At 36.0% G+C, this 144179-nt stretch overlaps 3 protein-coding genes across 10 annotated transcripts in view; 2 read left to right on the top strand and 1 right to left on the bottom strand.

Annotated features, from left to right (window-relative positions):
• The window catches only part of ASB5 (ankyrin repeat and SOCS box containing 5), a 120066-nt gene extending 89707 nt beyond the window's left edge, over nucleotides 1–30359 (top strand). For 2 of the 6 annotated variants that reach the window (XM_060184569.1, XM_060184566.1), the window contains exons 2-8: nucleotides 13066–13226; nucleotides 18816–18895; nucleotides 22887–22994; nucleotides 23869–24019; nucleotides 24206–24340; nucleotides 28830–29021; nucleotides 30201–30359. In XM_060184569.1, the coding sequence (XP_060040552.1) occupies nucleotides 13199–13226; nucleotides 18816–18895; nucleotides 22887–22994; nucleotides 23869–24019; nucleotides 24206–24340; nucleotides 28830–29021; nucleotides 30201–30328 (822 nt within the window). In that variant the 5' untranslated portion in view covers nucleotides 13066–13198 and the 3' untranslated portion in view covers nucleotides 30329–30359. Of the gene's footprint in view, nucleotides 1–3569; nucleotides 3719–10641; nucleotides 10739–13065; nucleotides 13227–18815; nucleotides 18896–22886; nucleotides 22995–23868; nucleotides 24020–24205; nucleotides 24341–28829; nucleotides 29022–30200 lie in introns of those variants that run through there. The other 4 variants (XM_060184551.1, XM_060184545.1, XM_060184557.1 and 1 more) reach the window with 3 other exon arrangements.
• Nucleotides 30360–41689: 11330 nt separating this feature from the next.
• Nucleotides 41690–46660, top strand: SPATA4 (spermatogenesis associated 4). Its single transcript, XM_007528276.2, has 6 exons — nucleotides 41690–41906; nucleotides 42731–42860; nucleotides 43759–43877; nucleotides 43989–44209; nucleotides 44698–44814; nucleotides 46432–46660. The coding sequence occupies exons 1-6, from the start codon at nucleotides 41692–41694 to the stop codon at nucleotides 46533–46535; spliced, it is 906 nt and encodes a 301-aa protein (XP_007528338.1). The 5' UTR covers nucleotides 41690–41691; the 3' UTR covers nucleotides 46536–46660.
• An 11106-nt stretch (nucleotides 46661–57766) lies between these two features.
• WDR17 (WD repeat domain 17) lies at nucleotides 57767–143503 on the bottom strand. Of its 3 annotated transcripts, XM_060184525.1 has the most exons (30): nucleotides 143438–143503; nucleotides 136122–136250; nucleotides 132909–133092; nucleotides 131164–131394; nucleotides 122656–122907; nucleotides 120475–120597; nucleotides 116575–116759; nucleotides 112490–112658; nucleotides 109156–109247; nucleotides 106535–106617; nucleotides 102822–102908; nucleotides 99939–100103; nucleotides 96218–96420; nucleotides 92635–92784; nucleotides 92419–92549; nucleotides 91523–91648; nucleotides 90786–90941; nucleotides 84406–84470; nucleotides 80491–80623; nucleotides 79832–79923; nucleotides 78453–78552; nucleotides 76859–76998; nucleotides 76112–76132; nucleotides 73184–73295; nucleotides 67643–67784; nucleotides 66955–67057; nucleotides 65520–65621; nucleotides 61872–61970; nucleotides 61155–61338; nucleotides 57767–58025 (listed from the first exon to the last, which is right to left on the bottom strand). In XM_060184525.1, the coding sequence occupies exons 1-30, from the start codon at nucleotides 143501–143503 to the stop codon at nucleotides 57906–57908; spliced, it is 3945 nt and encodes a 1314-aa protein (XP_060040508.1). In that variant the 3' UTR covers nucleotides 57767–57905. The 3 variants fall into 3 exon arrangements, with proteins under 3 accessions (XP_060040508.1, XP_060040517.1, XP_007528325.2); XM_060184534.1 differs by lacking the exon at nucleotides 61872–61970; XM_007528263.3 differs by lacking the exon at nucleotides 76112–76132.
• Between the last annotated feature and the right edge of the window lie 676 nt (nucleotides 143504–144179).

The raw sequence follows: 144179 nt of genomic DNA, 5'->3' as shown, positions 1-144179 counted from the left end.
GTTTTAAAATTATATATTCACTTCTCTGTGCATCTTTAAGGTAAATTTACCATAACATTTCCCTTCACTTCTATGTCATTGTTGCATTTGATCCATGTGACAAATTTTGAAGAATTATTACTTCCTTAGTCCATATCATTATTCATGTGGGCTATTATATGTACTCTGCAGGATAGCTCACTTCTTAGCTAAGCATGTAGCTTAGTAAGTCCAATGACTTTTCTAAAAATGTGTTTATTGTTCCTCAAGGACCATAGTAAGCCTTTTGAAGGAGTTGGAATACATGTTACAATGAGCAAGGACCCAGGTTAGATACCCTGCTCCCCACCTGCAGAGGGAATGTTTTGTGAGTGGTGAGGCAGTACTGCAGGTCCCTCTCTCTCTCTCTCTCTCTCTTTCTCTCATCCCCTTCCCTCTTGATTTCTGGTTGTCTCTATACAATAAATAAAGATAATTTTTAAAAATTTTAAAAAGAAAGTCTTTTGAATGTATTTATTCTGTAATTTAAATTTTTATTTAATTATGTATTTAAATTTTTGTAGCATGTGGTATGGGGGATTGAACCTGGGACCCCAGAGTTTCAGGCATCAGAATCTGTTTGCATAACCATTATACAATCTGCCCCAACCTAAACTGCTGTTGAATTAACATTTTTAAAATTATTACTCTTTAAGAAGTAGAGAGGTGGACCTGTGACATATATCCTCATCCCTGTAATCAGAGTGAACACCATAGTGGAAGAATCAGTCATATAAAAATACAAATTATGAAGCTGGGAAGCTAGCATAATGGCTATGTAAATAACTTTCATGCCTGTGGCACCAAGGTCCCAAATTCAATCTCCAGCACCACCATAAACCAGAACTGAACAGTGCTATGGTAAATAAATAAATAAATAAATAAATAAAATGACAAACAACTTAAATGCAGAAATATAAATATATATATTTATAAATATATTTATATATCATATATTCATTATATTTAGAAATATAAATTATAAGATGTCAAAAAGTGTAAGAATAAGACAGTTCCAATTCTTATAATAAAGCACCTATACTTATATTTACAGTAATAAAAAAATACTCAAAATCCAAAAGTCAAAATATTTACACACACACATAAGCATATATATTGCCACCAGGGTTATTGTTGGGGCTTGGTGCCAGCATGACAAATCCATCGCTCCTGGTAGCTATTTTTTCTTTCTCTTTTTTTTTTTTTTGCCTTCAGGGTTATTACTTAGTGCTGACACTATGAATCCACTGCTCCTGGCAGCCATTTTTTCCATTTTATTGGACAGGACAGAGAGAAAGTGAGAGGGGAGGGAGAGATAGAGAGGGAGAGAGAAGACGTAGAGACATCTGAAGACGTGCTACAGTGCTTGTGAAGTAACCCCCCTGTAGGTGGGGAATGAGGGGCTCAAACTGGGATCCTTGTGCAGGACCTTGCATTTTGTATACTATGTGAGCTTAACCCAGTGTGTCATCACTGCTCGACCTCCTTTTTCTTATTTTCTTTCTTCCTTCTTTCCATCCTTCCTTCCTCCCTCTTTTCTTTCCTTCCTTCCTTCCTTCTTTCTTTCTTTCTTTCTTTCTTTCTTTCTTTCTTTCTTTCTTTCTTTCTTTCTTTCTTTGTTTTTGACAGAATAGAAATAAATTAAAAGGTGTGGGAAAGATAGGGGAAGCAAAAGAGAGAGGTTTCTACAGCACTGCTTCACTATTCCCTCTTCCCCAGGCGGGAATACTATTTCATTTTTAATAATATGATATTTCCCTGTTTGCCTTTGTACTATATAAGTGCAAACTGGGACAATGACTAGTAACAGTAGAATGTTATTTGTTAATGCAATTGGAACATGTCTATATAGTGGGTTTAAGAAGCCCTTTCACTCAACTACCCTTTAATTTTTTTTAATTACACTTATGAATGTGCATCATACACACACATAAAGAGACTTCAGTTTTATTGTGAATGTCTGTCTTCCTTTGAGGTGACAGAATCTCCCTTGGGCACATGTGCCACACTGTCTATGTAGGGTAGTAATAGAACCAACATTAAAGACAGTTAGAAACAGGAAAAGAGTGATCCTACCCGGGCTCCTCATTTTGTAGAAAAGAAAGCATGTATCATTAATTTATGTGCCCCAAGTCAAAGAATTTTTAGGATTAGAATAAATTCAAATTTAAGGAAATGACATCACTCAGTGAGATGGTTCAGTAAGTACAGCACAAGATAGCAAGCATGAAGTTGCAAGTTCAATACCAGGTAGTACATATGTTTGAGTGGTGCTCTGGTATCTTCCCTCATTAAATAAATGAAGAAATCTTTTTAAAATGTCTGAAAACGAGTTTGGAGTATCCACTGACAGTAACTTAAAGGTAGACATTGGCAGTGGAGTATGGCAGCAAATCTGTTACTAGGGTAGTGTTAGGAAAAGAGCTGTACTCATGAATTTTTTTTTCTCTTGCCCAACCTGTTTCAAATTCTTCTAGCACTACTAATGAGTATACAACTAGGTTCATTTTGCTGGATGGCGTATGTCACAATTATCTTTAAGGAGATAATTTAATTATAATTATATTTAATTAGATGTCTATATAATATTAAACACATCCATAAAGATAAATACTCGAATGATTTTTTTTTCTTTCTATACCAGTAGAAGATAGAGCCTCCGAAAGAGTGATTAAAAAATGTAAAGATGGGTAAAAAGTTCTGTTACCATTTTCATCAAGACAGATTTCAATATGTTAATACCATGTAAGATGATCACCAGCTCAGTTAATCCTCAGAGTCTTATCATGGTTCTGTCACTGCTTTTAACTCACTCATGGTGTTATGTCTTGTTCAACTCTACCCACCAGCAAAACAACACCAGGAATAGGTTTGTTTTTCTTCTCCTCTTTCTTTATGCCTTTTATTTTTTTGGAGGGTGGAAATCTTCAGTTGTACTTAAGCGACTGCTGATATCTTTAGGTGTAAAAATAACCTCCCCTAAATCACAATAGCTAGCTATGCTTATGTAAACAAGAAGCCTGTGGTTTTTGTCCTGAAGCCAGATCTAAACTTAGATCCTTGCAAGATGAAAACATGAGCAAGAGACCAGTTGGTCCTAATGCACATATACTATTTACTCCTGAGATAGGAGGAAGTATAAGAAGTCACTACTAAGCTTTCTGACTATAACATCCTGTTTTTCACATCAGACTATTTTGCAATAACCCAATTTAAAGATCATTCCAAATAGTCATCCTTCCTTTAAAGATGGAGTTGGTGTTAATTCTGTTTCTGACTAGGGAAAATCAGTTTTATACATTTTTACTTTTTCCTGTAAATAGTTAAACACATCGAACTACAGCCGAGTCTCCACTTTAAAAATAGAAAATGTTACTGCATTTAAACTCCATCCCCCCACTGCACCTTCCATCCCTACTCCAAGTGTTTCTGAATAGAGTTCGTTATCAAGACTTCTCCAGGCAGCACACAGGAACCTTTGTGGTAAGAAAGGAAAAGGAGTTAGAAACCCAGTTGCTGACACTTCTGATTAGAGCACTTACTTGCCCTTAAGACACGAGAAACATCAACCACATTATGCCCGCAGATATTGCTGTTGAAAGAAACTACATTAAGCAGATTCTCACCAAAAGGAGGCTAGCGAGTATAGAAGAATGCTCTTCTAAACGAAAAGCTAGCTGGGCTATTCTGACCAGTCAAGGTTAGTATAGCAGCCATTGCAAACTTGTTGGCATCCTGAAGTAAACTATATTGACTTTTTTTTTTTTTCAAAACTAACTTTGAACTGTGGGTGTTTTCCAGAACGTATTAGATTCTGAAATGTAAATGTATGGCATGGTAAAGGACAGCGCTGTATTTTCACTCTGTAGTGTATGGAAAAATGGGTCTGTAAATTTTTTGTTGTTGTTGTGACTGTATATTAAATAGCTTGGTAAATAAACTCGTAGTCCCTGGGTTGTTTACCTTTCCGTTTCAGCAGGTGTTTCTAAGTTGGTGTGGAAACTGGAATGATGATACTCTGAAGTAGGAAAAGATTTTATGACTATTTAAATATGGCTTTTTAAATTGGATCATGAAGTCAGTTGGTGATTTAGGCAAGAAAATGTATAAAACAACTTCCTAAGAGTGCTTTGGCACAATGTTCTTAGTTTCAGGAATTGAAAAATAAGAAAAGTTAAAAAGGGAATGAACACTGTATCAAAGAAGAGGTGTGTGAAAGCATTTTTTAATATATTTAAAAAGAAAATGTATTGCTACTAGGGTTGTTACCAGGGCGCAATGCCTGTGTGACTAATCCACTGCTTCTGGTGACCACTTTCCCCTTTCTTTTTAATATTTGATTGACATAGATAGAAATTGAGAGGGAAGGGGCGATAGGGAGAAAGAAAGATGTCTGCAGCCCTTCCCCCTTGTAAGTCTTCCCCCTTGGTGGTGGCATCAGGGACTTGAACTTGGGTCTGTGTACATAGCCGTGTGTATGCCACTACTTAGCTGAGAAAATTATTTCTGAAAGAGTAATCTAAGTATAAATTTTAATAGACTATAATTATGGAAAATAGTAAAATCAAGTGTGGAAAATATAGATTCAGAGGTCAGAATTCTGACCTTTCACAAGCCATTTCAGGTTTAGTTGCAGTCAGATAAACACTATAAACTACAGTAAAAAAAATAGATAAGAAAAATTGTTTTATTTTCTGTAAAAATAAAGTGACCATTTCTCTCTGCCCACTCCAACATACATTTCCTTTATTATTAACTATACAATTTTCAATATAAGAAAAAATTAAAAACAAACTAACATGAATGAAAATATGTCTGACTACAAAGCAGACAGTTCAATATTTGTTGAGTCATTACTATGTGTGAAGAATTGTCTCATCACTTTCATGAAGACCAGGAAGAATGTAGGCAATTATTATAGCAATAAAGATCTTTCTGTCACTTCTTAAATGAAGAATAAGTTGTCTAAATATATACTTTACTGAAGTTGTGAGCAGACTAATAGTGTTAGTGATGATGACAACAAATAATAAGTTAATTCACCTGAATGATTTTTTGCAGTTTTACTGCAAATCAACTTCGTAGAATCGCATTACAAATCGCATAATGTATAAAGAAAATACAATTTTAAACCTAATAGTTTTTTTATAAATAGCTTAAATATATTGACAATATAGTAAGGGAGAAGTGACTCATCCTTTGATAAAAATAAAGAGAGCAAATTATAATATATAGTCGTTAAATTTTGTTTCAGATTCTTCTAGCACTACTAATAAGACTATAATTAGGTTCATTTTTCTGGATGGCATACGTCACAATTACCTTTAAGAAGATAATTTAATTGTAATTAAATTCAATCAGATGCCTATATAATATTAAACACGTTCATAATGATAAATATGGTTGAGTCCTTAAACTAAAAACTTAAATTCATTTTGCTTGCCAAATAAAAAAATGTTGTACCCATACAATGGCAAATATCTTATAAAGCTGACATACACCATACTGTAGAATTATATGTCATAACATGGAGCAATGGCTATGTGATCTCCATAACTGAAAACAAAAGGTTAAAAGTAGCATGAATAGCATGGTTGCATTTTGACTTTAAAATGTGTATTTCAGAAACAAATTGGGGAGGATATATAAGAAACCATTTGCAATCATCATGTCATAAAAGCAGCATAACTTCTTGCGTGTTTTATGGTTCATTGTATTACTGTACTATATTTATTTATTTATTGTTATCTTTATCCAAGTTCAGCTCTGCCTTATGGTAATGTGGGAGACTGAACCTGCGACATTGAAGTCTCCAGCATGACAATCGGTTTATATAACCATTATGCTAACTCCTCTAGTTAATGTGCTATTTTTGCTTTCTTCCTTTTTTAAACTATTTTTTATTTATTTTGGATAGAGACAGAAATTGAGAGGGAAAGGCAGAGGTAGAGAGAGACAACTACAGCATTTCTTCACAGTTTCACAGCTTGTGAAACTCCCCCAACCCCACAGGTAGGAGCCACGGGCTTGAACCCGGGTCCTTTAGCACTGTAATGTTTGCACTCAACCAGTGCTTGCCCCAATGTGCTACTTTTAATAGTCAGATAAGATAATACAGCTAGTGCTGATGTATTGTTATGATTTCAGATATACTTATAATCATATGAAAATGTAGAAACCAAAATTTCAGTCCTTTTAATTTTAGAAGGTAGCTTTAGTTAATTTAGTCAATTATGTAATATTTCTTATGGAGCCATTATAAATCCATAGCCAACTTTGTATACTTTAAGTTCTGGTGTTGAAGAAAAAATGCTGTATCATGAAATTTTATAGGTGAGAAACTCATGTAAAACTGAGTATGCTTCTTGACTTTTTCATTCAATGATTGTGACGAGACAAATCACTTTATCTCTTAGTTGGTTTGGGGTGCCATTATGAAATACCATGAGTGGTGGTGGCAAATGGGGGCCAGGAGACTTAAACAACAGAAATTTATCCCATATAGTTCTGGAAATCGGAAATCCCAAATCATTATGCCAGCATAATGGAGTTTTGGCAAGATCTTTCTCATCTTAAAGTTGGTCACATTTTTGTTATGTTGCTCATAAGATGTTTCCTTGCTATGTGCTTGTGGCAAGAGATATTAATCTCTGTCTAAATGCATCAATCTTCCCAGATGAGAGCCCATAGTCATGACGTCATTTAACTTTAGTCATCTTATAAAAGCTGTTTCCAGATAGAATCACATTGGATATTAGAATGCCAACATGAGATTTGGGGAGAGAGGGGCACAGTTCATTAGTGTCTTAATTCAGTCAGACTGTTAAAACAAAACATCAGGGACCAAGTAGCTTATGTGAAACAAATTTATCTCACATGGGAAGGTGAAAAATCAGGTATCAAATGACCTCTGTGGCCATGTTCTCATGAAGGTTCACTTCTTGTTTACTGCTGTATCCTCACATGTAGATAGGGATGAGATCTCTCTGGAGTCACTTTTATGAGGCACTAATTCCATTCATGAAGGCTCCATCTTTACAGTTTTGTCACTTTCCAAAGATTCCACCTCCTAATACCACCATACAGAGTTTTAGGATTTTAACATGACAATTTGGAAGAGACACAATGTAGTCAATAGCACTCTGAGTCACAATGAAATAGATATGATCATGTCTTGACTAAGGACATATTTGGTGTCAAGCATTTCTCATATGGAGCCAACAACTAGAAAATGTAGCCATGATTTTATAGATTTTATAGATGAATAAATTGAGGTTGACAATTTAAAGGAGCTAACAGAATTTTAATGGCAAATAAGTGATAATGTCAGAGGTCCAACTCAGCTATGCTTTCATGTAACCCCGCTGCATAGTTCCATAGGCTATCTACAATGGGCTTCTCATGATTCTCATTCACCTTCGAGAAAGCACAAAAATACCACTGTGCAGCAGTGGTAAGTTAAAAAAAAAAAAAAAAAAAGACTCTTGTCTAGGGGTTTGGCAGTGACAAACCTTTTTGAGAGCACATATGTAATGCTCAGGGACCCAGGTTTGAGCCCCTGGTGTCCACCTGCAGGGAGAAAGTTTTGCCAGTAATGAAGCAGTGTTGTAGGTGTCTCTTTTTCTTTCTCCCTCCCCTATCCTCTCAATTTCTGGCTGTATCTAATAAAGATTTTTTTCAAAAGTGTAAAATTAAAAAACAAAATCAACTGTAGGGAAACCAAAACTTGAGTGTTCTAAAACACCAACACAGGAAGGCTCACACATGAAAGATCTGAAAGTCTTGGGGCAAGAAGGAGCACTTTTTTTAGAGCTAGCATTTTAGAGCTAGCATGGTATTTTGGAGAAGCTCATGAACTAACTGTAGCCGCATGCATGGAGATTAGAATAAATCCATTCTAACCTTGTGGGAAAGCTTCTTCCTCCACAAATGGGCATGGTTTAAAAGAGAGAGTGGGAGAAGGAGAAGGGAGAGGGAGAGAGGAGAAAAACAAAACAGAAACAAAAAAACCAAAACCCAAAACACATGAACTGATAACCTTATCAGGAAGGTTATTGCTGCTGCCCCATGCTACATTATAACTCTACCACTCCCAGCAACCATTATTTTCCCCTCCCTCCCTTGTTCCCTTCCCTCCCTCCTTCCTTCCTTCTTTCTTTCTTTCCTTTTTTTTTTTTTTTTAAATTATAGAGACAGAAGTCAACAGGGGAGAGAGAGGGAGAGAAGAGACACCTGCAGCACTGCTTCACTGCTTGTGACATTTCCCACCTCTATCCCCGCTGGTGGAGATAAGGACCTTGAACCTTGGTCCTCAAACAGTAATTTTTATGCTCTACTGGGCATGCCACCACCCAGCCCTTCTGAAATGATTTTAACTTCTAAGTAGAATATGCAATTAAAAGATTATGGGGTAGGTTGGTGAAAGTAATTACTAAAAATTGAGTTCATTGTATTGTAATTTTGCTATGTCTAGTTAGTGTTCTACTTAGCCTTTCTATTCACTATAGCCACTGGATGTAGATAAAATTGTTTTCCCATTTCCAGTGGATAAAACTGAGGAGCTAAAGGGTAAATATCTACCAAATGTCATGTAACTAGAAGATATTGGTGCTAGAATTTGTTGTTACTGTTGTGGTTATTACCAGAGCATTGTTCAGCTCCAATTTATGGTGGCACTGGAATTTAACCTGGCACCTCAGAGCCTTAGTCACGGAAGTCTTTTTTTTTTACTTTTTATTTTACCAGAGCACTGATCAGCTTTGGCTTATGGTGGTGCGGGGGATTGAACCTGTGACTTAAGAGCCTCAGGCATGACAGTCTGTTTGCATAACCATTATGCCCTACCCCCTCAGAAGTCTTTTTGTATCACCATTATGCTATCTCTCCAACACCTATGCCAGAATTTTAATTCCAATTATTCTGATGATGTCCAGCATGCTCTGCCCACAGCACCATCCTCTAATATTAGTTTAACAAGTTGATTAAGTAATATATCCCAAGAGTGGCACTATTTCTGAAATGGGTTTTGTAACTCTGTGCTGATTTTGATTCTTCACAGTAGAAGCCGCTATCTTCAGTTTGTTCAGAATCTACTCCTTCTTGAGGTGAATCACAGCAGGTTTTCACTTAACATATTTTTAAATTTTTCTTTCTATTCAGCCCCCATTTGCTATCTTCTGAGACAATAAAGGGCTTCTAGACTGCGAACGAGAAATGAGTTATATAAATTGCATGTTCCTGCAATTCAATATACATTATCTGAAGCTCCTCAAATACAACTAAGTCTATTGACTTCACATCATTCTAGCATTGTTCTTAGGAAAAGTTCAAAGAGGTAATGAGTTAGAAAGCCAAGGACAGTTTCAATTATTGAGGAGACTGTCTTTGGCAAAACATTACTCTCCTTATCAAGTGTGTTTTCAAGGATGTGTGTGGCTCTACTAATCTAGAAAATAACAAAATACACAAGAAACAAAAAAATGCATAACTGATGCCTGGTGACTTTAAATTATTTTGTAACTTTCTGCATAGGATAGGCCTGATGGTGTTGATGCTGAAGCTTACACACATTTTTTTGGATCTTCTATAAGGAAAATAGATGACATAAAATACAAAGTCTTAGATATTGCTTGTACAAGCTAGAGGTGCTGCACTTAAGTTTCATTGGCTTCCATGGTAAATGTGCTCCCACTGTGAAGAAAATTGTTGATTTGAACATTGGAGCTACAGGAAATACAGAATGAGTTAGCATTTTGCACTCTGGTTCATATGTGAAGATGCCCTTGCTTTTCACCTCTCCTTACAATTCCTCTTTTGAGATAAGTACTTTGTCTTTTCTATTTTGAGACCACCAAGAAAAAAATAAGTGTGACTTCAACTCAGCGGTCCAACTGTACTAGGTTAATTCAAAATAATCAAGTGAGCCCCTGCCACAACTGTTGAAAACTCGGTGATAAAGAAAATGACAAAAGGGATAGATAACTATGTGACAATCTGGGGAGAAAAGTAGAGGTGGGGTGGGATATGGAGTGGTGATTTTAAAGACTTTCCACATATACATATATTTTGCTTTTTATGTGACCTGATTTATAAGTAGCTCTTTTCCTTCTTTTCCCATTTTCTCCTTGAATGCCAGCAATGCTGAAATTGTTCCAAAGACTAATGCATTCATTCTGGACAAACACATTAGTATGCAAGAGAATATCAAGTACTTCCCAGCAGCAGATATAGTTAGTTTTGCTGCTCCTTCAAGGTCTTAATAATATACCAGAAAGAATTTGAGTCCAAATGAACTCAGTCTGCAGGTTGTCTCACTTCTGTGGCTGGGACTAAGATAAGGAGAAGGCAAAGAATTTTTTTTTAAATTTAAATGGTTTATCACAGCCACGGACCAAAAGATCTAATTATAAGACTTCTTTTTCACTGTGGGGCACAATCTGTAAGGAGAGAAAGAAGTATTAAGATAAACAGTTTGTCAAATAGACAGGGGTAGTCAATAAGGAAAGGCAATTTTGAAAATATATCAGATTTACAAAAACTATTTATATTTTTGGAAGCTGAAGATCATATTACAAAGAGTTTGGAACTCTTTAAAATGGCCGAATAGGAGTAGCAAGTGACAAGTGACTTTTTTTTTTAATGCTGATTTAAGAGAAAGATATGAGTCGGATTTATCTGAGCAGTGGCTGGCTAGAAGTACCATGGGGAGATGGTGATTTAGGTATGCTATACAACCTTACAAAACTGTGCATATCTATGAATGTGAATGTTTTTGCCCTAAAGGTGTAATGTAATGTTTTCAGTACAGAGTAGTTCAACCTTCTCTCTCTCTCTCTCTCTCTCTCTCTCTCTCTTCCTCCCTCTCTCCCTCCCTCCCTCCCTTTCTCTCTCTTTGTAAATTATATACCAGATGTCTGGCAACTTGGGATATTTCTAAATATACCATTTACCTCCTGTGTAGCTACTGAGAGACCAGAACAGTTGGCATTTGATTAGCTGGTGAATTACAGATATTTTGTAACAGTTTTCACAAATGCATAATTTTTACTAAGATTTTTAAAATCTCAGATGCCCACTTAAAATCTAAATAACTGTAAAGGGATTAGATTGTTGTTTGTGAAGATATTTATATTTTGTTTTTTCTTGAAGAAGCTTATAAATCATACTAATATAAATACAGCCTCATCAGAAGGTAAGTTACTTAATAATGAACACAGTTGAAGAGAAATTTGCAGAGAGGGTTTGAAGACTCAGCTCAAAACAGAAGCTGGAACATGATATGGTATCTTTTGATTATCACATGTTACAGATTAATTACAGAAATTATTCTAAGAAATTACAAAGATGCAAAAGAGGTAGGTTGCTTAGGAGTTAAGTAAGCAGGACTCAAAACAGTTTTTTCTTCATTGAATAGCATGTATGTTCTGTAAATCACTTTAATAAGTTGAAATATTGATTGTTGGCTTAAATACATTCTGAGTTATGCAGTTGAGTTAAGTTGACAGTACTGGCAAATATTTCAGTCAACAGGAGCTTGTTATTTGTGACTTCACTTTTCCTAGTTTTGAGGAAAAAGCATCAATCCATAAAATCCATATTAAAATCTCCCTTATTTGTCATTTTCTATTTAACAAAAAATACTAGCTATCCACTGTGCATTTATATTGCTTGCACTTGGTATGCTAATTTCTTCCTCTTCTACTTCTTCTTCCTCCTCCTCCTCCTCCTCCTCTTCCTCCTCCTCCTTCTCCTTCTTCTCCTCCTTCTCCTTCTTCTTCTTCTTCTTCTTCCTCCTCCTCCTCCTCCTCCTCTTCCTTCTCCTCCTCCTCCTCCTCCTCCTCCTGCTTCTGCTTCTGCTTCTTCTTCTTTTGAGGATTTATTTATGAGAGAAAGAGAGAAGCTCATTTCTAATCTCCCTCAGATGAGGCTCACCTTGCCTGTTTTACAAAGATACCAGTCTCAGAGCTTAGATAATTTGTGAAGCTGGCATGCAAACTCAGGTCTGCATGTCCACTAGACCTTTTTCTGAAAGATTCTAGGCTCAGATCCTCACTGTAGTTATTTCTTGCTGGTTTCCATTCCTTTCTCCTCCATTTTGCCCTTTCTGCCTCCTTCTTTATGGAATAATGGCAGGCAGCAGGGATCCTATGCAGGTCAGCAGAGCAGTGCATTTTGTCCTTCCATGGGCCAGGCTGGTATATCTTCATCCCACATTATATATTCTCTGTGGCTTTGTCACTACCACCCACCCATACTTCGCTGCAGGTTGCAAGTGATATTAAGGTCCTTTTTCATGACAATGGAAGCCATGCTAATAAAAATGATAGAAAATGCACACATATAAAGATGCCTTCAGCTCTTTCTTCTCACCAAGGTAGAATAGACGCTAGACAGAAGGAAGTCATGATCTTATGGAGCAAAAGCTACACAAAAATCTGAGGCAAAGTCTGCGGTATATGGAAAGGTATTTTTGAATACATTTTATTTTTAATTTGGCCTTTGCATGCTTTCTAAATTGTTCTTTTCCTTTTTTTAAACCCAGCAGTGCTGAAATTGTTCCAAGGACTAATGCAATCATATTGATGAACAAACACATTAGTATGCAAAAGAGGAATATCGGGCACTCAGCTACAGTTATTGTTAGTTTTGCTAGTTTTACAGGTCTCCATAATATACTAGGAAGACTACGAGTTCAGAATTAGTACAAAAGGCCATTTCTCTAGAATGTTCATGGTGTTTAATTGACATATCAGAGACCATGGAAGAATAATAATAATGAGTGAACTTCATGTATTTTACACATATCTTTTAGATATAAACTAAGGATAGTGAAATTTATTAGGACACTATATAGTAGGATAAATATTGTAAATATAAATGACTAAATAAATAAATACATATTTAAACACTGAGTATTACAATTTATTGATTTTCAAATGCTCTGATTAGACTAGACACAGTGGCTTTGCATATGCAATCTTTTAAAAAAATTAATATTATACATTTCTTATTTGATACTCACAATGAAAATTGACATATGTTCTGAAGTCCTCCCAAGTTTCACTCTGCAATCAAGTTGTTTAATGATAAAACAAATGGACGTGTGTGATTGTTAAAGCATCAAGTTTCATCTTAGAAGCTGGAATTCAAAACATAGTCATTTCCCAAAGAAATATTATTGATGATGGTGACATTTGCATTTTATTTAGGTGAGAACATAATGTTCTAATTTCTTATTATCTTGCTGCCAAATTGTGTCATATCAACAAATATTTATTGGTATGCATAATTTTAATTTGAATAGTAAAATATAGGAGCATTACATACTAGAAAGAGATAAATAAACAAAAACTAATAATATCGCTCCAGTTGAAATCTTAAAGAATGGATGTTTAGTTTATTGGTCTTTGATAAAAAGTAATGTTAGATATATATATAGTATAGAAATTAGATATTATGATGTATTTTAAATATATCTGTAGATGATTTATTTTGTATTTATTAAGTTTTTTAGATGGAGATAGAGAGGTAGAGAGAGAGGAGCAAAAGAAATCACAGCACAGAAGCTTGCCTCTGCCTCGGACCTGGGTTGCACATCTGGCAAAGCTGTGCTCTCCACATGAGCTATTTCATCAGCCCAATATACACTTACTTACATAGCGATATGGAAAGACTTAGAGACGTGAGGGATTGGAAATAATAGCTTAGCTTTTCTTTGGAATATACAGTGTTCATAATTTTAGATTTCAGTTATCATTCTTCTAAAATAGAAGTAAAATTTAGTCCAAGCAACTAGGTACCAGTTGTATGATTTCCCAGGCATGCTCTGGCAGTTCTTTCTTTCTTTTTTTTTTTTTTTTTTCGATTTCCTCCTTTTTAGAAACAGTCAAGAAAACTTACCTTTTATTTTCCTTTTCCCCTGCAGTAAGAACATTGAAAACAAAATGAGAAAGGCTATATTTGAAAAGTGTAATAGATTTTCTTAATGTAAAGGGTAAGAGATGGAGAAGGAAAAAGAGACAGGAAGAGAGAGGAAGACAAACTGCTTGTTATGCTTCCATCTGGAAGTGCACTCCCATGTGGTGGTTGGGGGCTTAAACCCAGATCCTTGAACATGGCAAAATACGCAAGTCTATCAGGTGAACCATTTCCCCATCCTGTTATAGATGTTAAATAAGGAGTGAACACAGTGGGAATCCTCTGAATATGAAAGAAACAACCAAATATGAGAAAAGTGATTCTATTTTTTTTTAATTTTAAAAAAATATTTTAAGTTTTATTTATTTGATAGGACAGAGATAAATTGAGAGGAAAAGGGGATGGATATGGAGAATAAGACAGAGACAGAGACACACTTGCAGTACTGGTTCACCATGCCTGAAGTGTTCCCCTGCAGGCTGGGACCAGAGGCTTAAGCTTAGGTCTTTGTACTTGGTAATACATGCACTTAACCACTAGGCCCTGTGATTTTCATATCTCTTCTATTAAGCTAATATTTTTTCCCACCAGAATTGATGATATCTGTAGCTCAGGGTTCCCTGAGTTGAATTATTTACTTAGCTGTTTGTATGAGAAAAGAAAAAAATTCCTATACATTACTATAGTATCATATCTTAGGACTCCTTATCCTGCCACAGCAACTATTCACTTGTGTTGCTAAGAATAAAGTAAAATAAAACTGTTTTACAGATTAGAGGGTTTTTATTGGGGTATTAAAAGAAAATGTATGCCAAAGATATAGATGACAAAAACAAAAAGTTCTCTACAAAAATCTATTGTATTCCCATTTATTAAACTGCTTCATGTAACATGTGTATGTGTCTGTGTATGTTGAGAGGCAGAATCATATAGAACTAAAAAATATTACCTCTAGAGCTAAATCACCCAGGGTTTGAACTACATGCCCACATCTTCTGCTTTGTGATCTTGGGCAAGTTACTTCACCTCTTTGTGTTTGTCTCCTCATCTGGAAAATAATAGGTCAGATATCAATGGATTAGTATGAGGATTAGAGCATGTAAAATTAGGCCTAGCCATCAAGACAAGACCCATCTTATAGTAAAGACTACAGATGTGTTCTCATTTTATTGAGATAATTAGGTTATCAGTAAAGAAATGAACTTTTGGTAACTAGGGAAATAGCTCAGCTGGTAGAATACAAGACTTGCATGCCCACAGTTTCCAGCAATCCCTGTACTACAAGTGCTAGACTAGTGCTTCAGCTTCTCTCTTTCTCTCTAACTTTCTCTCTTATATAAGACTCCTTTGTATCTCATATTAAACAAGTAAATATTTTTAAAAAGTTGTTTTTCTCTAGCCCAAGACTTACTCCAAAGATTTCCAAAAGCTCTTAGTTCAGTGGGCAGTAGTTCTCAACTCATTCATGCAGTGAACTTAAGGAGCCAATTCTAAATAATTAATGTCATTTATTAATTATTTAGTAATTAATAATTTAATAACCATCTTTGACTGATAAAAGCTGTAGATTTAATATCTTTTCAAGTAGAAAATGCATCACAAACAAAAGGAAATAGGTGTCATAGAAATATGTTTCATTGATCACATGCAGTGAGAAATAGTGAGTGACTCAAATATATTCAAGGCAGCTTTCAGTCTGTTAGTGAACACTAAGTACATTATGTTTGTAAATGGTTCATAGTTGAATCCTCTCTGACCCAGAAAAAAAAATGTGAGAAGGATGTGGAAGTAAGCTTTGATGACTCACACTACTTTCTTTTGTAGAGACCTCAAAGTTTTCAGAATGATAAAAATTTGATATTATATATATATAGTTATTTATTTATATCATCAGGACTCCAGGTACACACAGTTCCATTATCTCTTGGTAAATTCTTTTAACTTTAGATTAAGTGAGACAAACAGGAGCAGAGACACTACAGCACTACTCTACCATCCACGTAGTTTTGGGGGTGTCTTGGTGCATCCTCCTTTTTTTTCTTTTCTATTTTATTCTACAGGACAGAGAGAAATTGAGAGGGGAGGAGGAGATAGAGAGGGAAAGAGAAAGATAGACACCAGACTTGCTTTGCTATGCATAGTCCTATGTGCACATAACCTGGTTTACAACCCAGCCTCTGGCTTTTACTAGGTGAGTTACCTTTTTATCTGATGTTATTTTATAAAATTAACTTTAGTGTATCTGAGAGTAAAGAGCTACCTAAAGATCCCTTGTAAAAAGAGTGCAGGTTTCAGATATTGTGAATAAAAATTCTGGAGAGCTGGAGAGATTTTGAGCACATTTGACTAACAACTCAGATATGTAATTGCATATGCTAAAATTTAAAATGATTCAGCTGAGTCTTGGCATACTTAGTAAAACAATCAGTGCCTTTTGCTTTAAAGAAAAAGAAAAGGTCTTTATTTTTTACTTGATAGGACAGAGAGAAATTGAGAAGGGTGCAATAGAGAAGAGACAAAGAGATACCTGAAACACTTCTGCACCACTCATGTGTGCCACCACCACCCTGAATTACTCAGTGTTTGAACATAACTTGTATTCCAAAGAGAAACATTCTGATTTTTAAAAATTTCACCACCAGGGTTATCACTAGGACTCAGTGTCTACACGATTCGGCCATTACTGGTGGTCATTTTTTATAGAGGTGAGAGGGAGATTGAGGTGGAGAGGGACAGAAAGAAAAAGAAGGAGAAAGAGAGACAGAGAGAGAGAAGGAGAAGGAGGAGGGAGAGGAGGTAAATGTGGAGGAGAAGGAGGAGATACCTGCAACACTGCTACCATTTGCAAAGCTTGTTCCCTTGCACCCAGGGATTAAACCTGGATCCTCAGACATGGTAATATGTATCTTCTGCCAGATGAGTCATCACCCAGCCCAGAGACTTTCTGAATGTTAACACAAATATTGTTCATACAGGTTTTTGATATTTTAAAATCTGTTGACTTAAGATTTGCTCTACTTCTGGTCCTAAACTAGCATGAATTAAATGTTGCAGGGTTTTAATGGTTAAGCAACCTTTGCTTGTTGCTACTAAGCAGGTATCACCCCTGTTCCAGGAGAGAGCTCTAAGGCTGCTCCTTATTCTCCCTGCAGTAAAATCAGCCTTCATAAGCCAAAAGGCAAAGCAAGGATGAAAGTGGTGGTGGAAACCAGGAGTATCAACTCTAGAGTTAGATAGCATAATACTCTAAGCAATCTCACTTCTTCCAATTCTAGTTTCCTCACACACACACACACACACACACACACACACACACACACACACACACACACAATAAGACCTAACTTATAGACTTTATGAAAAAAAAAAAAGGAAATAGAGGATGAAACTTAGTCTACCTGAAGTCTATTACAACAGAACAAAATATCTTTAGATCATGGAGGAAACAGAGAGGGCACTGGGGGCCCAGTGCATGATAGTGAACGAAGACATCAGTTAGTAGTCAGAGTGGTGCACAGACAAATGCACAAGGAAATAAACTATACTCATGTGACAGTAATTGTCCTATAAAACGTTACTTTCCTCCAATAAAGTAATAGAAAATAAATAGAATTGTCGGTTGTATACGCCTGAAAGGCTGTGAGAACTTAATGAAATATCATATACAGTATTGAGACTTGTACTATACACTGTATACAATATTCCACATTAGCTATTATTATTATTTCTTGTTCATCAACAGTGAGCATAAGAGGTTCTGCTCCCTTACCATGGAATTTTCAGTAAACTCCTACAGTACCATTGAAGCTAAGATGATTGGTGGTTGGTAGCTGACTTCTGAAGAACTTCACTTTGCCATTTCATTAACCTTGTGACATGTGACTTGCATTTGATTCAGTAAAATAGTTGGCACATATTTATGCTGTCATGGCAATTTCTCAGCACCTTTGAGCCAGAGTGATCTGGGGTGCAAAGGATGAGGCAAAGAGCAAGGTGAACTTGGGAGAGTGGGAAAGTGGGTGTTTAGCTTTTCCCCCTAATAACAGTGCAAAAAGTGTACTTTTACTGGGTCTTGTCTGAAAAACTATGATCAGAATTTGTTTTTCTGTAGAAGATTTGGTGACTTAATTCTTTTTTTAAATATGTATTTATTTATTGTTGCCCTTGTTGTTTTTATTGTTGTAGCTATTATTGTTGTAGATGTCGTCGTTGTTGGATAGGACAGAGAGAAATGGAGAGAGGAGGGGAAGACAGAGAGTGGGAAAGAAAGACACCTACAGACCTGCTTCACTGCCTGTGAAGGGACTTCCCTACAGGTGGGGAGCCAGGGGCTGGAACCCAGATCCTTACGCAGGCCCTTGTGCTTTGCGCCACGTGTGCTTAACCCACTACGCTATAGCCGGACTCCCGACTTAATTCTTATAAAGTTGTATTATTTGTGTGATATTGTGTGTGTTTGAGAGAGAGAGGCAGGTCTGAAGGGAGGGAGGGAGGAGAGAGAGAGACAGAGAGACAGACAGAGAGACAGAGCGACAGAGAGAATGAAGCAGAACACCACTCTGGCACATGCCACACCAAGGCCAAAACAGAACTTGGGGTCTCATGCACGAAGTCTAGCACCATACTCACTTCACTTCACATGATGACTTAGAAGAATTTTTGAAAGGTTCTAGAGCAACTTTAAAACATACATTATAGTTACAGGATTTAGAAACTGCCCCGGTGAATTCTTTAGATAAGAAAAACATTCCTGGCCTATGATGTAAATATCTTGGTCACCATACTGGACACTGAATCTGAATAGCATAGATTACATAAGAGCTGATTGTATCTCTTAAAGCTTTCCTTTGACTCACAGATTTGTGTTTTCTTTCTAACAGGTTCCTGGGCAGATAGGTCTCCACTACATGAAGCAGCAAGTCAAGGTCGTCTTCTTGCACTGAGAACATTATTATCACAGGTGATATTACAGTTTCAGATATACTCTATCCCTTGAGCACAAAATATCAATGATAAAAACAAGTCAGTTTAAAACTAGTGATGGCTGGGGAGGTGGCTTGGCAGTAGTGTACAGATCTTGCAGGGTGGAGGTCCTGGCTACAGTTGTTATCTCATGTCCCGGACTGGTCTCTGATATCTCTCTCTCTCTCTCTCTCTCCCTCTGTGTGTGTGTGTGTGTGTGTGTATAAATGAATGAATCTTTCTAAAGTCCCAATTAATAAATTTATTAGTTTTATTTTAACTACTGTATCACTGTATCAGTCTAGTATTTACCAATTATCTGTGAACCTTTCTCCCCCACATTCTTTTCTCTCTATATATGTATATATGTGTATATATATCCTCATACCCCTCTAAGTCAAGCTACTTTTCATTATGATTGACAGGCAGAGGGAGAGATCCCATAGATGTCCAGATATACTGCTGGGCCTCTATCCTGAGCTGCACACATGGCAAGACATACACCCTACCTAGTGAGCTATCTCTCTGCCCCTAGAAGTATTTTGATATGATCTCTTGTCTTAGTATTTCAAGTTTCTTATATAATAGATATACTCATTGATAAATATTTTTATAAAAGAATTGATTTTCCTATCTATTATGCCTTATAAATGTGCTTAACCCTGTACAATGAGTTCAGTTCATTGCAGGCTTTATTGAGTTATAAAATATCAGACCTGTATGGGATAATCATACCAGATGCTGGAATCATCTTTTCTGCATTTTATGGTGATTTGTGATGTTCTGTGTTGAATTGCTTCAAGAAGATACTAAACAATCACTTCTATGTCTGTTTGCTCTCAGGTTTACCAGAGGAAAATGAAAAATACAAATTCCTCAATGAATTTGAATATACTGTGACTTGACCATTGTGTTTTATAAATTGTCCATTGAGATTAAAATATAGACCCAGATCTGGAAGCCATTGTCATGATACTTACCACTATCAAAGGAAATCAATTTTATTTTATTTATGTGACAGAGAGAAATTGAAAGGGGAGAAGGAGATAAAGAGACAGAAATACTTGCAATACTTGCTTCTCTGCTCATGAAGCTTCTCCCCTGCAGGGGTGGTGGACAGGGGCTTGAACGTTGGTCCTTGCACATGGTAAAGAGTGTGTTTAACCAGGTTTGCCAACATCCGGTCTCCTTGAGAGATGAGTTTTTTCAGATGACCATGAGGTACTCGGGCTCATCCTGGGACTCAGGCTAGCACTGGAATCATAGACTGTTTGAGCCTCTCTTTATTTAATTGTAAGATGAAGATGTAGTCCTAGATGCTCTCTTAGGGTATTCCAATTCCATGTGACTATTTTTTATTTTTGCTCCTCATTTGATGGGGGGGGAGAGGAAGAGGGAGAGGGAGAGAAGAGAGAGGGAGAAAAAATTGTAAAAAGATTAGTAACTTATAAAGGGCACACACACACCCTCTCCCCACAAAGGTTCACTCAGTTCTTTGAGAGGAGAGTCATGGTGAGGGTATTTCCCAACATGTATCTTATATCCACTGGTTGGCAAGCCAGCTGGAGTTAGTCAGCCCCACATGAAAGAGAATCACAGCTTCACAGAGGCTCTATCATTGGTCACTCCAGTGTGTGGCAAATAGGAATCAGCTTTCCAATTCTAATGACAAGCATATCAATTCAGAATTGTTGAAAGGAAAAATTTGAAGGAGCTTAAAAATTATCATTACTATTGGCAGAGATTAAGGGCAGGTATTGCTTTTATTTTCAATTTAAGATTTATCCTTACCCCTAGGCAGAGGACCTCACCAATGTACCCTGGAGCCCCATCTCTCCAGAGCCCCGCCCCTCTAGGGGAAGATAGAAACAGGCTGAGAGTATGTAGATCAACCTGCCAACGCCCATGTCCAGTGGAGAAGCAATTACAGAAGCCAGACCTCCCACCTTCTACATCCCATAATTATTCTTGGTCCATACTCCCAGAGAGATAAAGAATAGAAAAGCTTCCAGTGGAGGCCATGAGATATGGAACCCTGGCGGTAGGAAATGTGTGGAATTTTACCCCTCTTATCCTATGGTTTTATCAATATTTTCTATTTTTAATTTTATAAATTTAATAATAATAAAAAAGAGTCATCCTGACCCATATCTGATCACTGTAATCGATAATAAGTTACATGGATTACCATGGCAATCTTCCTGTTACTGCAATAATATTATTATAGTAAGATTATCAGTAGATAACTTATCAAAATTAGCAGACAAAAAATTCAAATTCTAGTAATATTTAGTTATTTAGCTTAATCAAAATAAAAATCCCAAGTATGCACTTAATTTTGATCAAAAAGTAAAATAAAATCAACCTTTTTCTATGTGTTGAGCCTTGCAATAACTGCTTTGCATCTCATTTAATCTTCATGACAATTATAAAAGTTAGAGGTTAAGGGACTTCTCCAAATTAAATTAGTTATCACATACATGAACTTCAAGTTCTAATCTAATCAGCTCCATAGTCAACATATAACTATTAGTAAAATGTAGCAATATCTATGTAATGACAACAAAGCAGTTCACTAGAGCTTTGAATGTTTATACCCAGTCTGGGGTGACCTCTACTTCTACAGTTCCAGTCAAAACAAGTGATCCAATCTTTTGTTCTACAAAACAAAATATAAAATAACAAGGACAACCAACACAATTCGCAAATAGCACCCCAAAAAAAAAAAGTTGAGAAAACAAAGTGTAAGGGACTGTAACCATGACTCAGCAGATAGATAAGCACCTGTCTTAGCATATTTGAGGCCCAATTTGAAACCCTGGCGCCACGTGGGAACACCTGAACAGAACCAAGGGAACCCCATGGATGGTGAAGCACTATTCTGGTGTCTCCCCATCTCTTTCTTTCTCCCTCCCCTCACTTACTCAAAAATATATCTATAGAATAAAAATTGAGCTGGGGAAGTGGTTCAGGATTTTTATACTTCTATGAGTCCCTGGGTTCATTCTGGCACTGCATTAAAAATAAAGAAATTGGAGCTGGGTGGTGTGCACCTGGCTGAATGTTCACATTTATCATGTGCAAAGACTCAAGTTCAAGTCCTCAATCTCCACCTCAGAGCAGAAGCTTCACAAGATGTGAAGCAGTGCTAAAGGTGGCTCTCTTCCTCTCTCCCTGTCTCTACTTCCACTCTCAATTTCTTTCTGTCTCTATCCATTAAAAATAAATAAATAAATAAGGAAAGAATTTTTAAAAATAAAGCAAATTTTAAGGAAAATGTTGACAATATATTGAACAGAGGGTTGAGAGAGAATTCTTCAGGGAAAGTGCAGCACTTCCCCTAGCAAAGTACAAGTATCCTACCAGGGATTTGATTTGATTTGATTTGATTTGATTTGATTTGATTTGATCTGATTTGATTACCAGGGACTTTATGAACAGTAGAGTAGTGCTGTGGCATAGCTCAGATCTCTATCTCTTCTTCCCTGTCTATCTGAAATTTTGAAAAACAGAAAATATTTGGAAGTCTTTCAGGAGCAGTGGAATCCATGTATGCATGAGGACTGTGCAACACACAAAAATATACCTGTGTGTCAGGTGAAATAGCTTATTTGGGCAGTGCATTGCTTTGCCATGCTTGTGACTCAGGTTAGAGACCAGTCACCACCATACTGAAGGAAACTTTGGTGTGGTTTCTTTCACTCACTCTGTCTCTCTCTATAAAAAAACAAAACAAAAAATATAGAAATGTATGTATGTGTGTATTGCTTTGTGTAAAATATGGGGTTTATATAGGAAGGTGCTACAGTAATAGAGGTAAGGAGTTATGACAGTTGATTGACTTCATGTCACTTAAACTGCCTATTCTTGCTAAGCTTGAACCTGATTTGCCTGAGAGTCTGCTAACTCATATAACTCCGGTGACATGTATGAGATGATTTTATGTAACTGTTGGCTCACCTTTCAAAAATTATCTATGTCATATTTAGGGTTATAATGTAAATGCAGTAACCATAGACCATGTCACCCCATTGCATGAAGCCTGCCTCGGAGATCATGAAGCATGTGCCAGAACTCTTCTAGAGGCTGGAGCTAATGTAAGTACCTTTAGAAAACATTAACATGCTCACCTACACCAAGAGAAGCTAGCAAAAATTCTCATTTTTCAGAATAAAAGTAAAACTTGAGACTGCCTCAGTTTTTCATTTCACTCAGCTGAACTTCCAGTCAACGCAAAAGTAGTCTGCATGCTACATAATACTACCAAATATTTGTTAGGTTACACTCCCTTACCTCTACCCTCTGCTAGCCACTAATTAGTCTTAAAGTCCAAATTCATCTTTGTTTTATTTAGTTCATTTGTTTACTCTGTATACCACACATTAGTAAAACATCTGGTGTTTGTTGTTCTCTGCTTTGTTTCACTGAACCAATACCCTTTATGTCTGTATATGTCATTGCAATTAGTAGGAACTTGTCATTTGTTTATAGATATGTGATATCAGAGTGTGTGTATATGCTACATTATGTTCATGTATCCATACATACACATTTAGATGGTTTCCAGTTCTTTGAGTATTGCAAGTAATGCTCCAGTGAGCATGACTGTATATCTATGCCTTTATATTTGTGTTTTAGGTGAATTTTTGAGGCGAATACCCAAAAGTGGGATAACTGAATCATATGAATTTACTGAGTCTAATTTTTTGAAAACTCTCTCATGCTGCTTGCCACAGTGGCTGCACCAAATTCCATTTGCACCAATGGCATCCAAAGGCTCCATTCTCTTCACATCCTCTTCAACACGTGTTTTTTTGCCTTTTGCAAAATAGCCATTCTTACAGATGTGAGGTTTTCTGCCACTCACTGTTGTTTTTGGAAACCTCATCATTTTTTTAAAAATGCCTAATTCTGTGATTTCACCATGTGTTGATATGTGAACTTAATTCTTAAATGTCTGGTTTGGAATAGGTAAATGCAATCACAATAGATGGTGTGACACCACTATTCAATGCGTGCTCACAAGGTAGTGCAAGCTGCACAGAACTTCTCTTGGAATATGGTGCCAAAGCCCAGCTGGAATCGTGTCTTCCTTCCCCTGCACATGAATCTGCCAGTAAAGGTAACTGAGTAGGAGAGAACATTTCTTCAGTAACACACAATGTTCCATTGTCGTTCATTGACCCACATCACGGGGAGAGAAGCATGGGGTGAGGTGTGTGTGTGTGTGTGTGTGTGTGTGTGTGTGTGTTGCAGATGGGTTGAGAAATAAATAAAAAGCAAACTTCTTATTACTCTCTATTGGCAGGTCACCATGAATGTCTGGAAATACTGATATCCTGGGGCATAGATGTTGATCAAGACATTCCTCATTTGGGAACTCCTCTATATGTAGCTTGTATGTCACAGCAGTTTCGCTGCATCCAGTTGCTTCTTTATGCTGGTAATTTTTTTTTTAATTATGTTCATTCTGTACACAAGCACAAGGTTCATATTTATTTCTCTAAGTATCTTTTAAAAGATCTCAAAATGTTCATATATATATATTGGATAGGACAGAGAAAAAAGAGGAAGGTGTGGGGAGAGAAGAGAGAAAGACACCTGTAGATTTGCTTCACTGCTTGTGCAGTCATCCCCCTGAAGATGGAGAGTGGGGGCTAGAACCTGGGTCCTTGCACATTGTACGTATGTTTAACCTCGTCTGCCTAACCTGATGCACCACTGCTCAGCCCCCCATAAATGTTCTTATTCTAAGCATTGGCACATATATTAGGTTGCCAGAAAAGTCATGACATATTTTTCCATAGAAAAATAGATGGTCATTTTTCTGACAATCCAACAAATATATAGAGATATATGAATGGGGACGGATGGGAGGTGGGAGGGGGAGATAGACAGCAGAAAAGAACCTCATTCTTGGGCCAGAATATAGCTCACCTGGTAAGGCATGTTCTTTGCCATGTATGAAGACCCTAGGTTTGAGTTCCAGCATCACATGGGAGTGCCACAACCCTGGGTAAAGTATTGGTGCTACAGTGTCTCTTCCTCTTTCTCTGAAATAAAGATAAAAATAAATATTAAGCCAGGAGTGGTGAAACTGAATTGTGCATGATATTGATCACACACACACGCACACACACACACACACACACACACACACACACACACACACAAGACAAACAAAACTTTATTCTTGTTAAATGTATTCCATCTTGGAGATCACAGATGAATACGAAAGATTAACGTTATATATATATAACATTAGTAGGTATTTGTTATATAGTAGAATCAAAACTCTTCTCTATAAAAGGTTGAATATAATATTTCCAGATTTATATATACATTTTTTTCCTTTGCCTGCAGGGTTATCACTAAGGCTTGGTGATGGCATTATGAACCCACTGCTCATGGAGGACATTTTTTTTCCCCATTTTATTGGATAGGACAGAGAGACATTGAGCGAGGAGGTGAGAGAAAGAGAGAAAGAGAAAGATAGACATCTGGAGACTTGTTTCACCATTTGTGAAGCAGGTAAAGATAGGGGACTCAAACCCGATCATGATCCTTGCACGGGTCCTTGAGCTTAGTACTATGTGCACTTAACCAGGTGCATCAACCACTACCTGGCCCCCAAAATTTGTATTTATCTGTGAACAAGTAATAAAAAAAATTAGAGGAAGTAACTAGATAACCTGTCTGAGAAACTTGTCCTAATCTTTTGAGAAAATAGGTGTCTCTCCTACCACAAGAGTATGAGCTCTTTTAAGATGTGGATTGTGTTTTTTTCCTGTTATCTCTGTTCTCTTAACACAATGCCTGCTTACATATGTAAATAGGTTCCTTAGCTTTTCATTGTTTGTAGCCATCATCTGGTCTCTGCTATATATTGGCATATTTTTCATAATTCTTTATGTGTTACTCATATCATCTTAGCTAACTTAATTTTTTTATATTTTATTTTAATGAAAGAGACACAGATAGAAAGAAACAGAAAAAGACTAGAACACTGCTCACCTCTGGCATATGGTGGTGTTGGGGGTTAAATCTAGCACCTAGAAGCCTCAAGCATGAAAATCTTTTGCATAGCCATTATGCTGTCTCCCCAGCCCTTTAGCTAAAATTAATCTTGCAAGCAATGTCTGTCTACTATTTAGTCTCTGTTACAATTAGTAAGAGTCTTAAACATGAACTCTGCTAATAATCATTGACAGGTTGTGTTTTTCTGGCAATATTTTCCCATGAATTTGAGTGGCTGGTGAAGTTTGCGATGTATTACCTTCCTTTATTACTTTGTTCAACAAGCATGTTACAATGGAGGGAAAGAAAAGTAACTAAAGAAGTGATTTTAGTAGTTATAGATGGATTGTTATTTTCAGACCCAGATTGCTCATAAATTTGTATAACCAGCAGAGTTTATTTTTTATCTATGGAAATTTTATTTTGTAAAATAATTTTCCCACTAAGCATTTTATATTTGGTTTAAAATATTGAAAGTGATTATATTTACTGAAACATGAGAGTAGCTGAAGTGTCATAAAAGGACATTTCAAACATACTGCTTCTTATAAACATCATTGTCTTACTGATAACATCAGAAACTAGAATTGAAAAAAGCGCCTTTGACAAAATACCACATCCCTTTATGATCAAAAAAATGGGAATAGATGGAAAATTCCTCAAGATAGTAAGTCTATATATACCAAAACTACAGCCAACATCATACCCAATGGTGAAAAACTGGAAGCATTTCCCCTCAGATCAGGTACTAGACAGGGATGCCCACTATCACCATTACTATTCAACATAGGGTTGGAAGTTCTTGCCATAGCAATCAGGCAGGAACAAGAAATTAAAGGCATACAGATTGGAAGAGAAGAAGTCAAGCACTCCCTATTTGCAGATGGCATGATAATATACATAGAAAAGCCTAGGGAATCCAGCAAGAAGCTTTTGGATATCATCAGGCAATACAGTAAGCTGTCATGCTACAAAATTAACATTCAAAAGTCAGTGGTATTCCTCTATGCAAACACTAAGTTAGAAAAAGTTGAAATCCAGAAATCAATTCCTTTTACTATAGCAACAATAACAATAAAATATCCAGGAATAAACCTAACAAAGAAGTGAAAGACTTGTATACTGAAAATTATGAGTCACTACTCAAAGAAATTGAAAAAGACACAAAGAAGTGGAAAGATATTCCATGTTCATGGGTTTGAAGAATTAACATCATCAAAATGAATATACTGCCCAGACCCATATACAAATTTAATGCTATCCCCATCAAGATCACAACCACATTTTTTAGGAGAATAGAACAAATGTTACAAATGGTTATTTGGAACCAGAAAAGACCTAGAATTGCCAATACAATCTTGAAGAAAGAACAGAACCGGAGGCATCACACTTCCAGATCTCAAATTGTATTATAGGGCCATTGTCATCAAAACTGCTTGGTACTGGAACATGAATAGTCATACTGACCAGTGGAATAGAATTGGGAGCCCAAAAGTAAGCCCCCACACCTATGGACATCTGATCTTTGACAAAGGAGCCCAGACTGTTATATTAAATGGGGAAAGCATAGTCTCTTCACTCTTCAACAAATGGTGTTGGAAAAAAATGGGTTGAAACATGCAGAAGAATGAAACTGAACCACTATACTTCACCAAATACAAAAGTAAATTCCAAGTGGATCAAGGACTTGGATGTTAGACCACAAACTATCAGATACTTAGAGGAAAATATTGACAGAACTCTTTTCCGCATAAATTTTAAAGACATCTTCAATGAAACGAATCCAATTACAAAGAAGACTAAGGCAAGCATAAATCTACATAAGACTACATCAAATTAAAAAGCTTTTTAAAAAAAATTTCTTTTATTGGGGAATTAATGTTTTACATTCGACAGTAAATACAATAGTTTGTACATGCATAACATTTCCCATTTTTCCATATAATAATATAGCCCCCACTACGTCCTCTATCATCCTTCTTGGATCTGCATTCTCCCCACCCACCCAGAATCTTTTACTTTGGTGCAATATGCCAATTCCACTTCAGGTTCTACTTGTGTTTTCTTTTCTGAGCTTGTTTTTCAACTTCTTTTGTTTCTTTGTTTGTTTTTGTTTTTTGTTTTTCAACTTCTGCCTGAGAGTGACATCATCCCATATTCATCCTTCTGTTTTTGACTTATTTCACTTAACGTGGATTTTTCAAGGTCCATCCAAGATCGGCTGAAAATGGTAAAGTCACCATTTTTTATAGCTAAGTAATATTCCATTGTGTATATATATACCACAACTTGCTCAGACACTCATCTGTTGTTGGACATCTGAGTTGCTTCCAGGTTTTGGCTATTTAAAATTGTGCTGGTAAGAACATATGTGTACACAGATCTTTTTGGATGTGTATGTTGCTGCTGCACAACAAAAGAAACTACTACCCAAACCAAGAGACCCCTCACAGAATGGGAGAAGATCTTTACATGCCATACATCAGACAAGATAAGGAGGTACATTATATATATGTAATATATATATATATATGTGTGTATATATATATATATATATATATATATTACAACTTGCTCAGCCACTTCACAGGCAGTGAAGCAAGTCTGCAGGTGTCTGTGTCTGTCTTTCCCTTCACAGGTGGTGAAGCAAGTCTGCAGGTGTCTTTCTCTCCCCCTCTCTGTCTTCTCCTCTCTCCATTTCTCTGTCCTATCAAACAATGAGGACATCAATAACAACAACAATAATAACTGCAACAACAATAAAAAAGGACAACAAAAGGGAAAATAAATATTTAAAAAATTAAAAAAAAACACACCAGATTTATTTGGACATGGCTGGAACCCACCTACAATAGCTTCCAGGCTCACCTAACCAGTTTCGTTTGTATTTCTAATCACTCCCTATTCACATGCAGGTGCTGATGTACAAAAAGGCAAATATTGGGATACTCCCCTACATGCTGCTGCTCAACAATCCAGTACAGAGATTGTAAACTTACTGATAGAATTTGGAGCAGATATCAATGCCAAAAATACAGATCTTCTGCGACCTATAGATGTAGCAACTTCTAGCAGTTTGGTGGAAAGATTACTGCTTCAACATGAAGGTAAGAAAGCACATGGGTGTTTAAAAACACCAAAATATTTTTTTCTGAAATAGATGAAAGCTAAGGTCTTAGTTGGCATAAAATATGGATTGTTTTCAAAATAGATCTTTTTATACCTTAGGTCTTAACTATAAAAAGGATATGATGGTTTTATTTGTTATCTAAAGTTCATATTCCTTTGGTTAAGTCAAATGTATTCAGTTCATTTTGAAAATACATAATACATCATTCCATTTAATATCTGTTACTAAATATTCAGAAACACTTCTGATTTTATAAAGGCATGCATATTCTATACTGTGCTAAGAAACATATTCAGGAACTATTTTCACACTTAAAAGACTGTTTTAAAAAGGAATTATTAAACGTAGTCCATGAACTATGATAAAATTTACTTTGGATTAATATGTAATTAAAGACTTTTCTCTTTTAGTACACAACACTTCTTGGTTCTTTTGATGTGTATCTTTTTCAAAAAGTAGAATTTGTGTTTTTTTTTTATTATTAACACTATTATAATAGAGATGAGAAAATAGGATGAACAAGGGAGAATGAGAGAGACAGGAAAGGGGAGAGGGGAGTGAGGGAGGGGGAGAAAAAGGAGAGAAAGAGGGGAGAAAAAGAAACCTGGACCCTGCTTCACCAATCATAAAATTCCTGCCACCCCCACTCCCTGGAGGTGGGCACTAATGAGTTTGAATCCAGATTCTCAAGCCTGATGACTTATGTACTTTACCACCACCAGGCCCCTGCTAAATTTTGTTTCTGAGGCTTGAAAGGCAAGGACAGTTTCATAATCCTGGGGACAATTATACTTTTTAAAAATTATTTATTCCTTTTTGTTGCCCTTGTTTTATTGTTGTAGTTATTATCATTGTCATCATTGTTGGATAGGACATAGAGAAATGGAGAGAGGTGTGGAAGACAGAGAAGGGGAGAGAAGGATAGACACCTGCAGACCTGCTTCATGGCCTGTGAAGTGACCCATTGCACTACCGCCTAACTCCCGGGACAATAATGTTTTAAGGAAATACATAAAATACATCTCATTTACAATAAGCTTAACAGAACCAATACAAATGCATATGTAAATTTCTCTATAGATTTACTAAAAACATCATAAAGCATATAAAAATTCATTTGGATTTTCATTCAGAAATATTTTCTTGTCTCTTGTAGCCACTCCAAGCTCACTTTGCCAACTTTGCCGACTCTGTATCAGAAACTACATGGGACGATCAAGACTCCACCTTATCCCACAGCTCCAGCTGCCAACATTATTGCAGAATTTCTTACAGTACCAATAATGCAGTAAAATAATTCTGAATACCTAGAAAATCAATTTCTTTTTTGTCTGCATTGCCCATAGCTCACATTAACATATAGTAGTAATGATAGGGTAAAAGAGGATGAACATGAAGGAAAAAGTGTTCCTAGTTAGTCTTACTGTTTTATGCATTTTTATTGTATTTGGAATACATGTTAAATACTTACTGTATTAGGAAGAGAACTCATAACTCATCCTACTAGAACACAGAACTTTCTATCCCTGAGGTATCAGAAATCAATAATTCATCCTATTAGAACACAGAACTTTCTATCCCTGAGGTATCAGAAATCACGCACTCATTCCCCAGCACCACCATAAGTCAGAGCTGAGCAGTGCTCTGCTCTCTTTTTTACTCTCATAATAAATATATGCATCTGTAGGAATACTATAAATATTTATATATTACTAGCTATGAGGACATAGCTTATTATTGACTAATTTAGAAACCAAATTAAAACTTTTATTATCCAGAGCCACACACACATAAAACAGAAAGACAGTGTAAACCTTACTAAAATCACTCATTCTGTTTTAAACAGTTTATGTTCTTAAAATAACGGAATAATTTCTATTTAGGTCACTGTAATTGAGTATCCCTGTATTTTATATCAACAGACTGTAAATAATTTAGAAAAAGAAATATTCCTTTTGAAATAAAGGTGACTCATTCAGGAACTCTACTAACTGAATATGTGCTTCCCATTATAACAATCAATTTGTAAGGAGAAGATAAATTACTTCCTCCCTATAAAAATCTTAGCAGTCTCTTTACCACCCTAAATGGGTCTGTTCCAGAAACTGCTAAGACTTAAAGTTATTACTTCCCTCACAACGGGTGATAAATGGACTAAAGAAAATTAATTTCTTATCTAATTGTTAAAGAGACCCTGAGATATCTCTCCAGGGATCAGTACTTTTAAAGTTGTAGAAAATAAAAGTTTTTTTAAAATTCTTAAATAGTAAGGTTTCAAAGCAAATAGAAAGTGTTTCTAAATCTTTTCACATAAAGCAAGGATATTGGCTATATATATATATATATATATATATATATATATATATATTGCTGAATATATCTATGTATGCAACATATGCTTTATTTGCCAGTAATATAAGGGAGTATTGTATAAAAAAATATTTTACTAAGGCAGTGTCCTTTGCAAGAGTTAATACTATATTCTCTCTGTACAGTTTGATATAATAAAAATATTGTGAATCCTTTATAATTTTAACTTTAATATACTATGAATGTAGAAGTAAGTTTAGTAAACCTAAAATTATGTAAACTAGAACTATATTGATAAATTTACCACATTTTGTTAAAATACACTTGTCAAGATTTTAACAATCCAACAACCTATTTTTCTTAGTTCTTGGCTGACTTTCAGGGGGTCTGTGTTAAGAAACAAGCAAAAAAACCCACATTATTTTATGCTACCCTAATGTCATGAAGATTGTGTTTTAAATAAATCATTTGTTGGAGAGTTAGCATAATGTTTATATGGTTAGGCAAAAGGCTTTCATGCCTGAGGCTCCAAGGTTCCAGGCTCAATCTCCAGCACCACCATAAGCCAGAGCTGAGTAGTGTTATGGTCTTTCTTGGTGTCTTTCTCTGTATCTTTCTCCCTCTCATTAAAATAAAATAAATATATTAAAAATAATTTGTTTAGATTTTTTTAAATAAAAACGAAGCTATAGTATGTTTGCTAAAATGTCTTCTGTGTTATCTGGTGACTTTTAAATGTCTTTGGATAAATGTCTCAGTTTAAAAAAATTGTAATGTCCTTATGAAAACTATGCATTTAAATGTTTTTATAATTACAGAATGATCTTAGTAAATATAATTATCTATTAAAATTTCTTTTTAGGAAAATAAGTTTTTACTAGTATTTTCTGTGAGATAAGAGTAAAGTCTTAGAGCACAGACTAACCCTCTTTATTAGTCTTGTGTTGATAAAAAAAAAAAAGTAAGTAAATGTCAGATATTAAAATTTGAAGTCACACTATTTTAGTATGGCAATACTTGTACCTCAGTGTGCTCTGATGTATTCTAATTTAAATATATCATGTTAATACATTAAAGTGTGCTTATCAGAATCAAGTTCCTTGTTTCTGTTCTAATTAGACTTGATTTTAGAATGGAAACTATCAATCAATTGGGCTAATTGTTTAGAGACCTGTCATGTCTGTCTTCTGAGTGCCAATCAGACATGTGAAGCAGTAACTAGGGAACAAGTTATCAAGGACATTTACAAGGAAGTTCATAATATGAAAGTCAAAATAGGGTGGGGGTATATAAAGTCAAAATACGGGGGTAGATAGCATAATGGTTATGCAAAGAAGCTTTCATGCCTGAGGTTCCAAAGTCCCAGGCTCAATCCCCCGAGGTTCAATCCCCCCGTATTACCATAAGCCAGAGCTGAGCTGTGCTCTGGTAAAAAAAAGTCAAAAATGAAGTCTTGATTCTCTTGAACTTGTCTTGCCTCCTTGTTTTTGCAAATGTTCCCTCTGCTTAAATAGGGCCCATTATATCTTTTTCCCTGTAATTGTTATTTTTCCACAAACGCCCAATTTAAAAAAATTACAGAAACTTCAGGGCTGAGTCGTCAAGTCACAATGTGCAAGGACTTGGGATTTAAGCCCTTAGTCCCCATCTGCAGAGGGTAAGCTTCAGGAGAAGTGAAGCTGTGCTGCGGATGTCTCTTTTTCTTGCTCTCTAGCTCCCTTTCCTTCTCAATTTCTCTCTGCTTCTAATAATTTAATAATTAATAAAATATTTTTAAATTATGAAATCTTTCTGGACCTCCCCTTACCTCCAGTTCATTCTGTGTACTCAATTGTCTGTTCCTTGCGTGTGTGTGTGTGTGTGTGTGTGTGTGTGTGTGTGTGTGTGTGTGTGTGTTATCTGTTTCTGTTTTTATAAAAGTTTGAAAAAATATTTATAATCGCAACAGAGGTAGCTAGCATATCTATAGTGCACAGAACTTGCAGGCAAGAGGTTCCTGGTTCAATTCCCAGAAGCACCAATAGTCAGAGATGAAAAGTGCACTAATATAAACAAACAAATAAATAATGTCCATATCCTTACCTGCTTTCCTAGAACCCCCATAGGACAAGACTATAGGATGGGTAAGAGCAGAAGTGACATGTGTCACTTGTAGGCTGGGAAATAATAGAAGCTAGGGTATTTCTTTCAGGTCTCTTTTTACCATGGCAACCTCAGAGATCACCTACTTCAGGTAAAGCAATCTACACCTACCTGGATCCCTGCACATAAAACCACTTCCCGCCCCCCACTAACCTGCAGTAGACACAGAATTCTGAGCGGTGAAGTCTCCAAGGTTGAGTGTGGATACTATAGTGATGCTTTCTGTAGTCATGATTACTTGACTATTACATTAATTTTCTCATGTAAGGAACGTCAAGCTCCACTGGATTCACACATTGGCCTTCTGTTATGTAGCTCTTCATTCTTATACTGATTCACAATGTGTGCCATTGGGAAAGTTTAATTTTAAATCTTTTGATAAGTAAATTTAAAAACATTTTAGAAGGGAAAAGATATATTATTCTTATCAGGGTTTTCATTTGTTAAGTGATGGCTACTTGTCCATGAGCTATAATTATAATTACATGAGTGAACATTATATATAAAGTTTCAGCTATATAAGTGGAGATATAACATGAGCAAGTAGATTTTTAGTACACTAGCAAAAAAAATGCTTCTAATATGCTTGAATATGAAAATGAATCACCCTAAGGGGAAATAAACAACTCTCTGCTAAAAGTAGATTCTCTGCTACTTCAAAATTAGCATCTGAGACATCAAAATATTTATGTAATTGCATCTTGTAGGCACTTTAAAGTAGCTGAAACAGACACTGAAACATAAAATATTTAAGTGGTATTTTAGGTAGCAGTTGCATTCTTAAATTTATAGTTCTGATTATAGAAAGCATTTTCAATTTACATGTTCAGTTTATTAAATTCTCATTATGTGTTTCAACTTAAAAAGATTATTAGGAGGATATATACTTATTAAATTATTTTTCCACTACAAGCAGATTAGAAAATAGGCCAGTCTCCGTATAACCACTTCTGAAAATTCGAAGTCCAGAGACAGTAACAAAATAATATATAGTTCTAGGACGAGGCTCCAAAAGTTAAACTTAAGTATAGATGAAGGTAAAATAGTTTAGTGTTGAAGCCAAAATGGATAGTGGAGAACAGTAAATTGACATTTATTTGGTAGACTCATCTGTCAGTTTCTGGCTTTTTCCATACATCCTGTAAACAACTTTTGTTGACAGCTTTCCTTCTAGATGATCTTTTCAAACATTTTAATGATGAAAGCACTGGAAAATACATATTATCTTGCTTCAGAGCAGAGGGACAGTTTGTTTACTGAATAGTAAAGATATTATCACTCTTCTCAGGTCAATGATGGAGGGTTTCTAAGTTCAGCATTCATTAAATGTGATGTAGCCACTGTGTGTGAAGTTTCCATGCAGGCCAACTGATGTCATCCTGAGGGACTGAGGGTGCCAGGGGAGAAGATACAAACATAGAATTCATGTGACTTCCTTCATAGGGAGGTCCAAGGTCATTTATCTCCAAAGCAACTCCAAAAGGCAAGAAAGGTGAAAGAAAACCATGTGTAACAGAGAATTCAAAAGCAAATTGCAGTTTAAACAAACCTCAGACCAAACCCTTATAACAACACAACTAAAATGTTTATTATAGGAAAAACAATTGTTTATTAAATTGTGATTATGTCTTGATCTATCAGTTTTTCTTCACAACCACCCCGTGACTTATTTCCTGTTTATGCCCAACTCTTACAAACAAAAATAATTGTTATCCAAATTCAAGTTAATAAAAAAGTCATTCCTTCAAAGTCAGTATAGTATATATATATATATATATATATATATATATATATACTATATATATATATATACTTATATATATATATTATTTATATTATATATATTATAATATATATATATTATTTATATTATATATATAATATATATATATGTATATATTATATATATAATATATATATACTATATATACTATATATATACTTATATATATATAAGTATATATATATACTTATATAGTATATATATAAGTATATATATAGTATATATATATAAGTATATATATATACTTATATAGTATATATATACTTATATATATAGTATATATAGTATATATAGTATATATATACTTATATAGTATATATATACTTATATATATAGTATATATAGTATATATAGTATATATATATACTTATATAGTATATATATACTATATACTTATATATATATAAGTATATATATATACATATATATATAAGTATATATAGTATATATAGTATATATATATATTATATATATTATATATATAATATAAATAATATATATTATAATATATATAATATAAATAATATATATATATTATATATATATTATATATATATAAGTATATATATATATACTATATATATATACTATATATATATACTATACTGACTTTGAAGGAATGACTTTTTTATTAACTTGAATTTAATTCAAATAATTAAAATATATTAAATATAATTAAAATAATTAAAATATATAGTATATATATATACTTATATATATACTTATATATACTATATATAGTATATATATACTTATATATATATATTTATATATATATATATATATACTATATATATATATATATACTAGACTGACTTTGAAGGAATGACTTTTTTATTAACTTGAATTTGGATAACAATTATTTTTGTTTGTAAGAGTTGGGCATAAACAGGAAATATATATATATATATAGTATATATATATATATATATATATATATATATATATATATTTTTTTTTTTTTTGCCTTCCGGGTTATCACTGGAGATTGGTTCCTGCACCATGAATCCACTGTTCCTGGCAGCCATCTTTTCCCAGTGTTATTGCTGTTGCTTTGCACTATGTGTGCTTAATCTGGTGTGCTACCACCTGGCCTCTGCCGGACTAGCATGGGGGTGCCTCTCCCCGGGCATGTACTGTCTGGGTTGGAGAGAACTCGACTGGAGCCATCTGGGGCTGCTACTCACTCAGATGGCTGCTACTCATTGGCAAATGCTAGAAGAAGCTGCTACTCACTCAGCGATGCGAGGGAGATGACTCAGAAACCAAACACATGCATGGCAGGAAGCAATGCAATGTCTTTATTGATCAGAAAGCCAAAGCTTTTAAAGGTCTGACCCGTAAGTGGCAAGTCAGAAATGGAAATGGCTAGGAAAATGGCAGAGAAAAGCAAGAGGGGGCTGGGAAGGTAGAAACTCACTTAGCAACTGTTGCCAAAGTTTTAACTGGTGGGATTAATGATGCCCTGGAGGCAGGGAGGGTCTTGAGGGTAGAAAGAAGATAGATCAAAGGAATGGAATGGGTGGGAATCTTTCAGGCAAAACAATGATTATGTAGATAGGCCATAGTATCAGGAATGCAGGGTGTTTTTTGAGGCTCCTCACAATTCCCGACAGGCCTCCATCTTTTTTAAAAATTTTATTAATGATTTAATATTGATTTACAAAATTAGATAATGGGTGTAATTTCACACTGTTCCCACCACCACATTACCTCTATTAGAAAATTGGTAGTTCTTCCAAGGTCACTGATATAGGTAAATGCTTATTTTAATATATATATTCCCATTTTTTTCCTATGGTCCTGCCTTTTTTTTCCTTTTTAAGTCACACCTATTGCTCCATCGGAATGTCCTTCCTATGAAGAGACACCCCTGAAGGTGGAGAGGCAGGGACTCAAACCAGGATCCTTACACCAGTCTTTACACTTCATGCCATGTGCGCTTAACCCATTGTGCTACCACCTGACCCCCAAGAATGTCCTTCCTTTTTTAACTCTCTCTGGGTCATGATGGAACTAGAATTCAAGGGGACTGGGCAATAGTGCAGCAAGTTAAGTGCACATGGCGCAAAGCTCAAGGACCAGCTCCTCACCTACAGGAAGGTTGCTTTGCAGTGGTGAAGCAGGTCTGCAGGAATCTGTCTTTCTCTCCCCCTTTCTGTCTCCCCTCCTCTCTCCATTTCTCTCTGTCCTATCAACAACAACTATGACAATAACAACCACAACGGCAGCAAAATGGAAAAAATAGCCTCCAGGAGCAGTAGATTCATAGTGCTGGCACCAAGCCCCAGTGATAACCCTGGAGGCAAAAAAAAAAAAAAAAAAAAAGACATTCATTGCAACACAGTTATTAAAAAAAAAAATGTAATTCAGAGCCTTCTGATTATCTTCCCCTATCATGTCTCCCTCTATTGGTATGGACTAAAACTTTTTGTTACAGAAGATGGGAGCTCTGACTTCTGTAATTGCTTCTCTGGTGGACATGGACATTGGCAGGTCAATCCATCCAACTAGACTGTTTCTATCTTTCCTCAGTCATGTAGGGCTCTGGAGAAGTGAAGAACCAGGACATATTGGTGATGTCTTCTACCCAAGGAAATTTGGATGTAATAATAGCATGTACAAGTTGGTGTCTGAAGGGCACCAAGATACAAGGCAGGACAAAATGTTAAGTAAGTAGGAACCAAAAAGTAGGAATAGAGCATATGAGAATAGGTATCTTAGGGTGGAAATCAGCTAGGAAATATATTTTAGGTATGTTCCCAGGTGTCCATGGCTTTAGTAATTTTTTCTTGAACTTGATATCTAACATACAGATGGAATAAAAATACTGTCTGGGGAGACAGTGTCAGAGTTGAGAATAGGACTAGAAAGCTGGATTACAGCAGAAAACAGCTCTCAAACTTGAAGAAAGTATATAAATAACTTTAATTGTTTTTCACATTGACCTGGCCTAATGCCCATAAATATAGTACAGAAGCCAGTATAACCTCCAAGTCCCTGTCAGACTGAGTTTGTAGTCCATGGTCACAACTGGGAACATTCTAGGCTGCACTCATTTCAGAGTGGAGCAGTTCTTACTATTGCTACTTTATGGTGAGGGCAAGGTCCTGCAGAGACCCGCAAGAGGGCTTATGATGATGTACCTGATGGAAGTGACCAGTAATGGAGGAGAGAGGGATATACTAGAGGTTTAGGCATATTATATCTATGCGGGTATCCAAGGATTCTCTGACTACAGCCCCAGATGATGAAGTGGCCTAATGTTAACCAAAAAGATCATCATTAAGTGAGTCAGCTTTTGTAGGCCTTTCTTTATATGGTGAACTTAGACTTTCTCCTAGTTGTTAAGGTGTTCAGTATCATTTGTTGTATCCAAACCGGAATTAGTTTTGTGGGATCTGGCCTCAAGTTAGGGAGGAAATACAACTAGAGTTTTAGTGGAGTCTAAGTTAACCTTAAGTTTTACTACATTTACTTGCTTGATGATTCTAATAAATGTCATAGAGACAATAATTGTCCTTTTGTTGATATATACTTTTTGCCAGTATATCCCCTGGCCAGTTGTATACAGTGTGGTTTTTTTGTTTGTTTGTTTTGTTTTGTTTTTAAGATTATTAATGGGTGACAATATTGCTGATGCTGTCAGAAGAGATTAGGAGATATGCCAAGAGCCATTCTCTGCTTTATAGAAGATAAGCCTTTGAAACAATGAAAGCCCTCGAGATAAGTTTCTATTTCCCCACAGGTAGGCCATTTACCAGAAAACAAGTGACACACCACATTGTTATAGTTAATAGACATAGTTTTACCAGAAAACAAGTGACACACCACATAGTTATAGTTAATAGACATAGTTTCGGCTATGTATGTTGCAAGGGACATTCCACCCTGATAATTGCTCCCCTTCCGCCTTCTCCTCTTGCAACCCCCCTTCCCCAAAGCCTTATAATGCCTGTGAACATAATAAAATTTTAAAGCTTGATCAGAATCCTGTCTTGCTGTCATACTTTGTGATCCTGTCCCTTTCATTCCAGGTCCCAGGGTTCCTAGGCCCTGTTCTCGCCCCGCTGGCCGGGGCAGAGATATATCTTACTAACTTTCTTTTGTGTAGTTGAGTATGTAGAGTCACTGAGAGAAGTGAAGTAGGGGTATGAGAGAATGTGTAAGCCTAAGTAGTAAATATTTGATTAGGCAATTTTGTCAGGCTAGCTTTGTGGGCGGGAGAGAGAGACGACCAGGGACTCATGGCTGAGTGGTACGCAGTTCAGTCTTTATTCATGTGGAACACAGTGCAATCTAAACTATCTCTAATCACAATCCTGTCCTTATATATCCTGAGGCAGAAGTGTCAGGTCCGAAGAGGATGTACATAGCATAGTGGGTGGGGAGAAGGAAAAAATGTGCAAAACAGTGAGGATTAAACCAATGCCCTCGAGGCAGGGCAGTGCTTAGTTAACAGTGGTTATATAAATAGAATACAGTGTTAAGCAGGGGGGATTAAACCAATGAAACAGAAGGGGTCTTATAAGCAGAATTTAGAAGCATACCAACACAATTTATGATGCCTTCTTTATGCCTTTCTACTTGCTTGCTGAGCTTATTAGCTCTAAGTCTAATCACAGAGAGCTATTAAGCACTTATACTTTGAGGTACATAGTTGTCCCTAACTTATGGATACATGTATACATGTACCCAGTCCCCTAGGCCCTAGCCTATATCTACAGTGTGTAACTTTGTTAGAGAGTGTACCATTTGAAATAGAACTAGGTAGTTCCATATATTAGGAGAAGTCTCGCCAGATAGTTGGAGTTGGAAGGTTGACTTCTCAGGCTTGAGATTATAAGATGCTCCTTTATAAAATCTAAGACAAAGACTACCTCTCTGAGAAGATCTCCCCAAATCCTTTTCAATGCATGAGTTTTTTTAAACTGACATTTATGTCCATATTCTGTAAATCTAGTGTGCAGTTGTCCAGTAGAACTGTCTGCAGTGATGGAAAAGTGCTATATCTGTGTTATGTAAGGTAGCCACAGGTGGCTACTGAATAGCTGATTACCACTCACTTTACTTTATTTAAATGTAAATAATAGTGTAACTAGTAACTATGTTGGATAGTGAAGATCTACAGAATAGCATAAGTTTCTCAAAAGTTGTTCATTGAATAATGAGTTACCATGTAAGAGTCACTGGGCAAAGGGAAAATAGCACTTTTTTGCAGGTACACATTGTCTTACTTTACTAACAAATTCGCAATAACATATAGTACCAATATCAAGTTCTAACCAAATTATAGCTTGCATTGTATACTTAGATGCCATATTTTTTGTAAAAATTTATTTTTAGTAACAAATTCTGTACACATTTGATATGTAATTGTGTATGCCCTGTAGTTTTTCACCATGTTACTCAAAGATTAGTCACAAATGAGTAAATTAGCATATAACACATAGTAGGGATACATCTGTTTGTTGAGAGAACAAATGAATTATGTATATACCAAGGCATCTTTGTGAAGTGTTAAACTATTGTGTAAGTTTTTTTTCAGTATTATGTACTTTCTTCCAATCTTATGCAATTAAAAAAAAATTTATTCCCTTTTGTTGCCTTTGTTTTATTGTTGTAGTTATTGTTGTTGTTGATGTCCTCGTTGTTGGGTAGGACAGAGAGAAATGGAGAGAGGAGAAGAAGAGAAAGATAGACAACTGCAGACCTGCTTCACCTCTTGCAAAGTGACTCCCCTGCAGGTGGGGAGCCAGGGCTCGAACTGAAATCCTTACACTGGTCCTTGCACTTTGTGTCATTTGTGCTTAACCCGTTGCGCTACTGCCCGATTCCCTGTATTATGCAATTTTTATGTACATCAGTGTGATAAAGGAAGCGGATATTAAATTTGTAGGCATTAAACATTTATTTCAAATTTGAAGACTTTTTTCATGGACTTTTTGGAGCAAAATCCTATAAATTCCAATTCACAAATAAAAAGCAAAGGAACGAAAAACGAACCAATAAACCAAAAAAATCCTGTCCTCTAGAACCTCCTCACACACTCAAAAAAAAAAAGTATGATTGAAAATAGGCTTTCTTTTGGGCAGACATGAAGATACTTCAAAGTAAGTGAGGGGCAGGAAGTGGTTTTAAATTGGAAAAAGGCCAAATAAAATTAATACTGAAACTCTCACCTGCTCAAGACTTAAGCTCCCAAGCGCCTTACCCAACCACCCTAAGATACCACGGACTCATCACCCTAAAACCGCTAACTTCTGCCTCCCTGCAGAAGGAATCCAGAGGTGCAGCTCAGAGGCAGTAACTCCCAACTGGCTCTGAGGGGAGGCCCCGCCCACACAGAGAATCCCCGCCCCTTGTCTGGGGCCCCGCCCACGTTCGTTTCCATAGGAAACCAGGAAGCAACATGTCCTCCAGCCTGGATGAAAAGTTCGGTACACTGCTGACTTCATCCAGCTCCAGATTTCCGTCTCTTTCACTACAGTCAGCAGCTTCTATCTGTAGGGAGCCCAAGACGTGTGTGATTTACAGGCATCCCCCGAAGAGCTCCCATGTATCTCGGACTGTTCTGCGTTGGCTCCAGCGCTTGGATCTCAGCTTCTTCCCCAGAAACATCAACAGGTGCTAAACCAGGAGGGTCCAGGCTACCAAGATGGCTCTACCGTGTCTTGGTGGAGCCTGGGGTTGGCCAGCACCTTTGACCCACCTGCTGTCCAGCCTCACCACAGAGGTTGTTCACCTGGGATCCCTTACTGACCCCTGTCTTGGGATTTATCCACTGCCACCTTCCCACTTGTCACACACTCCTAACAGACAAAGCAACTTCCCCTGTAAGGAAGTAGACCTGGAGGAAAAAAAATAGTGAAATATCTCACTTATTGAATTCTTCAATCTATTATTACACTTCAGACTGAAGCTATTATAAAATGCTTTGGAGACTACAAGGAATTTTTTAAAAGCTTAGGCTATTCCTTCAGCGATGAAGACTGGACATTAATACTAGAGAAGCAAACCTCTCCCTTAGATATGACAATTTGAGGGATTGCAAACCACTCTTAATATAACTGGTAGTTTATATTTGATCTAGGAATGCAAATTAAATTACATAAAAATTAAAACAAATTCTTTGCAGGCAAGAGCTCTGGCAGTTTATTTCCATACTCCTTCAATAAGACTGCTGCTGAAAAACTCACTGTGTTGATGAATCACCTGGGAAGTTTGTCAGTATGCATATTCATTACAGATTGTTTATGTTCATAAAAAGAATACCAAAACCTTGGAGGTGTATCAAATTTTAACCAAAAATGCTGTTATTTAGCAGGTTCTCCTAAGGACTATGATGGAACTTCTCGTGTTTCTTACTGTCAGAATGATGTAAATTGTCTATTACACAAACTTGAGTAACTAAATACATTTTGTTTCATTTTCTTATTGTTATGGATCAGGGATTTTTCAAATGGCTTCCTGGTTGCAGAAATATTCACTATATATTACCCCTGGGACCTGAAACTGTCATCCTTTCAAAACGGAACTTCTTTAAAAGTGAAGTTGGATAACTGGGGACAGTTGGAGAAGGTAAATTAGCAATCAGTGACAGTTTGAAGTGTTAAATTTATGTTTTCAAAAGTGTATTCCTGGGAGCCAGTATACATATTGCCATGTGCAAGGTCTCAAATTCGAGCCCCTAGTCCCCACTTGCAGAGGGTAAGATTCACATGGTGAAGCTATGCTATGGGTGTGTCTCTCCTCCTCCTCCTTTATCCACTTTCCTCTTAATTTCTCTCTGTATTGAAAATCAAAGACAAATGACTGAATAGAGCAGTGAACGTGTGGTATAGGCACCAAGGCTCAGCAATAACCCTGATGACAGTAAGATAAAATAAAATAAAAGTAGTGCGCCTTGGGTCAGAAGGTATTTCATCTTGTAGGGTATGTGCTTTATGATGTATACTGCACTGATTTAGATCCTAGAAGCATCTGGGAGTGTCATAGCACCTGAGCAAGCTCTGGTGCTATGGTGTGTCTCACTGTCTCTTGCTGTTCTATCCGAATATAAAGGCATGGGGGAGGGGTCATTCTGGAAGAAGTAAAATAGGGCATGCGTGAGGACCTGAGGATAAACATAGACACACACACACACACACACACACACACACACACACACACACACACACACACAATCCTTATGTTTTGAACTTTTACACAAATATGGTGACTGTGTGCTAAAGCAATGTTACTTAACTGACAGTTTGCTCCATGTATAGATAAGCATATTGAACTGCTTACTACAAGTCACCTATAGTACTGATCATGCTTATTTCAAAGTCAGCTTGACTGCTGCCTCGTTATCATATTAAAAGTCAGAAAATAAATGTTGAGGTACAGAGAGGAATTAGAGTGAATTCTTAGCAATTGGGAGATTTTTTTAAATAGAGTTTATTAGAATGAAAATATCTTTTTCCTATGTTTATAGTTCATGGCAAAGAAAAGATTTAAATTACCTAAAGAACTAATCCATGGAACAATTCATTGTAAAGCAGGAGTAGCTGAAATATTGATACAGGAGGTGTACACCTTATTGACTCATCAAGAGTGAGTTCTTGGAGTTTTCTATTTAACAGGAAACATTTTTGACAAGAAAGCTTTCATTACTGAAATGTATTTTGTTAATAATATTTTGGTGTTTTTTATTATTATTTCTAGAGTTAAAAGTATTCAAGGAGAACCTGTGACTTTCACAGACTTTAATTACCAGATGAATTTGCCTCTAGTTTCCAGATCTACAGCATCAAAATCTATTAAAAATAACATTAGGTTATCAGAGTTGATAAGCAATCCCAACTTGCTCAACAATGAACGTAAAATAGAGTTCCTCTTCCTTTTACAAATGTTGCAAAGAAGATTAAGCAGACAGTTGAATCCAAGTAAGTTTTCCTTGGACACAGCAAATGCCATTCTTGTAAGTTAAATGGGGTTGTTCTTGAATCAGATGAAAGAAAAGTTGGGCACTGTTTCATTTTTTATTCTTCCTCTCATGGGTTTAAAGGTAAGAGAATGTTCTTTCTGCTAGCAGTGGAATGATCCTTATTATTGAAGTGGTTTATACTTTGATTTCTTTTTGATGAAGTTGTAGATTAGCATATTTTATATATGATATAAACCATGTTATAACAATAAGCCAGTATAAACACACTGCCTTTAAAGTAACCCATTAAAGCAACTATTTTGCACATCAAAGATATTTTGAACAATGTAAGAAGATTATGGACCTATGTGTATTTATACCACTCTTAGGTAGATGGTAAAATATAGATATCTAAATAATTTACTTCATTTTTAAATTTTATTGTCTTATTTTGACAGTAACCATGGTGGATCTTTAAGAAGCAATCTTTGTGTTTCTATTTTATAGATTGGTTTGAGGTCAAACCAACAGTGGGTGAACATACTCTCAATCATTTTCCTAGTCAAGTCTATAAGTGCAGTTATAATCCACTGGTTTCAAAGGAAAGAACTGTTCCTGTGTTATGTAAGTTTGAGTTCTTTATTTTTTTTTCCTTTTTAAATAACTTTTTTTATTTTTATTTTTTGGTTCTACTTTGTCCCTCTGCATACAGTTGCACTGGAATATAGCCATGGATGTTTATTTCTGTGCCTTGTTTATGATAGTTTATACCTAAACAGAAGGGTCAAATAGTTGCCTAAGAAACTGTAGGCCCCACCTTATTGTAGATTTTTCAGAACAAAACACAGGGTAATATATCCAGTAGCAATTTGAACATGTTGAGACTATATCTGAAATTTAAATTGAATTGAGTGACCAGGATTGGTAGCTTGCCTTTGTAGTCCCATTTTATTCTCTGATGACTTCCAACAGTCTTTTCCATTACTTTTGAAAATGGGTGTTGAATTGTTGGTAATTTTTACTATACTATACAGGGCAAAGCAAGATAAGGAGGTACATGCTTTTATCTTTTTTACTTCTCTCAATCCTGTTCCAAATATTTGGATCTTTTTAGTCTCAGCATATAGGAAAATAATGAGTGGTGGCTCTCATCTTGAAAATGGGAGTTATTAAAATAGTTTTAAAATGTTAAGGGCATTCCATTTCAGTTGCTAATCGTGAAATAGTACAATAGTTGGTTTCCACTAGCCAACCTGATCTGCTAACTTAATGGAAGAAAGAAAATCAAGAACAGGTGATGTCTAGGAATTTAATTTTATTCTACCATACAAGAAAACACCTTATGGACTATAGTACAGAAATTACAGACTATTCATCTAAAAAGTGTCTGATGATCAAACAGGCCAGATAGGCTGTTGACTTTTTCCCCAACACTTAAATTTCTTGGTTTATCAAAATCGAGGTTCACAAAATAACAGGACTATAGATTTCTTCAGTGTCACTGGACTTTCACATTAGAACTAAGTCACCTAAAAAGTCTATGTGACCAGCTTGGATAATTCAACATAATCAAAGTTCCAGAAACTGAAATATGAATTAAGTATATTTGCCAAATCTGAGCATTGTTGAAATCATGGTATTGTTGCTTCCGTTAATTCCTGAAGTAATGCCTAAAAATAATTGAGTCATATTCAGTAGCAGATACAGCAAAATAAGTCCTGGGTATTTAGGCACTGTTGATAACTTTTGGAGGTGGGTGACATTCAGTTTTGGTTTTTTTAAAAAAAAATTAATTATTTTCCCTTTTGTTGCCCTTATTTTTATTGTTGTTGTAGTTATTACTATTGTTGTTGATGATGTTGTCGTCGTTGATGGATAGGACAGAGAGAAATGGAAGAGGGGAAGACAGAGAGTGGGAGAGAAAGATAGACACCTGCAGATCTGCTTCACCACCTGTGAAGCAACTGGAGAGGGGGGGTGTGGGACCAGGATCCTTATGCCAGTCCTTGTGCTTTGCACCATGTTCACTTAACCCCTGCGCTACCACCCCACTACCCCACATTCAGATTTTTTTTCTGACTACCATAATACTACCTTGAAATACTCTGTTCACCAGACATTTAGATCAACCTGTTCTTAGCTTATTGGCAATAATTCTGCATATACTTCAGCTACATTGAGGATTTATACAACATTCTACAACTACAAATTGATTTTAACTTTGTTATTTAAACATTCTAGCAAATGATGGTAATCTGCTTAGAGAAATTCCTATGAAACAAGAAAGAGAAGATTTTTTTGAAAACCTTCTGAAACCTATTAAAAGCAAGGAAAAGTTATCCTGAAAAGCACCTGTCTAATAGCTTTGAAGAACTGATGTCATGCACCATCTCTTGCCATACTAATGGGGTATAATTACCTAGTCTTGGCTATAATTCAGTCAGTAAATTAAAGTGGTGTTCTATCCATAGCTGGTCTGAAGAATTTTTTTCCATTTTACTGCAACAAACACTTATTGAACACCTGTGTCAGGTACTATTGGATAAAAAGTATGCAGAATTGGCAAATATTACCTTAAAAATACAGTTGGACACACTTGCTATAACCTATAAGAGTTCTTTCTCATATAATTTGTAGTAACAGTAAATCTACTTTGTAATGTGTTTTTCTGCTAGAAATTAAGAGATACAACCACTAATATTAAGTATTTACACAGCGTACTTATTGATAAAAAGTTAATTCTGAATGATGATTGCATGTTGACCCACAGAAAATATTTTCCATCTCTGCTAATAGCCTTACAAACCATTTAAATAAATAAGTTACTCTCCTTTTGATAAATCACAGGTAAGGAGCATTAGATTTTACTTAGAATCTTATTTTGACATTTAGCAGTGCCTTACCTCAATTTAAAAATTTATACCACTTAACCACCATGCTTCATATTTTTATTGAAGGCAAACAAAAGGAGACTGTTATCCTAAAAGACTAATTACCTTTCATATATTGTTGGCAATTGTGTATTCATATGTGGACATTTTTACTTCAGCTGAAATTATTCATGTTTTTATGCTAGTGTCTCATTTGACTTACAAGATGAATAGTATTAATGCTGAATATCATGGCGTGCATGTCAATTTCCAGATAAACTCTTAGTTTTGCGCCCCCCCCGCCCTTTTTAAGGATTAGACAGATTTACTGGCATTTTTGCCTCCAGAAACTTGTTTGTTTTTGGATATCACTAATTTAGTGCTCTAGAAAGACAGAGACAGAGACAAAGACGCTACAGCATTAAAGCTTCCCGTAATGGGGTGGGGGCAAGATTTGAATCTGGGTTGTGCCCTTCATAAAGTAAGCACACTATGCCCTTGTTGGTCCTCAGAAACCTTGTTTAATTTTACATTCTTGGATAGATAACTTCTATCAAAATAAAGGGAAGGAGCTCCAATAAACAGGTGATTTGTTAGGAAAGGGTTTAAAATTCACTTATTTTCTTTTTTGTTACTGCTAGGGTTTCACCACTCCAGGCTGACTTTTTTGGAGAGGGAGAGGGAGAGAGAGAGGGAGAGGGAGAGAAAGAGGCAGAAGTAGAGAGAAAGAGAAGAAAAGAAATCATAGCACCAAAGTCTCCTTCTATGTGCTAGGGGCTGGCCTTGCACGTGCTTGACATGGCAAAGCAGTGTACTATCCAAGTGAGCTAATTGGTTAGTCCTTAAAGTCTGTTTCAGAGGTGAAAGATGTAACTTAACTGAATATCTTAACAAAAAAATGTTATTTACTTGTCTTGAATTCTAACAGAATATATCTAAAATAGAAAATTATAAGTGATTTTTAACCCATAAACATATAATCCCTTAATTTTATAGAAATGAGTAATCCCTTAATTTTATAGAAATGAGTCTTATAAAATTCACCTGGCGGAAAAGATCCAGAGGAAAATATTAGACTTAAGCAAATACTCAAGTAATGCTTTTTTCCCCCCTTGACTATGTTCATTCTTCTGAGGAAAATCAAATCATCAGGGCCAGATTATATTGATAATAAATCCCTAAGAGCTTTGTGAGATCTACAAAGAGCGTGTATAAGTTTTATGTCAAAATGATTAAATAAATGGAGATAGCTATTAAGGTCAAAATAGGAAACAGTAAGAGCTATTGAAAATGAATTGTTGTTATTATTGATATAGAAGCCAATCTTACAGGCAAATTTTAGGAAGATAATTTACCTCATAAAGGTTCTCTGCAGAAGTAAGTGGTGAATTTTTCTAGGAGTATTTCATTATTTTCAAAAATTATTTTTAATTTGAAGCAGTTTCTAAAGTAGGGGTAGGGACCATCCTGCCTATATGTCATATAAAGCCCTGGAAATCATTTGGTCTGGCCCTGCCAAGGCAACTATAGGCAGGAATTAAAATGCAATAAACCTAGGGATTTTTTCATAGCAACATTAAGTACTGATTTTTAAGTTAGTGATTTTGTGTGAGCTTTGAATGGTGTTATAAATATCCAAATGGCCCTTGGCAGAAAGAAAGATTCCCTTTCCTTTAGTAATAGCCATGAAGAACCTTCCCAGAGTCCTTCCACACTAAAGAAAGAGAAACAGGCTGAGGATATTAATGGGCCTGTCAACGTCCATGTCCAACAGAGAAGCAATTACAGAAGCCAGACCTTCTATCTTCTGCTCCCCATAAAGATCTTTGATCTATACTCTCAAAGGGATAAAGACTAGAGAAACTTCCTATGGATGGGGAGGGAACATAGTACTCTGGTGGTGGGCACTGTATGGAATTGTACCCCTCTTATCCCACATTCTTGTCAATCATTATTAAAGCACTAATAAAAAAAAAAGGAAGAAGAAGAAGAAAAGAAAAAGAGAAAAAGAAACAGCCATGGAGAAACTGAAAGATCACATCTGGGGGAAGAAGGAGCAGATAAAGTGGTAAAAAAATATACCCAGAACTTCACATTACAACCTACATTTTTTTTTAAGAAACTCATTTATTGAGACAGGTGGACATAGAAGCAGACACATAGAAATGGGTAGGGTATTAATTTTTTTTTTTTTTAAAGCAGTTTGAATTGGGAGCTGCAGCTGATAGGAAGTGGAAAAGCCATACTGGAATGCAGTCTACAGTGAGACCAGCCTGGACATCAGCAGAGGCTGCCAGAAGCTAGAGTGTAGGCTGATACAAGCCAATGCTGTTGGTCCCCTAGTTGTTAGGGGCAGCACTCCCACCACACGCCAGGATTTTGTCTGAACCAGATTAAAGTAACAGGAAAAATTCTCCCCTACTGCTCCACACATATAAACAAATAGCTACAGTGCCACCTGCTGGTTGAACAGCAGAAACCATACTCAACCAAAACATGGACAACACAAATGTACAAAATAACAGACTTAAAAAAAAATGTCCAGTTTGAATTCAGAAAGCATATTATGAAGGCAATGCAAGACTCCAGCCATAACACACAAACACAAATTCAGGATCTCAAAGATCACATCACCAAAGAGCAAACAATTTCACAAAGAGAACTGTGAAGGGAACTACCTCAAGTAAAGGAAAGGATGCACTGGAGAGAACTAGAGCTTACATAAGAGGCATAGTAAGTAAAATAAATTAGCTTGAGGGAATATTTTCAGGGCTAGAAGATAAACTACCAATCTGAGAGTAGAGCTTCTGACGATGAAAGGTTTATAAAACATGAAGCAATTCTCTGTGAAATCACGGAGTCCATAAGAAGAAAATATAGCATAGTCCTATGGCATATAAATAAACTTAATTTAGTAGAATTTCTTAAATATATACAAAACATTTATTAAGAGTTAACTACAGCCTCGGGCGGTGATCTGGTGGTAAAGCACATGCCTTCAAAATATTGGGGAGAGAGCCATATACAAATTTAATGCAATACCCATCAAAGTTCCACCAGGCTACTTTAAGAGAATAGAACAAACACTACAATCATTTATCTGGAACCTGAAAACACCTAGAATTGCCAAAAACATCTTAAGGAAAAGAAACAGAAATGGAGGCATCACACTCCCAGACCTTAAACTATATTATAAAGCCATCATCATCAAAACAGCATGGTACTGGAACAAAAATAGGCACACAGACCAGTGGAACAGAATTGAAAGCCCAGAAGTAAATCCCAACACCTATGGGCATCTAATCTTTGATAAGGGGGCCCAAAGTATTAAATGGAAAAAGGAGGCTCTCTTCAATAAATGGTGCTGGGAAAACTGGATTGAAACATGCAGAAGAATGAAATTGAACCACTTTATCTCACCAGAAACAAAAATCAACTCCAAATGGATCAAAGACCTAGATGTCAGACCAGAAACAATCAAATACTTGGAGGAAAACATTGGTAAAACACTTTCCCACATACACCTCAAGGACATCTTTGATGAATCAAACCCAATTGCAAGGAAGACTAAAGCAGAAACAAACCAATGGGGCTACATCAAATTGAAAAGCTTCTGCACATCCAAAGAAACTATTAAACAAACAGAGAGACCCCTCACAGAATGGGAGAAGATCTTCACATGCCAGACATCAGACAAGAAACTAATCACCAAAATATATAAAGAGCTCAGCAAACTTAGCCGCAAAAAAGCAAATGACCCCATCCAAAAATGGGCAGAGGAAATGAACAAAACATTCACCACAGAGGAGATCCAAAAGGCTAACAAACATATGAAAAACTGCTCTAGGTCACTGATTGTCAGAGAAATGCAAATTAAGACAACACTAAGATACCACCTCACTCCTGTAAGAATGGCATACATCAAAAAGGACAGCAGCAACAAATGCTGGAGAGGATGTGGGGACAGAGGAACCCTTTTACATTGCTGGTGGGAATGTAAATTGGTACAGCCTCTGTGGAGAGCAGTCTGGAAAACTCTCAGAAGGCTAGACATGGACCTTCCATATGACCCAATAATTCCTCTCCTGGGGTTATACCCCAAGGACTCCATAACACCCAACCAAAAAGAGGTGTGTACTCCTATGTTCATAGCAGCACAATTCATAATAGCTAAAACCTGGAAGCAACCCAGGTGCCCAACAACAGATGAGTGGCTGAGAAAGCTGTGGTATATATACACAATGGAATACTACGCAGCTATCAAGAACAATGAACCCACCTTCTCTGACCCATCTTGGACAGAGCTAGAAGGAATTATGTTAAGTGAACTAAGTCAGAAAGATAAAGATGAGTATGGGATGATCCCACTCATCAACAGAAGCTGACTTAGAAGATCTGAAAGGGAAACTAAAAGCAGGACCTGATCAAATTGTAAGTAGGGCACCAAAGTAAAAACCCAGTGGTGAGGGGTAGACATGTAGCTTCCTGGGCCAGTGGGGGGTGGGAGTGGGCGGGAGGGATGGGTCACAGTCCTTTGGTGGTGGGAATGGTGTTTATGTACACTCCTAGCAAAATGTATACATATAAATCAGTAGTTAATTAATATGAGAGGGGGAAATCAATTGTATGTCTCAAAGTTTCTCAAAACACAAACTGAATCTTTTTAATATATAGGCTATGTATTTGATATACGGACTCTCTCAAAAGCCTAGACCAAGTAGATTAGAAGCATCCAATAGCACAGCTATATACAAGATACTGGGTACTGTACAGCAAACCATAACAAAGGAACTTTTCAAAGTTAACCCAATTAACAAATAATGTGATGATAATATTAACTATTGATTGTCTTTTTGAACCCTAAGACAGCAGGAACCTCACATCTTCACTATAGAGCCCCTACTTCCCCCAGTCCTGGAACCCTTGGATAGGGCCCACTTTCCCGTATACATCTCCCAATCCAAACCAAATAATATTGCATCCGCCGATCACAACCTAACCAAAGCAACGATTGCCATCTCAACATGCTTCACCTCAGACTGTATCCAGAGACTTCACGTGTGGAATGACAACCCTTCAGCTTCATTACTCGGGTGAGACCTTTCCTTTAATAGTACACTCTAATTTCATCTCAGGTAGTTCACTTTCTAACAAAGTCCCATAACCTAGATATACACCAGTTTCTGTGAGAGAGAGCTTATGTGCACACGTATCCATAAACTACTGCAAAATATATACCTGAAAGCAGGATTACACTAGAGTTTGCAGTGAGTACCTCCCTAACACTTCCTCTCCACTATTCCAAGCTTGGGATCCATGATTGCTCAACAAATTGTTTGGCTTCATATGTTAACTCTCTTTTCAATCACCAGGTTCCAGATGCCACCAGGATGCTGGCTAGGCTTCCCTGGATTGAAGACCCCACCAATGTGTCCTGGAGCTCAGCTTCCCCAGAGACACACCCTACTAGGGAAAGAGAGAGGCAGACTGGGGGTATGGACCGACCAGTCAACGCCCATGTTCAGCGGGGAAGCAACTACGGAAGCCAGACCTTCTACCTTCTGCAACCCTCAACGACCCTGGGTCCATGCTCCCAGAGGGATAGAGAATGGGAAAGCTACCATGGGAGGGAGTGGTTATGGGGATTGAGTGGTGGGAATTGTGTGGAGTTGTACCCCTCCTACTTTATGCTTTAAATATAATAAAACAAAAAAAAATATTGGGGAGTCGGACTGTAGCGCAGCGGGTTAAGCGCAGGTGGCGCAAAGCACAAGGACCGGCATAAGGACCCGGTTCGAACCCCGGCTCCCCACCTGCAGGGGCGTCATTTCACAGGCGGTGAAGCAGGTCTGCAGGTGTCTATCTTTCTCTCCCCCTCTCTGTCTTCCCCTCCTCTCTCCGTTTCTCTCTGTCCTATCCAACAACGACAACAACAATAATAACTACAACAATAAAACAACAAGGGCAACAAAAGGGAATAAATAAATAAAAATAAAAACCAACAAAATATGAGAACTTGGATTACATGTCTGGTAGCATATGGGCGTACCATGCACAGCACCATGAATGAAAAGAAGTAGAATTTCATGAGTGATAGAACAGTACTTTGGTATCTATCTTTCCTTATCCCTCTCTCTCAAAAAGCAGAATAAAAATTGGTCAAGAAGAGGAAGTTCAATAATATTGTTTATATGATAGATTCTAGGTGTTCATTTCCTGGCAATACATTAAAATAAAAAAGAATTGAATGTAAAGACATCGTCTGCATGACAAATAGATTAAATATGTGCTAATTTTAAACATAGTTTGAGACATTTATGAACATCAGGTTTTTTTGTTTTTTTTTTGCCTTAAGGCCAACAAAGTGCTAAATTTTCCTGTTATTAGAATACAACCATGCTCCTGAACATATTTTCAGAACTTCAGGAAATACATGCATTTATTTCAGTAACTCTAATTGACTTAAAATCATATTTTCACATAATAACATTTGTATATACTTCATACTTATATTTTTGTTAATACTTAATAATTTTCATAGGCAAAATATTTTTGATGCTTTAAAAAATCACTCTGATAGGATTTCTTTTATATTACTGAAAATGAAGATGTTTTCAAATACTAAAATATACTCATTTATTTACAGTTCCATGAATAGAAAATCTAATCATAAAAAAGTACTTTTAGAAATCAATAAAATATCTTCTTCTTGCAATTTTTTGATAGAAATTGAAAGAGGGAGATAGAGTGAAGATGATAAAGAAAAACACCTGAAGCACTGCTTTGCTTCTCCTGAAGCTTCACTCCCCTGCAGGTGGGGACCAAGGGCTTGGACTCATAACCTTGTGCATGGTAGTGTGTGCACTCTACCATGTGTACCACCAAAAGCTGCTATATTGCTTTGTTGTTGTTGTTGTTGTTTTAATATTAGAAATTAATATGTATAGAATAACACAGCCAAATAATATCAATAATTCTGTGATGAAGTAATACTAATAGTTAATATTATGGTCTTAGATATTGTAGAAGTAAAAGAATAGTAGGATGGTATTGAGTAAGTTTAATTTAGATTTTAGACAAATTGGGATACTCAAGGGCAGTAGCGCAGCGAGTTAAGCGCACGTGGCGCCAAGTGCAAGGACCAGAGTAAGGATCCCTTAGATCCCTTGAAGCCCCTGGCTCCCCACCTGCAGGGGAGTCGCTTCACAGGAGATGAAGCAGGTCAGCAGGTGTCTATCTTTCTCTCCCCCTCCCTGTCTTCCCCTCCTCTCTTCATTTCTCTCTGTGCTATCCAACAACGGACGACATCAACAATAACAATAATAACCATAACAAGGCAACAAGGGCAACAAAAAGGGGAGGGTAATGCTCCTCCAGGAGCAGTGGATTCATAGTGCAGGCACTGATCCCCAACAATAACCCTGGAGGCAAAAAAATGGGATACTCAGTTTCCCTCGTGTGCTAAAGAGTTCTAGGAATTTTTCATTTTATATACACAAAATTATAATCATTGTGCATTCATTAGACATACACTAGTGTAACAATTATTTGCATGTGTATAGCTTAATGAAAATCTTTTGAAGATTTGAAGAACTCAAATGCAGAGGGTAGATTTCTTGGTCTGTTTAAAAATTAAGAGAGTGATGGTGGGATTTAGAGTGCTATATTGAAAAGAGATTTTAGGGGGGCTACAGAGTAGCAGCAGCTGCTTTCCCTCTCCAGGTCAACTAGGAATAACAAAGAGGATCACCTGAACAAGACTAGATCACCAAGATAGAACTAGAATTACTTTGGGAACCCACCACGTCATGGGTGAGTGCAATCATGTGTGGCTCCTAGACAGAGAGGGGCCTAAAGAGAAATTCCTGGGGCTAAAAGCAGCTGCTAACAGCCCAGATGTTTGCCAGTTGAGGCTCCACCTCTGGTCTGAGTTTTATCAACAAACAGACAGCTGAAGGGTGATGTCCTCTAAGACTCACCAAATGCAACTGTGAGTCTCCATTGCTACTGCCTGGTGGAGGCTGGAACAGCAGTGGGAAGGCCATGTACTAACATCAGGGGCAGAGAGCTGACCTAGCAACTCAGATCTTTACTCCTGGTGGTCTGGAGGTGGGGCTATACACTGGAAGCCTTTCCAAATTGTTCTGCTGAGAATCTGGAGACAAGGTTTGAATAATTGCCTCAAGGACTGCTGCCTAGCTGGGCTCTCCTGCTGGTTGAGCATGGAATTGGGCCTGGGCTTTGGACCCTCCGGGTATGTGAGTCTCTTTGCATAACCATTGTGCTATCTCTCCCCCACACTGTTTTATCTCCTGGTCAGAAATGAGTGATTTAAGCTAAAAAAAAGTCTACTTACCGTTAAAAAGCCCTCAGACTCCCAAAGCCTGCTGGGAAGAACATAAAAGGGGTTAACAGCCACAGTGCTTCACTTTAGGGATTGAGATAACATTGAAAAGAGATTTTAGAGAGTGGGGCAGGGGGTGGGGGGTAGCTCAGCGGGTTAAGCACCCAGGGCGCAAAGTGCCAGGACCAGTGTAAAGATCCCCACCTTAGGGGGGTCGCTTCACAAGCAGTGAAGCAGGTCCTTCTCTCGATGTCTTCCCCTCCTCTCTCCATTTCTCTCTGTCCTATCTAGCAAGGATGACATCAATAACAACAACAAACATAACTACAACAATAAAACAACAAGGGCAACAAAAAAGAATAAATATTTTAAAAAGAAAAAGATTTTAGTACAGCTATATAAATTAATAACCCTTCCCACTTAAATGCCTTCAAGTTGCACATACCACGTCTTAGATAAACCTTAGATACCAAGTTGACTGATTGATTACTCATTGATTCTCTGAATACACACATTCTCTTTTATAATAGTAATAGTGTTATTTATTTATTTATTTTTGCTCATCTCAGGCTTTTTTAGATAAACAGAGAAGCAGTTAGAGAGAGGGGAAAAAATTACATCACCAAACACTCCCTTTGATGATGTGGGGGCCAGGCTTCAATCTGGATTGTATGCATGGCAAAGCAGTACATTATCCAAGTGAGCTAATTTGCTGGTCTTGATATATGTATATTTCTATATTTTTTTGATCAGAGGAAAATAATTCTTTTCTGACAAGTTAGAAGTCCTTGGGATAAAAAGGTACACAATATATATTGTTTTCTACTTTAAGCAGTTTAAGTAAATTAAATGTAATTAAAATAAACTTGAAAATTATAAAATCAAATTTGTTTTCATCGTATTAGTTCATTCTTTAGTCTGACAACATCTGCATTATAGATCTTGTAAAATAACTTAAATATCAAAGTACTATTCTTTCTAGGATATATTCACTTTAGAAATCACAAAAGCCAGAATTTAAATACTTTTGGATTTGCCTCAGACTCCCCACCCCCAACTTTTCTCTTTTAATAAATTAAAAAAAAAATTACCCACATAGTATGGGTCGACCTGTCAACACCCATGTTAATCGTGGAAGCAATTACAGAAGCCAGACCCTCCACCTTCTGCATCCCACAAGGATCTTGGGTCCATACTCCCAGAGGGTTAAAGAATAGGAAAGCTATCAAGGGAGGGGATGGGATATGGAGATCTGGTGGTGGGAATTGTGTGGAGTTGTACCCCTCTTATCCTATGGTTTTGTCAGTGTTTCCCCCTTTATAAATAAATAAATAAATATGCAGAAATAACACATCATTGCTAAAATTTCAACTAAAATTCCAACTAAATTTTAACTAACAGGAATTTACCCAACACTATAAAATACATTGTTGTGTTTTAGCATTAATATAATTTGAGATGACAAAATAATGGTTATATAAAAGACTTTCATGCCTGAGTCTCTGAGGTCCCAGGTTCATTCCCCAGCACCACCATATGCCAGAGAGAGATAAGCAGTGCTGTGGTCTTTTTTCTCTAAGTTTTTCTTTTTCTGTATCTCTCATTAAAATAAAATAAAATAAATAAAATAAAGAAATAAGAAATTATGTACATGTTAGAAGCAACAGTAGAAATTAACATCCAGATAAGGGTATTTTTAAAAGTCAATTATTAAATTAAATGTAAATTCTTACAGAGATTTGATGGCAGTTTGTCTTTTAATCCCCTATTTCTCAAAATGCTTACAGCAGGTGATCTTCCAGGAACACAGAGACCAAAGTGTGATCTGCCCCCAGACAATGAAGTGGGTATGTAGTTTCTGGGGAGAGGGGCAAGGGTTGAGACCTTCTGTCTCTAAGTGTGGTTGTTCAGTAACACAATGGGGTGTCTCTGTGGGTTACTTTCTTAAAAAATAAAACTAAGGAGTATTTGTGTATGTACTTACTGATGTTAAACTTAAAAACTTTTACTAACTATGGGCTCAGCCCACTGCTTTACTATACATTTTATAAAGAATAACATGGGTTTTTGTTAATTTAAAGATTAATTGCATGTACTTTACATTTTGACCCAGTCATTCAGATATTCATTAGGTACCTACTATATGTGAAGCATTATTCTAGATGTTGCATTTTCTTATATGTTCCAGTGTTTAAACAATATATTTTAGTATCTTTTACGCTTTGTGAAACTTTTACACGCTCTTTCATCGCTTTATAATGTAATATTATCTTTATTCCGAGTATAGCCAGTAGCCTTACAAAGGAGACACCTACTTTTTTTTCTTGAAATTATACAAATAATTTATTTTTGAAGTCAACGCATAAAGTCAACTACATTTCCCTCCTCCCACCCTCTGCCTCCCAGTCGTTTACTCTTGGACAACAAAGGTTAGGGTAACACTAACACTTAAAAGTACTCCTGAGGGGGAAAAAAAAAAGTTAAGCCTGGAGAAAAACCTATTAAAAAGGATTGAGTCGTATTCCAGTACCTAAAGGTGAGAATGGATTCACCTTTGCCCACATCAGAGCATCATTCAATGAGATAGCAGATTTTCCATCTTCAAGGAAAAATACAGGGCCCTGTACACAGTGAGAGTTGAGGAAAGAGAAGATGAGATTATAAATTTACAACATGCTTTTAAACTTTCAGAAACACTAATGAAAAAAAAAAAAGACTATATCTAGGCCATGCTGATAGGAAACATAAAAATATGAGAAAAATAAGTTTACCCAACTGCTCCCACACTACTATCTTAACATTTTTAACTTTGTATCCCGATGTCTTTCAGAATAGATGCTGTTTTTTTTTTCATTTTAGTTTTTAAAATACAGGTAACAACAGGTACTGTTTGTTTATTAATTTCTACAAAGTTAACTTATTTTACAAAGATGAATAGACTTGGTAATAGGCTTGAATGCACTTTGCTATTTTAATAATAAGGCTACATCAGTACAGCTAGGAATATTATTTAAGCTAGAAACTTTGAAGTTGTGTGTGTCTGTGTGTGCACGTGTGAACACGTGTATAATTTTTTAATCAGAAAAGCTACTTTATTTTTATTTTATTTTATTTGTTATTGAATAAAGACTGAGAGAAATTGAGAGAGAAGGGGGAGATAGAGACGAAGAGAAACAGAGAGACACCTGCAGACCTGCTTCACCGCCTGTGTAGCGACTCCTTTGCAGGTGGGGAGCCAGAAGCTTGAACCAGGATCCTAACCTGTCCTTGCACTTTGCACCACATGTGCTTAACCCACTGCGCTACCGCCTGACTCCCATTTTTATTTTTTATAATATATATTTCTTTATTGGGGGAACTAATATTTTACAGTAAAAAGAAAAATACAATAGTTTGTACATGTGTAACATTTCTCAATTTTCCACATAGCAATTTAACCCCCTCTAAGTCCTCTTCGCCCGCCCGTCAACTTCCAGGACCTGAACCCTCCCCCCACCACCTCAGAGTCTTTTACTTTGGTGCAATACGCCAGGTATATGGTTTTTCAAGTTCATGTGCTTTTTTTCTGTATATTCCACATGAGTGAAATCATCCTTTAGGTGTCTTTCACTTTCTTACTTTTCTAAGCATAATCACTGTCAGTTCCATCCATTTAGTCCCCAAAGGCACATTATAGTCTTTCTTTCTTTCTTTTATCTCACTCAAAGGCAGAAGTTGAAAAACAAGATCAGAAGAGAAAACACTAAGCTGAACCTGGACTGGAGTTGGTGTATTGCACCAAAGTAAAAGACTCTGGGGTGATTGGGGGTGGGGGGGTGTGAGGGGGAGAGTACAGGTCCTAGAAAGGACTACAGAGGACCTAGTGGGGGCTGTATTGTTATCTGGAAAACTGAGAAATGTTATGCATGTACAAACTATTGTATTTACTGTTGAATGTAAAACATTAATCTCCCAATAAAGAAAAAAAAGTGTATGATTTTAAATTAGGTCAACTGTACCATTTACTAGCATATTTACAACTTAGTTATATCAGTGAGTGTATGTCTAAGGAATGGAAAAAAAAAACTTCCAAATTTATATTCTCCAGTGAAAAAATGGAAGAACTTATTTTCTCAATTATGTTCTAATTTCTAATGTTATCAGGATTTTGACCATAATTTCAAATGATATGGCTTGTTGTGAGCAAATTTGTTTCTAGATATTAGAAACCCCATCAAATAAAGTGGACTGTTTCCTCTTAATAGGTAGTTGAAAATCTCATAGTTAAAAAATCCTGGAGGGTTGAGCTCCATCTAAATTGGCCATCTGCACTTTGGTATATATGAGCTAATTAGGAGAGCTTTCCTAAACCTAAGTTTATGTACTGAGAGGTTAAATGGAGAAAATAAAACTGAAGAAGAAAAAGGAAAACGCAGGTACAAAGTGCTAGAAATGCCTTACAAAGGGCACTGGAGTAGTGCTAAAGGTTTATTCTAAAAACAGAAAATTGGTTTTTGCTTTAAATTGCAGTTTCCTAAATTCACTATTTTAGTACTTTATTCCTGAATGTAGGTGGATAATCAACACATATTCTTCCTGTATCCTGTTTGCTTTTTTATTTGGAATAATTGGTAGGCTCTCAAAACTTAGTATCATGCCAAGCAATATTTGGGATTTACATTTTTAGCAAACTATATGTACCTTTTTTTTTGAATGGTTGATCAAAACATACCTTTTTGCTTTAGCTTGGTATGTTGGTATAAGGTATATTAGAGAAGTCGCACTACATTAGAAACATAATAATAAACCAGTAAACTGTGTACATAACTGGGAGCTAGACCTCTTTTTGTCTGATCTATTGCCTCAATTAGTGTTTCACAAAGATTCAGTTTTGTTTACTTCATAAGGACTCTTATGAGTGGTCCTGGATCTGAAATAATGAACGCTTCTCTATTTTCTTGAGCTAATGACACTCCTGTGGCATGTTGAGAGACTCTAGCATCATTTATTATCATTACTTTGATTGTACACTAGGGACCATTCCCTGGGAACTAGTTATCCCTCATGACTGATCTCAGTAATTTTTAATTGCTAAAAAAAGTTTGGTAAATCTATGAAAGCAGAGGCATAATATATCAGGAATATACATCGATCAGGTTTTAACTGCTTTGAGTTTATGAAATAAAAATAAGGATGATAAAGTCTGATCTTTTGAGGTATCATAATTTGCAACTGTGTTTGTTGACTGTTGCTATGTTTCCCTTATTTAATTTCCCTGTGGATATGATTTATATGTATTTCAAAGCATATGTGCTACTCAGTATACATATAATTTGTTACTAAATATACCTATTGCATAAATTGCTGCTTTTCTTTCTTCCTTTCTTTCTTTCTTTATTTCTTTCTTTCTTTCTTCCTTCCTTTCTTTCTTTCTAACTAGAGTACTGCTTAGCTTTGCCTTATGGTGGTGCTGAGGGTTGTATCTGGGAGCTTAGAGCCTCAGGCATGACAGTCTTTTTGCATAATCATTATGCTATCTCCCCCCCACCAATATATATGAATTGCTTTTTTTATGGTAACAGTACAAAGATTCTGACTTTATTTCAAGGGGAGGCATCTATTTACACTAGCTGTGGCAGTATTAAGTACAATACATTTTCCACTTCACCTCAGGCTTCCATAGGTACCTACTTTCATTCAGATTGTTATTTTTAAGATACAATAAATAAATTAAAATGATGAAAATTTACAATGTTTGCCTTTGGTTGTACCTGAATTTTTAATCCTGTAAGACAAGAGATGTGAATATCAGAGTGACTTGGAAGATTTGATCCAGTGACATAGTCTGGTCCAATAATCCCTCTGAGTGGTTCTTCTTTGAGTCTCTTTAGCAAAGTCTTATATACTGTTCTCTGTGAATCAGATGGGAGCGTATATGGAGATTCCTCTGATGAGCTATAATTTCAAAAGATGTTACATATTTTACTTTTATACTATCACAGAATTATTAAGGTTAATATGAGAAATACTGATGACTTAGTTCTTTATAGATGGCAGTGAATCAAGTTGGGGCATAATTTTCAGTGAGAAAAGGACTTTAAAAAGGGAAAAAGGTACAGAATTGTAAATTACTACTGAATACACACTAAGCAAATCAAGACATTATTCTCTAAATATGAATATGAGACAATGTACATTTCCATTAAGGTTGTAATGCACTCTAACTTAATTTTTTTTTAATTATCTTTTTTGTTTTACTGGATAGAGACAGCCAGAAATTGAGAGGGAAGGGGGTGATAGAGAGGGAGAGAGACAGAGAAACACTTGCAGCCCTGCTTCACCACTGTTAAGCTTCCCCCTGCAGGTGGGGACCAGGGGCTCAAACCCCGGTCCTTGCACATTATAACCTATGCACTCAACCAGGTACACCACCACCCGGCCCCAGTGATGCACTCTATAATCTACTTTTTAATCTCATCTTCACTCACCCACAAGTATACTGAGTACAAGCTCTCCATGCATCTAGTTCCACAGAAAGATGTTCAATTTTTAATGGCACTGTCACCTCACGACGTTTCAACAGCTGACTGAAAACACGTAAATAAAATAAATTAATAGCAAAGAATAAAATATATATTTAGAAATACTAGATAAACCTTATTTATTTCTTGCCACCTTGACTCTGCTGCTGGGTCAAATTTTTCATTCCCTTTACTTCAGATAAAGGAGATACAGCAAGACAGAGAAAGGAAGAGGGGCAAGAAACCACAACACCAGAGGTTCCTCCAATACTATAACACTCCCATATGGTCTGGGGCTTACACCCCAGGAGGATGATGGGAAATGTTGTTCAAAAGCATATGTGTGTGCACATATACCTATACATATCTGTGTGTATGCATTTGTAAATGTAAACATGCATTCTTGTGAATATATAGCTTCATTTGTATATTTAGCTGTTAAGTCCTGGCACATTAATGATGTTCAGCAAATATTAGTTGGACAAGTGCTAGAGTTAATGAGTGGATGAATGGACAGACTAAATAATGGATAGAGAATAGTCAGGCCAAGAATATGGTGATTAGTATAGTGGGTGTCTGTGATGAAACGAATGCTGAAAGTAAGAAAGCAAACGAAAGAACATTAAAACAAGAATGTTTAATCCCCTGACCCACACCTGCAGCAGGGAAGATGCACTAGAGGTAAAGCAGTACTTCAGGTGTTTCTCTTTCTCTCTTCTTCCTTAGCTTCTTCCCCTTACCCCTCAATTTCTCTCTGTCCTATCAAGGAGAGAGAGAGAGGGAGAGAGAGAGAGAGAGAGAGAAAGAAGAAGAAGAAGAAGAAAAAGAAGAAGAAGAAGAAGAAGAAGAAGAAGAAGAAGAAGAAGAAGAAGAAGAAGAAGAAGAAGAAGAAGAAGTGAAGAAAAGAAAAAAAAAGTTGCTGCCAGGAGCTCCAGTGATAGTCCTGGTGTCAATTAAAATAGATTAGAGAGACAGGTAGAGAGATAGATAGAATAAATAAAATTTTAAAAAGAATGTCAAATAGAAATGGAAATTCTAATTTCAGTTTTTTGAAGACAAAAATGTGTGAAAACTGAATAAATGTGTTAAGCAGTAATCCATCATGTCAGTGTATAGAATACTGGGAAACATGATTAATTTTGAGATTTTTAGATAAGGCATGACTAGTCCTAGTTTCTACTGTAAGTTTCAGATTGAGTGTGTGTTTTAAGGATCCAGCTATTTGAAATTTAAAAGTAAAACTTGCTTAATAAATAAACAGAATATAAGGCCTCAGAAATAAAATAAGTACTTCTATATTTTATATTTTATGATTACTCTTACTAATTGCCAGTTCTGCTGGGAAATGCTAATTTCCAAGGGAAAATAGGCTTTGATTACATCTCTTCTTCATCACACAGCTACATTTAACATTTCATTAATAGCTCCTAGCTAATCAATTTTATTTCACTTCTGTCTACCAGAAAATTATCATTTTAACCCCAAAATAATACGTTTATTTTTATCAACAATGTAATTAGTAAGAACATGAATTCCAAGTTATTTCTGAGGCTCTCTGTGTAAACTGTTGTGAAAGATGAGAACATCCAGGGGTCTGCAGGTAGCACAGCGGGTTAAACACAGGTGGCGCAAAGCGCAAAGACCAGTGTAAGGATCCTGCAGGTGGGGAGTCGCTTCATAAGTGGTGAAGTAGGTCAGCAGGTGTCTCTATCTTTCTCTCTTTCTCTCTGTCTTCCTCTCCTCTCTCCATTTCCCTCTGTCCTATCCAACAACAACGACATCAATAACTACAACAATAAAACAACAAAGGCAACAAAAGGGAATAAACAAGTAAATAAATATTTTTTAAAAAAAGATGAGAACATTCAAGGTAAAAAACCTGATAGAACACTAATTACCATTCACCAACACTACATCAATAAAAACATATACAAATGATTTGTTCTATAAAAGTAAAATCAAGGAGCTCTGAAGTTTCTTTCTCAACTCATATGTATCCTTTAATTTTTATACAACCGCTTGTTTCTCCTGCTTTCCAAATAAAAAGTCTCTTTTTAAATGACTACTTTCTTCACTACCAAAAATATAGTTAAATAAGAATCTTAAAGTAACAGTTTAATTCTATGTGATCTATTCTACATGTAGATTCTAATACATTTGGGTCTTGTTCAAGAAGTCACTTTCAAACTCTGCTCTTCCTGCCTGCATAGTACACTCATTCTTAAATTCTAGCAGTAGTAATACCTCTTTAGTCTGCCCTTGATGGCCTAGTATTTCACATACATAAGAGGGAGCAGTTAAAAGTCAGGAAGCTAGTTTCTCTCAGAATTCTCTCAGAATGAATAACTGCTGCCCACAAACTCAGCACTTTGAGGAGTTACCTTTTATGCCCACTAAGCAAAACTAGAAGACTCAAATTGTTTTTTATGTAAGGCACTGTGGATATTGTTAATTATCATTAGGTTGTCGCTGGTGTTTTGTCACTCCAGGCCAACTTTTTTCAGATAGAAAGACAGGGTCAGAACCAGAGAGACACAGAGAAAGGTCCCAAAGCATCAACACTTCTTTCAGTGAAGCTAGGGCTGGGCTTGAACTGTGTCACGGCCATGACAAAGCAAATACACCATCCAGGTGAGTTTTCTTACTGGCACAGGTTTTATTTTTAAGGGTAACTTGTCTTAAGCATAATAGTTGAAACTTAGCAAACTGTTAGAAAACATAGGAATTTGGCAGGCAGTTTATGCCTGAATATACAACAGTGACTTACTTACCTGTGACTCACAAATTCCCTTTCCCCTGCTTTTTCCTACCGTAGGAAGTGGATAACTAAATACTTATCTTCTTATAAAGCAGGACATAAAATAAAGCAGGCCACAGAGTTCTGGTCTCGAAGATGTAATCGTTTAGTTGTAAAGAGGATTTTACTTCCTGAATTAAGTGGTCTCTTTCACCCTTCCCTCTCTTTTTGCTCAGGATGAAGAAATTATAAATAAAGAGGGTCAAAAGCTAAGTAACTCAAACATGAGGATGGAGTCCAAGAATGTTAGAGTCAAAAATAAAAAAAAGAAAGAGGGACTAAGAGACAGCTCACCCATAGAGTACATACCTTACCATGCACAGGGCCCTGGGCTCACACACCAGTACCACATAAAAGCACCATGGACAGCACAGGGAGAGCTCCATGAATGCGGGACAGGTGCTGTGGTATTTCTCCTTTCTCTGTGCCTCTCACTCTCTCTAAAATAAAGAATAAAAATAATGGCCGAGGGAGGCGGCTCCTTTGTGTTATGGTAGTGTATGAAGTGCTAGCATTGTATTAAAACAAGAGACACAGGCCCTTGTAGGAATCAAAGACCATCTGTGACTGCCCTGACAGATTTATCTCAAGTGTCTCCAGTAAAGATGAATAAACCCTAAGTGTTTACACTAATAATAGGATTCTTGTTATGTACAGCCCAATTAACATAATCCATTTCTGTCAGTTTATTATAAAGTGCACTCAGTCTTTGGATGCATGCAGCAAGCATTCTGTGCCTTCTATAACACTCTTAGAGACTAGCCAGCTTAGTAAAAATACTTTCTCCAATTTCATAATGGAAGAAAAATTGTTTTTACCTTGTATATTCATAAAGCGCTGGAACAATACTTTGGTACTCTCTTCCGATAGCCAATAACGCACCAATATAGCCACACAATATGAGTAATTCATTTCGGGCTCTAAAAAATATGGAGTCAGTTTTAAAATAGTCTACAATCTCAGCTGTAAAACAAAAGCTTTAGCTTTTTCATTGTCTTATTTTTCCCTAAATAATCCACTTGCTCAGATTTAAAATTACTTGTATATCATGTAAACACTATGAAAGGGTAAAAGAATATCTGTATTTGCCAAAGTGCACGGGTGATTCATCACGTTTTTCATGTGAACATTAATACAGAAATAGCTCAAGACCCTTATTATAAAATATAGCCTCTGAGGACTTAAATTATATGAAAACGGCGTTTAATAGAGGGGTGTGTATTTATTGCTTTCTAGACTTTCAGTCCTGTAACCAATCTAGAAGACTTTGCACACAATAGACATTTATTGTCTTTGCACACAATAGACATTAACCATAACACAAATATGACCACTAATTTGTGAGTTCCAAAGGTGCTCAAAAGGCCTGTGTGTGTCTGTATGTGAGCGTGCACATATGTACATATACCAATATACACATATTATATATCACTAAATGTGAGCACTACAATTTACTAGTTCTATTTCAAATTGACACCTGCATCTCTCCTTAAAAGCATTACACAGGGACTGGGTGGTGGCACACCAAGTACAGTAAATATATTACCATGCACAAGACCTAGGGTCAAGCCCCTGGTTCCCACCTGCAGGGGAGAAGTTCCATGAGAAGTAAAATAGTGTTTCAGGTGTCTGTCTCCCTTTCTACCCACCTCTCTATCTCAATTTCTCTCTGTTTCTATCAAAACAAACAAAATAAAGACCATAATACATATGTAAATATGTATTTTCAAAAGTGTATTTACCCATCCTAGATGACTTTATGTCTAATTTAAACACCAAAATATTATTGTCATAAAAAAGGTTCATTTAGGTATGGAAAGTACTCACTCCGTAGGTAAATAAATTGTGGTATATATATATACACAATGAAATACTACTCAGCTATTAAAAATGGTGAATTCACCTTCTTTACCCCATCTTGGATGGAGCTTGAAGAAATCATGTTAAGTGAGGTAAGTCAGAAGCAAAGGATGAATATAGGATGATCTCATTCATAGACAGAAGTTGAAAAAAAAAGATCAGAAGGGAAAACACTAGGCAGAACTTGAACTGGAGTTGGTGTATTGCACCAAAGTAAGATTCTGGGGTGGCAGGGGGGAGGGTTCAGGTCCTGGAACATGATGGCAGAGGAGGACTTAGTGGGGCTTGTATTGTTATGTGAAAATGTTATGCATGTACAAACTATTATATTTTACTGTCGACTATAAAGCATTACTCCCCAAATAAAGAAATTAAAGGGAAAAAAGTACTCACTCAGTACATGTATGTAAGAGTAATTTTTCAGTTCGAATATAACTCAGTAGATCAAGAACAGGATAAATGGTATCCAAAGCCCAGTTTGAACTATTGATGCATTCTGGCAAAATAAATCAAATAGAAAATTCTCTAAACAATAATATTCAAATATGTTCATTTAAATTTTAACTCACACAATTAATTCCCCTCTGGTCAGTTCTCTCCATCTCTATTTTCTTTTTCATTTTATTTTATTTTATTTTATTTATTATTGGATAGAGACAGAGAGAATTTGAGCGGGGAGGGGGAGGGAGACAGGGAGAGAAACAGAGAGACACCGGCAACCCTGCTTCACCACTTGTGAAGCTTTCCTCCTGCAGGTGGGGACCAGGGGCTTGAACCTGGCTCCTTGCTCACTGTAATGTGTATACTTAACCAGGTGCACCACCACCTAGCCCCTCCATCTCTATTTTCAAGACCACAACTATCTACCTGTTACCTGCTCTCAGGTCCCTATTGTTTATAATCAGCAATCTTTATCCTGCTTGAATTGAGGATGACTACTGCTTGATTTTAGGGTTGATTATCAATATGAATGAAAAGACCAAATAAATTAGCAGAATTTAAATAATTTTTTCTGCATGCCAAATTACAGTTAGGCATTTATCTGAGCTATATTTAATCATGAGACCAATGAGAAACTTACCTTTGATAAAGCCAATACCAATAGGAAGAGCTTTTTCAGGTTCTTGACTTAATAAATAATACTTTATACTTTCAAATATATTGCCTTCTGCTTGGGCTGCCTCTGCTAACTTCATACATTCTTCAACTGTGGGAAGCTTGCACTAGAAATGGGTTTGATGACAGCATTACTAACACTTATAGGGATAAAAGCCACTGTATAAATACTAAATGTATTTAATATGTATTATTGTTATTGCTGTTGCTCAAGATAGATATGAATGAAATAATCTATAAATAATTTATATTAGGAGCACACATTTATGGAAATACCTGTAGGCTCAAATCATAATAAGCACAGTTATTAGATAGCAGATCTGTGAATTTTCAGGACATAAACAATAGAAGACAACATAAATTGACCTGATTGTGACATTGAAATTAGCACCAGCAAATGTAACTTAAAAATAAATGCTAGTCGGGCGGTAGCACAGCGGGTTAAGCGCAGGTGGCGCAAAGCACAAGGACCGGCATAAGGATCCCGGTTCGAACCCCGGCTCCCCACCTGCAGGGGAGTTGCTTCACAGGTGGTGAAGCAGGTCTGCAGGTGTCTATCTTTGGGAGTTGGGCTGTAGCGCAGCGGTTTAAGCGCAGGTGGCGCAAAGCACAAGGACCGGCATAAGGATCCCGGTTTGAACCCCGGCTCCCCACCTGCAGGGGAGTCGCTTCACAGGCGGTGAAGCAGGTCTGCAGGTGTCTATCTTTCTCTCCTCCTCTCTGTCTTCCCCTCCTCTCTCCATTTCTCTCTGTCCTATCCAACAACGACAACAACAATAATAACTACAACAATAAAACAACAAGGGCAACAAAAGGGAATAAATAAATAAAATAAAAAAAAATAAAATAAAAAAAAAAATAAATAAAATAAATGCTGAAGCCAGTTACTTTACAGAAAAATACTGACCAAATAGAGACATTAGAATTATTACAAAAGACAAAGAAATCACAGTGGGTACAGTCTTACATTTATCTACATTCGACTTTCATTAGGTCTTTGAGACAAAACTCTATTTCAAGCAGAAGCAGATGATGTACAAGCTCTACAAGTTTGAGCTCCAAATATTTTGAAATGTCAGAAACAAGGTATTCTGAATCTATGAAATTTCATGAAAACAAAATGAAAAAACAACACTATTTTTATTTGTTTGTTTGCTTTGCTGTTTTCTGTTACAACTGAGAGGCTATTCCTCCCCAATCTACACTCTTATGTTCCCATAAGTTAGCCAAAAATTTAGTTGTCTGGTCTATCAAATTCCAATATACTAATTATTTCTGAAGTTTAAATGTTAAAATGTATTGGTTTCTAAGCAACACATAAATAGCCTGATGCTTTGTCACACTCAGTAAGACTGAGTTACCACCGCAAAACAATAGTCTGTGCTGCCTCCAAGTAATGTGCTGTATCCGCAATAAAGTCATCAGTTCTCCTTCCTTTGAGATCTGTCACTTCACTTCTTTTTTTCTTGTTCTTTTTTCACTTCTTTGTTACAATCCCTTAAGTTACTAAAATGGTTTATTCAATGTACTTATTAATGTATTTATTCAATAGTTATATATTATTATTTATAAATTAGGTAGACTGCATTGGGGAGACTGTTCACTGGGCAGAGAGCAAACTGCCATATGTGACACACAGGTTCGAGCCCTGGCACCACACGGGAGGTGTCCCAGCAATGGAGAAAGCACTGGTGCTGTAGAATCTCTCTTTTTCTCTCCCTGAATAAAAAAGTTGACTCTAGAGTGGTAAAAACGGACATGTGTGAGGCCCTCATTTTTGAAAAAAAAAGAAAAATAGGTAGGTACACTGAACATTTATAGATCTCCTAGAAAAACGTTACAATGACTAAATTTAAAGAATCTCTTCCCATATAATTTTTAGTTATTCACCAAAAGCTTGTTATTTACTGAATAACTATTACATGCTAGTAATGTGCCTTCACTTTCATATATGCTCAAAGAGGAGGGAGAATTAAAAAAAAAAATGACACCACTGAACCTCTCATTCTCAAATAGACCACAACAAAATGAGTAAAAGGGTCATCCTTGCAATTTGTAGTTTCTTTCCTATTTTGAAATTCTAAACATAATTTAGGCTAAGGCAATGTTTGGATATATAGTTTTTTAGCATTACTAATAAAACTGTTCAGAACTATTAATCTTTTATACAATTTCTCTAAAGACAATAATAAAATATGACCAAAGAACCCATTTATTTTCTTTTAGAATGTGTGATGAAAAGGAAAAGACCATGTGAAACCACTCTCGCCCTTATATCTGTGTAAACAAGACAAGTCATTTAGCTTCCTTTATCTTAAGACTAGCACATCTGCAATTCTTGCCTCAATGAAATATTAGTGTAATTAAAATAATAAAAGTTAATCTAAAGTGTGATGGAGAAAATATTCCTACCCCATTCCAATATGCATTTTACTTTCAACATAAAATGGCTTTTATTTATCCTTCTTATTAAAGCTAAGTGCAGCTCACTTAAAAAAGAATGTGTAGACTTCAAAAATGTTAAAATCATTCAAGATGAGTACTAATTTTGACCATCCTTTCACATGTATTTTTTTTTTTTTTTTTTTGCCTCCAGGGTTATTGCTGGGGCTTGCACTACAAATCCACTGCTCCTGTGGCCTTTTTTTTTTTTTTTTTTCCTCAATTATTTTTGGATAGGACAGAGAGAAGTTGAGAAGGGGGAGGAAGACAGAGAGGGGACAAGAAAGACAGACACCTGCAGACTTGCTTTACTGCTTTGAGGCAACCCCACTGTAGGTGAGGAGATGGGCTGGAATCAGAATCCTTACATGGTTCCTTACACAGGTCCTTGAGCTTCCTACTATGTGCGCTTAACCTGATATGCCACCGCCTGACCCCCTTATGTATTTCCTTCTCTTTCTCCCTCTCACACACAAACACATATTCACATGCTTTGAGCTTATTATCTGTATTAAACTCAATAGTCTGTGTTGTTAAACGAATAGAACCACTTGCCCACTGGGGAAAAACAAAAGAAAACAAAGTTCAAATAAGTGAAACACTTTTTTAAAATTAAAGATGAGAAAATGTATCCCTTTTTTTTTGCCTCAGGGTTATTGCTGGGGCTCAGTATATCCTACTTCTTAAGAGAACTGTATACATCTTATACCATAAATAAAATTATAGATACATTAGGTACTTAAAAAATTATGCACGTGCAAGTTTACAATCTGCTTTTTTATATGATTATTTACTATCAACCCAGACAATAAACATATAATACAGAAATATAGAACTGTACTCTGATTTACATAAGCAAACTTCCAACTGTTTAGCAGTTTGGCTGTTTTTATATGTAATCTTGGTACAAATATTCCTATATTCTGCATAGGAACATTTTTAAAGTGCTTTGAAATAATGCAAATAATGTATTTCATTGTGCTTCATTAATTCTTTTAAAGTTCTTAAAATGTTTATTTTTTTCAGTTTTTATTTATAAAAAGGAAACATTGACAAAACCATAGGATAAGAGGGGTACAACTCCACACAATTCCCACCACCAGAACTCTGTATCCCATCCCCTCCCCTGATAGCTTCTCTATTTATCCTTCTGGGAGTACGGACCCAGGGTCATTATGGGTTGCAGAAGGTGGAAGGTCTGTTTATTTTTGTTTTAAACATATATTTAATTCTTAATTATCTTTATTTATTGGATAAAAATAGCCAGAAATTGAGAAGGAAAGGGGTGATAGGGAGAGAGACACTTGCAACACTGCTTCACCACTCGTGAAGCTTTTCCCCACTCGTGAAGGTGGGGACTGAGAGCTTGAATCTAGGTTCTTGTGCACTGTAATGTGTGCGCTCAACCAGGTGCGCCACCACCCAGCCCAGGTCTGTTTATTTTTAAAGAGTTACCATACCTGTACCTTAAGATACAAAGTGGTGGGAGTCGGGCTGTAATGCAGCGGGTTAAGCGCAGGTGGCGCAAAGCACAAGGACCGGCATAAGGATCCCGGTTCGAACCCCGGCTCCCCACCTGCAGGGGAGTCGCTTCACAGGCGGTGAAGCAGGTCTGCAGGTGTCTATCTTTCTCTCCTCCTCTCTGTCTTCCCCTCCTCTCTCCATTTCTCTCTGTCCTATCCAACAACGACAACAACAATAATAACTACAACAATAAAACAACAAGGGCAACAAAAGGGAATAAATAAATAAAATAAAATAAAATAAAAAGATACAAAGTGGTACAGTGGGAAGGACTTGGCATATGGATTTAAATTTTGTCACATATATTGACATTGTAATGATTCTGACTATGAGAAGGTGAGGGAAAATTAAGAGACATTTCAATTATCAGGTACAAAAAAAAAAAGACCATTTGTTATTGATAAACAGCTGTTCAAGGCAAAGACAGATACTTAGGTGAGCCAGGAGGGCAAGCCCAAACTAAAACTAACACTCATCTCAAAGCAGTATATGTGCTGGAGTTGAAATAAGCTGATAAAGTCCCTGCCCCTGGGCTCTCTAAAGCCATCTCTAGATCTGGGGCACTGGAGACTCTGCCTAGAGAAATGAGACACCCCTCCAAGAGTAACTGACATTACAGGGGAAGTTCTGGACCCTGAACTCCATGCCTTGTCACACTGCACTTAGTGGCTTTTAACTTTCCCCTTTTTATTGCTAATTATATATTTACATTGTAATGTGGGTTCACTCCCCTCCACCCCGGCCAATAAAATCACGTTGAGACAGGGTTAAGTGCAACTTCTTTACTCTAGTGGAAGACAGTGCTTTTGAGATCTGAACTTCATGAAAGAACTGTATTGAAAGTGAAAATCTCATTGCATGTTTAACTAATTTAGGCAACCTCCTACTTTAACTGAAAGATAGATAAATACACCCTGCTGCTCAGGATTGTATGATAAGCAAGTGCACATATATTTGAAAGTTTAGGGGAATTATTTTTATTATAATTTATTATTATTATTATTATTATTATTATGCCTCCAAGGTTATTGCTGGGGCTGGAGCCTACATAACTCTACTGTTCTTGGTAACCTTTTTAATGTTTCCTTTTACTACCACTAATACTACTTATTCTTCTACTTCTATTTTTATCTTTTTTTGTTTTTTTTTTAGAGGTGAGAGACAAAGATAGGGAAAGAGGGAAAGAGATGGAGAAGAGCAGCACTGCAGCACTGCTCTACTTTTGAAGCCTCCCCTTCACTGCATGTGGGGACTAGTGGCTTGAGCCTGGGTCCTGAGCATGGCAATGTATGAGTTCTGCTACAGGAGCTACCATCTAGACCTGGTTAAAGCAATTCTAAGCATATAGTAGAAGCTAAAAATGCACTGCTTTTTCTGTTACCATTTTTGTTGTATGTATGAAAGAGCCTGAAGGAATTTTATCTTCTGTGACATATATATATATATATATATATATATATATATATATATATATCCTTATCTAAAGTTATCTGAACTGTAGCACTCATTACAAACAATAATACTAATATTGTCAGCATACCTTCTCATGTAGTTCATTTATTTCTTCAGTACACCCTGGGTAGAAAGCACAGAGTTTTACTAACTGTATTTCATTCTCAGGAGTCATCAGGAGAAGATCAGCTGCAAGATTCCTATTCACATAATAAAAGGGCAAACTTCAATTTTAAAAGATCTGAAAATGACATTCAGAAGTATTTCAAAGGAAGAAGATGCTTGTTATATCTTTCATGCTTTTCCTATTTATATGAACAGAACTAATTTCATACCAGTACCACATGCCAAGCCCTCCCCACTATACCACTTTGTATCTTAAGGTGCAGATACAATAACTATGAAAGTTTTTTTAAATTAAATTACAGAAAAAAGGGTGTTAAAGAAAAAATGTACTATAGAATTCTTTTTTTAATATTTATTTATTCCCTTTTGTTGTACTTACTTTTTTCTTTATTGTTGTTGTTGTTGATGTCATCATTGTTGGATAGGACAGAGAGAAATGGAGAGAGTAGAGAAGACAGAGGGGGAGAGAAAGATAGACACCTGCAGACCCACTTCACTGCTTGTGAAGCAACTCCCCTGCAGGTGGGGAACCAGGGCCTCGAACCAGGATCCTTACACCGGTATAGAATTCTTAAATACTTAAAATGATCTACACTGTCTTTAAATATTCACACCTAACTTTCCTGTTATGCAATAATTTTCTCACCAAACTGTATAGTTTTAAATGTTCTACAGAATAATAAAGAAATTTTCTTAAAAGCTTATGTTTGTCACCAATGGGCATTTGGACTGACTAGTTCATTATAACCAGTATAATATGTAAGACAGTTTAGACAATTTGTATTTAGTAGTTTGCAAAGTTCTTAAAATTTAGGTGAAAATCAAAAACAGATATGCTTGACCACAGGCCTTGTGCATGGTAAGGCGTGTGTCCTATTAGGTGATCTATCTTCTGGCCCTTATGATTTATTTATTTATTAAGGATTAGATGAACAGAACAAATTATTTTAAGTATTTGAAAATAGGCCATTTACTATTATATGGACTGAATTGCTTTATATAATCATATTTTATAAATTCCTTTGTAAGATTTTTTTTCTCACTTTTTGGGCCAGTAAAAATGTCCACTTGAGGGAGTCGGGTGAAGTGTACATGGTGCAAAGCACAGACTGCTGTAAGGATCCTGGTTTGAGCCTTGGTTCCCCACCTGCAGGTGTCTCTCTTTCTCTCCCCCCTCTGTCTTCCCCTCCTCTCTCCATTTCTCTCTGTCCTATCCAGCAACGATGGCATCAATAACAACAATAACAACTACAACAACAATAAAATAACAAGGGCAACAAAAAAGGAATAAATAAAAAATTAAAAAAAAAAGTTCACTTGGATAATGTGCTGCTTTGCCAACTGTATGGCCCAGGTTCAAACCCCACTCCCACTGCACTGAAGGAAACTTTGGTGTTGTGGTCTTTATATTGGCTCTCTGCTTTTCTGCCTTCTCCACTTCTACCAAAAAAAAAAAGAAGTGAAAGAGATGACTTCATCACTTTTAATAGCTGAGTAGTATTTCATTATGTGTATATATATATATATATATATATATATATACATATATATACACATATATATATACGTATATATATGTATATATATATGTATATATATGTATATATATGTATGTATATGTATGTATGTGTGTGTATATATATATATATATATATATATATATATATATATATATCTCACAACTCTTAACTACTTATCTATGCATGATAGTGGAAGGATGCCTAGGCTAGGGATTAGAATAGTTTGTAGACACCTATCATGGGAGATACAAAATTGTACCCAGGTGTCAACAACTGTACTGCAAATCATTAACCCTCATATAAAACGAGACCAACTGTTTTCACGCAAAAAGAGAGTGGCAGAGACAGGGAAAAATACCACAGCAGTGAAGCTTCTGCCAGTGATGTGGGGACTGAACTTAAATGGGTCTCACTAAGCTCTTTAATTTAACTATCATACCAGGCATTTTAATTTCTTATGCTATGCTAGCTATTATTTTATATTGTGGAAAGCCACAATTCACTTTTCTTTCTTTTTTTTTATTTTTTATTTTTTTTAAATCTTTTTTTTAAATATTTTATTTATTTATTCCCTTTTGTTGCCCTTGTTGTTTTATTGTTGTAGTTATTATTGTTGTTGTCGTTGTTGGATAGGACAGAGAGAAATGGAGAGAGGAGGGGAAGACAGAGAGGAGGAGAGAAAGACAGACACCTGCAGACCTGTTTCACCGCCTGTGAAGCGACTCCCCTGCAGGTGGGGAGCCGGGGTTCGAACCGGGATCCTTATGCCGGTCCTTGTGCTTTGCGCCACCTGCGCTTAACCCGCTGCGCTACAGCCCGACTCCCCACAATTCACTTTTCATACAAGTTTTTTAGCTTAAAATTATGGCTGATTTAAAAAAAAAAATTTTATATTTACTTATTTATTCCCTTTTGTTGCCCTTGTTGTTTTATTGTTGTAGTTATTATCAATGTCACTGTTGGATAGGACAGAGAGAAATGGAGAGAGGAGGGGAAGACAGAGAAGATGAAAGAAAGATAGACACCTGCAGACCCGCTTCACCGCCTGTGAAGCAACTCCCCTGCAGGTGGGGAGCCGGGGCTCAAACCGGGATCCTTTCGCCGGTCCTTGCGATTGGCGCCACCTGCGCTACCGCCCGACTCCCAATTATGGCTGATTTTATGCCTTGGTTATAGGGACTGTTCTCAATACTGAGAAGTTATATTTTTATGCTATAAATTATACAAATGAATTAGTTTATGCAAAATAAAACAAAAATAAACACTTTTTTTCTTTTTGAATGTCTCAAAACTCCCCACTTCTTATTGGTATTCTTATATTGAATTTTTTTTAATGAAATAGTTTTTTTTAAAATAAAAGTAGATAGTACCTGTATCCAACAGATGGAAAGCTAAAGAAAAAATATTAAGAAGAAAACTTTTACCAGTAAACATGTGAAGTCCTCATGGTTTACTCAATTATGCTAGGAAATTGACTTTATCTCCAAATCTTAATCTAAGACACAAACTATAACAAGATGGACAGAGATACATATTTTTAGATATGAGAATGTGTGATTCTGATAATCTTTAAGTGTACATTTAATGTTTCATGATGTTCTAAATACTGGTATATTGTGGAAATACAACTGGGCTAAAAATGAATCATGGTAGATTTCATTAAATAATCATGGTAATTCTCACCACCGTTACTTCATTCTCCTTAACACTATTTCCCCAACCACAATCTTATCTTTTAATTTGAAAGATCCTAAATTCTTCCAACACAAATTTTGTTAAGTAACCAACCTGCAGGAAGGAAGTTTCATGAGTGGTGAACAGAGCTTCGGGTCTTTTTCTCTCTCTCTCTCTCTCTCTCCAATCCCCCTCTGCTTACTCTTTCTCTCTCAATCTCTCTCTCTCTCTCTCCAATCCCCCTCTCCTTACTCTTTCTCTCTCAATCTCTCTTTTTCTTTCTCTTTTTCACCCTCCCTATCTTCTCATTCTCTCTCAACTTCTCTTTGGCTCTATCTTAAATAAATAAACATTAAAGAACAAATTTTATCAAGTATAACCTACATTATTTACAAAACACATTCACTATAAGAAAGTTACTCCTTTAATTTAGAACGTCTTACCACATTGGGATCATCATACATTTTCTTGACAGTAATTCCAGGGCATAATGAGTCGCTGGTGAGGCGGAATCACCTAGCACTGTGCCCACACACACTGCCAACTCCAGTTCATTTCCACGAATCAGGTATGACATAGCGAGCTATCCCAAAAATATATATTGTCATCAGTTGCTAGTATGCTGGGTAAGCAGGATCTTCTAAAACATTACTTACAAGTTCCTACACATTTCTTATGTAATAACAACTGTGATTTTCAGATGGAAAAAGTAATAAAGAGGTAGACAAACAATTCTTTATTTAGTAATAGAAGGAGAAAGAGACTATTCAGATACCACTCCAGAAAATGTGGTGCAAAGGTTCAATTAAACTTGGGGCCTTAGGCATGAAAGGTATGTGATCTACCTGCTAGGCTACCTCCCCAGTCAGAAAATTCTATAAAGACAAAATTTAAGTGTTTAGAACTCTTGCTCACATTTTAAATTATTTAAATAAGTAATTAGTAAGTCTCTAAAAATGCGCCACATGCCCATTGTTCTCCTTATCAGAAAACAATCCAATTCTTTATAACTTCTTTAATACCATAGCATTATTTCCCAAAGCCAGTCTATCTAATGACAAATACAAAATAGAAATTGAATCTTTATTTAAGTTTTTCCTGGTTACATTAGTGGAAATATCTCAAAACATAACTTGCATACTTTCAAGTAAAACTAGAAATGTTTTCATTTGCATTAGTTCTCATAATCACATGTTAAACACAAAAGGTAGGTATGTATATTTTCACTTTTAGAGTAGAGGACTTTTAAATTCAGAAAGGGTAAGTGACTTGACCAAAGACAGTATGTGATAGAAATAGGATTCAGCATCAAGTCTTCTGAGTCCAGGTCCAACGAGTTTTCTAGGCATTTCTAGCTATTGCTTCTGGTTTAGAATTAAATGCTTAAAAATCAGTTGTTACAAATCTTGTGATTAAACAAAATAAGTGGAAAAGAGGAGTGAAAAAAAGAAGGAAGGAAGGAAGGGATGAGAGAAGGCAGGAAAGAAGGAAGGAGGAAGATAAGGAAAGAGAAAATCAGTGAGTCTGCAGTTCCTTTTGTGTGTTTATATGTGATTACAAAGGCATGGAAAGTGTGAAAAATAAATTTTTTTTTTTCCTTTTTCTTTTTCTTTTTCCACAGCACTATTCAACTCTGACTTATGGTGGTAGGGACAGAAAATGGACCTTCACAGCCTCAGGTATAAGTCTTTTTTTATTATATTATAAAGAATTTTCTTTTATAAATATATTTTATTTGTTTCATTTTAATGAGAAAGCAATACTTAGCTCTGGTTTATGGTTGTCGGGGTATAGAACCTGGGACTTTGGACAGTCATTAAGTCTTTTTGCATAATCATTAAGCAGTAAAAGTCTTTTTTGCATAACCATTATGCTATGTCCCCAGCCCTCAGGCACAAGTCTTTTGCATAGCCATTATACTACCTCTTTGGTCCACACAAACCAGATCTCACACAAGAAGTCACCAAATCTCTTCCTGCCAAACATCATTATACATTTTAAGAGTTCTTCATTCATACAGACCAATTTGAAATGTACCTCAATGTTATCGACAGCTAGGTGACAACATGCGGCTAGAACTGCTCGACCATCTTGAAAATACCATTCTGCTAGTTCTTTACTGACTTTGTGCAGGAGTCTGGGAGGGGAAAGTACATAGTCCATATAAGTAAAAGGGTTCCATTGTAAAAGGGGACTAATACCTGCTTTATAACATGTTGATTAAGGTATCAAATCTGTTTCAGTTTGGTAGCCTTGATTTGACACATAGTAAATTCTGATTTGGGAGGAAAAAAGAAATCAAGAAAGTTGTAACTCTTATTAGATGAGTTTATGAGTTCCTCAGTGCACTGCTCCCCTAGCCCCATACCAAAATTAAAAGAAAGGCTTATTTTCAAATTTTACCATCTTATATTGGATAGTATATTACTTAGGTCAAGATGCAATTACTCTTAGAAGAATTACAGGTTGAGTTTTAACTTTAAAACATTCTGTCTTGTAAGATTTTTAAAATGCCAACTCTAGAAATGACAGAGAATAATAGCAAAGAACCAAAAGAATAGATTAGTCCTAAAGTATTATTTCATTAAAAAAGTATAATATTTTTTAATTTGATAAGTACCCTTAAAGACTAAATACATTTATTTTACTAAGGTCATAATAGGTACTATTTGGATTTATTTATTTATTTTTATAAGAGCACTGCTTAGCTCTGGCTTATGGTGATAGGAGGATTGAACCTGGAATTTTGGAGCCTCAGGCATGAGAGTCTCTTTGCATAATCATTATGCTATCTACCTCCACCTGCTTTTGGGATTTCTTTAAACAGAACTAAAATTTATTCTAGACACTGTATAAAGCTATGGTCATGCAATTAAACTGTGCTTTTATATACACTGACTTCTAATAAAATATGGATAAACAATATATTTGATTTTCACCAATATTCCTCCTCAACAGTTTGTTAAATTTTTAAGTATTTAGGTATTTTATTTACAATTCCACTACTGAAATGTATTTATCTTTTCTGTAAGCTATATGAAAATGTATAGCTAAAAAAAAAATGTAAGTTATAAGGGGCTGGGTGGTGGTGCACCTGGTTGAGCACACATGTTAGATAGGGAGAAAGCTTCATAAGTGGTGGTCAAGCTGATTCTCACCCTCTCTATACCTCCTTTCCCTCTTGATTTCTGACTGTCTCTATTCAATAAATAAATATTAAGTTTTTTAAGTAAGTTATATGAAAATGCTTAATATTTCCATCTTTACCTAGGGATAGATCTTGTAAAGAGCTGGATTATGGTAATTGCTGGAAAATTTAGCTGAGTGAGATAGTCATATCTCTTCACACATGTAAACTCCTAAAGTAAAACCTATCATAAGAAATATTAACTTTAAATAAAACGTAAGTCACTCACTCATTAAAGTCTTCATTGTAGACATCATCAGAATGTGAAGAGCTTCCAGGTGTGGAAACATGTAAGATTTGCATATTTCCCTCACGAGCAGCCTGGAATTTAATTAAACCTTTAATTAGTCATTAGCTAATTATTGATAATGGACTTATTTTAGAATAATCTTTTGAGCAAAGCATACTTAAGTTCTGTTTCGAATTTATACTAAACTATGGAGGCTACCCTTAGAATTTTAAAGAAATGTAAAATGTTAAATTCATTCCATCAAAGAAGTTAACTCCATGAGAATCCGAATGAGACTTTTGTTAAAAATTATTAGCCAGCTTAGGGGGTGAAAGTGTTTTGCAGACACGCCTATCATGGGAAGATGAGAAACTGTACCCATGTATCAACAACTGTACCATAAACTTTTTGCCCCCACTAAAATGGAAAAAAAAAAAGAAATATTGTTCAAACAGACTTAGTGCTAGTCAACATAAAAGCTTAGAGTTCAGAGCACAAAGACAATAACTAAAATGTCAAGACTGAAGTCTGGGATGTAGGAAGATGACAAGTTATTGATCACTGTCAGTTACATGAAGGTGACTCAGTCAACACAATCTTCTCTCTTCCACATGCCAACCAACCAATGTCTACATAGCTTGTACATTAGTGGTTTTTACCTGTGCCACAAGTAGAGCTTCTTTAAGCTGACCTCTTGACATAAAAAAATTTAGTAGCTTTCTCACATCACCAATGGCTATGCAGTATGGAATGACATCATCCTTATCTTCTTGGATCAACTGATCAGCTCTCCTAATGAAACAGGAATAACTTTGATGATATACTTCTTCTTCTAGCGTTTGCCCGATGATATACTAATTTCAAAGTTCTTGGTTATACTGAGATTTTTGGAGAGCACTACTAAAATCTGTAGTAGATTTCCGAAAGCCCTTATGCATATCACTAGTTTAAAAAGGACTTAGATTTTTTAGAATAAAATGACCTGTGGGATATATTAAAGCTTTCTAAAATCATAAATGCAACAGATACTTGTTTTTTTTTTGCATAGAGGACATTTTCATATTTTAAAAGCATTACAATATCAAGTTTAGTTTTAAATAAATGTAGCTTACCTATTAAAATGGCAGTGTGAACATAGGGTGTAAACTCCATAGTGGGTTATTTGTTTCCATTTGGATTAATAACTACGTGGGTGTCTACTAATGATAGAAAAATTCAGATAGTTTATTAAGTATAAAATGAATAGAGTCTTTAAGCTCTGGGGGTCATTATAAAAGAATGAGACAAGTAAATAATGTTGATAATAATTTGCAGAAAATTCTAAGGGCCCCAAACAAGATAGTTTAAAGAAAAATTCATGGTCTAGATATCTTACGGACAAGAACCTGGTGTAGGAGACTATGTATGCATATGTCTTTCTCTGTACCTATTACTGTCCTTCTCTTTGAGTTTCTTTTCCTTCTTAATCCCAAGGCAGTTTTTCAATGATAAAATTAGTTAATTCCAATGTTAATATTTAAGCCCCAGTTTTATTGAAAAATAATTTACATATTTAATTTATGCTGGCATCTCATTACATTACAGTACAATGCAAACTTTTGGGTAGTTGCAGTAGACATATTTTATGGTTTGCACAACACACTTATAAATATCATAATCAAAACACTAAGCCACTGAGGGGATCTCCTTAATGCTGTATTTATATCATGTGATCATTATTTCCCTGTTGGTGCTACTTAGAAATGATTCCTTCTATACATTTGAAATTCAGATCAAAAGACTCCTAGTCAATCTCTCTAAATGGCTGGATCTATAAAACATGCCTTAGAAACTATGAAGAGACTATTTTCTGGCCATTATGTGAACTAAGAAACAAAGAAAATTAGGGGCTGGTTTAAAAAAAAAAATACTAATGATAGGACTAAAATCTCACATCTTTCCTCCCACTGAAAGCCCCAGTCTCCCAAAGGAGGTTGGGGATATCTTGCCTTGATACTCGAAAAAGACTGGTCCTGAAATAAGTGCAGCCTGCAACGTTCCCAGTTGTGATCATGAGCTATAAGCTTAGACTAATAGGGACTTAGAGGTTACACAGGCTCTGGTGCTAAATATAAATATATATACGTGTACACACACACACACACACACACACACACACACACACACACACACACACACACACATATGCCCTGGCGCAGGTGGATGGATGGAGGTAAATAGTTCATTTTAGCCACAGAATTTTTTTCTTCAAGAACAGGAGCTTTTCTCTGCCTTAGTCCAACTTTCTATCCCTTTTTCTCTACTCTGACAACATTCTCTCAGACAATATATATTTTTTAATTTCCTTACTGGGGAATTAATGTTTTACATTCGACAGTAAATACAATAGTTTGTACATGCGTAACATTTCCCAGTTTTCCATATAACAGTATAATCCCCATTAGGTCCTCTGTCATCCTTTTTGTCATCATTCTCCCACCCACCCTAGAGTCTTTTACTTTGGTGCAACATGTTAATTCCAGCTCAGGTTCTACTTGTGTTTTCTCTCCTGAAAAGGAGAGGAACATATAGAGAGGAAAAGGAGAGGAACAAATGGAAGTAATTACATTGTCCTTTATGGCTCGGAGGGGAAGAGAGGATTGAATCAGGAAAAAGGAGGGAATTATGTATGACATGTAGAGATGATGGCTGGCCCATGTCTATAATCTTAGGGGAATTGTGGTGGATTGCACAGGAAGAGTGAAGATTCAGAGCTCTGGTTGTGGGAAGGGTGTGGAATCAAACCCTGCTGACATATATGTCTGTAATATAAAATAATATAAATAATTATAAAATAATATAAATAATTATTTTATAAATTTTATAAAATAAAGTAGAGCTTGAAAGCAGAAATTATTCTGTGTAATGCTTACTGCCTATAATCTGACTTTACCAAGGCTTTGGTGAGAAGAATAACATTCATAGTTGTTCTGGAGTGCATAGGTTCTTAGATTTATTTGATATTCTTAAGAGTTAAGAATAGGAAGAGTACAGTCTGAGAACTGAAGTCAGCCTATTCATTTATTATTGAAAGAGTAGATCCTAGGGAGCAGTATATATTCCTTTTTTAAAAAAAGATTTTATTTATTTATTTATTTATGAGAAACATAGGAACAGAGAGAAAGAGCCAGACATCACTCTGGTACATGTGCTGCAAGGGGTTGAATTCAGAACCTCATGCTTGAGAGTTCGATGCTTTATCCACTGCGCCACTTCCCGGACCAAGCAGTATATATTCCTATTGCAACTTTGTTAATCCTTTTGGATTAATATGTTTAGACTAGAATTCACGCTTAGACTTGGGTTGATTTTTATTTATATATTCAAGCTGCAGTTGAAATTTTTCTCATCCATATCTCCAGAAAGAAAAAAGCAAACTTTTCATTTTTAACACCAGAAGGAAAGTAGCCTGCTCATAAAATAGTACTCTACAGGGATAGCACAGAGATTGACACATAGCAAGCACTAAAATAAACATTTGTTGGATGAATGAACAGAGGAGTATGGTCTCATGCTTTGGGTGAGAGGTGTTCTTTCAAAAATGATGTTAGAGTCCTAACCCATGGTAGTTGTGAATGTAAATCTATTTAGAAATAGGGAATTGCCACTCTCATTAGTTGGGATAGACCTGAAATCCAACATGGCAGACATTTTTATAAAAAGAGGGACATTTGAAGTTGAAGAGTTAGTGAAACAATAATCCTCAGGACTTGCATGTGAGATGACCCAGGTTCAATTCCTGGCACCACCAAAAGCCAGAGCTAAGTGGTGCTCTGGTAAAGAAAAAACATGACATCTAGATACAAAATATACAAGTTATAATGCCATATGAAGACAAGATAGAGGCAGCAATGATACTTATAGAAGTCAATGGACAATAAGGTAACCAGTAGAAAGAGAAACAAGATATTTTAAAAACCTTCAATGGAAACCAAGCCTACTGATATCCTGATATACATTCCAGCCTTATAAAGTGTCACAGAATTAACTGAAGCACCCCTAAAAGCACTATGGAACTTTGTTATAGTAGTCTTAGAAATCTGATATATCTGAGGAAAAAATCTTATTAATTTACTAAATTTTTAAAAGAACAAGTGTATTAGTGATGTTGACTCAGTGGTAAAACTTTTCTTTTTCCTCAGTATGACCCTTACACCAACAGAGAGGAATACAACAGCTATTTTTGGTTACAAAGGAAAATATGTGAGATTATTTATAGAATTTTTAATGAACTTTTAGAATATCTAACTAGTTATATTTCAATAGAAATATATTAACTAGTGACAATATTTAGTGATATCATTTCATCCATTGACATGAGGAAACTTGATTTCTACCATCTTTATCAGATATCAGGTTAAAAAAATAACTTACAAGTGACTCATTTAATTTATTATATCATTAGATATAAAATTCCAGTTATTCAAGAAAGATATGAATATAAAAAATCTCAAAAGCTACTGTCAAATTTATATATTAATTATATTTTAAACACTTTTGAGAACATTTATTTGGACATGAAGTTTCTGGCTTACCTTTGCATTAATTTCTTCCAGTATTTCACAGAGACACCTGGTGCAATCGACAAAGCTTTGTCCCACTAGAATAAAAGAAAAGAAGAAACATACTTGTTTAGATAGTCTAATTTTTAATCAACTTTTAATTCTATGAACTCCTATTTATAAGTTTCAGTGTTTTTAGATTTCTAGGTATATTTTTATATTCTCTTCATGTACTGTTGAGAATATAAATATAAATATTGTCATATTTTCAAAGAAAACGTGTGAATTCCATCAGTTACAAGAAAAAATAGAGGTAGAGAAAGTGACATATAAGACTAAAGTAGGGGCCCGATGGTGGAGCACCTGGTTGAGTGCACATATTACAATGCGCAAGGACTCAGGTTCCAGTCCCCAGTCCCCAGTCCCCACCTCCTGGGGGAAAACTTTGCAAGTGAAGCAGTGTTGCAGGTGTCTCTCTGCCTCTCTTCCTCTCTATCTCCCCTTTCCCTCTTGATTTCTGGCTGTTTCTATCCAATAAAATACATAAAAGGTAATAAATAAAGGAAAAAAAGATTAAAGGGCAGGAGTAGATAGCATAATGGTTACACAAACAGACTCTCATGCCTGAGGCTCCAAAGTCCCAGGTTTATTATTATTATTATTATTTATTTATAAAAAGGAAACATTGACAAAACCATAGAATAAGAGGGGTACAACTCCACACAATTCCCACTGCCAGATCTCTGTATCCTATCCCCTCCCTTGATAGCTTTCCTATTCTTTATCCCTCTGGAAGTATGGACCCAAGGTCACTGTGGGATGCAGAAGGTTGAAGGTCTGGCTTCTGTAATTGCTTCCCCCCACTGAACACTGGCGTTGACTGGTCGATCCATACTCCCATTCTGGCTCTTTCTTTCCCTAGTAGGGTGGGGTTCTGGGGAATCAGAGTTCCAGGACATATTGGTGGGGTTGTCTGTCCAGGAAAGTCTGGTTGGCATCATGTTAGTATCTGGAAACTGGAGGTTGAAAAGAGAGTTAACATACAAAGCCAAACAAATTGTTGACCAATCATGGACTTAAAGGCTAGAATAGTGCAGATGAAGAGTTGGGGGGGAGTCTACTTTGTAGATAGCTAGTAGGCATATTTTAGTTATATTCCAAAGGGTCTGTGGCTATACTAGTGGTTTTGTTTTTTTGGTTTTTTTTTTTTTTTTTTTTGCTTGAGCCTGAAATCTGATATGGAGGTGGATCCTAATTATTGTCTGGGGAGATGATGTCCTGGCTGGCAGAAGGACCAGAAAAGATCAGGGAAGAGGGTAGCTCCCAAATATGGGAAAGGTGTATAAATATTGTTGATTGTAAGCCCATTGATTTGATGTGACCTAAGGCCCATATTCAGCTTAGGAGCCCATGTGACCTCAGCATCCCTGTAGATCTGAGCTCACATTCTGTGTTCATAAGTAGAAACATTCCAAGCTGCCCCAATATCAGGACCCATCTCCCTCAGGTGTAGTATATAGTAAGTATATTGTCCAGCCTCTGGGTAGTATATTCATTTTGATGATGTTAATTCTTCCAACCCATGAACATGGAATATCTTTCTACTTCTTTGTGTCTTTTTCAATTTCCTTGAATAGTTACTCATAATTTTCAGTATACAAGTCTTTCACTTCTTTGGTTAGGTTTACTCCTAGATATTTTATTATTGTTGTTGCTATAGTAAAAGGAATTGATTTCTGAATTTCAACTTCTTCTAACTTAGTGTTTGCATAGAGAAATGCCACTGACTTTTGAATTTTGTAGCCTGCCTGACACCTTTACTGTATTGCTTGATGATTTCCAAAAGCTTCTTTCTGGATTCCTTAGGTTTTTCTAGGTATACTATCATGCCATCTGCAAATAGGGAGAGTTTGACTTCTTCTCTTCCAATCTGTATGCCTTTAATTCCTTGCTCCTGCCTGATTTCTATGGCAAGAACTTCCAACCCTATGTTGAATAGTAATGGTGATAGTGGGCAGCCTTGTCTAGTACCTGATCTGAGTGGAAATGCTTCCAGTTTTTCACCATTGAGTATGATGTTGGCTGTAGGTTTGCTATATATAGACTCCACCATCTTCAGGAATTTTCCATCTATTCCCATTTTTTGTAGTGTTTGGTCATAAAGGGATGCTGGATTTTGTCAAAGGCTTTCTCTGCATCAACTCATATGACCATGTGGTTTTTGGTCTTGCTTTTGTTGATATGGTGGATCACATTGATTGATTTACATATATTAAACCAACCTTGCATCCCTGGGATAAACCCCACTTAGTCATGATGAACAATCTTTTTAATATACTGCTGTATCTGGTTGGCTAGAATTTTGTTCACTATTTTAGCATCTATGTTCATCAGAGATATTGGTCTGTAGTTTTCTTTTTTGGTTGTGTCCCTGTCTGTTTTTGGTATCAAAGTGATGCTGGCTTCATAGAAGCTGGAAGGGAGTATTCCAGTGTCTCCAATCTTCTGGAAGACTATTAAAAGTAGAGGTATTAGTTCTTCTTTGAAGGTTTTGTAGAATTCATTGGTAAAAGCCTCTGGTCCAGGACTTTTATTCTTGGGTAGGATTTTGATAACTGTTTCAATTCATTATCTGTGATTTACCTGTTCATGTTATCTAATTCCTCTTTAATTAATTTTGGAAGTTCGTAGATATCTAGGAAATTGTCCATTTCTTCCAGGTTCTCTAGCTTGGTGGTATATAGTTTCATAGAAGTCTCACATGATATGCTGAATTTCTGTGGTGTCTGTTGTGATATCTCCTCTCTCATTTGTGATACAATTTATTTGGGTCTTCTCTCTTTTTTGTTTTGTGAGTCTGGCTCACAATGAGTTTGTTCATTTTACCCACTCTTTCAAAGAACCAACATTTACTTTCATTGATCTTTTATATGGTCTTCTTATTTTCAATGTTATTTATTTCTCCCCTAACTTTAGTGATTTCTGTTCTTCTGTTTGCTTTAGGGTTCCTCTGTTCCTCTTCTTCTAGGTCTTTAAGATGTGCAATCAGGCTGTTTATTTGTGTTTTTTCTTGTTTCCTTATGTGTGCTTGTATGGCTATGAATTTCCCTCTCAGTACTGCCTTAGTTGTGTCCCAAATATTTTGACAGCTTGTGTCTTCATTTTCACTGAACTCTCGAAGCATTCTGATTTCTTCCTTTACTTCCTCTTTGACCCAGTAGTTGATAAGTAGTATACTGTTGAGCTTCCACATTTTGGGACTATTACTAACATTTTGTTGATAAGTGTTAGTTTAATTCCACTGTGGTCTGAGAAGATGTTTGGGAAGATTTCAATGCTATTGAATTTACTGATGCTGTTTTTTGTGGCCTAACATGTGGTCTATCCTTGAGAATGACCCATGTGGATTTGAGTAGAATGTGTATTCCGTTTTCTTGGGATGAATGACTCTGAAAATGTCCAATAGTTCTGATTTATATATCTCCTAATTTAGGTCTCTCATATCTTTATTGATTTTCTGCCTGGATGATCTGTCAAGTTGAGAGAGTGTGTTGTTGAAGTCCCCGAATATTATTGTGTTGCTGTTAATATATTGCTGTAGCTCTTTCAGTAGATGTTTGATGTATTGAGATGGCTTCTCATTGGGTGCATAGATTGTTGATTCCTCTTGATTGACTGATCCACTGAGCACTACATAGTGTCCATCCCTATCTTTTTAAATTTCATTTATTTTAAAGTTTAGCATGTCAGATATGAGACTAGCTGTTCCTGCCCTTTTTTGTGGGCCATTGGCTTGTATGATAGTTTTCCAACCTTTCATTTTGAGTCTGTGTTTTTCTTATTGAATGAGGTGGGTTTCCTGTAGACAGCATATTGTTGGGTTGTGTTTTCTGATCCATCTTCCTACTCTGTGCCTTTTAATAGGTGAATTCAGGCCATTGACATTTGTTTATATCAAAGGTTGAAGATATTTTAACACCATTTTGTAGAGTTTTAGAGTGTTCTGATATATGACCTATTTATTGTGGTCTGACTGTTTATAGGAGACCTTTCAGAACTTCTTTCAGGGCAGACTTGGTGATAGTTGATTCTTTCAACTGTTGCTTGTCTGAGAAGGTTTGTATGCCTCCATCTAGTCTGAATGACAGTCTAGCAGGATATAATAGTCTTGGTTGAAAGCCTTTCTAATTGAGCACTCGATAGATATCTTGCCATTCTCTTCTGGCCTGTAGTGTTTTTGTGGAGAAATCTGCTGCTAATCCTATGGGCTTTCCTCTGTAGGTGACTCTGTGTTTTTTCTCTTGCAGCCTTCAGGATCCTTTCTTTATCCTTATTCCTTTCCATTCTAAATATGATGTATTTTGGTGTCTTTTTTTCTTTTTAATTTTCTTTATTGGGGAATTAATGTTTTACATTCAATGGTAGATACAAAAGTTTGTACATGCATAACATTTCTCAGTTTTCCATATAACAATACAGCCACCACTAGGTCCTCTGTCATCCTTCTTGGACCTGTATTCCCCCCACTCCCACCCCAGAGTCTTACTTTGGTGCAATATGCCAATTTCTTGGTGTCTTTAAGTCTGGGTTAATTCTGTTTGGGACCCTCTGGGCTTCTTGATTCCCCTGCAGGTGGGGAGCCAGGGGCTCAAACTGGGATCCTTACAGCAATCCTTGCACTTTGTGCCATGTGTGCTTAACCTGCTGCACTACTGTCTGACTCCCATCCTAGGTTTTTTTTTTTTTTTTTTTTGTCTCCAGGGTTATCACTGGGGCTTGGTGCCCGCACTGCTTATCCACTGTTCCTGGGGGCTATTTTTCCCATTTTATTTCCCTTGTTGTTGCTGTTTTTGTTGTCATTGTTGTTTTTGTTGTTGGCTAGGATAGAGAGTTATAGAGAGGAGGGGAAGACAGAGAGGGGGAGAGAAGGATAGACACCTGCAAACATTTTTCACCTATAGGTGGGGAGTGTGGGGCTCGAACTGGGAACTTTATGTCGGTCCTTACACTTCTCACTATTTACCCTTAGCTAGGTGCACTACTGTCCACCCTCCACCCCCAATCTCCTAGTATTAATCTTACAGAAATAGGTACTATTTACTAGGAAGTGATAATGAATGACTAACAATGTCCACATTTCTAAAAATCATAAGCACAGTTTTGTTTGGTCATTAACTCTGTTGATGAAACTGTACAGAAATTATTAAGTTCCATAAGATATACCAGATCAAAATGTCTTTATTTTAATTAAAATGAACTAACTGTAGCTTATAATTCTAAACACCCAAATACAGAACTCAGAAAGCTAAAGAATTATTTTGTTCTACCACAATGCATTTTTCTTTTCTTCTTGACTTATGATGTATTTTTAATGGCATCCCATTAAGAAAGTAACTTTTAAATTTAACATTTATTTCTTCATTGGTCCTGTTAAATGCACTTTAGTTTGTGATGTTTCAATAATATTTTTAGATGGCATATTTTATTATTTCAGCTCATGCAACAATTGTCTCTAGTGAATAAGTTAAAAGTAGTGATAAGTTAAAAAGTAAATCAAATTTAATTTTGATGTATTTGTATTGCCTAGTTTTACTTTACATTATCTATAAGTGTTTGAAAGCATGCTTTGTACTATAAAATGTCCTAGCTAACCTAGGAATTTTCAAAATTATAAGCTCTGAAAATAGTCCATGTTATCCTAATCTTTTCTTTTTTGGAATAATGCAAATTTTTGTTGAGAATACACATGCAGAGAAATGAAAAATTCACATTTCTATAAACTGAATAGATATATGTGAAATTGTTGGGCTGTCAGAAAAGAAATGATGCATTTTTGCAAAGAAAAAAAATAGAAAAAAATGTGTCATGACTTTTCCAACAACCCAATTTTATGAAAAATAGTAAGTAAAGTCCCAGTGCTCATATCAGCCAACATAACTTCTAGTAATCTTATGGGTGGGGACAATAGTATACAGTCCAGTTGTTGACACATGCACAGTCTCTCATCTCCTCATGTCAAATGTCTGCAAAAATACTCACCTCTATATTAGGTCCCTTTCAACCACATTACAATACTGTTTAGGAGTCAAAGATCCTAGCTTTAGGTGGCAGTGACTTTTATACTAAAACAAGACTAGGAATAACTTCTGAGGGCTTTAAAATGTACAGATTATTGGGTTCCACCCCTGGAGTTTCTGATTCTCTAGGTCTGGGATGGAGAATGTATGTCTAATTATTCCCAAGTAATGTTGATGCCTCTAGCATGGAGATCACTTTGATAGTTAAGAGTTCTAAGATAAGATCCACATATCCAAGTGGTAGAGCACCAGTGAGGTATGAAAAAAGATAAGCTTCACATTTAGCATTTAGCCAACACTTAGAATACTTTGCTAAACTCATGAAGAGCACATTACCTCTCCAAGTTCAACCATCAGTTCACAGTATCTCTGAATTTGTCCCAGTCGCAGATGTATTTCAGCAGCTTCCTTCAGTCTTTCTTCTTTAGTAGGCACACCAATACCACCACCAAATTTAGACATTTTGACTGTTGTCAGTTCTTGGGCTTCAGACTGGTGAAAAAGAAAATGAGATTTTTCTACATATTGTTGTATAATAGCTATTGATAAAAGATGAGCACAAAGCATTATATATATTCATTGCAAGTCTATGTAAATGTATATATAATCATTGCAAGTATATAAGCTATTTCTTCTTTCTGGCTCCAGGACAGGTTTGCTGTAGGTATTGTTTATGACTCCATGTGCAGTATAACTAATAGTTTTATAATAAAATCCATTCAGTGCTACATAATAGGATCAGTTTTAAGAAAATAATATTCCAGAATACAGACTGTTAGGCCTATCAGACTAAAATTGAGAGTAGTCCACTTGTAACAATTAACTGGTAATAGGGTAAACATAAATCATTTAAAGTAGTTTCAGGAGACCTTTGAAAATTATCATGAGAGTCAATCTATGAAAAGCATGACTGCCTTACTCTTCTGATTGTTTTTGCTGGAGAATCATTTCTCAACATTTACTTACTGTGACTTTATCAACTCTAACCATGTGAATTTTCTAAAATAATCTTAATAGTGAAAAAAGGTAAATCTAATTTTTGCATGAGGAATCATATTTGCATACTAACTTACCGTTCTAAATTTAATCAGATGTTTCAGGTGCATTATTCCTTTAGAGTAGTTCTGAGGAAGTAAGCTATCATCTTGCCCTTTTATCACAGCAACTAAGTTCCACAAATTGTCACTGCCACCTGGAGGCTAAAAAGTTGATACAGAGTAACTAAAGACAAAATTAATGAAAATCCTATAGTTTTGGGATGCTTCAAAAATATAATACAATGAACCTGTGGATAGAGAGTGGTATGGTGGGTGATATGTGATGCCACATATTTTGGGGAAATGAGAAATTGTTCCCCTCAGACAACACAGTATTTATTTATTTATTTATTTTCTAATTTATGAAAGAGAGAGTCAGAAACAGAACCAGAACACCACACAGCATATGTATTGCTGGGTATTGAACTCAAGACTACATGTTTCCCATTGCACCATGTCCCAGGTTGCAACAGTTTTGTAAATTTAAAGAAAGTTCAATTTTTCTTTTAAAAAAGTAAAATATGCAAATAAACTTTTAAGAAAGTTTAAAAACATAATGCAAGTATATCCAAATTGAAATTCTAACAGTAATAATAATTATATCATTATTAAAATAATCCATGTCATTGTTTCATTTCTTTTTATGATTTATTTATTCTTATGAGAGATATAGGAAGATGGAGACCAGACACCAATCAATTCTAGCTTATGATAGTGCCAGAGATTGAATGTGTGCTCTAATATGTTGTGATACATCCTCTAGTCCTGCTCCTAGGTTTTCTTTGTTTTCTAACACAGTATAGATTGTACCAATTATATTCAGAGACTCACTGAATGAGTTGGGATGATATACTTAAGTATGTGACAGTAACAGTGGTTGTAATTAATTATCTTCAAGAAGAGGATAATAATTCCATGTCTATAGTACTTACTGATAAACATTCTGAAAACCACCTTAGTTTTTTCACTCGAGGGTTACCAGTTAGCTTCTCTATTTCTTGCTTAATATCTCTTGACACTTTGCCACACAACAGAGGCGGGGTTCCTTGTTCTATAGCATAATCTGTAAAATTGATATGGTTCTGTGTGAAAAGACTGCATATGAAATATTATTTTAATATACAATTTAACACAGATATCTTCAATACCTGTATTGCCGATAATTTCTTCCCAAGATCTGTCAGCAAGAATATTTATTTGCAAAGGTGTGATTAAAGATGCTAATGACCACAGTCTCACGGTAGAGTCACGGGAGCAAGAGGCCATGGTGAAGGGGCGACTGGGATGGCACGTCAAGCCTGACGGGCAAAAAAGGAAAGTACTATTTCAACTGAAGTAACCATTGAAAAAAATTGTGATTAGGAGTCAGATTAGAGAATGAGATTATAGACAACTGAAGGACTGAAGGAACGATTAAAAGTATTCTAATACTCCATATATGAACTAAAGCAGCATTGTTTTGATTTGGCAAATTATTTAAAGTATTTAAAATTTTTCATACTTTTCCCTCCACATCACTCATATTTTTTAAAAAAATTTTCACTCAGAATTTTTATGAACATTATGGCTGAGAAAAAGGGAAGCTAATGTAATTTCCTAAAATCATGGTTCTCACTATTCAATGCTGACCACATTCAAAATCTGACAGCCAAGTGTCAATGTGACAACAATTCTGCTCCCTGTGTATTTCAAAGTCTGCTTTTCAATCATTTGTACAGCATTATATATCTAAAAGTAGATAGTTCGCAGGAATGTTCAGGGGGTCAGGTTGTGGTGCACCTGGTTAAGCGCATATATCACCATATGCAAGGACCTGGCTTCCAGCCCCTGTTCTGGGGGAGGAAATGATGCTTCATGAGCAGTGAAGCAGGTCTGCACGTCTCTTTCTTTAACTTTCCCTCTCTATCACCCCTCTTCTCTCAATCCTCCTATGAGGAATAAAAGACAGAAAGGGGAAAAAAAGGAAATTCACTGCTGGGTGCAATGAATTCTTGTATTGGCACGAAGCCCCAACAATAAGACTAATTGTTATATATATATATATTACATTTCCCCCCCTTTTGTTGCGCTTGTTGCCGTAGCCTCATTGTGGTTATTATTATTACCATTGTTGATGTTGTTCGTTGTTGGATAGGACAGAGAGAAATGGAAAGAGGAGGGGAAGACAGAGAGGGGGAGAGAAAGACAGACACCTGCAGACCTGCTTCACTGCCTGTGAAGCGACTCCGCTGCAGGTGGGGAGCGGGGGCTCCAACAGGGATCCTTATGCTGGTCCTTGCGCTTTGCGCCACGTGCGCTTAACCCACTGCGCCACAGCCCGACCCCGAGAGAAATGTTTTAATAACATATGGGTCTTGTTTGAAAATGATAAAAGAATATAGTATGTTATTTGTATACTCTAGAAACAAGACTACAAATCAATACAATTAGGGCAATTTATTATTATTACTATTACTATTATTATTATTTTAGATAAGAGACAGGGAGAGAGGCAGGAGAGAGTAAAAGAAACCACAACATGAAGATAGTTTCAGTCCAGGAGAGGCTGGGCTCAAACCTGTGTTGTGCAAATGGCAAAGCAGGAATAAAGTTAACAAAGAAAGAGAAAGACACTTTTACTAAAATATGAGTCATTTTTCTTCCAGAAAATAAAAAGAGATACAGAGAAGTGGAATGATACCCTATCCTCCCGGACAGAAAGAATTAACAGATCAACATGATCATTCTATCTAGTGCCATATACACATTTAATGCCATCCCCATCAAAATGCCATTAAATGTCTTTAAATGAATAGATATACACCAGTTTCTGTGAGAGAGAGCATATCTTCACACGTAACTATAAACTACTGCAAAATATATACCTGAAAGCAGAAGTACACTAGAGTTTGCAGTGAGTACCTCCCTAACACTTCCTCTCCACTATTCCAAGCTTTGGGTCCATGATTGCTCAACAATTTGTTTGGCTTCGTATGTTAACTCTCTTTTCAGTCACCAGGTTTCAGATGCCATCAGGATGCTGGCCAGGCTTCTCTGGATTGAAGACCCCACCAATGTGTCCTGGAGCTCAGCTTCCCCAGAGACACACCCTACTAGGGAAAGAGAGAGGCAAACTGGGAGTATGGACCGACCAGTCAATGCCCATGTTTAGCGGGGAAGCAATTACAGAAGCCAGACCTCCTACCTTCTGCAACCCACAATGACCCTGGGTCCATGCTCCCAGAGGGATGGAGAATGGGAAAGCTATCAGGGGAGGGGGTGGGAAATGGAGATTGGGTGGTGGGAATTGTGTGGAGTTGTACCCCTCCTACCCTATGGTTTTGTTAATTAATCCTTTCTTAAATAAAAAAAAAAAGAATAAAAGCTATAATAAATTATCTGGAACCAAAAAGTCTCTAGGACTGACCAAGTAATCTTCAGAAAAAAGAACAAGACTGGAGGCATCATATTTCCTGACCTCAAACTATACTATAGAACTACTGTAATCAAAACTGATTGGTACTAGAACCAAAATAGACACAGACACTAATGAAATACAACTAAGATCCCTAAGCCTTCCTCCTTCCCCAAAAAAGAACTTAGAGCCCAGAAATAAGCTCCCACACTTATGGATAATTTTTTCACCAAAGAAGAGATCCAGAGGGTCAACAAGTCACATGAGAAGCTGCTCAGTGTCCCGGATTATCTGAGAAATGCAAGTAAGACAACAATGAGATACCACTTTATACATGTAAGAATGTCATGTATTAGAAAGGACAGTAACAACAAATGTTGGAGAGGATGTGAAGGAAAGGGTGCTTCTGTGCCGCTGGTAGGAGAGTAAATTGATCCATCCTGTATAGAAAACAGTCTGGAGAATTTTGGGAACACTAGGAATGGACCTACACCATGATTCAGTAGTTCCTTTCCTGGAGATTAATGGAAGGGAAATAGAATCGGGAGTTGGGCAGTAGCTCAGTGGGTAAAGCGCACGTGGGTGGCGCAAAGCACAAGGAGCAGCATGAGGCTCCCCACCTGCACACAAATGGTGAAGCAGGTCTGCAGGTGTCTATCTTTCTGTCCTCCTCTGTCTTCCCCTCCTCTCTCAATTTCTCTCTGTCCTATCCAACAACGGCAACAAAAGGGAATTTAAAAAAAGGGAAATAAAATCACCTATCAGAAGAGATGGGTACCTATGTTCATAGCAGCACTAAAACTTGGAAGCAACCTTATTGTCCAATGATAGATGAGTGTCTAGAACAAAATGTGGTATGTTCACACAATAGAATGATACTCAACTTTTAAAAAGATGAAGTCAATAAATAAATAAATAAATAAATATGAAATCACCTCCTTTGCATTATCCTCCATGGAAATTGAAGATATGTTAAGTGAGGTAAGCCAAAAAGAGTAGGACAAATAACAAATGATCTCACATTTATTAAGCAGGACCTAATAAATATGGACAGGGAGGGAGAACACAAAGTGAAACATGGACTGGTGTATTACATCATAGCAATGGACTCTGGAGAAGCAGGGGTGAAAAGGGTGGAAGAGAACTTTGGGGTTCTGTTGGATAATAGCAGAATGAAATTGTAACCATGTGCCAATGACAGTAATGTAAAGCCTTAAGCCTATATATATAATTTGTGTGTATTATATATGTATATATATATATAAATACATAATTTGGAAAGAAATGATAAGCACTATCAGCAAAGCAAAATAATGAAGGCATGAACAATACTTTACCATATACATCTGCACCATGATCGTACACAGTATCCAAACAGGTTCCTTCTCGAGTGTCCCATACTTTTATAGTGTAGTCCCAACTGCCAGATATTAGTAAGTATGGAATCTCTGTATTCCACATTAGTCCCCTCACTGGTGCAGTGTGTCCAATGAGAACATTGATACAAGCATCTTGAGTATAATCCCAGATTCGAACAGAACTATGGACAAAATATTATATATAGTAACAATCATATGGCAATTTATCTGAAACATTAGCACAGTTTAGTGTAGAACAATACTTTTAATATGTTTTTAATATATGTTCTAATTATATGTTTCAAGACATATTAAGATTCTCTTCTGTTTCGTGTGTAGGATCCTTTTTATTTTTTTCACCTTTAAAAAAATTTAGGTTAGAGTTATCTTATCTCAACATAGTAATTTTTTTATCTCTGGTCACTTACTACTGAAATTATATACAATGTTTAATCATTGATTTATATATTAAACAAATACTTCTTTTATAACCTTTTAAAAATTTTTATTTATTTTATTTTTGAGAGAGATGCAGAGAAAAAAAGACACAGAGAGAAACACCAGAGCACTGCTCAGCTCTGGCTTATGGTGGTGTGAGGAACTGAACCTGGGACTTCGGAGCCTCAGTCATGAGTGTCTCTTTGCATAACCATTATTCTATCTACCCCAGCCCTTAAACATTGATTTCTTAAAATGAAATATTCAAAGGACAAAAATTCTAAAAATAGGGATAATCACAAAGATATAATAATTTTAACACTTAAATATAAATCATGGGGATATAATATGATGATGATGGGTACTATTCAACAAGTCAACTTAATTTTATACTTCTGTCAAGAGAGTCATTACTAGAGGCCTTTGCCAATAATAAGTTGCTTAATAATTGTGAAATAAATCTTAGAGCCAGTGAAAAATCTGAATATAAATGGACCCACAGCATTACCTTATTTACTGATTATATAAGGTGTAAATGATATTGAAATAAAATTTGAACTCAAAATGAATTTTTTTCTAATGCTTGGACAAATTACTTTGATTTTGTTTGAATAATTCTTTTAGTTATAATAACAATACTTTTAAAATAATATACATATAAAGACCTGATAACTCCGTGATGCTAACACTTTAAGATAATATTTTGCCGGGATAGCCTGAGGGTACTTCTTCCCGAGCTAGTGCTCTCTGGGTTGGAGAGAACTCAACTGGAGCTGATCTAGGCTGCTGTGTGGGAGAAGGATCAGGAACTCGTGCTGCACCAACTTCCGCAGGAGATACACTCTGGAACTCTCGGAGCCAGAAAGCAATTTCCAACTGTCTTTAATCAGAAGAGCAGCTGTTTTTATACTCTCCAAGTAGGGTGGAAACAGGATGTGATATAGAGAGGGTGGAGAGAAAAGTGACTGGTGAAAATCAGAGTGTGACAAAGAAGGGATCAGTGTGTGACAAGGAGGGGGTGGAGCAGGAGAGAATCCTATCATAGAACCACCAATGCCCTGGAGTGCTTTATGTAAAAGTGATTTATGTAAATAGACCAAAGCTTTGGATCAGTAAAATCCCTATATAGGCATATGGTTAAGCAGAAGCCAGGGGGAGGTGGCAACTACCCAACAATATTTTACATAGGAGAGGACTTAGATGCTGATATATATGTTAAGAATAGGAATAATTTCATAAATAACCTTACTTTCACAATAATATGACAAGTAACATTTCTTCATATAGTCTCACAATTGATTTTTGTATTGAATTTGGATTCATGTAACAATTTTAAGAAGAAATAGTTAATTTTTCAAAGTTAAACTTCCAGCTACTGCATACGAGAACTTTTCATTGCAGACACTAAGATTTACTGTCCTTAGATCTATAATTATGCTATGAAAAACATTCTTTTTTTTTTTTTGCCTCCAGGGTTATTGCTGGGGCTCAGTGCCAGTCTCTGAGCCCCAGTATCTGATTACTGTAAAAAATGGCGACTAATCCCTAGCACTGCAAAAACGGTATCATCTGTTTTCCATCTACACCATGCCTCGGCCTCGCGTGAGCTTAATGTGCAGCTTGACGATACGAGAATCCAGCATGAAGCCCAGCCAGTCTATCTTGGCGTTACTCTCGATCGCACTCTGTCATTTCACAAACATCTCATAAAAACTGCAGCAAAGGTGGGCGCAAGGAATAACATCATTGCAAGACTGGCCAGCTCCTCATGGGGCGTGAGCGCTTCCACACTACGATCATCATCTCTGGCATTATGCTATTCCACTGCAGAATACTGTGCCCCAGTATGGTTCCGTAGCCCCCATGTCCACTTGGTCGATTCCAAATTATATTCCTCCATGAGGATAATTTCTGGAACCATCCGTTCCACCCCGGTTCCATGGCTGCCAGTTCTTAGCAACATCGCCCCGCCAGATATTTGTCGGGATGCGGCATCATCTAAGTTCATTTCCCACGTCTACACTCGACCGGACCTGCCAATATACGCGGATATCTTCGCCCACCCTGTCCAACGCTTGACGTCTCGTCACCCAATCTGGTCCCCTACGCCTACACTGAACTTCTCTGTTCCAGTCTCTTGGAAACAGAGCTGGCAGTCAGCTGAGGTAAAGAACAAACACCTCATCACAGACCCCTGCAAGCGTCAACCCGGCTTTGACCTAGCACGTTATGATTGGGCCCTCCTCAATCGCTATCGAACAGGCCATGGCCGGTGCGCCGCTATGTTCCATCGCTGGGGAGCCAGAGACGACCCGAACTGCCCCTGCTGCTACAGACAATGACCCACATAGTCAAAGACTGCCACCTCTCCAGATTCAAAGGAGGTCTCGAAACTTTACATCAGGCTCAACCTGACACTGTTAACTGGCTACGGAAGAAGGGCAAACGCTAGAAGTGCCTGTACCATGAATCCCCTGCTCCTGGAGGCCATTTTTTTTTTTTTTTTTTTGCTTTTTGTTGCCATTGTTGTAGCCTTGTTGTGGTTGTTGTTGTTGTTCATGTCCTTCGTCGTTGATAGGACAGAGAGAAATTGAGAGAGGAGGGGAAGACTGAGAGGGGGAGAGAAAGATAGACACCTGCAGACCTGCTTCACCGCCTGTGAAGCGACTCCCCTGCAGATGGGGAGCCGGGGGCTTGAGCCAGGATCCTTATGCTGGTCCTTGTGCTTTGCGCCACGTGCGCTTAAACCGCTGCGCTACCACCCAACCCCCAAAACATTCTTTTTGTATATAAAATACAGTCATGATTACAGAAATATTCACAAGTGCAGAAAATGGTTAAACTACTCTTCTTAATATCTTTATTTTTTATATTCCATTTATAATAAAAGCTCCTCATAGCTGTATTCCATATGAATTATAGTGGCATTATTCTTTATATTTCATAGTTTTGTTTCCTATCTTCTTCCCTTTCCCAATACACTCATTTAAGACTTTTGTTACTATTTTGTTACTAATATGATAGAAATAAGCATATACAATAAATTAAATAATTGAGGACTATGATAACAATGATATAAACATGACAAAATTTTACTTCTGGTTAAATGCAATTGGGTAGTTGCTAATTAAACTAGTTAACTATGTATTTTGAATATGCATATTTAAATATGCATATAAGTAGGGTCGTTAAACATGTACTTTTTAGAAAAGTACAAATATATGATTTTAAGGTACAGAAACTGAGAATGTAAAATACATACCCATCATCAGAACCACTGCAAAGGATTCCTTCCCTTAGGGGAGACCATCTAACATGGAACACTTTTGCTGTATGTCCACTAAAAACCTTCAGAGGCTGATCAGAGCTGGTGGCTACATAATAGACACGAACATTTTTGTCTTCACAGCCAGTGGCTATCATGTCTCTAGAGTAATATAATCAAAAGCACATTAGAAGATGAGAAACTGTCCAGATGCATAACTTATTAGTATATCTTAGAACTTTCAAGTTATGCGACAATTTGGCCTTACCAGAGAAGGAGATAGTTAAGATTTTCAAGTTCTCCAGTGACACTACAATTGAGATTTGCTTTCTTGCTGGCAAACAAATTATTATTTACCACACATTATGACCATTTGATAATTTTTACAGGTTTAAAAAAGTAATTAGTTAAATGATCAATGTTGGTTAGAGACATAATTTGACAGTAAGAGGGAGACAGAGAAGAAGAGGTGCAGAGAGACACCTGCAGCACTGTCTCACCTCTTGTGAAGCTTCCCCCCTTCAGGTGGCAACCAAGGGCTTGAACACAGATCCTTTAGCACTGTAATTGTTTGTTCTACGAGGTGCACCACTGCCTGGCCCCTTGGTAAAAAATTTTGATTCTACAAGTAACAACGTTTCTCTCTGGTTAGTATGGTGGGAAAACTCACTATCAGATGATGCAATCAGGTTTATGTTATCTAACAGTTAGTCACAGTCCTGGTTTTCCAAGTCTCTTTGGTGACTTCAAGTTCATATTCCTTAAACTCTGCCAGTTGAGATGTTCCCTCAAACCTGTGATTTACCCAACTTTAGAAGCTTTAATTATTTAATGTAACTAAATGTAAATATTTAATGTAACTAAATATTCCCTGGTTGTAAAATATGTACCTATGCTTTTTTTTTTTTTTTGTCTTACTATCTTTCCTCATTATCCTCAAGGCAGTAAGAGTAAACTAAGCAACAATTTGTACACTATTGACATATTTAAGATATTAATCAAAAAGGGTACCAGATGGATCTATGGAAATCATGGATCTAAAAGAACAGTCTCCTTGAGATAGATTTACACAAACATGCAAACTATACCCTCCCTCTAAAGGTAAAGAGAGAAAGTTACACACATTGTATGTGATCATCATCAAAACATTCCTCAAACTTCAAACTGCTAACTTTGTCACATGAATTTAATACTTACATATATTTTTTATGTTACCAACATGTTAAGTACTGGGGTATGAGCTATAAATTTATGTGGTATGTGTGTATGTAGCTTGCTTTAATGTCTTCTATATATATTTTAAATATTTTATTGATTGATTTATGAGAAAGATAGGAGGAGAGAGAGGAGGAACCAGACATCACTCTGGTACATGTGCTGCCAGGGCTTGAACTCAGGACCTCATGCTTGAGAGTCAAGCGCTTTATCTACTGAGCCACCTCCCGGACCACATAATGTCTTCTATATTTACTAGAAGAAATATATAGATCCAATGGATTAAATGTCTCGAGATCTTTAATGCATAGATTTTAGCTCTGATTATATATTACTTCAGTCTAAGCACTTAAGATTTCAAATGAGTAAGATCATTGAATTTAACATTAGGCTTAAATTATTAATGCAGTTATAATAATGTTTTTTAATTAAATCACCTATAATCTTAGACCACACAGACTAGAAGTAACTGGTCTTGTTAGTATATAAGATATAGTTATTTGTAAATAGCATTAAATGACATAAATCATGGTAACTACCAGGCCACCCCATCCTCTAGGACCCTAGTCAGGGAATCCTTGTATTCCCATATAGATATGATGGGTCTAGACCTCTAGTAGATCCCTGTATTCACCATTATTGGTTAGCTCCATCAAGAACAACATCATAAACCCTCTTATGGGCCTCTACAGTACATTGCCCTCAGTGTAGAACAACAGTGGTAAAAATTGACCCACTGTGGAGGAAGGCTGGGTCAACACTCTGCCAATCGAGAAAGACAGGTCCTGAAATGAATGTAGCCTAGAATATTCCTAGCTGTGACCATGGAATGTGAGTTCAGACCTACAGGGATGCAGCGGTTATACAGGTTCCTGTGTTAAATATGAATAGACATGGGCCTGAGGTCATATCAGTAGGGTTTACAGTTAAAAGTATTTATATAATTTTCCCATATTTGGGAGTTTCTCTCTGCCCTGATTCAGCTTTCCAGTCCTAGTTCCAACTCTGACACTATCTTCCCAGACAATACTCCTAGCCTACCTGTATGTTAGCTGTTGGACTCAGGCAAAAGTTAGTAAAGTCATATGCCCCTAGGAATATACCTAATGTAGACTTCTTAGCTTCTTCTAACATGAAGACCCCAAATTTCATTTGCTATACCTTTACCTTTAGGTTCCTGATCATTAAACAATTTGTTCTGCTTTACAACTTAATGACTTTCAGCCACCAAGTTGTAAATGCTATCATGATGCCAGGTGGTGGGGAGTGATTCCAAAGGGGGAGACAGGGAAAGGGTGAATAGGGGTTGAGGCAATTTGGTGGTGGTTGAAGTGTGCCGGCATCTTTTGGGGGAGATGTGATAATCTAGCACTATAATGATAAACATCCTATAAAACACATTTCCTCAAAATTGGTGGATTGATCCAAAACACAGAAAACCATGGAAGAAGCAGGGCCAGGGGGTGTGTGTGTCTTGAGGTTCTGGTATAAGATGTTGGAAAAGGACCCAACTTGTGGGTGAGATATTTTGCAGGAACTTATCATGAGGGAATGAGACATTGTACCTATGTTTCAGCAACTACAATGTAAACCACTAGACCCTTAATAAAATGATAAAACAAATGTCTGCCAAATTATTACTTATTTCAGGAAAAGAACACTTACTTGTTGTTTTGACTCCAATCACATCCAAACACAGCAGCTGGATGTTTGTACTTGTGTAGCACTTTGCCATCAATGGTTCGAATAACACTGAAATGAAGTGTATTATGTGAGAATAAAACAACACTCTATGTATCAAGGGAAAATCTAGAATTACAGAATTCAAATATAAACATTTGAGGTTAGACATGTCTATAAAGTGTAGAGAACATTCATAGTTACATTCATAGTTGTGCCCCATGAATATATTTACATTACATAATAATGACAAACCATTTGAATCAAGTTAATGGCAAAAAATTTTTGGTTTTGTAACTTTCATCATCTATATATTTTAAAATAATGATATAACCATTATGTGCATTAGATTTTCAGCACAAATTTTAATTTTCATTATTCCAATGTGCATTTTAGATATATATATGCACATATATATATATATATATATACATACATATTTGCAGAGCCTCAAGGATGTGTAATTTCACAGCTCTTGAGTTTTTTTCTTATTTAGATGGAGAATAATGGAACAGTACTGAAGCATCCTTTGGTGCCATGACAGCTCTCAGGTAGAGTTATGCTCAAACCTGAGGTGTGTACATGTCACAGTCTGTACTATCCAGTACACATCACTTGGCCCATAACTAATTTATAATACTGGCTGCTTACACTAACAAACTGAATTCAAGACACATAACATTTTCATTATGCATTCTTAGTAATACAACTAGAAGTGTCAGTATTCTTTCTACCCAGTGGAACCTCTAACTATTCCCAAAAGGTCCCCCCAGTCTGCCCTCCCCCAGAGTTCGTTTTGGAGCGATACATCAATTTTGAGATGTGTTTTACAGGATGGTTATTGTTATATTTTAAAAAAAGAAGCTTTAGTCCCTGATCATATTATTACCAAACTAGAAGCAGTATTGACTCCATCATAAAAAAAGATTTGGGGGGTCAGGCGGTAGCACAGCCAGTTAAGCACACATGGCGCAAATGCCCCACATAAGGAACCTACCTGCAGGGGGGTCGCTTCACAAGCGGTGAAGCAAATCTTCAGGTGTCTATCTCTCCTCTCTCCCCTCTCTGTCCTATCCAACAACAGCAATAACAACAATAATAACAACAATGATAAACAAGTGCAACAAAAAGAAAAAAATGGCCTCCAGCAGTAGTGGAATAGTAGTGCAGTCACAGAGCCCCAACAATAACTCTGAAGGCAAAAAAGAAAAAGAAAAAAAAGGGAAGAAGAAGAAAAGAAAAAAGAAAAGAGGTTTTAGTGTATTATAAGATTTAAATTTTTAAATTATATTTACTTATTTATTTATTGAATAGAGACAGGTAGAAATCGAGAGGGAAGTGGGGGATAGGGAGGAAGAGAGACAGAGAGCCACCTGCAGTTCTACTTCACCACTTGTGAAGTTTTCCCCCTGCAGGTGGGAACCAGGGGAACAAACTTGGGTCCTTGCGCATTGTAACATGTGCGCTCAACCAGGTGCGCTACCACCTGGCCACGTATTATAAGATTTTTAAAACTATTTCCACTGGGCCTGAGTGTTGGCACATCTTGTTGAGCGCACTTTTTAAAAAAAATTTTTTTTATCTTTATTTATATTTTGGATAGAGATAACCAGAAATTGAGAGGAAGAGGAAATAGGGAGACAGAGAGACACCTGCAGCCCTGCTTCACCACTTATGAAGCTTTCCCCCTGCAGGTGGGGACTGGGGGCTTGAACCTGGGTCCTTGCACACTGTAACATGTACGCTCAACCAGGTGCGCCACCACCCCACCCCTGAGCGCACATGTTATCATGTGCAAGGATCCAATTTTAAGCCCTCCGTCCCCACTCACAGGACTGAAGCTTCATGAGGGGTAAAGCAGTGCTGCAGGTCTTACTCTATTCTCTCTCTCCCTCTCTCTCTCTCTCTCTCTCTCTCTATCTCTTCCCCCTCTCAATGACTCTCTTATCAAGCAAAAGGAAAATAAATGAATAAAATATAAGTCTGGGAAAAGGCCTCTTAAATATTTTTAGGTTCACGAAATTTTTTTAGGCTACCTATATTTACACAGTTACGTATGCTTACAAATGTTTTGGTCTCTGGTGGTTAGGTGGTGGTGCACCGGGTTAAGCGCACATAGCACTAAGAACAAGAAACCCCACAAAGATCCTGGTTGGAGACTCTGGGGGCTTCCCACCATCAGGGGGCCACTTCACAAGCAGTGAAGCAGTTCTGCAGGTGTCTCTCTCTCTCTCTGTCTTTCTCTCTCTCTCCCTTCCCTATCTCCCCTCCGCTTTCAATTTCTCTCTGCCCTAATCAATAAAAAATGTTTAGTAAATGACTATTTTAATGAAAAAATTAAATAAAAGGTGTCTAAAATAGATGCTATAGGTAATTATATATCATATATAATTAAAAACAACTCCCAGAGGGATAAAGAATAGGAAAGCTTTCAATGCAGGGGATGGGGTACAGAATTCTGGTGGTGGAAATTGTGTGGAATTGTACCCCTATTACCCAATGAACTTGTCATTCATAATTAAATCAATACATAAAAAATAAAAAAACAGACACATATATTTTGATATCTATCAAAAGAGTGACTTGTTCTTCTCAGGGGTGAAATTAATTAATTACTCATTGTTACTTCTGAGAATTTTAATTTCCTACTGCTTAGCTTTGGCTTACTACATGTTCCACTAAAGTTATATGGTGAGATTGAACACACTGGGCTCAGCATAGCAGATCCCAAGAGGAGACAAACTTTAGTCCAGCAACCACATATGTCTGTGCCACCTTCTAAGCCTGACTATATGCACAGTTATAGAATAGCATGACTGTACTAAAATGCACAATGGAAAATGGAAAAACGTATAAGGTAATTCTTCCCTTATATATACTGACTTGGAAACCACTCCCCCCAGACTTACCAGGAGTAAGAAATTAATAATTTTCTAAAATTCAAGGTCAGAAAAGTTAGTCAGTTTCTATAAAGAGGTATTTTCCACATCTGTTACCTTATTCTTTCATGCTGAAGCTTTCTATCCTTTTATAAATATGATCTTAAAAACCATGAATACAATCATAGAACACCTGATAGTTCTTAAATTACCTGTAAAATTAAAATGTCTCAGGCTCAAAAATGTGATAACTATTAAAACTGTGAAAAGCCCTTAAGGGTTTTTTTTTTTTTTTTTTGAGGCAATTCAATCTTTGTTGTTGTTGTTATGGTTATTGCTGGGGTTCAAGTTCCTGAACTACTATTCCATTGCACCCAGAGGACATTCCTTTCTTTCTTTTTTATAAAGATAGGAATATTTTGGAAGGAAAAGAAAGACACCTGCATCACAGCTTCACCATTTGTTAAACTTCCCCTTGAAGGTGAGGACGCAGGTGCTTGAACCCAGGTCCTTGCACATAGTAAAATATGTCCTCTTCTATGGGTGGCACATCCTGCACAAATTCATGCTCTTTAAACAATACTTTAGGCAGATTTTCATTCAGAAGGTCACTGCTTGCTTAATTAATTTTTAGACATTGTTGTGTTGGTATTTATTTAAACCAACAATATAACATATGTACATATAGACTTATAAGTAGTATTAACAATTGTTGGTAGAGCTGTACAAATGAAATCTCATGAAATAATGTTCATGTTAACATAAGCATTACCAAAATTATCTTTTATAAATAGTGTAATTTAAAGTAGTAGTGCTTACCAGAAACCATCACCACTGCAGCTTGCTATTCTTTTTGAATCTTTATGACTCCAGGCAATGCAGAATATCCCATTCTTTCCATGCTTCAAAAAATGCAAAATACCTATCAATAAGAAATAATTCACCCCTTTTTTCTCTCATCTATTTACTTCTTTTAAATATTACTATTCCATTAGGAATGGCCTCTAGTCTTGCTAGATGCTGCTGCCATAGACATTACAGTCAAAAGAAGACGTTCACTATATATTTTAATAATGTGTAAATCTATTATACTTAAAGAAAAATCACTGTTTTAGGACATACATTGATTTCTCCATTTATTTTTTGTGAACACACGAAAGAGCTAGAATCAACTTCTCTAATTAACTCTAGAATTAAGTACTACTTAATGCCTCTTTCTGTCAACACCAGTTTGGAAATGAAGATGTTTAGCTATCTATCTTCTAACCCAGTGCTACTTATAATAAAAGGCCAATAAGTACTGCAAGCAATTGTCAGTGATTGCTCTTCTAAGTTTAATTTTTACAAAAAGGAAAACAAGTTTCCAATTACCCCTGCAACAAGTAACTATTTTTACCTATTTTTCTGAATTCTTAGACTAAAGGATATATATGGCATGATTAGAATTCGTAAAATACACAGAATATATTTTGCTTATGTTTGGGAGGACAATTCATCAACTATGCTGGGCACCTATAGGTTGCAATTAAACCATTTTTATTTATAACATTTCAATTGCATGTAGTAGTTTTTAATATAGAAATTGTGCTTCCAATAAGGACAGACTAACAGGACCAATTACATGAATTTAAAAAATTATGTATTATTTATCTTAAAAAGAAAGAGAAAACTGTAGCATAGTTTTGGTATATGTGACGCTGGAGACTGAAGTTGGGACCTTCTGCTTGAGAGTTCAGTGCTTTATCCACTGTGCCACTTCCTGGACTGTCTTAACATGCTGAGTTTTAAGCCTGTTTTGTACTGTTTCTAGTTTGCTGGTTTTCACTCTTTTGGGGTCATGGTGGATAGGTTTATAAAGATAGATTTTTATTTATTTTTCTTTCTCTTTATTTGATCAGACAGAGAGAAATTGAGACAGGAGGGAGCGATAGGAAGAGACAAAGACACTTGAAGCACTACTTCACCAATCATGAAGCTTCTCCTCTACATATGGAAAGTAGCAGCTTGAAGCTGGTTCTTTGCTTGTGGTAACGCGTACAGTCAACATGTTGTAACACTGCCCAAACCCCTCAAGGTGAGATTCTGAAGGAAGTAATGGCTTCTTACAAGTATTATTTATAAGTTGTGTGTGTGCACACATGCACACATATGCATACATGAGATAGAGATAAGAGAGAGAATAAGAACCAGGGCATCACTGTTGACATACAATGTCAAGGATAGAACTCTAGACATCATGCTTGTGAGTCTAAAATTTTGGCCACTGTGCCACCTCCTGGGCCCCTGGAGTTAATCTTCATAATCATTCACCTTGTAAGGAGTGTATGTTTCCCGCCAACATCTTTTATCCTCATGAACAGTGCACTATGGTTCATCATTTTCTTAAGTGAGGCATCTATAATTCAGTTAACTAAAGATGGTATTGTTTTTCCCAAAACTCTTACAGGTTCAAATGCACAATTCTCAAATAAATTATGTATTTAATCAACTTCAACCATTTCAGATGAGTGAACTAATGAGAGACCATTCTAGACCTTGTTCCTATTTTTGCTCAACTCGAATCTACTGTACTATGATGTGCTCACATGTATTACTGGTACTAAGTGAAAATGGGATGATTAAGCACACACTTTACTATGTACAAGGACCTGGGTTCAAACTCTTGATCCTTACCTTTGGGGGGAGGGGGAAGCAAACCTGTAGGTATCGCTGTCTTTCCCCTCTCCTCTCAATTTCTCTCTTTGCTCTCTAATAAAAAAGAAAAGGGGAAAAAAATGGCTGCCAGGAGTGGTGGATTTGTTGTGCAAGGACCATGCCACTGATAATCCTTGTGGCAATAAAAAAAATGGAATGATAATTTAGAACCAAGTATAGGGGAAAAACACATAACACTACAAATAATAAGAGGGGAGGTATTAGTACTTAACATGGAATAACAGATTTAAAAACTGGAAGGAAATCTAAGACATTATACAGTTCAACTTTACTATTTTATAGGCAATCAAATTCAGGAAAAAGAAAATTATACCTTAGCCAAACACTGATTAGTGATAGTTCATTTTATCATTTTATTTGGGGAAAATTATGGCTTACAGGACAGTTGTTGACACATGGGCACAGTTTACCACCTCCAACAATAATTCCTCTAGTTTGGAAATTTTTCTGAGTTTAGTCTTCTACTAGCTATGGAATATCTGACTGCTTAATTTTGTGGAAGGTGTTACAAAATTCTTCTGTATTTATAATATATCTCAGGGTGATATCCTATATATTATACTCACATTTTTCAAAATTAATTTTAGTAAGTGAATCACCTCTGTATTTTCTCTTAATTAAAAGACATATGCCGTCTGATGATTAAGCATTACTCAAAAGAAAAAAGAATTTAGAAATAAAAAACAGATATCACATTCTTCTCCCAGCAATAAATATAATCTTACCTCATTAAATCGTTGTACTATTTTGCCTTTTTTCACATCCCAGATAAAAGCGCCATTTCGGGAAGTTGATCCAGCAATACAATTTAAATCACCTTCAAAATTTTTTTTAGACGTTCCATGAAATATTTACCAAAAATGCAACTCTATTTTAAAATCTAATTTTAAAACGTAAGATGAAAGTTGAAAACTCTTTCTCTCTCTCTCTTTCTTTTTTTTACAAACTTTTACAAAAATGGAAGTTCTGTCAATCTAGAGAGACTTGTATAATGCATACATCCATCATTATAACTAGTAACTATCAAAATCTGGACAACCTTGTTTTGTCTATAGTCTATACTGAATTTCCCTGGAGCAAATATTTAATATCTTATCATTTCATCAATAAGTAGATAAATATGATGCATAAAAGAATATAAACAATCACAACCACAAATATAAAATTGATAACTCTTTAAAAAATAAAATAATTATTGATAACTCTTTAATAATATCATATACAAAGTCATTATTCACATTGCTCCGAACATTGACTACTTTTTATCAATAAGAACATATTTCTGAGAGTAGACCATATGGAAAAATTCAGTTTCTCTATTTAAAATGTAAATTACTTTTATTTTTAAAAAATTAAAAGGAATATGTAAAAAACAAACTGCTACTAAGTTAATCAATAGTCCAGGGCTTAAGTCTTTTGTAAGATAACTAAATTGTTTGTCATTAAAGGAGGAGCTGTCACCTGCTCCCCAAGAACAAAAAATCAAATACAAACAATCAAGAAACTCGATTACTTTGTGTTTTTTTCTCATTTCCTCTTTTTGGGGTCTTAAATTACTAAGATGAAATGTTCATATTTTCTTGCCTTTTATCTAGTATCTTTTTAAAATTTTTTAAATTATTTATTTTCTTTTTTGTTGCCCTTGTTGTTTTATTGTTGTTGTAGTTATTATTGTTGTTGTTGTTGATGTCGTCATTGTTAGATAGGACAGAGAGAAATGGAGAGAGGAGGGGAAGACAGAGAGGGGGAGAGAAAGGGAGACACCTGCAGACCTGCTTCATTGCTCATGAAGCGACTCCCCTGCAGGTGGGGAGCCAGAGCTCAAACCAGGATCTTTAGCAGGTCCTTGTGCTTCGCACCACAGCACTTAACCCGCTGTGCTACTGCTCAACCCCCTTTATCTAGTTTCTCACAGTCCAACAATAGAGGAAATGATGCCATCTTCTATATCCTACTCTAGCTCCATCTATGTCAGTCTTTATTAACTTTCTTTTCGCCACCAGGGTTATAGCTGGTGTTCTACACAAGCAAGATACTACTGCTTCCAGTGGACTCCTTTTATTTTTTTTAATTTAAGAGAGAGACAGAGAGGTAGAGAGATGAAGGTGAGACACCATTGCTCATGGTGCTTTCACTGTACAAATGCTCCTATATGGTATGGCGTCTAGGGCTCAAAATCAAATTTTTGTATATCACAAACTATGCACTCTAGTGGATGAATGATTCCATAGCCCCAGTCCTCATTAATTTTCAAATTTCATCACATTTACCTAAAAACCATAAGGTCAAATTTGACAGAATGCATTTTACAACATTCTCAAGGAACATTCTTGATGTGGAGATCAAGATTATGTTTTAAGTAAGATCAAGCCTTTCCTGTTATGATTTATGGTTTAGGTTTGAAACCTATATACATTTTATAGAAAGACAAATATTTAACTAATAATTGCTAAAGTTCTATGTCACTGCACCAGCAGAACTACTTCTCATTATCACTGGCTAGGAAATCCTGCTGTGAAGATGGGTCAGTGATTCAGAGTACAGACTTAACCTCAAGCTGACAATTCTCAAATTTCAGTCCCACCGATGGCTGCTGACTATATATCCTCAAACACTCTTTAATACACGTTAACCAACATAATCAAAAAGGAAATTAGAGATGGAAGTGAGGAAGAAAGCAGGTAAGAGAACTAATTAGCTATCTGTGCCTTTTTAAGTAGTGAAACTTAAAAAATAATAGATCAGTGTTGTATCTATGATAGCACTTAGTCTAGACTGTTTAAAAGAAACAATTAGGCAAGATAAACACCTCTTTGCCTCTATTAAAAAAAAATGAGAAAAGTGGGTGGTAGAACAGCAGGTTAAGCGCCCATGGCACAAAGCACAAGGACTGGTGTAAGGATCCCGGTTCGAGCCCCCAGCTCCCCACCTACAGTGGGGTTGCTTTGCAAGAGGTAAAGCAGGTCTGCAGGTATCTATCTTTCTCTCCCCCTCTCTGTCTCCCAATCCTCTCTCAATTTCTCTCTGTCCTATCCAACAACAATGACAGCTACAACAATAATAATAGCAACAACAATAAACAACTTATTTATGAAATCAGAGAAAGATACCTATTATAATCACTAAAAATAAATTTGATTTTTATGAATTTTACTCCTATAAAATGTGTTAAGCCTCTCTCTAAAGACAGATCTGTACAAATGTGGCTAAAATTAAGTCATAATTACCTTGATTCACTGTTTCATTTGATTTTTTGTACTTACAAATATGCAGAAAATCCTTTGATTATAGAAGGGCTTAGAAGTGAAAATGTTGAGGCCCGGTGGTGGCGCACCTGGTTGAGCGCATGTATTACAATGCACAAAGACCCAGGTTCGAACCCCTGGCCCCCACCTACAGAGGGAAAGCTTTACAAGTGGTGAAGCAGAGCTGCAGGTGTCTCTGTCTCTCTCCCTCTCTAACACCCCCTCCCTCTTGATTTCTGGCTGTCTCTATTCTATAAATAAAGATAATAATAAATTAAAAAACTTTAAAAAAAAGAAGTTAAAATGTTTGTGCAGGTGGTTCATTCTATAACCCCACAAAAATAAAACCAACAAATTTGCCTCTACAATCATTTGGTGCAAGAATCACTGAGACAATGACGATCATGAAATGAAAACAAAACTGAAGTAATTCATTTAATCCTCTACCTTATTTAATTTATTTTTTGGGGGGATTTTTTTCTTTTTTCTTTATTTCTTTTTTTTGCCCTTGTCATTTTATTATTGTAGTTATTATTGATGTTGATGTTGATGTTGATGTTGATGTTGATGTTGTTGTTGTTGTTGTATAGGACAGAGAGAAATGGAGAGAGGAAGGGAAGACTGAGGGGGGAGAGAAAGACAGACACCTGCAGACCTGCTTCACTGCCTGTGAAGCGACTCCCCTACATGTGGGGAGCCTGGGCTCTAACCGGGATCCTTATGCCGGTCCTTGCACTTTGCACCTTGTGCACTTAACCTGCTGCACTACCGCTCAACTCCCCCTCTAGCTTATTTTAATAAAAATACTTCTTACCTGGAGCCCATGAAATGGAGTAAATAACCCCTTCATTACCCGGGGAAGTGTGCAATGCTGTCAATGTGTTTATATCCCAGACTTTTATGGTGCCATCAAATGAAGCTGTTGCCAAAATATTGGGATCATCAGGCTTGAATTTACAATCAAAGATAGTTTCCACATGTCCCTAGGAATGCAGCACAAAAATATGACAACTACTGATGGAAAGTCATGTTGTTAGTAAGGAAACCATAACATATAATTGAGTAGATACATGCACTATGACTTTCTAGTAATATAAAACTGTGAAGATAAAATTGGAATCATGACTGTTATCTAAAGTTCTCTGTACAGTACATTTTATATATAATTAGATTTTACTCAACCATAGCTTTCTAAATACAAAATGTAAAGAAGAGTCATTTTCAGGACCAGATCATGTTGCACCTGGTTAAGCGCACACACACACACTACAGTGTGCAAGGATCTGGGTTCTAGCCCCTGTTTCCCATCTGCAGGAAAAAAGCTTCATGAGTGGTGAGGTAGAGCTGCAGGTTTCTCTCTGTCCCTCTCCCTCTCTATCTACCCCTCCCCTCCCGGTTTCTGTCTATATCAAATAATAAATAAATTAAATTTAAAACAGTCATTTTCAGTTTCAATGCAACATGAAATGTATTTTTTCTGATTATTGTGTAAGGGCTATCTAAGGTAGTGCACCATTTTATGGTAACTGTCTTTCTGGAGCTATAATAAAAGGACAAGATAAAGCTGGATTTATTCAAGGAAACAGAACAAAAGCTACAAAAGTTGATGTGGAAAATATATAGGGTTACCAAAGCAATACTGTGAAAAAAAATGGAGGAAATCACCTTCCTGACCACAAATTATGCTACATAATTACTGTAACAAAAACTGCCTAATACTGGAACAAAACCAGAAACATAATAGGATAGGATTGGGAGTCCAAAATAAATCCATCCTCCTACACACCTATAGATAACTAAATTTTGACTAGAGGGCCCAAAACATCAAGTGGAGAATAAAGAGTCTCTTTAACAAATGGTATTGAGAAAACTGGGATGAAATGTGCAGAAGAATGAAACAGGACCACCATGCACAGAAGTTAATTTCAAATGAATCACAGATATGAACATTAGACTAAACCATCAAATACATAAAAGAAAACATTGGCAGAACAGCATATACTCTCTGTAGAAATATCATCTAAGATTCAAGTCCAATATCAAGGAAAACAAAATGAGTCTACATCAAACTGAAATGCTTCTGCAAAGTAAAAGTAACCACCATCAAAACAGAAATGCAGCCTACAGAATGAGATAAGATCTTTACATGCCATACATCAGAGAAAGGGCTCCTAACCAAATATAAAAGCTCAGCAATAAAAAAAATGGGATAATTAAATGATAGAATCTTCACTAAAGGAGAGGTCAATATGATCAACAGGCATATGAAAAACTGCTAAGAGTAACTGATTATCAGAGAAATGCAAAAAAGAAAATACAATAAGATACTGCCAACACTTTTGAGGATTACATACATTAGAAAGGAAAGAAGTGTTGGTGAGGATGTAGGAAAAAGAAACCATTCTATATCCCAACTCCTGTGGAAAACAGTCTGGAAACAGCTGAGAACATTAGCAAAGAACCTACACTACTATCTTGCAATTTCTCTTGGAAGGATTTATACAAAGAGAGCAAAAAAAAAAAAAAAAAAAAAAACCTATCCAAAGAGATCTATCCACGCTTACTTTTATAGCAGCACAATTTGCAATATCCCAAACCTGGAAGCATCATAGATGCCAGCAAGAAAGGAGTGGCTAAGAAAGCTCTGTGTGTGTGTGTGTGTGTGTGTGTGTGTGTGTGTGTGTGTGTGTGTGTGTGTCTGATATTGGATAGATGCCAAAGGAATCATGTTAAGTGAGATAAACTAAAGGAGAAGGACAAATAGGACAAATACTAAATGACCTCATTTATAGGTGGAACTTAACAAGAAAAGAAAGAGAATCTATAAGGTGAAACATGCACTGGTATATTGCACTATAATGAAGGACTAGGGGAGGTGGGGATGTGAGCTGGTGGAGAGGGCATTGGAGACCTAGTACACAACAAAAGAGAAGGCCCTAAGTTGTGGGTACAAACAACTTGCAGACACCTATCATGGGAAGATGAGAAATTGTACCCAAGTGTTAAAAACTGTCTTATAAACCATTAACCACTTGCCCCGAATAAAATTATTTGGAAAAAAAAAAAAGACCTGGGTGGTGGTGTACCCAGTAGAGCTCCCAATTTACTGTGAATGAGCACCCAGATTTAATGTCTTTATCTGCAGGGAGAAGGTTTCACAAACAATGGAATAGTGCTTCAGTTCTCTCTCTCTTTCTCTCTCCATGTGGGCAATGAGCTCCAGCAATATCCCTAGTGGTAAAAAAAAAAGAAGAAGAAGAAGAAGAAGAAGAAGAAGAAGAAGAAGAAGAAGAAGAAGAAGAAGAAGAAGAAGAAGAAGAAGAAGAAGAAGAAGAAAGGAGGAGGAGGAGGAAATAAAGAAATTGGATCAGTCTACTTGAAACTTTTAAAATAACAGGGGAGATTTTTGTAAATTTTGACTAGAAATAATTAATGATGATGATTCATGACAAGTACAAATGTCAACACATTATTCATTATTGCATATCCTCACTCCCTCATTCACTGCCTCACCCTCATTCAACAAAACTTAATAAATTTTGTCATATACCAGCAAAAATGTGAGTCTTCAGTGGGGTTTTATTCTGTTTTACAAATTGTCACCAGTGATTAAAAGAACAAAAATCCACAGAAACACTGAATTACTATAATGATCCAAGGTTATCCAAGTAACAAGTCTTCAAAAAACACTAAATCTAACATTGCTAATATCACACATGAGAATAGTAAAACCTGAATAACTTACAAAGATGGTCTTGCCCTTTCCCCTGAAAGATTATTTATTTATTTATTTATTTATTTATTCTTGGATAGAGAGGAGTTAAGAAGAGGGAGAGAGACAGAGAGACACATGCAGTCCCACTTCACCACTCATGAAGCTTTCCCCCTGCAGGTAGGGACCAGGGGCTTGAACCTGGATCCCTGCACACTATAATGTGAGCGCTTAACCAGATGTGTCATCACCTGGCCCTCCTGAAAGATTATTGTTTCTCTTTTTGCTTTCAAAATATAGAACAGCCCTATAACTACCCAGTACTAAGTAAAGACTTAATATGGTTCACACAAAACTCAGAATACTAACTACCAATTATGCAGTGATCATTATAAGCTAAGTAGTCACTAGCATTTAAAGAAGCTTGATATTTAAAAATGCAAGGAATTTGGTCATTTTTGTCACCATCCTACATACATTTTTCTAAAAGGCTTCAACCAAGTGCTAGTATAGTCTTCTTAAGATTGTTTGTTGTTTGTCTTTTGTTACCAGGATAGTCACTGGGGTTCAGTACCAGCAAGTCACCATTCCCAGAGGCTAATTTTTGTAGATAGAGGTTAAGAGGCAAACAGGGGAAAAGAGACAGACAAGAAACACTGGCATCTCTGATCCACTGCTCATGAAACTTCCCTTTGCAGTAGGGAATGGGGCCTTGAACTCAAGTCCTCCTGGAACATGATGATATGTGCACTCTAAAGTGAGCTCTCACCCTGTCACTTAAAAGTAATTTTTAGCGGGAGTCGGGCTGTAGCGCAGTGGGTTAAGCACAGGTGGCGCAAAGCACAAGGACCAGCATAAGGATCCCGGTTCGAACCCCGGCTCCCCACCTGCAGGGGATTCGCTTCACAGGCGGTGAAGCTGGTCTGCAGGTGTCTATCTTTCTCTCCTCCTCTCTTGTCTTCCCCTCCTCTCTCCATTTCTCTCTGTCCTATCCAACAACGACAACAACAATAATAACTACAACAATAAAACAACAAGGACAACAAAAGGGAGTAAATAAATAAAATAAATATTAAAAAAATTTTTTAAAGTAATTTTTAGCAATATAAATAGGCAGGGAACAGGAAACATCATGAACTTCCACAAATAAACACAGTGTATAACAGAAAGGATGTCTACAGACATACCAAGTCCCTAAGAAAATCCCACTTTTTGGCTCCTATATCATAAAGTCCAACTCCACCATCCAAAAAGCAGCACACTGCATGACCCGGAGGAAGGGAAAATGCTTGATTCTGTGTTAAAGTTGGGGGTGGAACTGCTTCACTTGTTGAAGATGTATAGTGGTTTTTGGTTGGAGACTGGATTGAAACTATAAAACAATGAATATGAAAATAGTTATACCGACAGTTTCCTATGTGTTGGAATAAAACCACATTTTATTTTTTATCCAGACTTTGTATCCATGAACAGCTAAGGCAATGATTATAGGAGTTCTGACACAGAAGTACTTTTTGCAGCATTGCCAAAACATATCTACTGCATATATACAGAATTAGATAACATTATTGAAAAGAGGGGGACCGGGAAAGCAAATGGAAAGAAATATTGTGTTAGAAATCACATCATGTTGCAAGCACTTGGTTTCTTATCTCCAAACAATTAAAGCACATGGTTATTTGTAAATTAGAATCTTTTCTTTCCAAAATGCTAACCTAATAACTTCCCTTTTATAAAACCCACATGCATGTAAATTTTTCTTGTAAAACTAATATTCTCTTCTAATTTAGAATCTAATTAAAATAATTATTTTGAGATTACTTGTAAATCACTTTAATTTAGTGTCCAATTTAGGAATCACAACTGTCTAATATATATATATATTTATTTATTTAATAAAGGGACATTAACAAAATCATAGGATGGAGGGGTACAACTCCACACAATTCCCGCCACCCAATCTCCATATCCCATCCCCTCCCCAGTAGCTTTTCCATTCTCTATCCCTCTGGGAGCATGGACCCAGGGTTGCGTGTCTAATATATAGTTACATCTCATTCTTACTCTTAATTTCCCTCTCTATCCCTACCCCACTTCCGCCCCAACCTCGGTTATTTCTAGGGCTTCACCATTTTGGGCTGACTTTTTTCATATAGAAATGAAGACAGAGGAGCACAGAGAGGGATGAGGAAAAGAAACCACATCACTGAAATTTCCTTCAATGCACTGGAGGCTAGGTTCAAACCTGGGTCAAGTGAGCTCTCTTATCAGTCCTAAATACCTTTTTATCAATATGCCATATGCTACTCCAAATATATTTTAAAATAAACCTTGACAGTTACTATAGGTAATAAAGGAATTCTAATATTGCCAAACTGAAAATATTTAATCTTGTTAAACCTTTAAAATGCTACTAAGGGGCCAGTCCCCACCACCTCTCTTTCTCTTCAACCGATGTCTCTTCCTCTATCTTTGTCCCCTTTCCCTCTCAACTTCTCTGCCTCTATCGTAAATAACTAAAAATTAAATAATAATAATAATAAAGGGCAGTGAAGATAGCATAATGGTTATGCCAGCAGATTTTCATGCTTCAGGCTTCCACGTCACAGGTTCAGTCACTCATATCACCATAAACCACAGCTGAGCAGCATACTTGCAATAATAATAATAATAACAGTAATAATAATAATAATAATAATAAAGTGATACTAAATGAGGATTAAATGAGCACACGAAATATATGGAAAGTAATCCTTTTTTCATTTACTTGTATAATGCTCATTTTGTTGAAACTGAGGATGACAAGAATCCCAAACTAGAATGACTTACCAAGAACAAAAATGGCTTTATGTTCAATGAAATTTCGCTGTAATTGGTTAAACTATGATCCAGGACCTATGTTTGTAACATTTTAAATGGTTGACAGGATATGAGTGAATTAAATTCCTTTTCTATACCTGTCTATTTATAATTTTCAAATGTTTTAAAGAATTTTGTGGAAATATATGTATATTAAAGTTTTGACTTTCACATTGATTTTTTTTTATTCCTCATCATTTATTACAATAAAAGTTAGGGGAAAAAATTAGGGGAAAAACTAGGTATCTAACAATAACTAAAGTGAAAGGAAGTATCCAACAATGGCAAAATTGGCATGTGCTTCTCTATTTTTGAATTATTTTTCTAATAAGCATGTATGTATTCCTTTATAATAATAAAAACTATAAGAAGGCATATGATTTATGATATTTAGTCATTGCATTATATAAACGGTCAAAGTAACTAAGTAAAGAAGAAATGACATCCCCTATGCCAACTTTGAATATATTACTTCCCTAGTCCTAATATTTCAAGATCCCCTAGTTTCCAAGACTTAGAAGTGTTAGGACTCCACAGAAAAGTTTATATTAATAAAAAGACTGGAGTTTCAACAGCAGAGATTTTCTACTACTTGCCATTCCCAACTAAGCTAGATAGCAAAATTGCTAACCAAAATAGCACTATTTTAAATAACACTTGCCAGTTGAGCATATAAAGATACATGAGGAGGAGTTGATAATTCTGGGTTGTTCAACCACTGTGGTCTTTTGTCACTGTGGCTTCACTTCTCTGGGCAAGATAGAAAAAGAAAGACAGACAAAGAGGGAAAGATATCACATCGCCAAAGCTTCTTCCAGTGCAGTGGGAACTGGGTTAACATCTGAGTCACACGCATGACAAAGCAGGCACACTATCCATGAGTTAATTTGCTGGGCCCCTGTACTATGTTTTTTTGTACTTCACACAAAATGAGAACACTACCAACCAAATAAAGTAGTCATGAATGGGTGATAGAAGTTAATTTTCTTTCCTTCATTGAAAATTTAAAAAAAAGTTCTAGTCTAAAGTCTCCTCCCAAAGTCCTTTCATGCCCACCCACCTCCCCCCACACCTCCAGAGTTATCACTTGGACTCAGTGCCAGCATTATGAACCCACTACTCCTGAAGGAGACTTCTTTTCCCATTTTATTGGATAGGACAGATAGAAATTGAGAGGAGAGGAGGAGATAAAGAGGAAGTGAGGAGGACAGACACCTGCAGATCTGCTTCACTACTTGTGAAGCATTCCCCTTGCAAGTGGGGAGCCAGGGACTGGAACCCAGATCCTTGTGCAGGTCCTTGCACTTCTTACTACATGTGTTTAATTCAGTGCGCCAACACCCAGCCCCCAAAGTTCTTTCCCTCTTAATGAGTATTATTGTTTTTTTTTTACTTATAGAAGCAACAAAAACAATTATAAAATTACACAAAATGAAAAAATAAATAAAACATCCAGGGTGCTACTCCAACATAGACTATATAGTATATTCTACATTTTGAACATTAGGTTATTTTAACTTTGCTATACATCATACAGATTATAAAAAAGACACGTTTAAGGGGAAAAGTCTCCTGGTTCACACCAACTTTGTTTAATTACATTGTTCTTTACATTTCTTATTTTAAATATTTATTTATTTTCCCTTTTGTTGCCCTTGTTTTTTATTGTTGTTGAAGTTATTATCATTGTTACTGATGTTGTCGTTGTTAGATAGGACAGAGAGAAATGAAGAGAATGAAGCGACTCCCCTGCAGGTGGGGAGCCAGGGGGCTCGAACCGGGATCCTTATGCTGGTGGTTCTTGCACTTCACGCCACATGCGCTTAACCCGCTGTGCTACTGCCCAACTCCCTGTTCTTGACATTTCCTATTTCACCAACATCATTGCTTCATTTTCACCATAGCCTAATGTGAAACTATCAAAATATGCTAATTTAACTGAATTTTAAAAATATAACATGACTCTGAATCCCTATTTTCTCCTCCCCTCTCTCAGTCCTAGAAAAAAAAATCTTGAGGAGCAGTGGATTCATAATGGTATTGTAGTATTAGATGTCATGGGATTTTGAAGGTTCCTCTAGCACATGCACTGATTGTCAAGGTCTATGTTTACAAATCTGTTTTTTTAGCTGCATAGAAGATTTGATATGTCTGTATCATATCAATAATTTTATTTGAAAATAGCAAGTAAGATATTTCAATCATTACATTTTGATATTTTTACTTACATTTTTTTCTTGGAGGAGAATTAAGGACATGCAAACAGTGAAATCCTGTTTTCTTTAACTTAAAATTATCAATAGGCATTGTTCTTGAAACATTCCAAATGCGTAAAACACCCACTTGAGAATCTAGTTAGATTTTTACAAAGGCATTAAGTTAGTAGATTTTATTTGAAACATAAACTGATCAAATATATATGTAACAACAAAGGCTTCAACTTGCAAGATTTTCAGCACTACTTACTGACATTTTTCAAATAATAATATTGTACAATAGCATAAGCTAAGAAACAGCTGAAATATTATTCAACTTTTAAATGTGTTTCCCTAATTGTTTTTCTAGTCCAAATCATTTTTTAGAATGAGAGACGTCTTGTTTTGCCAACTTTCCACTACAACCATCATTCTGACAGTTTGGTCTATTCCATGGGTATACTTGTTCTAAGAAAGGTAAAGTCAGAGAACTTTCCATCAGAATATTATTTCTTCTTCTTTAAAACCACATTCTTAAAAACTTGCACCCAAATAAGGACTGCCTAAAATACCTGAGAATTAATTGGAAAGTTCCTTCCCTTCTACATATCCTACCTTAATAAATTATGTCAGAAAAACTGTCTAGAGTTTTTTTATTAAGCACAAAATTATAACATGGCCTAGCAATTGCACACTTATATATATACCCACCACACACACACACACACACACACACACACACACACACACACACACAAATAAACCTGTATACAAATGTTCAGAGCAGCATTATTTATAGTAGCAAAAAAAGTAGAAATAAAATAAGGGACAGTCAAGTGATAAACAGATAAACAAAACTGGACACCTTCATACAATCAAATACTATTTAGCCATGAAAAATAATGACGCATGCTCCAACAAGATTGAGCTCAAAGAAACTAGGCATAATAGGCTACATACTGAATGATTTCATTTATGTACAATTCTAGAAAAGGCAAACATATAGGAGACAGAATGTAGGTAGCAGTCCATGTAACCTGTGGAAAGGGCATAATAGCAACTGCTCACAAGAACAGGATTTAAGGGCTGGGGAGCATCAAGAAATGTCCTGTAATAATGGTTGAAAAGATTTCAGAATATAAAACCACTAAGGTCCAAGGTCCCAGGTTCAACCCCTCACAACACCATAAGGGTATACTCTCTCTCTCTCTCTCATTAAAATAAAATATTTAAAAAATTATAATAATAATGCATGATCCACATTGCATATTTATCATGTTTTCCTGTCAGTTAATGACAATTAACATGCATAAATAAAGACATCTATTTCCATGTGTAAAGCAAGTGCTTAAAGAAGTAAAGGAATCCTTTAAAAATGTTAAGAAAATAAACACTTGGGGCCAGGCAGTGTCACATCTGATGAAGCATACACATTACAGGGCACAAGGACATGGGTGCAAGCCCCCAGTCCCTACCTGCAGGGGGAAAGCTTCATGAGTGGTGAAGCAGTGCTGCAGATGGCTCTCCATCTCTCTCCTTCCCTACCCCCTTCTCTCTAAGTTTCTTTCTGTCCTATCAAATAAATAAATAAGGTTGAAAAAAGAGAGAGAATAATAACTCTTTGTCTTTTGTTATACACTGAAAAAATATAGGAAATATTTATATATTCCTTGAAAGTACACTCTCTTTAGAAGACTCTCTTTAAACTTAAATAGTAAAAGCAGTCAATTAATTTCCAGTTAGTATTTCAAATTCTTCCATACTCCCTTTCCCTGTCATTTGCCACTTCCTAACTGCTAATTCAACTTCGATTGTTTTGACATATGTGGTCAGTGACTGCCAAATTTATCAGTAAGCCTATAGAAGCTGTCATTCAGATCAACTATTTTTCAGGTGAGCACTTTCATTGCCATCCACATAGCCTGGAATTGAATTGCCTTTGTCTTTTGTACACACAGCAGACACTTACAAAAGTGTATACATCTATGATATATAGCAATTTGTTACCAGGAACCTGGAAATCTGGGCTTTAATTTCATTTTTTATTTGTATTAATGGAAATGAGAGTGTACATAAACATATACTAGGCATTTATGTTGACAACATGTGAGTTATTAGTATATTTTACATAAAGTTAACTAATATGAAGATATTTTTCCAGCTCAATCAAATAGCATACATGTATGTAAAACTCTAGAGAGCAGGGAAAGTTACCTCCAGTTACAAACATCCCAGGAGCACTATGGACCCAGGCCAAGCATTGTACAGAAGCTGCTGAACTGGGAAAACTAAATGTTGTTATGCAATAAAGTGATTCAGAATCTATTAGGCGAATCCCATAATGCAAATTAGCCACAAGAAGATATTCAGTAGATAGTGGGTCCCATTCCAGGGCTGTCACTGGATCCTCTTCATCAGTCCCTTCAAGAGATTCAGGTCTCAGAACATGTTTCTGATTTTTATTACCTATCAAAATGTAAATAAAATGACTTTAAATAAAATTCTCAAAAGAAGAGCAAAACTTGACATCTTATTACTTTCCCCTTTGCACATCACTGACCTCTGAGTGTACTGGGAATACAAATAGGGCATTTCTATGTAAAAATCAGATTTACATGGGAATACAGGAGAAATGGAGTCTGTCATAAAGAAAGGTTGAACTACTTGGCTTTGGCAAGCTCTAGTCCCTTGAATGTTTTTACTATTTGTTATCCAAAGAAATGTAAAAGAGATGGATAAATAAGACATTCGTTACCCCACAAATTTTACGGAGTTACAACAGCATAGAGAGAGAACTACATAGAGGAAGAACAATGTTTTGATTAGATACAGGAACTTTGGAGTAGACATCCTGACACTAATTCTACTTCCACCACTTACTAGTTTACTAGTTCTACTACCTGCCAGCTTATAGAGATGCAGCCATTGCCTAACAACTCCTTCTACTCACCCCCATCCATCTATATAAATCTATAAGTATAGTAAGTACAGTTTTAAAATCACTGACAAAATGAAAGATGTTAGGAGGACAACAATCCTATGCTATTACAGAGACAGACCCATTTATAATGACAAATCATTAAGAAAGAAAAGGTGACTACTTAGAGAAAAGTAAGAAAGGAAGGAAGGAAGGGAGAGAGAGAGAAAAGAAAAAGGAAGGTAAGAAGGAAGAAAGATGGCAATAACAGTACTGATGGTAACAGCCTCAAAGTTTCAAACTCAAAATTTAGAATGCAATTTCAGAATTTAAAAGTGGTATTTTTCTCCAGTTTCATTAGCTCATATATATTCAAAGGTAAATATCGGATTGTTGGGAAAGTCACATGATGTATTTTTGCATGGAAAGATACATCAGCAGTTTCCCAACAATCTACTATATATAAGAGAAATATCTTTCATAATGTTTGTGCATATTAATAGCAAAAAATGTTATGGAATAAATGAGATTGTAATCCAATACTGGATTACTAGTTGAACTATGTCTGCCAAAATGTACTGAAATCCAAACCACCAGTACTTCAATGGGATATTTATAGAAATAGAGTATTTTCAGATGATCAAGTCAGTAAGAAACTACTATCTTAGACCTTAATTTAAATGTATTATGTCACTATAAGGCATAAAGGCACATAGGGTGTTTCATTGGCAGAAACTAAGCTATAGCCAGAAGTTAAGCTAGATGCCTGGAGGAGATTTTTCCCTAATGCATTTAGAGGATGTGACATTCTGATATCATACTTCTGGCCTCTAGGATGCTTTGTAAGATAATAAATTTCTGTTACTCTAACCATGCAGTTGTGGCACTTTGTTAGTGCAATGCTAGGAAGCCAATATATTGGTGAATCCAGAAAAGTGATACATTATGACTGGACACAGCTACACAAATTAGCTTTGATTATCAATTAGATCTGCACTGTTGGAAAAGAATAGCCTCTTCTGGAAGCTACACAGGTCATACATTGGATAAATTCTACCCCAGAGAAGAGAAAAACAAAAGACTTATTATCCTCATATTTTTTTCCTAAGCCAAAATAAACCTACATCTCAATTTTTTTTTTATATCTGAGAAACATAAAACAATGTCTCAAGGTCATATGGTTTAAAACCTTCAGGACTGCCAGATAACAAAAATAAAGTGAGAAAAGAAAGCATTAATCAATAAAAAAAAAAAAAAAGGAAATGGACACTAAAAGAAACTCACAATGGGAAAAAAATCCAGAATAAAATTTGGGAATAATTGAAAGCACATTCCTCATTATCCTCACACTTCAGGCAGCACGGATGTCTGAAAAAGAAAGTTTCACAATCCTTATGAAATATTTCTTGTGTAGGAAAGTTAGAGGAGGAGTGGGAAGTGTCTCAATGAGGTCTGATTTCATGCACAGGAGAGCAGAGACAAGAGGTGGAAGCATTTAACACACAGTCATCTTTACTGCCTCCAAATTATTTGCCTGGTACAGAGAAAGACTGCAAGAGATGATAGTAAAAGAGGCTGAGGAAGTCGTGTTCACTAGACCCAAAATGAGAAAACCTGTAGACTACTGTTGTTTAACTAAGAGTCTTGCACTGCAAAACACAATCTGCTCCTAATGAAAAATATGTAACAGATCTGATGGAGGTGTTTGAGACAACAAATCCAAATGGAGTAACAAGCCCTGAACCCGTCACTCCTGTTTCCCAGTCTAATCTAAAATGAGATTGAAACCGTTTCTGTGTGAGTAAAACCAGAAGAAACAAGGGAGGATACGTACAAAAGCAAAAGCAAACAAGTAAAAAATAAAAACAGAGGCAATACTAAAGAAAAAAAAACATTTGTTTATTTTTATCTTCTAAAAATAAACAGACTTTATTTGAGACGCCTTTAAGAAAAAAATCACCCTGCTCTATGTTTCATATAATTCTTTTCCCCCAACTTCCAAAATATCATCCCCTGAAAGAAAGATTGATTTGAATCTTCACAATTTCTATGGTCCTATTTTAACTTCCTATAGCCTTTATTTTTATTTGGGTGTTAATGGTTTACAGTATAGTCTTTAAAACTTCTGGGAGGCATGGACATAGAGTAACAATGAGCAGACTAGACTCTTCCCCAAAAGAACAAATACCTACAAATAATTGGACTTAACAAAATTTACCAACAACAACTGAAACATCCCTAGAAACATCACAGCCTTGGGTGGTGCTCAAGCATATGGTTGGGGTGAGAAGGGGCATGGGGACTGAAACCAAACACAAAACCTAGAGCTCCAGCAGAACATGATGCCATTTTCTCTCAAACTAGGCAGTAGTCAGGCAACACTCAGTGCTGACCATGACCATGACCGTTTTTTGTTTTTGTTTTTTGTTTTTTACGTATGACCTTTTAATCCATGACCTCAGGGAAGACAGATAGCTGAATTATAGGCAAGTACACACCCCAAAAAGCAGGAAGCATTTGTGACCAAAGAAGACAGGTCTATGACCAAAACATAAAAGTATTTGCAGCAGCTGGCTGTGGCTAAACGGTAAAGTCAGCCTTGTTCTATGAACACAGCAGCAGCAGCAAGCCCTGAAGCTTGGTTTCAGATTTAAATCATACAGAGAAGCCATATACACACCACACAGAGCACAAAACAGATAAAAAAACAACAGCATCAACAATGACAAAAAACTAACCCCAGCCCCCAGCCCCTCCACCACACAACATATAAACAAAGAGAATCCCAGAGACCACAACAATAGTACACCAGCTTGCCATCAATAACCAGTACAATAAATGCATTAACTGAAATATTACAAAAAGAAACTAAAAAACATGCCAAACCAGATAGATAGGACTAAAACAAAAGTCCTCCAAGATAGTATAGACATAGAGAGACCATCAGGAGAAGACTATAGAAAGCTCATTATAAGGACTCTCCAAGAATCTAAGCATAGTATGGCAAAGCATATTCAAGAGTTCAAAAGAATATTTAACTAAGGAGTTAGGAAACACATAAAAGAATTTCAAACAAAGTTCTCCAAGAAACTAGAAAAACTGGAAGAAGAACTTCAATCGGAGTTCACTAAGCAGTTAAAAAGTATGAAAGAAAAGCTTCAAACAGAATTTCAGAGAATGAAAAACACTTTCAGTGTAGTACAAACTCAGGTAGAAGGCTTAAGAAGTAGACACAGTCATTCAGAAGAAAGAATATATAATCTAGAAGATATAATTATCCCACACCTTCAATTTAAAGATGGGGGAGAGGAAAGGTTTAGAAAGAATAAAGTGACTCTCTGTGAAATTGCAGGCTCCACAACAAGGTCGAATGTATGAGTCATAGGAATTCCTGTGGAAGTGGACAGGGTGAAAGGACTAGAGACCATATTCAAAGAAAATTAAGCTGAGAATTTTCCTCACTCAGACAATCCTCAGAATATATTCATTCAAGAGGCAGAGTATGCACCCCGGTACATGAATGAAAAGTGACCAATACTAATATACATCATTGTAAGAAAGAGAACTTCACACATCACAGGCAAGGAGAAATTGAGTGGAATGACATATTCAAAGTATTAAAAGAGAGGGAGTTTCAGCCATGGATCTTGTATCCTACCAAATTATCCTTCAAATATGAGGGAGAAATAAAGGTCTTCTCAAATATCCAAAAGCTAAAGGAATTTCCCATCATCAAACCCACCTAATAAGAATTACTGAAAGGAGTCCCCCCCAATAAAAGAAAAAGCAAACAAACACACATTCTAAGTGAGGTGAACAGCAGTAATCTACAAGTAGGAACATAATAAAAAAGGAAAGAACAATAAAACAGGATATGAGAGGGAATTAATGCACAAAGTGGTTCTATCAAATGTTAGTTAATCAAGACCAACATAAAAAGTACTCTTTTAGATACACTATGTTAGTTATTACACTTATGTTAATTAACTACAATACAAAACTAGAAACAGAAATTTACAGAAAGTACAAGAAAAATCAGTGAGGAGCTCATCACAGGAACCCATCCACACAAAATGACAGATAGAAATAAGTGGGCAAAGAATCAACAGTTTAAAACAAATTCAAAACAAAAATTGAAATGGATGTAAATAAACCACATATATCAATAACCACCCTATATTTAAATGGATTAAATTCACCTGTCAAAAGATTTTGAGTAGCTAAATTGATTAAAGAACAGGCTCTGTAAACCATTAATCCTCCAATAATTTTTAAATTTTTTATTATTTTTATTTATTTATTGGGTAGAGACAGTCAGAAATCGAGAGGGAAGAGAGAGGTAGAGAGGATGAGAGACAGAGAGACACCTGCAGCACTGCTTCACCACTTGTAAAGCTTTCCCCCTACAGGTGGAGACTGGGTGCTCAAACCTGGGTCCTTGCTCATTGTACCATGTGCACTCAACCAGGTGCGCCACCACCTGGCCCCAATTTTTTAAAAAAGAACAGGCTCAGGCAAAATTAATTAAGTCATGGGTTCCATGCAATATAACTAAAATGGATTACCTAGCTTCTTCCAACATGAAGGCCCATATCTCACCTGCTATATTCTTACCTTTAAATTCCTGGTTATTAAATAATTTGTTCTGCTTTATATTTTAATGCTTTTCAGCTGCCATGACATCAACCTGACTTTCCTGGGCAGATGGCCTCACCAATGTGTCCCAGAGCCCCACCTCCCCAGAGCTCTGCCCACTAGTGAAAGACAGAAACAGGCTGGGGATATGGATTGAACTTCCAATGCCCATGTCCAGCAGAGAAGCAATTATAGATGACAGACCTCCCACCTTCTGCACCCCATAAATATCTTTGGTCCATACATCCATCCAGAGGGGATAAAGAATAGGGAAGCATCCAATAGGAGAAATGGGATATGGAACTCTGGTGGTAGGAACTATATGGGATTGTACCCCTCTTATCCCACAATCTTATTTTCTTTTTGACCATTATTAAATCACTAATAAAAAATAAAAGATAAAAAAGAAACAAATATGCAAAGAATCAACAATTTAAAGAAAACTCAAAACAAAAATAAGAATAGATGTAAGTAAATTACATATATCAATAACCACCCTAAATGTGAATGTCAAAAGATTCTGAGTAGCTAAATGGATTAAAGAACAGTATCTGTAAACCATTAATCCTCCAGTAGTTAAATAAAAAGAAAAAGAACAGGATCCATCCACTATATTTCTTCAGGAAACACATATCCAAGAAAAGACAAACAGAAGCTTAATATAAGAGACTGGAGCAAGATGTTCCAAGATAATAATTCAGAAAAAAAGGGCAGGGACAGCTATTCTGTTCTCACATAATACAGACTTTCAGATAAAGGAAGTAAGCAGAGACAGAGGGGGACACTACATAACAGTCAAAGGATTAATCCAACAAGAGAACATAACCATTATAGTCTTTAACACATAGGTACAGCCTCTCATCTCCCCTTGACTGGTGTCTAGGATACACTCCAGGACACCAATGTCCTTCATACTGCCCCATTCCCTTCTTTCTCAGAGTCTGTTGCTTGTTGCTTTGGTGCAATACACTACATTCAGCTCAACTTTCACCTTATGTCTTCCCTTACTGAGCTTTATTCTTAAATTCCACCTACAAGTCACATCATTCAGCATGGTCTGGCTTATATCATTCAACATGATATGCCTTCAAGTTCTGATCTTTTTTTGTTCTATTAATCTCAGATAAATTGAATGTAGTTCATTTAAAAGGAAGTTATTCTAATGCTAAAAAGGCATTTTCTTGTATCTAGCAAGCCAAGAGCTACATATACCAGCTGAGAAACTAGATAACTTGTAAGGAAAATGTCTTCCTCAAACTTTTTATAGGTGGAGAATTATCCCCCTCCCCAATTTTTTTTTTATCATTTTATGTGGGGTAATGGTTTACAGAACAGTTGCTGACACGTGGGCACAATCTCTCATCTCCCTGTGATAGGTGTCTGCAGAACACCCTCCCCTCAACTTATGTCCTTTTCTATCATCATGAACCAAGACCCCAAAGCCCTCTTCATCCCCTACCTCTCTTTCCCCATAGTCTTTTGTTTTGGTCCAACATACCAAACCCAGTTCAAGTTTTGCTTTGTGTTTTCCTTTTCTGTTCAAGTAATTTTTGAGAAAATAAAAATAAAGACAGAATAGGTCAGTTGGGTAGAGTGTTGCTTTGCTATGTGTATTGCTCAGGTTTGAGCCAAGCCCCTACTGCACTGAAGGAAGCAGTGGTCTCATTCACTCTCTGCCTCTTTCTTTAAAAAAAAAAAAAATTAAAAGACTAAAATTTCAAATTACAACTGTAGTATTTCTTAAATTAGCATTAAAAAAACTAATTTTATAGACCCTTTCATCTAGGTAGATGAACCAACAAGTGGGGGGTTCATAGAATTATTGTTACTTTTTAAGCTCAGTTTCAAAGTCATTGCTAAGAAACCATGACATAAGCATTGTGGGGAAATATTTTTGAGTAGCATAAATATGAAATTGCATTTTCCAGTCATATGTTTTTTTCATTCAAGCCATCTTCTTAATGAATGTGCAGAAATAAGGAATTGACTTTAAAAAGTAAAATTGAGACAAATGACTGAAATGTGTTGAAAGAAAGTTGGCACAAATTAATTAAACGTACTACATATGCTGTATAAATAAGATTTATTATAAATGATGAATACGTGAAATCAGAAAAGTACTAGACAATACTTACACAATTTTTTTCAGTTAAAATATTGTCTGGCAGCCAGGGAAGTGACTATGTGTATAGAGTGTATCCTTTGCACATATGAGTTCCTGGGCTCAATCCCAAACAATACATATAACATGGACTGCTGACCTTTCTCTCACAAATCAATTAATTTTAGAAAATAAAATTAATAATGTGATAACCCACATTTTAGGCTGCCTAAATAATAATTTATGTATTTCTTGGGACTGGGAGATGGCATACCCAGTAGAATGAGCCTGTTAAGAGTATACAAGGACCTGGGTTCAAGCCCTCGGTCCCCATCTGCAGGGAGAAAGCTTTGAGGGCAGTAAAGCTATGCTGCAGCTGTCTCTCTTTCTCTTTAATTCTCTACTGCTTCCCTCTTGATTTTTCTCTGCCTCTGTCCACAAAGGATAAGTAGTAAATACTTTAAATAATAAATAAGTGCCACTGGTTGAGTGCACATATTGCCACACACAAGGACCCAGGTTTAAGCCCCTGGTCCCCACCTGCAGGGGCAAAGTTTCACAAGTAGTAAAGCAGTGCTGCAGGTGTCTCTTTCTCTTTCTCTCTCTCTCTCTTTATCTTTTTTAAAGTTTTTTTCTTTTAATATTTATTTATTCCCTTTTGTTGCCCTTGTTGTTTTATTGTTGCAGTTATTATTGTTGTTGTTATTGATGTCGTCATTGTTGGATAGGACAGAGAGAAATGGAGAGAGGAGGGGAAGACAGAGAGGGGGAGAGAAAGGCAGACACCTGCAGACCTGCTTCACCACCTGTGAAGCGACTCCCCTGCAGGTGAGGATCCGGGGGGCTTGAACCCAGATCCTTATGCCTGTCCTTGCGCTTTGCGCCATGTGTGCTTAACCCGCTGCACTACCGCCTGACTCCTTCTCTCTATCTTCTTTATAGCTAAGCCTCTCCTCTGAATTTTTCTCTATCCTGGAAAACAAATAAACAAAATTAAATAATAGTAATAATTGATGCACTTCTCATTTGGAAGCAAAATAAAAGGTAAGGAATTCAATCAAACTCTTACCTGGTTGAAAAACTGATAGACTTCCATCAATATGACCAAATGCAACTTTGCCCTTTTTCTGGGGATGCCATCTGAACATGCAGATATCAGATAAGAAGCTATGAGCATCTTTGTGCACAGTCACTCCACTATCTGGTCCTGAGATGGTCCAAATGAACAGTGGGCCTCTGTGGGAAGCAAATGCCACAGTATCTTCTGCATTCCAGCACCAGCTAAGAGATGCAGGCATACCTGAAGTAAATTAAAGAGATGACAGAGAGATGTAGCATTGCAATTGTGCCATTAGTGATCATTTAGGCTGTATACTTTAAAGTACAAGAACATGTTCACTACTACAAAACACATTACCTTCAAACTTGAGGCATTATGTCATAAGGCAATTCTAGAGATTATATTACACATAGGGGATTTCCATGATAAAAGGAAAAGTACCTACTTAGGTCTAAAGCTACTAATATGATCATATATTTCACATATTCAAAGACATTTTTAGAATTCTTCCTTTCAGCAAACTATATATTGAAACAATAAATTCTTACTAGTTGTGTCTAAGATCCGCTCTGGTTATTTTTAGATATACAGGCTAATATAGCATGCAATTCATGCTTAAAATTTACATACATATTGGGAAAATAAAGACTAAATGTGTGAAAAGTTAAATACTACTGTAAGGCTTTAGTTAAAAATTAATGTTACAATCTATGTCTTATCAGGGGTTTGGAGCCAAATTTTATTTGGCTTAAGCTAGTCACTTTTGTTTTTTTAAATCTATTTCCTCATTTACAGAATTATTATAACTGAATCACAACTTATTTCATATTAATGTTCAGAAAAGGGAATATAATATGTCAAGTACTACTTTAAGCCATAAAAAATACAAGAGTTAATTGTTCTTGTTCCTACAATCACTCTAATCAAATCACATATAGAATTATTATGGCAAACATATTACTCAAAAGATTATGAGTATACCAACACAGATACATTAATTGGCTGCATCAGCTTTATCAAACTGCATATATAGTACTGATCTATAGCCTGAGATTTCCAAATGATTTAGATTTGTAAAAACATTTGGAATGAATCACTGGGCTACTGTCCTGGAAAGAAAATGACTATGCATTATATCTTGAAAGAACAGTAGAGTTAAAATACATGGGATAAACAATATTTTTTTTTCTGGGGAGAAGTAGTATGAACAGACTCAAAATATGTTCACTGATAGAAACTTCAATTTATACTAATAGCTTATTAAGTGCCAAGAGAAACTGCATACGTAATTATTATTTATTTCTGGGCCTGTGATGTAAAAGGAACCCCATAAATATTTACTAAATAAGCTAGAGTTGAGCAGTGCTTGCTCTGGTGAAGTCTCTCTCTCCCTCTCTCAATAAAATAAAATAAAACAAAACATATTTAAATTACATCTAATTATTATTTTGTATTTATTTTCTCAAGGGTATATTCAAATAATAATTTATACTATAATTAAATACTACTAAAATTAATTAACATTGGCTGTGTTTTCAAATAGTCCCTGTAATAAGTAGAACTGTATCATGAAATATTGTTTCAGTTTCATACATACACATAACAATGCATCATGATGTGAGATGCACTCATTCCACAGATTACCATAAATAAGTTTAGAGAACACTATTTTAAACCCAAACTAAAAATATGAACAGTGATTAATGAAATAAAAGTTTTTCTTTCAGTAAACTAAATTCAAGTTTTAAAGATACCTTTTGTGTTGTCGAGTTTAGCAATGACTTTTTGTTCTGCAACATTCCAAATAATCACTAAATTATCGGTACTGCCACTTGCAAACAGATCAGGGTTATGTGGACACCAAGAGAGAGCTGTGATGGTTTTTTTATGTTCAGACATAATTGAGTGAAGTTTGAATTCATTATAATGGTGATCCAACTAAAAAATATATAAATGAAACATTTCAGTGCTGCTTCTTAGAAAATACACTAGTCGTTAACAATCACATTACTTTGAAAAAGCTAGATATGTGAAAATTAATACACCTAGTAAAAATATTATGAACATATTTTCAGCCTTAGACTATTGTTTGTTTGTTTGTTTTTGCCATTAGAGGTATAGGCCCTAACACTACAAATCCACCACTCCCAGAGGTCAATTTTTTAAAAATTTTATTTGATAGGGCAGAGAAAAATTGAAAAGGGATGAGGAGATAGAAAGGGAGAGAGTAAGAGAGACATCTGTAGACCTGCTTCAGGGATCCTGAAGCAGCATGCCCCATGCAGGTAGGGAGCAGGGTCTTGAACCAGGTCCTTGCACATGGCAATATGTGAACTCAACAGGTATGCCACCACCTCCACACACACATTTGGCCTACTTTCAAGTATATTCAGTCAGCTGGAATAAACTGTTTCAAAAAAGAGACCTGAAAAACTAAACATATCAATTAAAAAAAATAAAAATATATACATAGAAATTCATGACCTTTTTATAATTTCAATTGCTAGATCTATCTACTGATGAAAAAAGCCTTTGATTTAGAATCTTTTTTCTGAATATTTTATTTACATCTGAATTTTAAATATATAATATAAACCAACTTCCTGTTGTTTCAGTAATAAGATGTTTGAAGTCTCTAGAGCAATGCTAATACTGACCCCATTATATGTTTTTTTAAATAAATTAAGCTGTGTTCTTAAATGTAAGTGGACAAAAGGAATATCTTAATTATCCTACTTCCTTTACTAATGTACCACTAATTAGGAGATCAATTAATTCATTATTTAAAATATATTTAGATATATTTTTGTTATATTTGTTTTACATTATTTAACAAATAAATGAAAACTACAGATTAATGAATAGGATGTATTTTTGCCTGTCTAACAGCAAGAACATTTTCAAAGCACTATAATTTAGATGATCACATTTATAAATATTTATTAACATAACCTTAATTAATGTGAATGCCACTGTTTAATAATGGATTTTTCTATATCTCAGTACTTTGGAATAAGGGTTACAATGGATTCTAATAAACTACCACTTGGGTTTATTGACATTAATTTTGAAGTTATTTTTAATCTGTTCCACTCAGTATATTATCAGATTTGATCAACTATTAAATGATATTTATGAAAGTCATTAGAATTTTCTTTAGCCATTTAATTGTAATGCATTAATATATTGTTTTAATTACTCTAAAAGGAAAATAACTTACGCTTTAAATTACTAACTCAGAATAATGATTAGCCTTAAATACTGAATTTTAAATGTAATAGGAATGTATTACTAAATTAGTTTCTGCAATAGTTAGTAAGAAGAACTTTATGCTTGAGTTAACATCTAAATGAGGAAATATTCTCCAGACAGGAAACAACAGCTTAACAGAAAAAATTAATGTAATAAAAGCAACATAAAAAAAAAGAATCTGAAATATTTTAGAAAATGCAATGATATGGTTATGTCTGGAGTACGAAGTGAAAGATAAGAATGTAAAAACAAATGCCATATAAACAAGGAGCCAATGAATAATTAAAATTCTAATTATCAATGTAGATGACTGATTACAAAGAAGGATAATTAAAGGGAAAGAAAATTGTAGATTATTATCATAATTCCCATGAGACAGACAAAAGATAGTAAAAGAAGAAAAATAAGTAAGCTTGAAGGAGTCATGTTAAGTGAGATAAGCCAGAAAGAGAAGGATGAGCCTTACTCATGGGTAGAATTTAGGAAACAAGAACAAAAAGTGGAAACACAATGTAAGATTTGGAGTGGTTTGATGTATACTACCAAAGTAAAGGACTCTGGGGAAGGAGAACAGTGACAGGGTTGGGGGCAGGGAGGGAGGGGATAGAGAAGTTTTCAGATTCTAGTGCATGATGATGGATAAGGACCTAAGTTGGGGGTGCAAGTGTTTTTCACACACCAATAATGATAACATGAGAAATTTTAGCTATGTGCAAACAACTGTACTATAGGCCATAAACCTCCCAATTAATAAAATAAATAAATAAATAAATAAACACTTGACTCACTCCTGGCTGTTTAAACTTTAGGATGGCAATAGAAGGGGAAGTCAAAAATAACTCTAACATTTGTAGTATGGATGAATAGAAAACTGGTGACACTGAATTGTTGATTCTGAATTTAAGGGAAGGAGTGAATTTTGCTTTAAGATGTTAATGTGGATGGGGTAGTGGAGCCCCTGGTAGAGCACACATATTACAGTGTGCAAGGACCCAGGTTCAAGCCCTTGGTCCCCACCTGCAGGGCGAAAGCTTTGTGAGTGGTGAAGCAGTGCTGCAGGTGTCTTTCTGTCTGTCTCTCTCTCTCTATCTATCTCCCTCCTCCTCTCAATTTCTAGCTATCTCTATCCAATAAATAAATAAAGATAAAAAAATTTTAAACTTTTTAAAAAGATGTTAATGGCATCTCCATATGGATAAATTCAGAAAGTCACTGATTCTATAGAGTGGAAACTGTATGACTGGATGAAACTAGGGTGTGAGGAAAAAAGTAGTTGAAAAAGTTTTTCATCTCAAGAATATCTCTAAATATATCTGTACTATTTTTAATACAATGATCTCTAAGTGGACTTCTCATTTTCTTCAACTGAGAAGATATTGTTCTCACATTAAATATTATTAAACAAGCTTTGTAATCAATGACCCAAAGAATAACACATATATAAAATAATATATTCTTAAATAACTAGAAATTATCATAACATTTAGAAATGAATTCACATTCATAAAATGAATTCTTGAAGAGATCCTTTTGACAATAAATATAATGAAAGTATTTTCTAAATCCCTGACTACTAAAACTATTATAGTAAAAAGCAACAAAATAGGAAAATACAATTCTAGTAAAATTATAGCATTATGCTTTTATCTGACAAGGACTTAAAATAAATATTTATTACCAATTTAATTCATTCAATTAAATCTGTATTAATTTACCTGATAAATATAGATGGCCAGCGTAGCACAATATGCAAATCTGTCTCCACTGGCTGCACATACATCTTTGTTCCAGGGCTGACATCCGGCAGCCAGTAGTCCAACTTGCCTTACCTGGGACATGCTTGCCTTGAAAAAGACATTTGAAGAAAGATGAGTCATTTTCAGGATTAAAAACTTTCTTTTCATTTACTTCTCACTTCTTCAATCCTATTTATTTATTTATTTATTTATTTATTTCCAGGGTTATTGCTGGGGCTCAGTGCTGGCACTATAAATCCACTGCTTCTGAAGGAGAATTTTTTTCTATTTTATTGGATAGGACAGAGAGAAATTGAAAGAGGAGAGCGGGATAGAAAGGGCAAAAGAAAGAGAGACACCTGCAGATCTGCTTCACCACTTGTGAAGCATCTCCCATGCAGGTGGGGAGTGAGGGACTCAAAACAGGAACCCTTGTGCAGGTCCTTGCATTTAGTTCTATGTGCGTTTAACTGAGTCACTGACTGACCCCATCTGCATCAATTCTTACCATTTCGTCTTGACAGTTTTTTTCTGCTACTACTGTCAATTTCAATGGAGAGAACTGTAGTTGGTATTTCCCAATGTCTGTAGACATCAAAGTAGACCAAACAGAATAGAGATGTAAGAGATTACAAAATCATAAATGAAGATGAACACTTGATAAAAGCTGTTAAGGACTGATGGTTTAGAATGAAATATAAGGCTGGCTCAATAAATAGAGCACATACTTTACAATATATGAGGCTCTGTCTTTACTCAATGGCACTACAAAGGCACCCCAGTACCAAAGAGAGCTCTATGGATGGTACATTGGACTATCTTACCTCTTCCTCTTTCTAAATATATACAGTAGAAAAACTTGGCCAAGGAAACCACTCAGTGAATGCACAAGGTTTTTGGCTAATTCTTTAATCACATTTTTAAAAATAAAATAAAAGAAAAAGGGGCCAGACAGTTACTGACCCAGTTAAATACATATGCTACTATGTGGAAGTACCCAGGATCAAACCCCCCAGACCGCACAGGCAGGAGGGAAGCTTCAGGAGTGGTAAAACAGTGTTGCAGGTGTCTCTCTCTCTCTCCCCTTCTCTACCTTCTCCTTTTTTATTTCACTCTGTCCTACAGAATGTAAGCAAATAGAATACAAAATAAAAAAATAAAATAGAATAGGCTATAAAGTACACAACATCTAAAGGGCTCTACTGCCCCTAGAGTGGGCCATTCTGTACTTTCCCAGATTAATGAAACCTTCAGGAGAAACTGAAACATTCAAATATTGAAATAAATATAACCAATAAATATAATTCAAATATTGAAATAAATATTGTCTTGTCACAAGGCAGGAATGAAAAATCTACAAGTCCTTCCAGCCAACTTTGGGAGGACTATGATTTCTGCCCTTCATTTTTACATTGACTTTGTATCCCATAAAAGTATTTGAGGGACTCAAGGAAGCATATAAATTGTGTCAACAATATTTGACATTCACAAAAAGGATCTAGAAACTATAGGCTCTCTGAACGAAGGTGGTTGTGTGAAAGGGTACAGAATGCTAGCGTGAACCCCAGTATCTCAGTAGAGATAATACAAGGAAGCTGCAGCTTCAGGCTGGCGGAGAATATAGACAAAGACTGATATCCAGAACAGCAGCATGGGAGGGCTAGGGAGTGTTAGGTCTTTTGTTTTTTCCTACCCAGAACACTGTTCTGAAATAGATATTACCTAAAATTTCTCTCTGCTCAAAGAATTCTAAGAATTTATGTGGAAACTCTAAATTCAGCTTTTCCAGGAAACTGGAGAAAAGGATGCAAAGTATGAAGCTGTTTTTAAATCTGTGAGCATGTTAAAAATGCAGATATAGGAAGATCAAAAGCCAAAAACATGTCTGTACTGAGTATTAAACTATATAGTTACCCTCAATGAATAATACTCATGAATAAATTTTTAACACAAAAAACTTTTCAAGGTTAGAATCTAGACCATGTACAAGGGGATTTATACAACCCATGTTCATGCCTGAAATTTGATAGTCTCAGGTTCAATTTCTGATACCACAAAAAAAAAAAAAAGAGCTTAGAAGTACTTTGGCAAAAATATATATATTGGGTATTTTTCTAATATGATCTAAAATAATCATGTAAAGGACTCTTATTAGGCAAAATAGTTTTCTATTTATATCACATAGTCATACCATGAAAACATCATATTTACATTAGTCAGCCCTTCCTATGCATGTTTCTTCATTCACTGATGCAGCCAACCATAGATGGAAACATATCTGTGCTGTGGAGCTATGCCTTCGAAGGTTGTATCTATTCTGAACATGCACATTATTCTTGTCATTATTCCTTAAACAATACAGTATAAGAAACACATAACACGGGGAAGTCGGGTGGTAGCCGGTTAAGCTCCAGTGAAGCAAAGCGCAAGGACCAGCGTAAGGATCCCAGTTCGAGCCTCCAGCTCCCCACTTGCAAGGGAGTCGCTTCACAGGCAGTGAAGCAGGTCTGTAGGTGTCTGTCTTTCTCTCCCGCTTTCTGTCTTCCCCTCCTCTCTCCATTTCTCTCTGTCCTCTCCAACAACAATGACATCAATAACAACAACAATAAAACAAGGGCAACAAAGGGAATAAATATTTAAAAAGAAAAAGAAAAAAGAAATACATAACAGTGTATTAAGTATTAAAAGCAATTAAGATGATTTAAAATATGTAGAAGAATGTGCTTCCACTGGTTTCTCCATTGTAATCTAGTTACCCTCTTGTCTTTGTTTCTATGTCATTTATATAGATAGATAGATAGATAGATATAGATATATAATATATGAAAATTGAACAAATTGGATTTTGTAACTGCAGAGGTACTGGAACCAATGCTCAATATATTTGAGGAGGCATCAGATTCATATCTGATTTAAATAGGAAAAAATCACCAAAAAATATAAAATTATACATTTTATTTCAAAAATACATAATAAACTGAAAGATAATAAATGTGGCATTCATTAACACGGGCGATAGTATTTAGTCAATATTTGGTTTGTGTTGCTAGAAAGCTCTATATAATTTAATATTTAATAGTATAGTACTGTTACATAGCACTACAACAAAAAATATCACCCACAAGAAACATACACACACACACACACACACATATGCACACATACACCTAAGCTACAACAGCAAGTCTTAAAGGTACTTGCTCAGTATATCTTTAAGAGCTCTCCACTGCAATCGAACTATCTTCTCATCTTTCTATTTGAGTACCTTGGAGTTAAAGGAAAGTTATTCTAAACAAATGAAATCTGGTCCAAGCATGGAAAATAACCCATTGTCTCTTTATTATATGCTTTCTTTTTAAATTTATTAGTGACTTAATTATAGGCAAGATGGCGGTATAAGAGGGATACAATTCCCACCACCAGAGTTCCATATCCCCTCCCCTCCACTGAAGGTATCCCTGTTCTTCATGCCTCTGAGAGTATGGACCAAGGATCTTTATGGAGTGCAGAAGGTGGAAAGTCTGGCTTCTGTAATTGCTTCTCCATTGGACATAGGTGTTGACAGGTCGATCCATACCCCCAGCCTGTTTCTATCTTTTCCTCGTGGGGTAGGGTTTTTTATGTTTTAAGTACAGGTGAAAAATCATGTACTGTCTATACATAAACTGACAGTTTTTTCTTTTCATGTTCAGTAATAAGTAAATTCTTGTCAGTTATGATATGTCTAATTTGCTCATGAAACTTTCTTTAATCTTTCCTATTTCCTATTTCTATATTTTGAACATATTTTTTTTTCTACTTCATCTCCCTCCATACCCTACAACCCCCTATCCAAGTGGAATCAGTAATGTATTAAAATAAAAAGTCATTTGCAGTAATATTGGTACAACTTAAAAAGGTACAAACATTTAACAGTGTTTTCATGACTGCTCATCTTAATAATAAAGTAGTTGGGCTTATTAAAAAAAAAGAAATAAAGCTAGTAGTCTTCTGATTGGGTACAAGTAAAAAAGAAAATGTGACAAAGATATAGGCTCATTGCCTTATAATACACATTTATTTGGATACTAGCATTCTACAGAAATTAGTAATATGTTCTTCTTTTTTCTTCTGATTTTACCTAAGAGTTTTACTGATTTTTTTTCAAATAATCAGCTTTTAGTTTTGTTGGTTTTCTCTTTCAATTACACTGATTTCCACTCTATTTCCCAATTATTTATCTTCTGTCTCCTTTGAATTTAATTTCCTCTTCCTTTTTCTAATTTCCTTAAGCAAACATTCTGATGGTTGATTTCTTCTTTTCTCACACATCACTGAGATGGCATAAACAGCCTACTAAGCACTCCTTTTCTGCTGCACTTCATGAAATTTGTTAGATTTTATTTTTAATTTCATTTAGTTGAAGGTACTTTTTAAACTTTTCTTGAGAGTTCTTTGATCAATGTGTTAGCTGGGATACTACTGTCTAATCTCTAAGAATTCGAGGATCTCTCAGCTATCTTCCTATTATTGATTCACTGTTGTTTGTGAACAGAGTCTTTATCACTTCTATAGTTTTAATTTTGATACAGTGCATTTTATGACCCATAAAGAAGTCTACCTAGGTAAACATTCCATGTGAATTGAAGAATGTGTAATTTGCTGTTATTAGATCCTAAAAGTGTCAATTATACGTCACTGATTAAAATTCTTTTTAACTTAAATGTTGTTATTGATTTTTTTCTATCTCTTAGATCTGTTCATTTTTCATAGAAGAGATTAAAGTTTCCAGCCATAAGACTGATTGTGTGTGTGTGTGTGTGTGTGTGTGTGTGTGTGTGTGTATTCATGATTTCATTGCTCCAGCCACTTTTTCATTCAGATACAGAGGCAGAGAGTGACAGTGTGTATAGGGTTGGGGGTAAAAGGGGGGTTGTTAGAGACACCCCAGCAACAGAAGTTCCTCCAAAGCACTTCCAAAATTGTACAGAGCATCAAATCTGGGGAACATGCATGGCAAAGAATACATCCTATCTGATGAACTAGTTTCTGGTTCATCTATCAGATTTGTCTCAAAAATAATATGCACACAGCACAGTCAGACACAACTATTACTCTTATTTATTCTATGAGTGTTGATCCTTATAACATTATGATTTAATATTCTCTTTTAGCCCTAATAAGTTTCCTTGATGTCAATCTGCTAGGTTTGAGAGTAGAATAGCTATACTTACCTCTCTCGATTAATGTTATCATGGTATATCTTTTCCTCCCTCTTTTATTTATCACTTTATAGGGGTAAAGGTTATTGGTTTACAGTACAGTTATTGACACTTGGGTAAAATTTCTCATCTCCCTGTGGTAGGTGTCTACTCACACTCAACCTAGGTCTCTTTTTATCCATTTAGTCTTAATGTCTTTTTTTTTTTTTTAATTTTTTTTTTCTCCTCCAGGGTTATTGCTGGGCTCGGTGCCTGCACCATGAATCCACCGCTCCTGGAGGCCATTTTCCCCCCTTTTTGTTGCCCTAGTTGTTGCAGCCTCGTTGCGGTTATTATTGCCATTGTTGACGTTGCTTTGTTGTTGGATAGGACAGAGAGAAATGGATAGAGGAGGGGAAGACAGAGAGGGGGAGAGAAAGATAGACACCTGCAGACCTGCTTCACCACCCGTGAAGCGACTCCTCTGCAGGTGGGGAGCCGGGGGCTCGAACCGGCATCCTTACGCCGGTCCCTGCGCTTTGCACCACGTGCGCTTAACCCACTGCGCCACCGCCCGACTCCCCCTTAATGTCTTTTTATTTAAAGTGAGTTTACTGTAGACAATATGTAAGCTTATGAATCTTTACGATGGTCATTAGCTGTACCAAAGTCACTCTAAAGTAATACATACTTTTAGTAAAAAGAAAAAAAAGTTTTAAATCAGTCATTCCTCTCCCTCCTGAATTAAACTATCATCACTATCCCATCCCATAAAAAATACACAAATGGTACTTGAAAAAGAGTCTTCCATTTCAACATCAGAAACACACTTGCAAAAATTAAAATGCTCACATATTATACAAAGGATACTGGCATTGTAGTATGCTACTAATAAACTGATAAGTTGAAATATTTCCATCATTTCTTAATGAGACTGAAATTCAAGACAAGCTCTTCACTATTTCTTTGTTAAAGACTACTGCAGGATCAGGCAGAGGAGATAGCATAATGGTTATGTAAAGAGATTCTCATGCCTGAGGTTTTAAAGTCTCAGGTTCAATATGCTATCCCAGTACAAGCCAGAGCTGAGCAGTGCTCTGGTTTGAAAATTAATTACTTAATTAAAATTTAAAAAAATACTGTAGGGTCCACTCAAGAGAAAGATATTTACTGACTTCAAGGAATTGGAGTTTCACAAAATATGAAAAGTCAACTTTAAAAATGAAGCCTAAGAAGCTCTACACAATTAAGTACTATAATTTAAGAAAAAATCAAAAAGAAATATTATAATTAAACAAAAAAATAAATGAAAGAATGATAAAACATCTCTGATCAAAGTGGTCAGAATGGGACCTCAATAAATGAGAAAAAAAGAACTCAGTTCAGTCCTGCATCATTTTAGCTGCACATGATGGGTATGGTGAAACTGTATGAAGATATCCCAGTTTTTATTTGTTTGTTTGCTTGTTTCACTCATTAATAAAAAAGAAAATTTCACACATTACCATCGTCTAAATAATTAGAGAAACCTTCCACTGAAAAGATGAAAATAATTTTAGAATAACATATTATTCAAAATAAAATCCATTTGAACTACATGAAATTTTAGGTAACAGGTTTCTAATGTTATAATAATAAATTAGAACAGCTATTATCAAAATACTGTAAAAGTTGTCATAGTAATAAATACAAATGCTTTGGAAATGTAATTGTCTAAAAATTTATCAGATGGAATATTTTACATTTTATCTTAAAATAGTATCATAATATAGTATTATCAAATATATATCTATTGCATTAAATGGTTTTATTTATGCAAAATGACTTTCTTGAGATAATGCTACTAAATCAATCTCATTAGAAAGAACTTGATTTTATATTTAAAACATAAAAGCAACCTAGAAACATTAAGAACACATTTGAAACCAGGCTAGAGAACTATCATCACCCTAATATGTTATTATCTTGCCTCTGCTTTAAAGTCTTTTAAATACATATTTTATTCTCCCACAGATTTTTGCAGTGCAGAAATGTCCATGACAACTATGACACAGAAATATGAGAAATATCTTTAAAATCACAGGAAGTCATAATTACAACATAAGTATATCTTACTCTTTGGAGTCCTTCATACCAATCATCTTGCTCAAACCAATTTGAAATGTAAGTCATCCAAGCCATAGAATGTTTCTACTTTAATCAATGTAATTGGAAACTCAGCATCAGAATAGGCAGCACCTAAAGTAACAACAATGTGTTTCAACCAGAGAGCTTTACCAAAATCTGCTTTGTGAAATGTTAACTACAAAAAGACAGAAGTGCACAAATATTTCAGCTGAACCAGTTTTAATAATCTACAAATACTAATACTAAATTAACAACTGTAAGCCTCGATTCAACTAAATATGCTAATACTTAATACCAAAGATAGCTATCAAATATTCTGTTAGGCTTTCAGTTTTTACACTAAAAGCAAGTTAGATTTACGTTTTCTGAGAAACACACAAATTATTTCTAGCTGCTTCTAAGTAAAAACAAGAAATCCAAAATTTCCACAAGAGAAACAGAAAAGTAGTTCACGCCAGCCTTAGGAGTTGAACAGAAAGCTAGAAGTTTCTAGCATAGGACAAGCCTGAATTTCTACTTGCTTTCTGCTCCATATATGCCAGTGAAATCGTTTTATAGTTATTAGTTTAGTGCTAATTACCAAACTGCCTCAAAAAGTTGAAAGACAGAGAATAATTGAGTGCTAATATGATCACAAGATAAACAAAACCACATGAACTTTTTTTTCTTTTTAAATATTTTATTTATTCATTTACTGTATAGAAACTAAGATGGATGAAGGAGAGAGAGA

Source organism: Erinaceus europaeus, chromosome 2 (assembly GCF_950295315.1).
Source record: "Erinaceus europaeus chromosome 2, mEriEur2.1, whole genome shotgun sequence".
Classification (NCBI taxonomy): domain Eukaryota; kingdom Metazoa; phylum Chordata; class Mammalia; order Eulipotyphla; family Erinaceidae; genus Erinaceus; species Erinaceus europaeus.
Note: the sequence above shows the minus strand (reverse complement) of the source record. Positions and strands in the feature narration are given on the sequence as shown.

Bases quoted from the DNA above. Each gene is read 5' to 3' on its own strand.
- SPATA4 (XM_007528276.2), top strand. From the start codon at position 41,692: ATGTCCTCCAGCCTGGATGAAAAGTTCGGTACACTGCTGACTTCATCC. The intron at 41,907-42,730 runs GTGCTAAACCAG...GTTATGGATCAG, and splicing joins TTCCCCAGAAACATCAACAG to GGATTTTTCAAATGGCTTCC. The intron at 44,815-46,431 runs GTAAGTTTGAGT...TAAACATTCTAG, and splicing joins AAGAACTGTTCCTGTGTTAT to CAAATGATGGTAATCTGCTT.
- WDR17 (XM_060184525.1), bottom strand. From the start codon at position 143,503: ATGGCTTGGATGACTTACATTTCAAATTGGTTTGAGCAAGATGATTGG. The intron at 90,942-91,522 runs GTAAGTTAGTAT...CTTTTTCACCAG, and splicing joins ATCTGATTAAATTTAGAACG to TCTGAAGCCCAAGAACTGAC. The intron at 79,924-80,490 runs GTAAAAACCACT...ATTAAATTCCAG, and splicing joins AAGCTCTACTTGTGGCACAG to GCTGCTCGTGAGGGAAATAT.